This window comes from Anomaloglossus baeobatrachus, chromosome 3 (genome assembly GCF_048569485.1).
Source record: "Anomaloglossus baeobatrachus isolate aAnoBae1 chromosome 3, aAnoBae1.hap1, whole genome shotgun sequence".
NCBI classification, from domain to species: domain Eukaryota; kingdom Metazoa; phylum Chordata; class Amphibia; order Anura; family Aromobatidae; genus Anomaloglossus; species Anomaloglossus baeobatrachus.
The window spans coordinates 30,085,801-30,229,979 of NC_134355.1; the positions used below are offsets into that span (position 1 = coordinate 30,085,801).

A 144,179-nucleotide genomic window follows, 5' to 3' on the forward strand; every position below is an offset into this window, starting at 1 on the left:
TCACTCTGACCTCAGGCATCACACCGACACATCAGTTTTACCATATAGTGAACACAGTGAATAAAATATCTCAAAACCAATAGTGCTATCACACTTTGTTTGCAATTTTTCCGCACTTGGAATTTTTTTTGCCATTTTCCAGTACACTACATATATAGTAAAACTCATGGTTTCAATTAAAAGTACTGCTCGTTCTGAAAAAAACAAGTTTTCACATGACCATATTGACTGAAAAATAAAAAAGTTATGTCTCTTGGAAGAAGTATGGCAAAAACCGGAAAGCGCGAAATCGGACATTCGTGAAGGGGTAAATATCCCTCAATCCAAAGTTGGTATAATGACAGGATAACACAGCCAGATTCTGCACAAAATTAAAAGGAGACTAACAACAAAAAACTCCTGAAACTTACACTTTTATTGAATATATATTAAAAAGACACTATAAGTGGATGTGATTGTGAAAAGACTCCATAAAAGGGTAGCCAGACCAGGAATCACAAAAATGTATATGGGGAATAGGTGATAACCTGTAGGTATATGATATGGACAGAACCTATAGGGTCCTAAAAAGTGTCCCTGGAAGCCTGACCCTACATTGCAGCGGAGGTTGGAATCGTGTAATTGGTTATTGAGGACTCCAACCCTCAAACCCAGATGAACTTTATCGATGCCTCTAAATCTCAGCAACCGCCAATTGCAGTTATGCATTTCGCTAAAATGTTTAGGGACATTTTTAGGTTCCACAATCTCCTCCAGTTTCTGAGCTTTAGGTGCGTTTTTAATGTCCCGAATGTGCTATAGTGCACAGACTGTAAAGTCGGGCGTGGTGAGTCCAACATATACTGTATAAGTCCATACGGGTAACAAGCCCAATAAATGACACTAGAACGACAGTTTATGAACAGGACAATTTTATAGGTGTACTTCCACCCCTGTCTCCCGTGTCGGATCCTCTGTAGTCTACAGCCATCTAATTGGACAATTGACTGGGGTAAGCTGGCTTTGCATATATACCTTGAATATATCTATATTTATTCTCCTATGTGTATATATTGCATTTCTATATTTACGTGCTTCTCTAGGGTATTAGTATATAAATATTATTATAAGTGTTGATTATTAATTTTTCAATCTGAATGTTATTAAATGTTGAAATGAATGGTTAATTCACCTTCATTCACGTATATTAATAATGAATGTTAATTGTTTTATGGGTAGATTACCTTTTCTTGTATATATTTATGTCACAGTTTGGTGTATGATTAAGAGCGCGTAAACACTCGAAACACGTAAGATGGACTTCTTCACTGTATTTTTTTATGGATTTTTAATGTCAAGTTAAATAAATGTTGTCTTAGTTTTAGATTGACGTATTTTCTTCCAGCTTTGGATTTTCATTACCTGTTGGCCAGACACCTTTAAGACACCTCAGCTCATCTGAACAAACCTGCTATCCACGGTAATTTTTCTTTTGCTCTTGTGCTACTCTGACCCAACCCAAAGGAATGCTAGAAGGAATTTTCCATGTTTGCTCAGAGCTCTCCAATTTTTTGAATTTCTTTCTCCCTAGAACTTATATATTTATGTTTGCTTGTGATAGCGTCAAGACAAGAAAAAATAGAGTGTTTGGAGGCACTGCTGAGATGGCATCTGATAATAAAGAATTAAAAGAGTTAATGTAACAGTTGGAGAAAATCTCCTTCCAGGAACTGAAAGTATGGTGGGATTGGAAGTTACTACCACCTACCTGGAGAAAAAAGAGGGATTTTTGTGTACTCACCGTAAAATCTCTTTCTCTGAGTCTTCATTGGGGGGCACAGGACCGTAGGTGTATGCTGCTGTCACTAGGAGGCTGACACTAAGTATACAAAAAGATGTTAGCTCCTCCCTAGCAGTGTATACCCCGAGCCGGAGGCAGATCTATGCAAGTTTAGTGTACAAGCAGTAGGAAAAGAAACAGAAAAACAACCATACATAAGTCAAGGTAATAACAGATAACATGTAATGCGGCCATATATGGTCCGGAACAAGGCCACGGTAACAAGTAGGTAACATGTAGAACCAAAACAAATAGGGTGGGAGCTGTGTCCCCCAATGAAGACTCCGAGAAAAAGATTTTACGGTGAGTACACAAAAATCCTTCTTTTTCTCTCTCGTTTCATTGGGCGACATAGGACCGTGGAATGTCCAAAAGCAATCCCTGGGTAGGAATCACTAACGTTGTAAGAATAGACTGTTCCCTCTGCGAGAGTGTCTAACTCATGAAAGTCCGCACCACCTCTAGAGGTGTGCGACTGCCACCTGCAAAACCTTTCTCCCCAAGCCGACGTCAGCCGAAGCGTGGGTGTGTACATGGTAAAACCTAGCAAACGTATGTAGGCTAGACCACGTGGCGGCCCTGCAGACCTGAACGGCCGATGCCTGATCGCACAAGACTCTACCACCGCGCGGGTGGAATGTGTCTTCACTTCCTGTGGAGTTGACCTGTTCCTGATCCTGTAGACCTCTGATATGGTTGACCAGATCCATCTTGCAATCGTGGCCTTGGAAGCAGGCATGCCTCTCTTGAGTCCTAGTGGAAGGATGAACAGTACATCCAATTTGCTGAAAGGCGCAGTTATTGACACGTAAATCGTGAGAGCCTGAACTAGGTCCAGAGTGTGTAAAGACTTCTCCAGGCTGTGCAAGGGACCTGAGAAAAGAAAGGGAGCACAATCTCTGCATTTAGATGAAAGGAGACACCACCTTAGGCAAAAAGGAGTGAGCCGGGTGTAACGCCACCTTGTCCTTGTGGAAAACCAGAAATGGTGATCGACAGAAGAGAGCAGCAAGCTCTGACACTCTCCTGATGGAGGTGATGGCCACTAGAAACGCCACCTTCCAGGAAACATGCGAAAGAGGGGCTTCCTTCAAGGGCTCAAAGGGAGACTCTTGGAGTGAACTTAACACCAGATTAAGATCCCATGGCTCAAGGGGATCCCGATATGGCGGCGCCAGGTGAGCGACCCCCTGAATAAAGGTCTTGATCTGCGTGCGAGTAGCAAGAGGCTTTTGAAAGAGACGACACTTGGCCCTTAAGATTTCTGAGAGAGAGACCCGCGTCCAGCCCTGACTGTAAAAAGGATAGGATTGCCGGGATGGACCAGGAGAGAGGAGATGAGTTGTTGTCCTCGCACCATTGGAAGAAGGATTTCCATGTGCGGTAAAAGATCCTTAATGAAGACGGTTTTCAGGCCCTCATCATGGTTTGAATCACTTTGGGAGAGAAGCCCTCCTGGGCTAGCACCCAGGATTCAATAGCCAGGCCGTCAAATTTATAACCCCTGAGTTCTGATGGAAGAGAGGGCCCTGACACAGAAGATCTGGGCGGTCTGGAAGACACCAAGGAGCATCTGCTATGAGCTGAGCGAGTTCTGCGAAACACGCCCGCCTGGGCCACTTGGATGACTGGAACCCCTTCCCTCTTGATTTTCTTGAGGACCCTGGGGATCAGAGGGGAAGGGGGAAAGATGAATGGGAGCCTGCCCTGACTCCACGAATGGGTCAGGGCGTTGACTCCTATTGCCCGCTGGTCGTGATAGCGAGAGACGAACTGAGGAACCTGATGGTTGAACCGGGAGGCCATCAGATTCACATCCGCAGGTCCCCAATCGGAGGCAGATTTGATAGAAGACTTCCCTGTTGCAAGACCTTCCCTGCTGAGGAAGTCGGCTGCCCAATTTTCCCACGCCAGGGTTGTGAACTGCCAAGATCATGGATTGATGTGACTCGGCCCACTGGATGATCCTCTTGACCTCCCTCATGGCCCTGACGCTCCTTGTTTCTCCCTGGTGGTTGATGTAGGCTACCGTCGTAGCATTTTCTGACTAGATCCTGACAGGGGAGCCCCCCAGGAGGTGCTAAAACTGTTACAGAGCTAATAGAACAGCCCTGATCCCCAGGATGTTGATTGGAAGCCGCCTCTCCTGCAGGGACCAACGTCCGTGGGCCGTGTGATGGCGAAAGACTGCGCCCCAGCCCAAAACGCTGGCGTCGGTGATGACTATCTGCCAGCGGGGCACTAGAAGCGACCTTCCTCAGGAAAGATTGTGACATCTGGTCCACTACTGAAGGGACCGATGGTTGCTGGAGACAGATGAATCCTGCGAGCCAGCGAAAAAGGTGACTTGTTCCACTTTCGTAGTATGGTCAGATGAAGGGGGCGAAGATGGAACTGGGCGAATGGAACTGCCTCCATAGATGCTACCATTTGACCGAGGACTCTCATGCCAAATCGGATGGAGAAGGAACCCGAGTGACAAAGAACCTGGAGTCCCTGTTGCAGAGAGAGAATCTTTTCTTGTGGGATGAAAATTTGTCCCTGGTTGGTATCGAAAACCATGCCTAAGAAGGTAATCCGACTGGCCGGGGTCAGAGAGGAGTTCTGTCGATTGATTAGCCATCCGAGGCGAAAAAGAGTGTTGATGGTGACTTTCGTGAACACTCTGGGTGCCGAGGAGAGACCGAATAGAAGCGCAGTGAACTGAAAATGTTCCTCTGCTACTGCGAAGCGGAGAAATTGTTGGTGTATCTGGGCTATTGGCACATGAAGATAAGCGTCCTGTATGAACGGAGGGACTCCATTCGAAACTTCTGAACTCTGACGGATTTGTTGAGAAGTTTCAAGTCGAATACAGGGCGAACCGTGCCGTTCTTCTTGGGACAACTAAGAGATTTGAATAGAAACATCTGAAGCAGTCAGAGGCCCGGGACTGAGATTTAGGGTGCTTTTCCATCTGCGATTTTCTTGTGCAAGTGCGATCCGATAAAAATCGGATTGTACTTGCACCAGTGTTAATCAATGAGACAGTTTCATCTGTCCTGTTTTTTTCTCCACACGAATTGTGCTCTCGGTACAATCGCAGCATGATGCGATTTGCACCGAGTCTCGGCTGACGTGTGTGTAAAATCGCACTGCACTCGCATGTTATGCGACTGCAGTGCGGTGCATGCAGAGACAGACAATGGAGGAGATGGGGAGAAAGTGCTCCCTTCATCTCCGCTCCTGTGATGCGATCTCAAGATCGCATCAAAGTTGTATAACCCTTGGCTGACACCCGCAACACAGGGTCATTAGCATATCGCTTCCGTGCTCTCGCATCGGAAGCGGTACATAAGTGGAAAAGAGCTGTAAGACTTCACACTGTAGAAGAGAGTCGATGGAGTGAACGAAGGCGCAGGTGCCTCGGGAGGGTGAATTTGGAAGAGACGTCTCGGTGGGGGCGAAGAAAATTCAATTTTGTAGCCTGAGACTCTGATTTCTCTGACCCAGGCGTCTGTGGTCAACGGAAGCCGGACGTGCTGGAACAGGGACAGCCGTCCCCCCACGTGTCCGGCGCTTCTGCGCGAAGGCGGAAAGTCATTTGGACGAAAAACATTGGGATCCTGAAGAAGCCTTTCTCGACTGGCGTGGTCTCAAGTGCCAGGAGGGGTTGGTTTTAAATGACGGAGCCCTTCTGTCTCTTGGAGGGGAATGGTTCCTTCTAGGCTATACAGGAGAGTTGAAGTTACGAAAGGATTGGAAGTGGGCAGGTTGACACCTGCGTGGAGGGCGCCTGGGTGTGAGTTAAGGGAGGAAGGTGCTTTTCTTACCCGTCGCTTCCGAAATCATCCCGTCCAGTCTGTCGCCAAAGAGACGTCCGCCTAAGAAGGGGCGAGTAGTGAGAGACTTTTTTTTTTAGGCGCGTCCACATCCCAGACTCTGAGCCAAAGGGTGCGATGGATGGCCACGGTGCTGCTAGCCCTGTGGGCTGCACATTTTGCTGAGGCCAGGGCGGCATTGATGAGGTAGTCACCCGCGAGTGCGATCTGCGCTGAGATTTTGAGAAGTTCAAGAGAAACAGCATTAGACCGAAGACCTCTTTGGAATGAATCTGCACCAGGCCTTTGCGATCCAGAGTGAGGCAAAGGCTGGTGAAAGCCGGTTGCTTCAAAGGCCAATCGGGAGAAACGATCAATGCTGCAATCCGTGGCGTCTCGGAGAGGCGCACCGTTAGGAAGACACATGACTGTATGTGAAGACAGGCTGGACACTGGTGGGTCGATTATCGGTGAGTCTGCCCATTCCTTCTGGAGTTCCTCGAGAAGGGGAAATGTAAGTCTATGTACTTACGGTTATTAAAGGTCCTGTCTGGCTTCTGTCTATGTTTGCGCAGTATCTCCGTGAATTCTGGATGACTGTTGAAGGACCTATGGGTGCGTTTCGTCCTCTTAAAGGAGATGTGCGTTCCCTGGGTGGAGACTGGATCGTCCTGGACCTTGAGTGTTTGGCTTACCGCCTCAGTCAGGCTGTCCACCATGCGCCATATATCCGCCGTCTGATCCGGATCGAGCTGAGGCCTCTCGATGGAGTCCTTTTCTGAGACATCGGATGGGTCCGGGGACGAGCGGTGGTCGAGTCCCAGGGGTGAGAGGGACCGTTGGGATGAGCTGGAAGAAGAGGCCTTGCAGGCGCGCTTCTAAGCTCTTGTAGAGGTCCCTGGATTAGAGTGATTATCATCCTCAGATGGTTGATCTTGCCCCCTCCCCGGGGGTCATGGCCACGCGCAGGAAGAAGCTGCAATGCTTGCGCTTTGGTCTGTGATGACCTGGAGACGGACTCTACAGACTGGGACAGGGACGCCAACCATTCCGGGGGAAGAGGCAGCGGAGGGCTCCTGGGCGAGCTGCAGGTCTGGGGTACAGTCCGAGCATAGGGGTGCTGCCTGGCCCTGGGAGAATTTAGTTTTGCAGGAGGCGCACGCAAAATACATTATGATGGAGACCTGCTTGGGACGGGAGGATTTTGAGTTTGGCATGGCTGTCCTGATTCTCTTACTAGCATTGAAAGAGAGTAGGCAAAAGGGAGGGGGGAGAGAGGGACAAAAGAGGTGACTCTAGGCAGAGGAAAGGGTTAAAGCAGCGCTTTCCCAGATCCTGTGTCCTCCCTTCTATGTGCTGTGGGCTGAGAGATCAAGTGCTGCAGCTGCAATGTCCTTGCTGTGCTGTGATAACAAGCTGCGGGACCAGAGACCCTTCCTCCAGAAGTGCTCTAGGAAGATGACCGCGGGCATGAAGTGAGGGGGAGCGTACCGGCCAGATGGCGCGAACGCAGATACCACGAGAGAGTCCTGTGTTTCCTGCCACCCCTGCAAGAAGTGCGTCCGGGAGTGATGCAGGGGGGGAGCGGAGAGGAGCGGCCGGGCGTTGCAGGGTAGAGGGATGGGGCGGGGCCCCTGCAAGAGGAGCGGCCGGGTAATGCAAGGAAGGAGGCAGAGAGTGGAGAGGCGGGGACTATCTGGTTGATTGAATCGGCCGCTCATGCGCACAGCGATGGGGGCGTGGCGTGCTGAGCTCCCGGAGTAGGCCCAGACCGGGGCCTACATTAGTCAGGGAGCCCTCTGCCGGCGGCGCGTTATAGACAAAACATAAAGGTCTCACCTGCCGCGTCGCTGCACTTCTGGATCGCCCCTCCTCCTGGGTCTTGTAAGCTCCTGGGGGATACACAGAGCGACTTGTGCATCCGACCGATGCGCTCTGAGTGCCCCTGTGTCCTGAGGGTACACGGGGAGGCCTGAAGATCCACGGACCACAATGCGGATGGGGTGTCAGGGAAGCCCTTTCTGCCTCAAGCCTGTGTATCCCTGGGACGGTACCTGTAGGAGATGGATCAGGTGAGGGGGCCCATGTGGACTCAACCCTGTGCATCTCTGAAACAGTACCCATAGGAGATGTATTAGGGGAGCGGGCCGGTGTCGACTTGACCCTATGCATCCCTGGCACGGTACCCGTAGGAGATGGAGCAGGGGAGGGGGCTCTCGAAGATGTGCCCGTTCCACACCCAGGGAATCCCTGGGGGAGCTGGGCATCCATGGGTAGATGAATACCTGAAGTAATGAAAAACATAATACTGTAGTGAGAGCGATGAGCGCGCCGATGAAAAACAAGGGTGGCGGAGGGGGCCGTGAGAGCCCACATCAGCCTCCTACGGACACTAAGCAAAAACTGGGATAGATCCGGCTCAGGGTGTATACTGCTAGGGAGGAGCTAACATCTTTTTGTATATTTAGTGTCAGCCTCCTAGTGACAGCAGCATACACCCATGGTTCTGTGTCCCCCAATGAAACAAGAGAGAAAATGATTCTCTGTGGAATTAAAAAAGAAACAAGAAATACACAACATGGAACTATTTAGGGAAATGATTAAATTACAAAGCCCATATTAAAATATATCTTTTTAGAGTCCAAGATGAAAAATAGTTTCTATCATGGAAAGGATCCGATATAGAAATGGTTAATATTGTGTTATCAAATCTTGTCTGGAATTCAGACCTAGCGGTACCCTGGTTTCTAACGTAAATATCCATTTTCTTTCTCTATGCAAGATCTTTCTGCGGTAATCTCCTCCACAAACCGGTCTGAAAACTTTTTCAATGCCAGAAAATGTGAGGTTAGAAAGATCTCCTCCATGTAAAATGCTTGGACACTGCTGAGATATTAACTGCTGTAGGGTTCACCGCATCCGACAGGTGTTCCTGATGTGTTTTTTTCAGTGGACCTGTAATGCATCCTGTGTATTGTAGTTTACATTTTTTGCAGTTAGTTAAATAAATAACATGGGTAGTGTTACAAATGATGAAAGATATGTTGAAACTGCTGTTGTTGGATATGGAAGTGTGGAAGTGAATGTTTTAGTTTTTTGCGCAAAGGAGCAACATTTACACTACAGTTCAAAAGTTTGCGGTCACCCAGACAATTTGTTTTCCATGAAAAATCATCCTTTTATTTATTAAATGAGTTGCATAATGAATAGAAAATATCGTCCAGACATTGACGGGGTAGAAATACGTAATTACTTACCGGTAATGTGTTTTTTCCGAACCCATGACTGCACCACGAGAGAGGATCTGCCCATCAAGGACAGGAAACCTTCAGGTTAAAAAGGGGTGGTCCTCTCGCCGCCTCAGTTTGATTACAGAGCATGAGAGGACCTCCAAAAAAAACAACAGGTTAGTATAAGGCCACCACCAGAAAAATTGCGGAAGAAGGAATAAAGGAAGGTGAACCAACCAACAATCCCAAATGCAGGGTGGGAATATAAGGGTGCCTTCATGGGTTCGGAAAAAACACATTACCGGTAAGTAATTACGTATTTTTCCCTCACCCTATGACGGCACCACGAGAGAATTACAGCGGAAGGAAAATTTAGGGAGGGACCACAGCCTGTAGAACACGCCTCCCAAAGGTGAGGTCGGAGAAATAAAGCTCCAACCTATAATGCTTATAAAAGGGCGAGGGTGAAGACCATGTGGCAGCTTTACAGATTTGAGAAATGGAAACATCTGCCTGTTCCGCCCAAGAAGATGCTACAGCCCGTGTGGAATGTGCCTTCAGAGCCACCGGAACGTCAGCAACCCCAGCCGTGTAAGATAATGCAATGGTGTCCCTAATCCACCTGGCCAGTGTGGACTTGGAGCTCTTAACCCCCTTTTGAGGCCCCTGGAAAGAGACTTGTCCTTCCTCCATTAACCGGTGACAAGAAGATACTGGATGAGACAATGACGTATATCCAGACAATGCCAACGCCTTTCCTCTGCACGCGTCGGGTTAGTGCAAAAGGACGGCAACACAATCTCCTGGGACGTATGAAACCGAGAAATAACCTTGGGGAGGTACGCAGGGTCAGGGCGCAACATTACCCTATTGTCCAGTATTTGAGTGTAAGGAGGGTTAATAGAAAGGGCCTGAATGTCGCTAATCCTACGGGCTGAGGTCAGGGCTACCAGGAGGACCGTGTTAAGGGAAAGACATTTAACAGAGATGGAGTTAATGGGCTCGAACGGAGGATCCGTCAGGGCCGCCAAAACCAGGTTAAGGTCCCAAGGGGGGAGGGAGACTACCCATTTAGGATGCTGGCGTGAACTAGCCCGGATAAACCGATGCACCCAAGGGTTCCCCGCGACATCATAATTGTAGAGTGCTGCTAACGCAGAGATCTGGACCTTGAGTGTGCTAACCGCCAACCCCTTGTCCAACCCACACTGCAGAAATTCCAGGATGGGACCTATGGGAACCTCCCTGGTCACACTAGCACCTGAGGAAGATAAGAACTTTCTCCAAGTCCTACAGTAGATCTTGGTTGTCACCGGTTTTCTACAACCTAACAGCATGGAAACTAAATTGGGGAAAAAACCCTTACTGATCAGTAACGCCCTCTCAAATTCCATGCCGTCAGGTAAAATTTGACTGTCGGAGGATGGCACACTGGTCACTGGGACAGGAGATTCGGAAGTTCCGGGAGGACCCACGGGTCGGTCAGGGACATCCGAATCAGCCAAAAAAACCATGGTCGCTTTGGCCAGAAGGGAGCAATCAGAAGGACTCTGGCCCTGTCGTCCCTGATTTTTTTCAGGACCGAGGGGAGAAGGACCAGCGGGGGGGAACGCATATGCTAGGGGAAAGTTGCACGGAATTGACAGGGCGTCCACTGCATACGGAAGTTCCTTGGGATTGAGAGAGAACTCAGGAACCTTCCTGTTGTGCTTGGTGGAAAAAAGGTCGATGACTGGAACCCCCACCTGGCCGTGATGAGGTTGAAGACTGACGGGTTGAGTGCCCACTCCCCCTGGCGCAGGCGAGTGCGGCTCAGAAAATCCGCCACGAGGTTGTCTTTCCCCCTGATGAGAACGGCAGTGAGGGACAGAAGGTGAGTTTCTGCTAGTAACAGAATCCTGTTGGCTATCATCATAAGGGACCCTGATGGTTCAGATAAGCTACCGTCACCTGATTGTCCGACAACACCCGGGTATGGTGACTGGTCAGTGAAGAGAGAAGGCCAGTCAGTGCCCGTTCCACGGCCAGCAGCTCTCTGATATTGGAGGAGGAAGCTGCCTCCCTGGGCGACCAGAGATCTTGAATCGGACGGTCCAGCAGGTGAGCCCCCCATCAGGACACACTGGCATCCGTGGTCACAATTCGGGACACCGGGACAGACCATCGGACTCCCCTTGTGAAGTTCGCAGGAACCAGCCACCAGTGAAGGGAGGTGACAGAGCTGGAGCTCAGAGTAATTCGATTGTTCAACCTGTCCCCCAGAAATGACTTATGTTCTAAAATGTCCCACTGGAGGGCTCTGGTATGTCCTTGAGCCCATAAAACCGCGGGGAGAGTGGAGGTCAGGGAGCCCAGGAGAGACATAGCCCTTTGCAGGGACATGTGCGGAACCACCACCGCCTGCTGCACCAGAGCGCGAATCTTCTCCACTTTGGAAGGTGGGAGACGACATTCCTGTATGAGCGGATCCAAAGTAAATCCCAAAAAGACTTGCACCTTGGGTGGAAGCAACCTTGATTTCTCCCTGTTCAAAATCCAGCCTAGACCCTCCAGCTTTGAGCAGACAGCCTGAAGGACGGCAGCACAATGGTTCGCTGAATCCCCCACCACAAGGAAGTCGTCGAGATACGGGATAATGAGAATTCTGTCTTCCCGCAGGTGGGCAGTGATTTCCAGGACAAGCTTCGTGAAGATTCGGGGCACAATTGCCAGGCCGAACGGTAAGGCCCTGTATTGCAGATGACGCACCGACCCGTCGACCATCACTGCCACCCTGAGATATTTCTGGAAGGAAGGAGCGATGGGGACATGATAATACGCGTCCTTCAGATCCAGGACAGCCATATGACAACCTGGGTAGAGACTTGATCCTGGACTTCATCGATTCCATTTTGAAGGACAAGATGTGCAGGTGGCTGTTCAGACCTTTGAGGTTTATGATGACCCGAAAGGAGCCGTCCGGTTTCCCGACCAGAAAAAGAGGGGAGTAAAACCCCTCTCCCCTTTCTGCCAATGGGACGTCCGTCAGGACCGCCCGACGTAAAAGGGTCTTCACTTTTTCCTCCAAGGCATGTTGTTCGCTCGGGGACGTCCTCGGGGATGTCAGGAGAAAGTGCCTGGGAGGAATACTGCGGAATGGAAATGTCAGACCTGATCGGATGATATTGAGAATCCACGGACTCGAAGAAATACGTTCCCAGGCCGGAAGAAAGTAGGTCAATCTCCCCCCCACCTGGGGAAGGGAGTCATTGGGAAGACTTCTTGGATTGGGAAGGGCCCTTAAACAAAAAACCCTCATCTTCCTTCTTTCGATCCGACCAGGCACTTCTATTCCTGGGGGTGAACTTACGGGTGAACTGCTTCTTACGAAAGGATCGCTTGAAGGAGGGAAAGGACGGGGCCGGAAAGTTCCTTTTTCTGTCCCCAGCCTTCTCAAGAACATCGTCCAGAACTGATCCGAAAAGAAACTCGCCCTGACAGGGAATGGAACACAGCTTAGACTTAACCTGTAGATCCCCCGGGCAACATTTTAACCATAAGGCCCGACGAGCCGCATTAGAAAGGGCCGCAGTCTTAGCCGCTAGGCGAGTGGAATCTGGCGATGCATCTGAGATGAAAGCCGCCGCTCCTTGCAGCCTGGGCAGAGAAGAAATAATCTCGTCCCGAGGAACCTTGGTCCTCAGTTTCTCCTCTAATTTGGACAACCACATCGCCAAAGACCGTGCCGTACAAGTAGCTGCAATGGCAGGCCGGAGAGCACCCGCTGAGGACTCCCATGCGGTTTTAAGGAAGACATCCGCCTTCCGATCCATAGGGTCCTTTAAGGATCCCATGTCCTCGAAGGGAATGGAAAACTTTTTTGATGCTTTAGCCACTGCAACATCCAATTTGGGTGCCCTATCCCAGTGGGAACAGGTTGCGTCCTCAAAGGGATACTTGCGCTTGAAGCCGCCTGGAAGAGAACCCCGCTTATCCGGCTTCTTCCATTGCCTGGAGATCAACGCCTGTATCTTGTCCACTACCGGGAAGGTCCTGCGCTCTCTATGTTCCAGACCCTTAAACATGACATCTTGGACTGAAGGCTGCAATTTCTCCTCAGTAATGCCCATAGTGTCCCTGACAGCTTTAATCATTTTGCTCGTGCCTTCTACAGGGAAACATTGGTGGACAGCAGCCTCACTGTCAGAGGAAGAGGATGCAGAACCAGAAGACCCACACTCTCCCTCGGATCGACTGGATAGCGAGGCCGGAGAGGCCGGTCTATGCCGTTTACGAGGAGGCTCTTTCAGGGACTGCAGAGAAACTCTGAACTTCGGACCGGATAATGGCACGAAGATCACTAGCAAACCCAGGTGTCTCATCCGAAATGGTCTGCTGGATACAGTCCTTGTAGAGTCGTTTGGACCAGGACGGAGCCATTTCCCTGTTACAGAGGGCGCATTCCCTGTTATTCAATTTGGTAGTACACTTCCGTGGCTTTTTAACCTATGCATGACAGGGACGGAGGGGAGACACAACACCAGGAAAACAATGAATAACAGATACACATGCCCGAAGATCACTCACCCACCAGGAGATGAAGGGTCGGTACCGGTTCTGGGGAAGGAGCTTTCATCAAAGTCTTCCCTCTGGAGACGCCTTTGCTGTCAGATGTTTCTCGGGTCTGTTTAGTGGCCCGGGTGCCATGCTTGCTAGACAAGCTGGCATCTGAGCCAGAGTCGCCCCTGCGACGCTCCGGTGGTCCTCCTCACGGTGCCCATTCTTGTCCATATCTCTGAACTGAAGGCTGTTTGCTATGGCCAGAACCAGCACCTCCATCAGGCAGGGAGGACTGGAGCACTTTCCACCGCCCAGAACTCTGTTTTAGACTGAGCGCGGCTTCCCCCCCGTGCCTCCGGACCCATTTCCTGGGTCTGACGTCACCGCCGACGTCAGCACAGGTCGGTTGCGGCCACCGCGCATGCGCAACGCCCGCACATCAAAACACGCCCCCAAGATGGCGGCGGCGTGCAGCACACGCGGCTGCGAGCAGCCCCACCACCCTGGAAGGACCGGCAGGCTGCTGCACTTACCTGCCGCCTCATGCACTGCGCCCGCTCATGGACGCAACCCCCCCGGGGGTCCGCCATGGCGCCTCCAGGAACCCGAACGGAGCGAGGCAGGACCCGTGCCACTGCCAGAACCGCCCGTCGGGACCGGGTAAGGCTTGGTTGTAGATCCACGCCCCTCCAGGGCCACATCCTGAGGTATCCGTCCAGGACAGGAAACCAAACTGAGGCGGCGAGAGGACCGCCCCTTTTTAACCTAAAGGTTTCCTGTCCTTGATGGGCGGATCCTCTCTCGTGGTGCCGTCATAGGGTGAGGGAAAAATAATGATTTTTACTTGAAATAATAATTTTCTCTTCAGACTTTGCTTTCGGCACAGCAATTCCCTTGCAGCAATTCCAGCTTTGCAGTCCTTTGGCATTCTAGCTGTTAATTTGCGGAGGTAATCTGGAGATATTTCACCCCATGCTTCCCCCCTCACACAAGTTGGATTGGCTTGATGGGCACTTTTTGCATACCATATGGTCAAGCTCAATAGGGTTGAGATCTGGTGACTGGGCTGCCTCTCCCTTACAGATAGAATACCAGCTGCCGGCTTCTTCCCTAAATAGTTCATGCATAATTTGGAGGTGTGCATTGTCCTGTTGTAAGATGAAATTGGCTCCCAATTAAGCACTGTCCATAGGGCATGGCATGGCATGGCATTGCAAAATGGAGTGATAGCCTTCCTTATTCAAAATCCCTTTTACATTGTACAAATCTCCCACTTTACTAGCATCAAAGCAACCCCAGACCGTCACATTACCTCCACCATGCTTGACAGATGGCGTCAGGCACTCTTCCAGCATCTTTCAGTTGTTCTGCATCTCACAAACGTTCTTCTGTGTGATCCAAACACCTCAAACTTCAATTCGTTTGTCCATAACTCTTTTTTCCAATCTTCCTCTGTCCAATGTCTGTGTTCTTTTGCCAATATTAATCTTTTCCTTTTATTAGCCAGTCTCAGATATGGCTTTTTCTTTGCCACTCTACCCTGCAGGTCAGCATACCAGTCGCCTCTTCACTATAGACATTAACACTGGCGTCTTGCGGGTACTATTTAACGAAGCTGCCAGTTGAGGACCTGTGAGGCATTGACTTCTCAAATTAGACACTATAATGTACTTGTCTTGTCGCTCAGTTGTGCAGCATGGGCTCCCATTTCTCTTTCTACTCTGGTTAGAGCCTACACTGTGTGCAGAATTATTAGGCAAATGAGTATTTTGATCCCATGATACTTTTTATACATGTTGTCCTACTCCAAGCTGTATAGGCTTGAGAGCCAACTACCAATTAAGTAAATCAGGTGATGTGTATCTCTGTAATGAGGAGGGGTGCGGTGCAATGACATCAACACCCTATATAAGGGGTGCTTAATTATTAGGCAACTTCCTTTCCTTTAGCAAAATGGGTCAGAAGAGAGATTTGACGGGCTCTGAAAAGTCCAAAATTGTGAGATGTCTTGCAGAGGGATGCAGCAGTCTTGAAATTGCCAAACTTTTGAAGCGTGATCACCAAACAATCAAGTGTTTCATGGCAAATAGCGAACAGGGTCGCAAGAAGCGTGTTGGGTATAAAACCTGCAAAATAACTGCCCATGAAATGAGGAAATCAAGCGTGAAGCTGCCAAGATGCCATTTGCCACCAGTTTGGCCATATTTCAGAGCTGCAAGGTTACTGGAGTATCAAAAAGCACAAGGTGTGCCATACTCAGGGACATGGCCAAGGTAAGGAAGGAGGGATAACGACCACCTTTGAACAAGAAACATAAGATAAAACGTCAAGACTGGGCCAAGAAATATCTTAAGACTGATTTTTCAAAGGTTTTATGGACTGATGAAATGAGAGTGACTCCTGATGGGCCAGATGGATGGGCCAGAGGCCGGAGGCTGGATCAGTAAAGGGCAGAGAGCTACACTCCGACGCCAGCAAGGTGGACGTGGGGTACTAGTATGGGCTGGTATCATCAAAGATGAACTTGTGGGACCTTTTCGGGTTGAGGATGGAGTGAAGCTCAACTTCCAGACCTACTGCCAGTTTCTGGAAGACAACTTCTTCAAGCAGTGGTACAGGATGAAGTCGGTATCGTTAAAGAAAAACATGATTTTCATGCAGGACAATGCTCCATCACATGCATCCAACTACTCCATAGCGTGGCTGGCCTGTAAAGGTCTAAAAGATGAAAAAGAATGACATGGCCTTTTTGTTCACCTGATCTGAACCCCATAGAAAACCTGTGGTCCCTCATAAAATGTGAGATCTACAGGTAGGGAAAACAGTACACCTCTGGGAACAGTGTCTGGAGGCTGTGGTGGCTGCTGCACGCAATGTTGATCGTAAACAGATCAAGCAACTGACAGAATCTATGGATGGTCGGCTGCTGAGTGTCATAAGAAAGAAAGGGGGCTATATTGGTCACTAATTTTTTGGGGTTTTGGTTTTGCATGTCAGAAATGTTTACTTCTAAATTTTGTGCAGATATATTGGTTTTACCTGGTGAAAATAAACAAGTGAGATTTTGTTTTTATTAAGTTGCCTAATAATTCTGCACAGTAATAGTTACCCGCACAAACAGATATCCTGCTAAGATAGCCAAATCTAAAAAACCCCACTCCAACTTCCAAAAATATTAAGCTTTGATATTTATCTTTTGGGTTGAATGAGAAAATAGTTGTTGATCAATAATAAAAAAAAATCCTCTAAAATACAATACGTAATGTGCCCATCCTTGTCCCCATCTTGTATTAATGTGCCCATCTTAATCCCCATCCTGTAGTAATGTGACCATTCTGGTGTTCTTGTAGTAATGTCCCCTTTTCTAGTCCCCCTTCTTGTGCTGTTCGTTCTCACCTTTCCTCCGTTTTGTTGCTGTCCTCTTTTCTGCTTTTTGCAGCTCACAAACCACTTGACGATCGTGGCCCCAATGCAGGGCCTCACTGCCGTCAGCGCTTTATTTCAGTTCAATGTATTGTCGTCGCCGCAAAGCAACACGCTCTCTGCACAGCTCCACTAATGTCATACACTGCCATCAGCTGCTGGCCTCTGAATTAAAGCGCTTACAGCAGCAGCAACCCCGTCTGGGATCGTCAAGCTCTCAAGCAGCAGCCTCGGGTGCGTGTTTGAAACCGCTGCTCTTGCGCATCTGTTGGAGCCAAAAATATTACAAGACCCCATCTTTTTTTTGGGGATACAAGGTAATCAGGCACGGATTTTCATAATAACAGTTTACAGTAAGCGCCCTCTAGTGGTTGGTGCAGACATCTTACTTGCGATCTTGCAAATTATCAGTATTGTACAGACCAAAGTGGCAGTTTATGATCACCTGCAGAGCTGTATTCACAATTCTGCTAGCTGCATGTCAGAATCATTGCTTAGCTGAGTTTATCATGTTCAACACTCTGATATAGTTTGTTTTCTCCATGAACATAGATTTGCTGAACAACACGAGGCGGCAAGAAATAATGTGAGACCTTGCATCCGGAGTGTTCACGGAAAAGCAGCAAAATGATGAATGGAGAAAACCAGGAATTACACATGGACTGCAATTAGAAGATCACACTCTTAATACGCCATTAGTTGTAAGTAAAGATTTATTATTTTATTATTTATTACCTTTTATATTCTATTCTTGAAAAACAAAAACAGCTCAAATATTCTCCAGACGTCATGTAAACTTCGTGTGTACAGGAGAGGGTTAATGTATATACTTCTATATATACAAGGGATAACTGCAGGCACTGCTGTACATACTGTATATACTCTATATATACACACAAGGCGTTACATACACATATAGCTGTGCCATAGATTTCATCTCCATTCCGACAGTTGATGGCGGCTGGATGTCGCTGCATATATTGGACGCCCAGAAATCCCATGAACGAGGCTCTGAAATGCCCCTTTTTGTATCTATGCCCTATTCATTGTCTATGGGACTGCCGGAGACCGCCAAGTGCTGTACTCCGCTATCCCCGACAGCCCCATAGAAAATGAGTGGACCTACTCCAGTGTAATGAGGCATTGCAGAGAACTTGTTCTGGGATTGTTGAGGGTCCCGGCTTTCACTGGATAATTCTTTGTCAAGTTGGGACAACCCCTTTAAGGCCACTAGGCACATGAAAACATTAAAGTTGCCCATTTTGTTTGGGTCAGCAAGAAATCTCCATGGGGCCTCCAAACTGACGAGGTACAGAAGGATTAGGGCTTTATACATTTTACCACCCAATTCTTTAGATTTTTAGGGAGATGAGCCGCCACCGCAAGTGTTTGCCAGCAGCTACCTCCCCCCTCCCAATTCAGAGCACATGCATGCTTGACCAAACTGGGCGTGCATGTGTGTGAGGGTAGGGTTAAGAAGAAAAAAAAAAGATTGGGGGAAGTCGGGAGAGAAAGCTTTTATCCGAACGTTTGTTAGCACAGCGTCTATGGCTGTGGACTTATTGCCACGTGACATCTTCAGTAGTGAATCACACGTACCCTGTCGCACCATCGTACAGTATGTGCTCAACCAACCCTAAAAGGACCATTCGACCCAATTACATAGCAGCTGTCATTTCCCATCCTGGATACGATCTTCCAAAAAAAAAAAAAAAGAGCCCGACAGGTTGTGTGTGATATTTCCACTCTGTCTCATTTACTGCAATAAGGCTGAGCTGCAATACCAGGTACAGCCAGGGAGGGCGCTCTTTTCTGGTAGAAAACACCCATTTTCTCATTTCAAATAACTGGTCCAATTCTACAGCATGGTTTTTTGGAAATGCTGCATCGTGTCGTTCCTCTGTTATTTCTCCTGTAAACTTTAAACTGTTACCACTGCCCCTTCTCAATAGTCACTGGGCTGTATTTAGGGACGCACCCCACTCACAAGAGGAATAGTAACACTACAGATTTGCAGGATCCCGGGCCATCAGGCAGATCCGTGCTCTGTGGCCACTAAGGAGGCTCCCGAATCTCTTACATTTCTGGAATTTGCGGCACAGGTTGGTGTGATGTCATCGCTGCAGCATGACATCACACCAGCTCTGGCTAATTAAAAGCCGAATATGGGATCCCAGCATGTAAGAGATTCGGGAGCTTCCCAACCAGCAGCCACAGACTACCGACATTGGCCGATGGACCAGGGCTCCACGAATCTATCTGCTCATTTCTAACAATTTTTTGTCAATTTCTAAATTTTCAGGAATTTTGGCTTGGAATATATGAGGAGACTAGCTGCTATGATGTCTCCCACACACAGGCATGAGGGATTCCTGCTCACTATGTAGCAAATGTTTAAAAGCAGCAGCACGGGGGACACCATACAGCAGCACGGGGGACACCGTACAGCAGCACGGGGGACACCGTACAGCAGCACGGGGGACACCGTACAGCAGCACGGGGGACACCGTACAGCAGCACGGGGGACACCGTACAGCAGCACGGGGGACACCGTACAGCAGCACGGGGGACACCGTACAGCAGCACGGGGGACACCGTACAGCAGTACTGAGCAGTGTAGCTGTGAATACAGCACTAGGACACGATATACACTTACTAAAAAGCATGGCAGTCTGTCTTGTCTGAGCAAGACTGATTTTAGCAATTTCTCAGGAACTATTCTAAGAAATTATTAAAATTGTTATTTCATGGGGAACACAGGATTTATCAGAATAGACTTGTCAGGCGAGACGAGGAGTGCGGCTGTAACCATGCAGTATTCAAAGCCGCCCCTCATTTACTATTGATTGTAATTACACACAGCGTGTTTTGTGCAAGCTGCAAAATGAAGTTAGTGAAGGGTTATGGCTGGAGATCTGTCAGTTCTGACTACAGAGAGGTTCATCTCCCCCCAGGAGGAGAAGAACACCCATTATTAGGGAAGGTGCTTATCTATCCCCAGCACAGGAGGGATGAGACCGTGTCCAAGTCTTAAATCCAGTAGATGAAAATGGGGGATGTCTTAAGGTAAATCAGATCTCTTCACCTCCAGGAGTAAAAGATCGGGGAGTCGTCATCATGAAGGGTCCTGGATTTTGGCGTTTACGGATAGTAGTGGTTCCTTCGGTGCATTAGGAGATCTGACAGCCGCTGTCTTTCTGGGGCTTTATGTCCGGTTCCTTCATTGGCTTCACCTCTTCTTCTTTCTTCGGTTTGGCCTGAAGAATAAAGAAACATCAACGTGACGTGCATCCAACCTTAGGCGGGCTTTGCACGTTGCGACATCGCAAGCCGATGCTGCGATGTCGCACGCGATAGTCCCCGCCCCCGTCGCAGGTACGATATCGTGTGATAGCTGGCTTAGCGAACATTATCACTACACCAGCTTCACATGCACTCACCTGCCCTGCGACCGTCGCTCTGGCCGGCGACCCGCCTCCTTCCTAAGGGGGCGGGTCGTGCGGCGTCATAGAGACGTCACACGGCAGGCGGCCAATAGCGGTGGAGGGGCAGAGATGAGCAGGATGTAAACATCCCGGCCACCTCCTTCCTTCCGCATTGTGGCCGGCGGCAGGTAAGCTGATGTTCCTCGCTCCTGCAGCTTCACACACAGCGATGTGTGCTGCCGCAGGAACGAGGAACAACATCGTACCCTGTCGCGGCACCGGCATTATGGAAATGTCGGAGGTTGCAACGATGATACGATAACGACGTTTTAGCGCTCGTTCATCGTATCATCTAGGATTTACACACTACGACATCGCAAGTGACGCCGGATGTGCGTCACTTTCGATTTGACCCCACCGACATCGCACCTGCGATGTCGTAGTGTGCAAAGCCGCCGTTAGAGTACCTGACGCTTTCACTCTTTTCCCCCACTAATCTATAGTGTAGGCAAAGAAAGAAAACTTGTCCATTAAACTGTATATAGCGTCTCAAAATCTCCGCACAAAAATACAAAAAAAGGTATTAGAGGTTTATACTGAGGGATCATACAGCATAGAGAGCGTCAGACAGCTATTACAAATGACTTGTCAATATAGGCTGTGATGTGTGTGTATAGGAGGGATAATCTTCTGGCCACTTGCATCCCGCATTTTTCCCTGTGCAGGCTCTATCTGTTCTTTTATTTCAGTTCTCTTTGAACTGGTGGGGGGAAAGTAGCTGTCATCATGTGTCATATAAAAGGGAGCGCATGTGAAGGGTCTGGGAGATAACGGTGAGGAGGAGAAAAAGAATCTGCTCACCTGATGTGGTTGTGCAGCCCTCGCACAACCACGGTATAAGACGGGAGTGTGGTGTCCATCCAGGGAAGCTGATTCCTGAAAAGCTGGTCACCTGACATGTCACTGGGCGTCTCTGGTAGTCTGACCTCCGTATCAAGCAGCTCTTGCCGTGAACCCACAGAGGGGAAGATCAGCAGTATAGTATAGAAGCACGGTCTGATAGAGCGCTAAGGAGGCCACAGTATTGAATTAATTTTTGTAGAATTTATTGTTTTCTATCAGCCACAACGCGTTTCGATATACACAATATCTTCATCAGGTGGATATCCACCTGATGAAGATATTGTGTATATCGAAACGCGTTGTGGCTGATAGAAAACAAATTCTACAAAAATTAATTCAATACTGTGGCCTCCTTAGCGCTCTATCAGACCGTGCTTCTATACTTTACTATCATGTGTCGTATACACACAGACACGAGGGATTCCTGATCTTTTGTCCTAATGTAGCAAATGTTTAAAAGCAGCAGCATGGAGGATATTATACAGCCGTACTGAGCAGCGTAGCTGTGACTCCAGCTCTAGAGTAAGAGAGTTACTAAATATCAGCAGCAGGATCTTTATGCCTCTCACTCTGCTCCCTTAACTAATAAGCAGCTGTAATCTGCAGTGTCTATGGGCTTCCCCCCACCATTACTAATCGTGTTTGTAAAAAGTGAGACAGAAAAATCCTTTATTTAAAAAACAAAAACACCCTTTTTTCTCCAACTTCTTAACCCTCCAAACACCCCTGCAGGTTCGACGTAATCCACACCATGCCAATCCTATCTCTGCTACATCTGAGGTTGCATTGTGCAGTCACATTAGCAAATGCGACCGAGCACTGTGGCGTCAGGAACACACTGACGGAGCTGTAGCTGTGAGAGGTGACGTCAGTGAGTTTACCTGAGGTCACATCTGGAGGTTTCCACAGTACCCCAGCTTTGACCATAAGTGAACTCACCTGAGGCGAACTCATTGCCAGATCATTGGATTAAGCTATGTGCACTTTAAGTATTTGGTTGCAGAAAATCTGCATGTCCTGGTAGAAAAACACACTAAAAACGTGATGCAGTTTAGGTGCATTTTTCTTCCAGAAGATGGAGAGTTGGTGCCGAAATCTGCATCTCCTGGCAGAAAAACGAGTTAAAAATCGAATTGCGTTTTTTTTGTTGACTTTTTCTGCCAGGAGATGCAGATTTTGTGCATTAATTTCTGCAACACATTTTTTCATCTCCCAAGCGTCAAAACCGCATTGCGTTTTTTGCGTGTTTTTCTGCCAGGAGATGCTGATTTCTCTAACAAATTTCTGCATCTCCAGATAGAAATAAGCGTCATCACCACATTGCATTTTTGGTGAATTTTTTTTTCTACCAGGAGATGCAGATTTTCTGCAAGCAAATACGCAGTATGTGCATATAACTTAAAGGGAACCAATCACCAGGATTTTCGTATAAAACATAAAGCCAGTGCTATACTGGCACTATCAGGCTGATTATCTACATACCTGTAGTGGTCAACTCGGATGTTTAAGTTTCGTAAATCCAAAAAAAGTAAAGTTTATAAAATTAGCCGGTTGTTGAGTGACAGCAGCTGAGGAGGAGATAATATATTCATAGTTATCCCCTCCCCCTGTTAGAATTAGCATAAGTATTATACAAATGATTCACTTTGTCTATTGCAGGACCTGTGTGAGGTCATACCCATGTGACCTGGTATCCAGCTTTGTTGGCTGAGGCCCCGCCCTTTCTGGTCACATGGGAATGACCTCTCACAGGTCCTGCAATAGACAAAATGAATTGTTTGCATAATAAATATGCCAATTCTAACAGGGGGAGGTGAAAACTCTGAATACATTATCTGCTCCTCAGCTGCTGTCAGTCAACAAGCAGCTAATTTTATAAACTTTACTTTTTTGGATTTCAAAACCTAAACATCCGAGCTGACCACTACAGGTATGTATAGCACTGGCTTTAGCTTATATACGAAAATTCTGGTGATTGCTTCCCTTTAAACTGGTAATCCGGCATTGAGTTAACCTGAGGTCACAACTGGAGTAAAGTGTGAACCACCAGCTGTTACCTCAGGTGAACTCACGAACACCACAGCTGCGGCTCTATCAGTGTGTCCCTGACGCCGCAGTGCTTGGTTGCATTTTCTAATGTGACCACCCAACTGCAACGTCAGATGTAGCAGAGCCAGGATTTTTGTGGTGTGGATTAAGTTGCATTTGCATGACTGTTTTGGAGGTTAATTGGAGAAAGGGTTATTGGTTTTTCTTTTTAATAAAAGATTTTTCACTGTGTTTTGTGTTTACTTACACGATTAGCAATGGCAGGGGGTCTCATAGATTTTTTGACAAATCACAGCTGTTATTAATTACATATCCCGATTGCCTCCTTTCCAGGGCAATCGGGATGTGCAAGGTAAGTGCCAGGATTGGCGCATCTAATGATTGTGCCAGTTTTGGGGTGGGTGCAGTCTGCTATTTTTAGGCTGGGGAGGGCCCAATAACTGGAGTTTTCCAGCCTGAGAATACCAGCCTCCAACTGTCCGCTTTATGTTGGCTGGGTATTAAAATTGGGGGGACTGCACTCTGTAAATTTAAAAAGGATGGAGTGGAGTGTAAAAATAAATAATTATAAAAATTGGCGTAGGGTCCCTCCATATTTTGATACCCAGCCAAGATAACGCACACAGCTGGGGGCTGCAGTCTCCTGCTCTCTGCTTTATCTGTGCTGGGTATCAAAATATGGGGAGACCCTACGACAATTTTTACAACTATTTATTTTTACACTCCACTTCGGGGACCCAGACAACTAGTGTGAGGGCAACCAATAACAGACGTTGTCAGAGAGGGTGGGCGGGGGGAAGCAGTGAATATTCATGAGATTTTATGAGCGGACCTGGAAGCACAGTGACAGCAGGGTGAAAACTCAGTAAGTATCATTGTCCTGCTTTAATCCTTTTTTCTAAACTTTTTTTTTTAATCCAGGTGGCCGAACCCCAACAGTAACACGGACTTTCCTGAGAAGTTTGTGTTCGAGTTCCGGACACTGGATGTCTAGTACGGACCCCGAACTTTACAGTTCAGGTTTGCCCATCATTAGTCCTAACAAAAGAAGGGAATTTTGTTACTTACCGTAAATTCCTTTTCTTCTAGCTCTTATTGGGAGACCCAGACGATTGGGGTATAGCTACTGCCCTCTGGAGGCCACACAAAGCACTACATTAAAAGTGCAAGGCCCCTCCCCCTCTGGCTATACCCCCCCCGTGGTATCACGGGTTCTCCAGTTTTAGTGCCAAAGCAAGAAGGAGGAAGCCAATAACTGGTTTAAACAAATTAACTCCGAATAACATCGGAGAACTGAAAAACCGTTCAACATGTGTACCCGCAAACAACAAAAAAACATCCCGAAGGACAACAGGGCGGGTGCTGGGTCTCCCAATAAGAGCTAGAAGAAAAGGAATTTACGGTAAGTAACAAAATTCCCTTCTTCTTCAGCGCTCTATTGGGAGACCCAGACGATTGGGACGTCCAAAAGCTGTCCCTGGGTGGGTAAAGAAATACCTCATGTTAGAGCTGCAAAACAGCCCTCCCCTACGGGGGTGTCACTGCCGCCTGCAGGACTCTTCTACCTAAGCTGGCATCCGCCGAAGCATAGGTATGCACCTGATAATGCTTGGTGAAAGTGTGCAGACTGGACCAGGTAGCTGCCTGGCACACCTGTTGAGCCGAAGCCTGGTGACGTAATGCCCAGGACGCACCCACGGCTCTGGTTGAGTGGGCTTTTAGCCCTGAAGGAACCGGAAGCCCCGCAGAACGGTAGGCCTCTAGAATTGGTTCTTTGATCCATCGAGCCAGGGTGGCTTTAGAAGCCTGCAACCCCTTGCGCGGACCAGCGACAAGGACAAAAAGTGCATCGGCACGGCGCATGGGCGCCGTGCGGGAAATGTAGATTCTGAGTGCTCTCACCAGATCTAGCAAACGTAAGTCCTTTTCATACCGGTGAACCGGATGAGGACAAAAAGAAGGCAAGGATATATCCTGATTAAGATGAAAAGAGGATACGACCTTAGGGAGAAACTCCGGAATAGGGCGCAGCACTACCTTGTCCTGGTGGAACACCAGGAAGGGAGCCTTGGATGACAGAGCTGCCAGCTCAGACACTCGCCGAAGCGATGTGATCGCAACAAGAAACGCCACTTTCTGTGACAGCCGAGAAAAGGAAACTTCCTTCAGAGGCTCGAAGGGCGGCTTCTGGAGAGCAACTAGTACCCTGTTCAGATCCCATGGATCTAACGGCCGCTTGTACGGGGGCAAAATATGACAGACCCCCTGCAGGAACGTGCGCACCTTAGAAAGACGTGCTAGACGCTTCTGAAAAAACACGGATAGTGCCGAAACTTGCCCTTTAAGGGAGCTGAGCGACAAGCCCTTTTCTAACCCCGATTGCAGGAAGGAAAGAAACTTGGGCAATGCAAATGGCCAGGGAGACACTCCCTGAGCAGAGCACCAGGATAAGAAAATCTTCCACGTTCTGTGGTAGATCTTAGCCGAATTCGACTTTCTAGCTTGTCTCATTGTGGCAACGACTCCTTGAGATAATCCTGCAGATGCTAGGATCCAGGACTCAATGGCCACACAGTCAGGTTCAGGGCCGCAGAATTCTGATGGAAAAACGGCCCTTGGGACAGTAAGTCTGGTCGGTCTGGCAGTGACCACGGTCGACCGATCGTGAGATGCCACAGATCCGGATACCACGACCTCCTCGGCCAGTCTGGAGCGACGAGTATGATGCGGCTGCACTCGGATCTGATCTTGCGTAGCACTCTGGGCAAGAGCGCCAGAGGCGGAAACACGTATGGGAGCTGAAACTGCGACCAATCTTGAACCAAGGCGTCTGCCGCCAGAGCTCTTTGATCGCGCGACCTCGCCATGAATGCCGGGACCTTGTTGTTGTGCCGGGATGCCATTAGGTCGACGTCCGGCACTCCCCAGCGGCGACAGATTTCCTGAAACACGTCCGGGTGAAGGGACCATTCCCCTGCGTCCATGCCCTGGCGACTGAGGAAGTCTGCTTCCCAGTTTTCTACGCCTGGGATGTGAACCGCGGATATGGTGGATGCTCTGTCCTCCACCCACATTAGAATGCGCCGGACTTCTTGGAAGGCTTGCCGACTGCGCGTCCCTCCTTGGTGGTTGATGTATGCCACCGCTGTGGAGTTGTCCGATTGGATTCGGATCTGCTTTCCTTCCAGCCACTGTTGGAAGGCCAGTAGAGCAAGATACACTGCTCTGATCTCCAGAACATTGATCTGAAGGGTGGACTCCTGCGGAGTCCACGTCCCCTGAGCCCTGTGGTGGAGAAATACTGCTCCCCACCCTGACAGACTCGCATCTGTCGTGACTACTGCCCAGGATGGGGGCAGGAAGGATCTTCCCTGAGACAATGAGGTGGGAAGGAGCCACCATTGTAGGGAGTCCTTGGCCGTCTGGGAAAGCGAGACTTTCCTGTCCAGGGACGTTGACCTCCCGTCCCATTGGCGGAGAATGTCCCATTGAAGTGGGCGCAGATGAAACTGCGCAAAGGGAACTGCTTCCATGGCTGCCACCATCTTCCCTAGGAAATGCATGAGGCGCCGCAAGGGATGCAACTGGCCCTGCAGAAGAGATTGCACCCCTGTCTGTAGTGACCGCTGCTTGTTCAGCGGAAGCTTCACTATCGCTGCTAGAGTATGAAACTCCATGCCAAGATACGTTAGTGATTGAGTCGGTGATAGGATCGACTTTGGAAAGTTGATGATCCATCCGAAAGACTGTAGGGTCTCCAGCGTAGCATTCAGGCTGTGCTGACATGTCTCTTGAGAGGGAGCTTTGACCAATAAATCGTCTAGGTAAGGGATCACCGAGTGTCCCTGAGAGTGCAAGACTGCTACCACCGCCGCCATGACCTTGGTGAAGACCCGTGGGGCTGTCGCCAGACCAAATGGCAGAGCTACGAACTGAAAATGGTCGTCTCCTATCACAAAACGTAGAAAACGTTGATGTTCTGTAGCAATTGGCACGTGGAGATAAGCATCTTTGATGTCTATTGAGGCAAGGAAGTCTCCTCTGGACATTGAGGCAATGACAGAACGCAGGGTTTCCATCCGGAACTTCCTGGCGTGCACATGTTTGTTGAGCCGTTTTAGGTCCAGAACAGGACGGAACGAGCCGTCCTTTTTTGGAACCACAAAGAGATTGGAGTAAAACCCTTGCCCTTGTTCCTGAGGAGGGACTGGGATCACCACTCCTTCCGCTCTTAGGGAGTCCACCGCCTGCAGCAGAGCATCTGCTCGGTCTGGATGTGGGGAGGTTCTGAAGAACCGAGCTGGAGGACGAGAATTGAACTCGATTCTGTACCCGCGAGACAAAATGTCCGTCACCCACCGGTCTTTGACCTGTGACATCCAAATGCCGGAAAAGCGGGAGAGCCTGCCCCCGACCGGCGATGCGGAGGGAGGGGGCTGGAAGTCATGAGGTAGCCGCTTTGGAAGCGGTACCTCCATTTGCTTTCTTGGGGCGCGTGTGAGCCCGCCACGAATCTGAGTTTCTTTGCGTCCTCTGAGTCCCTTTGGACGAGGTAAATGGTGTCTTGCCCGAACCTCGAAAGGACTGAAACCTCTGCTGCCACTTTTTCTGCTGAGGTTTGGTTGTTCTGGGTTGTGGTAAAGAGGAGTCTTTACCCTTGGACTGCTTAATGATATCAGCCAATGGCTCGCCAAACAGTCTATCTCTAGATAAAGGCAAACTGGTTAAACATTTTTTGGAACCAGCATCTGCTTTCCAGTCCTTTAACCACAAGGCTCTGCGCAAAACTACCGAATTGGCGGACGCCATTGAGGTGCGACTGGTAGATTCTAGGACCGCATTGATAGCGTAAGACGCAAACGCCGACATCTGCGTGGTAAGGTGCGCCACTTGCGGCACTGCTGGATGTATGATAGCATCCACTTTTGCTAAGCCAGCTGAAATAGCCTGGAGTGCCCATACGGCTGCGAATGCCGGAGCAAACGACGCGCCGATAGCTTCATAGACAGACTTTAACCAAAGGTCCATCTGTCTGTCATTGGCATCTTTAAGTGAAGCGCCATCCTCCACTGCAACTATGGACCTAGCTGCGAGTTTGGAAATCGGGGGGTCTACCTTTGGACACTGTGTCCAGCGCTTGACCACCTCAGGGGGGAAAGGGAAACGCGTATCTTTAGATCGTTTAGAGAAACGCCTTTCTGGGTGAGCGTCGTGCTTCTGGATTGATTCTCTGAAGTCAGCGTGATCCAACAAAGCACTCAATTTACGCTTGGGATAAAGGAAACGAAACTTCTCCTGCTCCGCAGCCGCCTCTTCTGCTGAAGGGGCTGGGGGAGAAATATCCAACAGCCTATTGATGGCTGAGATAAGGTCGTTTACCATGGCATCCCCATCAGGGGTATCCAGGTTGAGAGGGGTTCCAGGAATGGATTCCTGATCACTCTCATCAGACACATCACAGGGAGACTGATTGCGCTGAGACCCTGAGCAGTGTGATGACGTCGAGGGTCTTTCCCAGCGAGCTCGCTTAGGGTGGCTGGGGCTATCATCTGAGTCATAATCCTCGGCCTGTGAAGCCGGGGACCCCCCTGTGGGCTGGATTAATTCCAAGTGAGGGGGACCTGAGGACAGAGGCCTCGCCGTGCCCAAAGACTGAGCCCCATGCATAGATTGCAAGGTTTCAAGGATTTTTGCCATAGACACAGACATATTATCAGCAAAAACTGCAAAGTCTGTCCCTGTCACCGGGGCAGAACTTACAAGCGTCTCAGCCTGGGTCACTACCTCTCCTGACTCCGGCTGGCGAAGCAGCACCGGGTCGGAGCATTGCACACAATGGGGGTCATCGGAGCCTGCTGGTAGATTAGCCCCACATGCAGCACACGCAGTATACACAGCCCTAGCCTTGGCAGCCTTGCGTTTTGAGGATGGCATGTTGTTGCTTCCACAGAGGGATCTGGGAGATGCAGCCAGAAGCGACCTCACAGTGCAAGAAATACAATATCTCTATATCCTACACAGTACACCGATACACCGTGAGGCACTAGAGGGACCAGCACAGAAAAATCGCTTACCGCCCGCTTAAAAAGCGGGTGTGTGGTCGCCAGATAGCCCCTAGTCCAGGTCTCCCAGAGCCTTGCGTCCTTCCTCCAGCCAGACTGCATGTAATGGCTGCCGGCGTCCTGAGAGAGAAGGGGGGCGGGCCCTGGGCGTTCCTGGCTAAGAGCGGGAAGCCTGCTTCCCTCTGTGCCTAGTGTGAGGGCTGGAGCATGTAAATCAGGCTCCAGCCCTCGTCGCTGCTAGCGAACAGCGTCTCTCCCCTACCCTGAATGACAGGGTGGGGGCGGGAACGAATCGGAGCTGCCGGCGTCCTAGGCCCAAAAAGCCGGGGACTCAATTTATAACCGCCGCCGCCGTAAAAGCGCGGACGGCGGATCCCCGGCGCACCACAAGTCACAGCAGCGCCGCCCGGTCCAGAGGGGGTCGGCGCTGCGTTCCCATACACAAAAAATCCCCCAGTAATCTGTAGGGACACTAACTCCAACGTTGCGGTCCCCGGCGCACTACAACACCCAGCCAGCCCGGAGTGTGTCTGTGCCTGCCGGGGACACAGAGTACCTGTATGATGCAGGGCCTGTCCCTGATCGTACTCCTGCTCCGTCTCCATCAGGTTCTAATGGGTCTGTGGATGGAGCCCGGCGTCAGAGCTGAGAGGCCGGCAGGATCCCACTTCCACAGAGCCCTACCAGGGGATGTGGAAGGAAAACAGCATGTCAGGCTCCAGCCCTGTACCAGCAATAGGTACCTCAACCTTACAACACCATCCAGGGGTGAGAAGGGAGCATGCTGGGGACACTATATGTGTCCTCTTTTCTTCCATCCGAAATAGTCAGCAGCTACTGCTGACTAAAAACTGTGGAGCTATGCATGGAATGTCTGACCTCCTTCGCACACAAAGCTAAAACTGGAGAACCCGTGATACCACGGGGGGGGTATAGCCAGAGGGGGAGGGGCCTTGCACTTTTAATGTAGTGCTTTGTGTGGCCTCCAGAGGGCAGTAGCTATACCCCAATCGTCTGGGTCTCCCAATAGAGCGCTGAAGAAAAAAAATATGTTTCAAAAATTGTGCTGATGTGAAGAAAAAATGTGGGAAATGTTATTTATTAACTATTTTATGTGACATAAGTCTAGTTTAAAAGGCGTAAAATTTGAAAATTGCGAAATTTCTCAGTAACAGAGGAACGGACTTTCTACCTAAAGGTGTGGACAGACTTGTCTCTGTAGGAGCTACATGCACATATACACATATTCGGGGATGAATCTTGCTGACAGATTCCCTTTAAAGATAAACTATATTTTGCTTTACTAAACTATTATCGTGTTACCCAAAAAACAAGCCCTCATACAGCCGTATTGATGGATAGATATAAAAGTTACATCTCTGGGAAGCTATAAATCAGCATTGGTGAGCCGGGGATGACGGGGCACTTGCCGCTTTGTAAACTACAGTGTGACGTACAAACCAGTGTAAAACCTGCCATAAACTATAAAGGGCAGCATCAGATGAATGCCGGGGTCTTACACTGTCGTCCTTTGGCCTCTTTGTAAGGTCGAATCCTGCCTGTGTCTCTGGGGTCCACAGTGGGCTCATAGCCGGCAACTCAAAAGGGACGGGCTGCACCAGACCATAATTTGCCTTTAGCTCCAATTCTGGAGCCTCTGGAGGAACCTTCTGGAAGTAACTGAAATATACAGTGAATATTAGTGTTTTATTGGCAGCTTGTACTGAGGGGTATATGATGACATCACTGCCTTCCTGGCCTCAGAGGTATATGATGACATCACTGCCTTCCTGGCCTCAGAGGTATATGATGACATCACAGCCTTCCTGGCCTCAGAGGTATATGATGACATCACTGCCTTCCTGGCCTCAGAGGTATATGATGACATCACTACGTTCCTGGCCTCAGAGGTATATGGTGACATCACTGCCTTCCTGGCCTCAGAGGTATATGATGACATCACTACCTTCCTGGCCTCAGAGGTATATGATGACATCACAGCCTTCCTGGCCTCAGAGGTATATGATGACATCACTGCCTTCCTGGTCTCAGAGGTATATGATGACATCACTGCCTTCCTAGCCTCAGAGGTATATGATGACATCACTGCCTTCCTGGCCTCAGAAGTATATGATGACATCACTGCCTCCCTGGCCTCAGAGGTATATGGTGACATCACTGCCTTCCTGGCCTCAGAGGTATATGACGACATCACTGCCTTCCTGGCCTCAGAGGTATATGACGACATCACACCATTCCTGGCCTCAGAGGTATATGATGACATCACTACCTTCCTGGCTTCAGAGGTATATGATGACATCACTACCTTCCTGGCCTCAGAGGTATATGAGGACATCACTACCTTCCTGGCCTCAGAGGTATATGATGACATCACTACGTTCCTGGCTTCAGAGGTATATGATGACATCACATCCTTCCTGGCTTCAGAGGTATATGATGACATCACATCCTTCCTGGCCTCAGAGGTATATGATGACATCACTACCTTCCTGGCCTCAGAGGTATATGATGACATCACTACCTTCCTGGCCTCAGAGGTATATGATGACATCACTACCTTCCTGGCCTCAGAGGTATATGATGACATCACTACCTCCCTGGCCTCAGAGGTATATGATGACATCACAGCCTTCCTGACCTCAGAGGTATATGATGACATCACTGCCTTCCTGACCTCAGAGGTATATGGTGACATCACTGCCTTCCCGGCCTCAGAGGTATATGATGACATCACTACATTCCTGGCCTCAGAGGTATATGGTGACATCACTGCCTTCCTGGCCTCAGAGGTATATGATGACATCACTACCTTCCTGGCCTCAGAGGTATATGGTGACATCACTGCCTTCCTGGCCTCAGAGGTATATGATGACATCACTACATTCCTGGCCTCAGAGGTATATGATGACATCACTGCCTTCCTGGCCTCAGAGGTATATGATGACATCACTACCTTCCTGGCCTCAGAGGTATATGATGACATCACTACCTTCCTGGCCTCAGAGGTATATGGTGACATCACTGCCTTCCTGGCCTCAGAGGTATATGATGACATCACACCATTCCTGGCCTCAGAGGTATATGACGACATCACAGCCTTCCTGGCCTCAGAGGTATATGATGACATCACTGCCTTCCCGGCCTCAGAGGTATATGATGACATCACACCATTCCTGGCCTCAGAGGTATATGATGACATCACTACCTTCCTGGCCTCAGAGGTATATGGTGACATCACTACGTTCCTGGCCTCAGAGGTATATGATGACATCACTACATTCCTGGCCTCCGAGGTATATGATGACATCACTACGTTCCTGGCCTCAGAGGTATATGGTGACATCACTGCCTTCCCGGCCTCAGAGGTATATGATGACATCACTACATTCCTGGCCTCAGAGGTATATGGTGACATCACTGCCTTCCCGGCCTCAGAGGTATATGATGACATCACTACATTCCTGGCCTCAGAGGTATATGATGACATCACTACATTCCTGGCCTCAGAGGTATATGATGACATCACTGCCTTCCTGGCCTCAGAGGTATATGATGACATCACTACCTTCCTGGCCTCAGAGGTATATGATGACATCACTACATTCCTGGCCTCAGAGGTATATGATGACATCACTGCCTTCCTGGCCTCAGAGGTATATGATGACATCACTACCTTCCTGGCCTCAGAGGTATATGATGACATCACTACCTTCCTGGCCTCAGAGGTATATGGTGACATCACTACGTTCCTGGCCTCAGAGGTATATGATGACATCACTGCCTTCCTGGCCTCAGAGGTATATGATGACATCACTACATTCCTGGCCTCAGAGGTATATGATGACATCACTACCTTCCTGACCTCAGAGGTATATGATGACATCACTACGTTCCTGGCCTCAGAGGTATATGATGACATCACTACATTCCTGGCCTCAGAGGTATATGATGACATCACTACGTTCCTGGCCTCAGAGGTATATGATGACATCACTACGTTCCTGGCCTCAGAGGTATATGATGACATCACTACCTTCCTGACCTCAGAGGTATATGATGACATCACTACGTTCCTGGCCTCAGAGGTATATGATGACATCACAGCCTTCCTGGCCTCAGAGGTATATGATGACATCACTACCTTCCTGACCTCAGAGGTATATGATGACATCACTGCCTTCCTGGCCTCAGAGGTATATGATGACATCACAGCCTCCTGGCCTCAGCAGTATATGATGACATCACTGCCTTCCTAGCCTCAGAGGTATATGATGACATCACAGCCTTCCTGGCCTCAGAGGTATATGATGACATCACTACGTTCCTGGCCTCAGAGGTATATGGTGACATCACTGCCTTCCCGGCCTCAGAGGTATATGATGACATCACTACATTCCTGGCCTCAGAGGTATATGGTGACATCACTGCCTTCCCGGCCTCAGAGGTATATGATGACATCACTACATTCCTGGCCTCAGAGGTATATGATGACATCACTACATTCCTGGCCTCAGAGGTATATGATGACATCACTGCCTTCCTGGCCTCAGAGGTATATGATGACATCACTACCTTCCTGGCCTCAGAGGTATATGATGACATCACTACATTCCTGGCCTCAGAGGTATATGATGACATCACTGCCTTCCTGGCCTCAGAGGTATATGATGACATCACTACATTCCTGGCCTCAGAGGTATATGATGACATCACTGCCTTCCTGGCCTCAGAGGTATATGATGACATCACTACCTTCCTGGCCTCAGAGGTATATGATGACATCACTACCTTCCTGGCCTCAGAGGTATATGGTGACATCACTACGTTCCTGGCCTCAGAGGTATATGATGACATCACTGCCTTCCTGGCCTCAGAGGTATATGATGACATCACTACATTCCTGGCCTCAGAGGTATATGATGACATCACTACCTTCCTGACCTCAGAGGTATATGATGACATCACTACGTTCCTGGCCTCAGAGGTATATGATGACATCACTACGTTCCTGGCCTCAGAGGTATATGATGACATCACTACATTCCTGGCCTCAGAGGTATATGATGACATCACTACGTTCCTGGCCTCAGAGGTATATGATGACATCACTACGTTCCTGGCCTCAGAGGTATATGATGACATCACTACCTTCCTGACCTCAGAGGTATATGATGACATCACTACGTTCCTGGCCTCAGAGGTATATGATGACATCACAGCCTTCCTGGCCTCAGAGGTATATGATGACATCACTACCTTCCTGACCTCAGAGGTATATGATGACATCACTGCCTTCCTGGCCTCAGAGGTATATGATGACATCACAGCCTCCTGGCCTCAGCAGTATATGATGACATCACTGCCTTCCTAGCCTCAGAGGTATATGATGACATCACAGCCTTCCTGGCCTCAGAGGTATATGATGACATCATTGCCTTTTGTCCTGGATGTGACAGATTTTCGGAGTTATCCTTTATGAAAGCTGTGACTTACATGAATCCATTTTCCCGCTGACATTTCTCGAGTGTATTCTTTAATTGTGCTCCCAGTTTCCTGAAGAAGATGTGTCCCGAGGGCTTCGCTGTGGTTCCTGGTCCTTTGGTTTGACCATATTCCTTACATAACGCCTCAGCCTTGCCATAGACTTAAGGAAAAGTAGAAAAAAAAAGTCACCCAGTCCTTAACTCTTATTCATAATGTGATATACCATCACTAGAACTATGTTTTTCTAAAGTCAATATTCCCAGAACTGATTTCATATGAAAAAGGGGGGAGGAGGGGGATGCAGCTGAAGTCTCACTCTCAGACAGTACGCTGTGAAACAGGACGCAAAAGTGGATGAATTTGGATTGTCCCAAACCAACAACTCGGAAAAGGGGCTGTCTGCTTTGGACAATCTGTTTTGTTTGAATGCCCCCCAAAATGTGCAGATTACAGGGTGTCCTGGCAATTAAAAGGGCGGTTTTAATTTAAAGAAAATATTTTTTTTTTCTCCCTAAACACATTACCTACCAGCAGAATAGGTGTTAAATGTATGATGCTGCAGCTATGAACTCTGCGACCTCCACTGATCCCGAGAATGGGGGTCCCAAAGTCCCCTGTGTGATGCAGTGGTGCGCACTCCCCGACCATTGCTCATACACTTATACAGTGCGTCCACCCATATCCTGTCCACCGCCATTAACTTGAGAACGGCGGCAGCTATAGGCATAGAAGTGGTGTCTAGGTATAGTAAAGTAGCCATGCACTACGCAATGAAACCACCTCTAGCGCCACCTGGTGGAAAACAACGGAGTTAACATTTTTATCTTGAAAACAGAACGAGATAGAGAAAAAAAAGTGAATTACAAAGTTGTAGGGCGTCATCAATTCAATACGAATCGACACCTTGCATACAGAAATGCTATGATTAGAACGTGTAAAACTCACAAGGCTGCGGACGTGAAGCGATACCTCATGGAGACCTTCCTACAAGTCATTGGGTATGGTGGCTGCGTGGAGTGGTCTCCGCTCACCTGACCTGACCTCATTGGACTTCTTTCTGTGAGGTCACATCAAACAGCAGGTGTACGCGACCCCTCCACCAACACTGCAAGACCTACGACGACGTATCACAGATGCTTGTGCAAACGTGTCACCTACCATATTGCACAACGTGCAGCAGGATACAGTATGCTGTGCAGAGTCCAGATGTGCATTGCAGCTGACGGGGGCCACTTTGAGCATCAAAGTTAAATGAGCGCCATATGCGTGACCAGCATTCAATGTTTTGGGGGGGGGTCATGGGTTTCATATCATAGCATTTCTGTATGCAAGGTGTCGATTTGTATTGAATTGATGATGCCCTACAACTTTGTAATTCACTTTTTTTTCTCTATCTCGTTCCATTTTCGAGAATAAAATGCTATCTCCATTGTTTTCCACCAGGTGGCGCTATAGGTGGTTTTATTACGTAGCGCATGGCTACTTTACTATACCTAGACACCACTTCTATGCCTATAGCTGCTGCCGTTCTTAAGTTAGTGGCGGTGGACAGGATATGGGTGGACACACTGTATAGGTCCGTCAGTGAAGTGGTGGTCAATCATGCGCTCTAGCTCTCCATTTATACATGAGAGTTAGGCCATCCCAGCAGTTGGACCCCATCTATCATACATTTGTCACCTATCCTTGGCAGATAAGCGGCATTGTAGTTGTCTGGGTGCCGCTTATCTCTCTCATACTAGCATATTGGACACAAAGTGATGAACATGGACTTACATTTCTCCGACTCCTGCAGGGACCGTATTGCTTCTCCACACTTGTCGCTTGCTAGGAGAGTCTGACCGTGATAGCAGAAAGCCTGTGGGGGGCAGCGGTGAGTAATAACCATTGTGTAATATGCAGAATGAGCCCCCTCCATCAGAATACACTAATGTGATACTGACTGATCAGCACCGGTCCCCGCTGACCCCCGTCATAGGTGACAGCTCAGACTAAAAGACGTCACTTAACCCCTTAACCGACATCCATGACATGTCGGGTGTGGGTGTATAGCATACCTCACTCTATATGGGAAGATAATGGATCACTGCACGTGGGCTATATATTGGTAGCGCCCCCTGCAGTACAGGACATGCACTTACATACGCCATGTAGAAGCACATCTTCAGCTGGGTGTAGCTCCTCCACTTTGCGATGTACGCCGGGTCCAGGCTGGAAAGGGTGTGATCTAAAAATGGAAGGAAAAAATAAATAATGCTAATTTTGAAGCCAATCTGTCCCCTGGGACCCCACTGTGACCAATAAGGACCCCCAAGTTCTCATATTTGTGGCTCTTCATAGTAACAGAAAACCAGAGAAAACAGCTTGGCATTCTCTTCGGCCATTCCCGCATTTATATGGCAAGTGAATGGGCATATATGGCTAACTCTGCAGCCAGAGACAGCCCCCTGTGTAATAGTGGGGTGCTAGAGGTGAGCCCCCCATCAAGAATACATCTGTCTATATACTGGATGTTCCTGCTCTGAGAAGTGTTAGTGACTGTCGCCCTCCTGTGGACGCTCTGGGAATGGACGCAGCCACTGACACCGCTCAGCAGCTGTTACTTGCAGCCGTGGACAGGAGCGGTTTGTGTTGCTGCCATTTAATCCGCTCCATGGGGGGGGCGACCCTTGGACAGCGGTGGGAACACGGGAACACTCACCGACCCTCTGGTAGTAATTTGCGGTTTCATAAGCCAAAGCTGCGATCAAACCGGGGTTGTGCTTCAATTCAATCGCCCGAGCGATGGTCACTGCCCAGAGGAGAAAGGAGAGGACATATAGTGCCAGAATAATAGCATGTTACTCGTTGCTGCAGAACCTCATCATACAAACCTCAGCTGCTGCAGAACCTCATCATACAAACCTCAGCTGCTGCAGAACCTCATCATACTCAGCTCAGCTGCTGCAAAACCTCATCATACACACCTCAGCTGCTGCAGAACCTCATCATACTCAGCTCAGCTGCTGCAAAACCTCATCATACACACCTCAGCTGCTGTAGAACCTCATCATACACACCTCAGCTGCTGCAGAACCTCATCATACACACCTCAGCTGGTGCAGAACCTCATCATACACACCTCAGCTGCTGCAAAACCTCATCATACACACCTCAGCTGCTGCAAAACCTCATCATACACACCTCAGCTGCTGCAAAACCTCATCATACACACCTCAGCTGCTGTAGAACCTCATCATACACACCTCAGCTGCTGCAGAACCTCATCATACACACCTCAGCTGCTGCAGAACCTCATCATACTCAGCTCAGCTGCTGCAAAACCTCATCATATGCACCTCAGCTGCTGTAGAACCTCATCATACTCAGCTCAGCTGCTGCAGAACCTCATCATACTCAGCTCAGCTGCTGCAGAACCTCATCATACTCAGCTCAGCTGCTGCAAAACCTCATCATACACACCTCAGCTGCTGTAGAACCTCATCATACACACATCAGCTGCTGCAGAACCTCATCATACACACCTCAGCTGCTGCAGAACCTCATCATACTCATCTCAGCTGCTGCAAAACCTCATCATACGCACCTCAGCTGCTGTAGAACCTCATCATACTCAGCTCAGCTGCTGCAGACCTGCATAATATACATCTTAGCTGCTGCACAACCTCATCATATACACCTTAGCTATTGATCATAATCATCCCCACCGTCGATGCTGCAGAACCTCATCATACACACCTCAGCTGCTGCATAACCTCATCATACACACCTCAGCTGCTGCATAACCTCATCATACACACCTCAGCTGCTGCATAACCTCATCATACACACCTCAGCTGCTGCATAACCTCATCATACACACCTCAGCTGCTGCATAACCTCATCATACACACCTCAGCTCCTGCAGAACACCATGATACACACCTCATCTGCTGCAGAGCCTCATCAAAATGCACCTCAGCTGCTGCAGATCCTTAGAATACACACCTCAGCTGCTGCATAACCTCATCATACACACCTCAGCTGCTGCATAACCTCATCATTCACACCTCAGCTGCTGCAGATCCTTATAATACACACCTCAGCTGCTGCAGAACCTCATCATACACACCTCAGCTCCTGCAGAACACCATGATACACACCTCATCTGCTGCAGAACCTCATCATACACACCTCAGCTGCTGCATAACCTCATCATACACACCTCAGCTGCTGCAGATCCTTATAATACACACCTCATCTGCTGCAGAACCTCATCAAAATGCACCTCAGCTGCTGCAGATCCTTAGAATACACACATCAGCTGATGCATAACCTCATCATACACACCTCAGCTGCTGAACATAATCATCCCCACCGTTGCTGCTGCAGAACCTCATCACACACACCTTAGCTGCTGCAGATCCATAGAATACACACTTCAGCTGCAGCAGAACCTCATCACACACACCTCAGCTGCTGCAGATTCTTATAATACACACCTCAGCTGCTGCAGAACGTCATAATACACACCTCAGCTGCTGATCATAATCATCCCCACCGTTGCTGCTGCAGAACCTCATCACACACACATCAGCTGCTGCAGATTCTTATAATACACACCTCAGCTGCTGCAGAACGTCATAATACACACCTCAGCTGCTGATCATAATCATCCCCACCGTTGCTGCTGCAGAACCTCATCACACACACATCAGCTGCTGCAGGGCCTCATCAGAGCCAATTTACAGTAATACCTGGGCTTTATCCCACTCACTGGTGACTGGGACCACCGTACCTTCCTGTGCCTCCGCCTGGCACTGGATGATATAAGCGTCGATCACACGACTTTCAAAGTCCCGTCCTTTCTCCACCGGGGAGATGAGTTTTGGAATGTGAGTCTCCTAAAACACAGAGATACAGAGATAATCGCAACGGTGCAGCCCAGTGAATGCTCCATTAAAGGGTTCTCCACTAGTAGGACAACCCGTTGTCATTCTTCACGTTTGGCCACAATAATATAAACATGGCTTATTCTCCCCTCCTGTGCCGGCGTGGTCCCAGCGGTGTCGGCGCTTGCGGTCCTGTAGGTCATGGGGGTTGTTACGTCAAGTGAACCACGCGCCCAATCACCACCGGCTTCTCTGTCCGCACCTTCAGACCTATAAGTAATCAAGTGAAATATATGGCTGCCGCTCACCTCCTCTTAATTACTTCTATGTCTGAAGGACGGACAAGAGAAGCCGGCGGTGATTGGGCGCGGGGTTCCCTTTACGTAATAACCTCCATGAGCTACAGGACCGCAAGCGCCGACACCGCTGGAACCGCATAGGAGGGGAATGTAAGTATTTTTATTTTAATGGGGCCAGACATGGGGAATGAGAAGGGGTTGTCTTCGCAGTGGACAACCCCTTTAACATCAAGAACTGACGATGGAAAGTTTCTGGGAGGATATAGTCGAACACTCCATTGGGTCTAATGAAGCCGTCACTATGCTGCTCCATTTAATAATGACTGCAATGTGGTTTCGGGACCCCTGCTCTACTGATCTGTGGGGGTCCAAACCATCATATTATTATCGATTTTGGGACTTGAATTGTTTTTGCGATGATGATGATATATAACAACAAGAGATGAGCGGACCCATGGAAGTTCGGGTTCGGCGGGACTTTAGTTAAAAGATCGGTTCGGGACCCCGAAAAAAGCAATGGAGACCCAAACGTCTGTGCTGTAAAATAGTCGTTGCAAAGGCTAGGGGCTGCAAAAAGGAAGCAAAATGGGGGCAACTGACCTGCAAACAAATGTGGATAGGGAATAAATTAAAATGACATGGGATCCCATCTACTTTTTATAACCATCCATGGTAAAGCAGATAGCTGAGGGCTGGTATTATCAGGCTGGGAAGGCTCATGGTTATTGGGCCACTCCCAGCCTAAAAATAGCATCCCGCATCCGCCCAAATAGTGGCTATCATGGTAGATGCTCCAATTTGGGCACTTTGCACGGCTTTTCCCGATTTCTCTGGTGCTGTGGCAATTGTGGTAATACTTTTGGGGTTGATGTCAGCTGTGAATTGACAGCTGGGATGAACCCCTGGAGTTAATAATGTCTATCAGACACTCTCATTACTAACCCGGCAAGCATAGAGTTAAAAAAGAGATACAGGAACAAAAAAAAGTTTATTTGAATAAAGACTTCCCCCCCCCCCCCCAAATGTATTAATAAAAAACAAAAACGCGGAAATTCCGACATAATCCAATGGAGTAATGTCCCACGAAGCCCATCGATACCTATGGAGCTTCGTTCTGAAAACAAAGCTCCATAGGTCACTGGCGATCACACTTGTGAGAAATTCCGGGCTGCCGCTGACCAGCAATGACCTATGGAGCCTTGTTCTCTGAACGTGCGTGGGGACTCTTTATTCAAATAAACTTTTTTTTCCTGTGTGTGCTTATTTAACTCTATACTTACAAGGTTAGTAATTACGGTGTCTGAAGGACGCCTCTCCATTACTATCCCCTTGGCTTGACACCAGCTGTTAATTCACTGCTGACATCAACCCCACAAGCATTACCCTGATTGCCCTAGTGCAGTGGCAATCAGGAATAGCTGAGGTGAAGATCCATAATTGGTGCATCTAATGGATGTGCCACTTCTGAGGTGGCTGCGGCCTGCTATTTTTAGTCTGGGAAAGGCCAAATAACCATGAGCCTTCCCAGCCTCATAATATCAGCCGACAGCTGTCTGCTTTACCACTGCTGGTTATCAAAAGAAGGCCATAGCTCACATAATTTTTTATTTATTTATTTTGGTCTCCGCAGCATACAGGCATCTTCCGCATGCAATAAACCTTATTGATTGGCTGAGCTGCAGCCTTTCAACAAACTTTATCAGCATAAGAACAGTGCTCAAACTTTTTTTTTTTTTAACGTCTGTGTTTGGCGCTCGAGCCCCAGACACAATAGGTGTGTAAGCTTTTGGGTAGAGGAACAATAGGTCGTTCTCTGGGGGGGAGGAGGACGGTGTTCACACTTTACCTTCAGATGGCTGAAAATCCCGGCCGCAATCTTCAGACTCTTGTGAACGTCTTTGGCCTCGGTTTCTGTGATGCTGCAAAACATCATGTTGTGTCAGAGACGGCACAAGCCGGACGTCCTGGCTGGTTAAAGGGGATCTCTGAGATTATACTATATTGGCCCTATTGTAGGGAATATTAAAAAAAAAACCTCTCCCCCTCTTCAGGACTGCTTCACCCCTCTGGAATTCCCAGATGACATTTTATCAGTCCCCTGACCACTGCAGGCAATCACTGTATATTTGGCAGGTGACCGCTGAAGCCAAAAGGTCACTGCTGAGGCCACTGATTGGGGGCAGCGGTACAGAATCCATTATTCCCCGACATGACAATGATTCCTGGCAATACCAGTGCAGACAGTCGGTACTCACTCTTCCTTTCCGGCCAGCCGTGAAGCGTATTTGCTGTACCACAGACCCAGGTTAAAACCCATCGAGATCAACTCAAACACGGCGTCTTGTTGGGCGCTGGAAAGAATAAAGAAAACAATGGCAGGACCTAAATACACCCAGAGGATGGATACAGAAGGGAAGTATCACAATCATGCTTTTAGGTCCAAAAATGTAGCACTACTTTGTCTCTTAATATATATTTGTAGTGGTTAGAGCTTAGTTTTTCTGATACAGGGCTCCAAATCCCCTGCATAAACATAGTCACATATCTAAAGTTTGTCTGCATGGAGCCACCACTAGGGGGAGCTCACCGAAGGCAGAGTTATACAGCCGCCACTAGGGGGAGCTCACTGAAGGCAAAGTTATACAGCCGCCACTTGGGGAAGCTCACTGAAGGCAAAGTTATACAGCCGCCACTAGGGGGAGCTCACTGAAGGCAGAGTTATACAGCCACCACTAGGGGGAGCTCACTGAAGGCAGAGTCATACAGCCACCACTAGGGGGAGCTCACTGAAGGCAGAGTTATACAGCCACCACTAGGGGGAGCTCACTACATACAGATTTATACAGCCACCACTAAGGGGAGCTCACTACATACAGATTTATACAGCCACCACTAGAGGGAGCTCACTGAAGGCAGAGTTATACAACCACCACTAGAGGGAGCTCACTGAAGGCAGTCATACAGCCACCACTAGGAGGAGCTCACTGAAGGCAGGTGTTTTACAGCCACCACTAAGGGGAGCTCACTGAAGGCAGAGTTATACAGCCACCACTAGGGGGAGCTCACTGAAGGCAGAGTTATACAGCCACCACTAGGGGGAGCTTACTGAAGGCAGTTATAAAGCTCCCTCTAGTGGTGGTTGAAGGTATTACCTTTTTCCCCCCTTTACCTCTATAACTGTAATCACAGGCTTCGGCCCAGTCTCCACATACCCAGGTCACACTGTACCTTGCCACATTGCCCTGCAGGGTGTCCGTCCACTTGAAGTTCTGGATGTATCGCAGTTTATTGTCTTGAGTTCCTCCATCCAGGGCGTTAATGAAGCCTAAATGTCCAGGAGAAAAGAAACAGCAGAATATGAGACCAAGAGTTTATCCAGTCTGCACCTTCAGGGGGGTTCTAATATTTCTGCAAATGAAGGTGCAGATAGATCCGGTGCTGTGTAAGGAAGCTGTGAGCAGCGGGAGTGACCTGCACTGAACTCCTGCATATTCTGGGACCAGGAATTACACTGATATCAGACATATAACCCATTAGACACCATGATAATGAATCCTTGACTGTTCCATGAAGATTGTTTTTCCTCTTATTTAGAGTTGATGGTGCCCCTCCTATAAAAAAAAAAAAGCAAATGTGCCCTAAAATGGTTCTATCAGTTATTTGTGGACCCCCAAATGTTTGAGAACGTTGGGACTGTACATATATATGTTTATTTTGCTTTTTTGGAGGGGAGGGGTTCATTTCTTGTGCCACAAAGTGGAAATGTTAAAAATACAGTTAGGTCCAGAAATATTTGGACAGTGACACAAGTTTTGTTATTTTAGCTGTTTACAAAAACAGGTTCAGAAATACAATTATATATATAATATGGGCTGAAAGTGCACACTCCCAGCTGCAATATGAGAGTTTTCACATCCAAATCGGAGAAAGGGTTTAGGAATCATAGCTCTGTAATGCATAGCCTCCTCTTTTTCAAGGGACCAAAAGTAATTGGACAAGGGACTCTAAGGGCTGCAATTAACTATGAAGGCGTCTCCCTCGTTAACCTGTAATCAATGAAGTAGTTAAAAGGTCTGGGGTTGATTACAGGTGTGTGGTTTTGCATTTGGAAGCTGTTGCTGTGACCAGACAACATGCGGTCTAAGGAACTCTCAATTGAGGTGAAGCAGAACATCCTGAGGTTGAAAAGAAGGGAATTTTGTTTACTTACCGTAAATTCCTTTTCTTCTAGCTCCTATTGGGAGACCCAGACAATTGGGTGTATAGCTTCTGCCTCCGGAGGCCACACAAAGTATTACACTTTAAAAGTGTAACCCCTCCCCTCTGCCTATACACCCTCCCGTGCCTCACGGGCTCCTCAGTTTTGGTGCAAAAGCAGGAAGGAGGAAACTTATAAATTGGTCTAAGGTAAATTCAATCCGAAGGATGTTCGGAGAACTGAAAACCATGAACCAAAAGAACAATTCAACATGAATAACATGTGTACACAAAAGAACAACCAGCCCGAAGGGCACAGGGGCGAGTGCTGGGTCTCCCAATAGGAGCTAGAAGAAAAGGAATTTACGGTAAGTAAACAAAATTCCCTTCTTCTTTGTCGCTCCATTGGGAGACCCAGACAATTGGGACGTCCAAAAGCAGTCCCTGGGCGGGTAAAAGAATACCTCAATAAAAAGAGCCGAAACGGCCCCCTCTTACAGGTGGGCGACCGCCGCCTGAAGGACTCGCCTACCTAGACTGGCGTCTGCCGAAGCATAGGTATGCACCTGATAGTGTTTCGTGAAAGTGTGCAGACTAGACCAGGTAGCCGCCTGACACACCTGCTGAGCCGTAGCCCGGTGCCGCAATGCCCAGGACGCACCCACGGCTCTGGTAGAATGGGCTTTCAGCCCCGAAGGAAGCGGAAGCCCAGAAGAACGGTAGGCTTCAAGAATCGGTTCCTTGATCCACCGCGCCAAGGTTGACTTGGAAGCCTGCGAACCCTTACGCTGGCCAGCGACAAAGAGCGCATCTGAACGGCGCAGGGGCGCCGTGCGAGACACGTAGAACCGGAGTGCCCTCACTAGATCTAATGAGTGCAAATCCTTTTCACATTGGTGAATTGGATTAGGGCAAAATGAAGGTAAGGAGATATCCTGATTGAGATGAAAAGGAGATACCACCTTAGGGAGAAATTCCGGGACAGGACGCAGAACCACCTTATCCTGGTGAAACACCAGGAAGGGGGCTTTGCATGACAGCGCTGCAAGCTCTGACACTCTTCGGAGTGAAGTAACTGCCACTAGAAATGCCACCTTCTGCGAAAGACGTGATAAAGAGACATCCCGCAGCGGCTCGAAAGGTGGTTTCTGAAGAGCCGTTAGCACCATGTTAAGGTCCCAGGGTTCCAGCGGACGCTTGTAAGGTGGGACTATGTGGCAAACTCCCTGCAGGAACGTGCGGACCTGCGGAAGCCTGGCCAGGCGCTTTTGAAAAAATACGGAGAGCGACGATACTTGTCCCTTGAGAGAGCCGAGTGACAAACCCTTGTCCATTCCGGAATGAAGGAATGCAAGAAAAGTGGGTAAGGCAAACGGCCAGGGAGTAAAACCATTATCAGAGCACCAGGATAAGAAGATCCGCCAAGATCTGTAATAGATCTTGGCGGACGTTGGTTTCCTGGTCTGTCTCATAGTGGCAATGACATCCTGAGATAATCCTGAAGACGCTAGGAGCCAGGACTCAATGGCCACACAGTCAGGTTGAGGGCCACAGAATTCAGATGGAAAAACGGCCCTTGAGACAGCAAGTCTGGTCGGTCTGGAAGCGCCCACGGTTGACCCACCGTGAGATGCCACAGATCCGGGTACCACGATCGCCTCGGCCAATCTGGAGCGACGAGAATGGCGCGACGACAGTCGGACCTGATCTTGCGTAACACTCTGGGCAGCATCGCCAGAGGAGGAAATACATAAGGCAGTCGAAACTGCGACCAATCCTGAACTAATGCGTCCGCCGCCAGAGCTCTGTGATCTAGAGACCGGGCCATGAATGCCGGGACTTTGTTGTTGTGTCGTGACGCCATGAGATCGACGTCCGGCATACCCCAGCGGCGACAGATCTCTCGAAACACGTCTGAGTGAAGAGACCATTCCCCCGCGTCCATGCCCTGACGACTGAGAAAATCTGCTTCCCAGTTTTCTACGCCCGGGATGTGAACCGCGGAGATGGTGGAGGCTGTGGCCTCCGCCCACAGCAGAATCCGCCGGACTTCCTGGAAGGCTTGACGACTGCGAGTGCCGCCTTGGTGGTTGATGTATGCGACGGCAGTGGCGTTGTCCGACTGTATACGGATCTGTCTGCCCTCCAGCCACCGATGGAAGGCCAATAGGGCTAGATACACTGCCCTTATCTCCAGAACATTGATCTGAAGGGAAGACACTACCGGAGTCCAGGTTCCCTGAGCCCTGTGGTGGAGGAAAACCGCTCCCCACCCTGACAGGCTCGCGTCCGTGGTGACCACAGCCCAGGTTGGGGGTAGGAAGGATTTTCCTTGCGATAGAGAATTGGGAAGGAGCCACCACTAAAGAGACGTCTTGGTTGCAAGGGAAAGAGAGACGTTCCTGTCGAGGGAAGTCGACCTCCTGTCCCATTTGCGGAGAATGTCCCATTGGAGTGGCCGCAGATGGAATTGCGCGAACGGCACTGCCTCCATCGCTGCCACCATCTTCCCCAGGAAGTGCATGAGGCGCCTCAAGGGGTGTGACCGACCCCGAAGAAGAGATTGCACCCCTGCCTGCAGAGAAAGCTGTTTGTCCAGCGGTAGCTTGACTACCGCTGACTGTGTGTGAAACTCCATCCCGAGGTAAGTCAGTGATTGGGTCGGTGTCAACTTGGATTTTGGGAAGTTGATTATCCACCCGAACTGCTGGAGAGTCGCCAGAGCAACTGTAAGGCTGTGTTGACACGCCACCCGAGAAGGTGCCCTGACTAGGAGATCGTCTAAGTAGGGAATCACCGAGTGGCCCTGAGAGTGTAGGACCGCCACAATGGATGCCATGACTTTGGTGAACACCCGTGGGGCTGTCGCCAGGCCGAAAGGCAATGCCACGAACTGAAGGTATTCGTCCCCGATGGCGAAACGCAAGAAGCGTTGATGTTCGGGTGCGATCGGCACATGGAGATAAGCATCCTTGATGTCGATCGATGCTAGGAAGTCTCCTTGTGACATCGAGGCGATGACCGAGCGGAGAGATTCCATCCGAAACCGTCTTGTGCTCACATGTCTGTTGAGTAGTTTGAGGTCCAGAACGGGACGGAATGATCCGTCCTTCTTTGGCACCACGAAAAAGTTGGAGTAAAAGCCGCGACCATGTTCCTGAGGGGGAACAGGGATCACAACTCCCTCTGTCTTCAGAGCATCCACTGCCTGAAAAAGTGCGTCGGCCCGAGCGGGGGGCGGAGAGGTTCTGAAGAAACGAGTCGGAGGACGAGAGCTGAACTCTATCCTGTAACCGTGAGACAGAATGTCTCTCACCCATCGGTCTTGAACATGTGGCCACCAGGCGTCGCAAAAGTGGGAGAGCCTGCCACCGACCGAGGATGCGGTTCGGGGATGCCGAGAGTCATGAGGAGGCCGCGCCTCCGGCGGCTTTTTGGGGGCGTGACTTAGACCGCCACGCATAGGAGTTCCTCTGGCCTTTCTCCGGCCTGCTGGACGAAGAGGATTGGGACTTGGCGGAGGGACGAAAGGACCGAAACCTCGATTGAATTTTTCGTTGCTGAGGTCTCTTAGGTTTGGACTGGGGTAAGGAGGAGTCCTTTCCCTTGGATTCCTTAATAATCTCATCCAATCGTTCGCCAAACAATCGGTCGCCAGAAAACGGCAAACCGGTTAAGAACCCCTTGGAGGCAGAGTCTGCCTTCCATTCGCGCAGCCACATGGCAATGCGGACTGCCACAGAATTAGCGGATGCCACCGCTGTACGGCTAGCAGAGTCTACGACTGCGTTCATGGCGTAGGAAGAAAAAGCTGACGCTTGAGAAGTCAGAGACGCAACCTGCGGAGCAGAATTACGTGTGATCGCATTAATCTCAGCCAGACAAGCTGAGATAGCTTGGAGTGCCCACACGGCTGCAAAGGCCGGGGCAAAAGACGCGCCCGTGGCTTCATAGATGGATTTGACCAGGAGCTCTATCTGCCTTGTCAGTGGCATCTTTTAGCGATGAACCATCTGCAACCGTTACCACAGATCTAGCCGCCAATCTAGAGACTGGAGGATCCACCTTGGGACATTGAGCCCAACCCTTAACTACGTCAGAGGGGAAGGGGTAACGTGTGTCAGTAAGGCGCTTAATAAAGCGCTTGTCCGGAACCGCTCTGGGCTTCTGGACAGCATCTCTGAAGTTAGAGTGATCGAAAAACGCACTCCGTGTACGTTTGGGGAACCGAAACTAATGTTTCTCCTGCTGAGAAGCCGACTCCTCTACAGGTGGAGGCGGGGGAGATAGATCTAACACCTGGTTGATGGACGAGATAAGATCATTTACTAAGGAGCAGGGGGGTCTACCTGTGCCGAGGGGCCCACTAGTGACCGAGGCTCCGGCTGAGCAACCGAAACAGGGGCCGAGCATTGCTCACAGTGAGGGTAGGTGGAACCCGCAGGTAACATAGCCCCACAAGAGGTACAGGTCGCAAAAAAACCCTGTGCCTTAGCACCTTTGCTCCTTGTGGACGACATGCTGTTGTCTCCTAGGAGAGTGATCACTGAGGGTATATGGGAAAGGGTATACAGCCCGACCGAACAGAAATATATATATAGAATACGTATCTATTCCGGCACCCTATGGGGGACCAGCACCGGGTGACCGGTGTGGCTTACCGACCGCTAAAAAGCGGAGTGTGTGTCCTCCAGATTCCCTGCCTTAGGTCTCCCAGAGCTGCAGAGCTCTTCCCTGATAATCCTCCACCGGCAGAATGCCAAAAAAATGGCTGCCGGAGCTCTCAGGGGAGGAGTGGAGCCGTGGGCGGTGCTAGAAAAAGTGCGGGAATCTGGGGTCCCCACAGTGATCAGTGAGGGGGGAGGAAACATACAGGATGCTCCAGCCCTCACATCCGACGTCAGGTCGGCAGTCCCGCCCTTACCCCTGACAGGCAGGCCCGGGGGCGGGATTTTTGCTACTAGGCCGCGATGAAGCCGGGGACTAAATTTAAGACCGCGGCCGACAAGCAGGCGCGGTCGGCGCGGAAGTCCGCTGGTCTTCACAAATCAGCAGCTGCTGCAGCGTCCGGGAAGAAGGCGCTCCATGCACAGTCCCCATGGGGACACAGAGTACCTTAGAGATGCAGGGCCCGGTCCCTGAGGATGAATAGACTCCTGTCCGGCAGATTCCCACAGGGGCTGCGGAGGGAGCACGGTCCCAGTGAATGGATGACCGGTCAGGATCCCACTTCTCCCAGAGCCGCTAAGGGATGGTGAAGGAAAACGGCATGAGGCTCCGGCCTTTGTACCCGCAATGGGTACCTCAACCTTAACAGCACCGCCGACAAAGTGGGGTGAGAAGGGAACATGCCGGGGGCCCCGAGGGGGCCCTCTTTTCTTCCAACCGATATAACTAAGTCTGAGAATGCATGAGTGGATGTGTGCCTCCTTCCACACAAAGCATAAAACTGAGGAGCCCGTGATGCAGATGCACGGGAGGGTGTATAGGCAGAGGGGAGGGGTTACACTTTTAAAGTGTAATACTTTGTGTGGCCTCCGGAGGCAGAAGCTATACACCCAATTGTCTGGGTCTCCCAATGGAGCGACAAAGAAAAAAGAAAAAATCCATCAGAGAGATAGCAGACATGCTTGGAGTAGCAAAATCAACAGTCGGGTACATTCTGAGAAAAAAGGAATTGACTGGTGAGCTTGGGAACTCAAAAAGGCCTGGGCGTCCACGGATGACAACAGTGGTGGATGATCGCCGCATACTTTCTTTGGTGAAGAAGAACCCGTTCACAACATCAACTGAAGTCCAGAACACTCTCAGTGAAGTAGGTGTATCTGTCTCTAAGTCAACAGTAAAGAGAAGACTCCATGAAAGTAAATACAAAGGGTTAACATCTAGATGCAAACAATTCATCAATTCCAAAAATAGACAGGCCAGAGTTACATTTGCTGAAAAACACCTCATGAAGCCAGCTCAGTTCTGGAAAAGTATTCTATGGACAGATGAGACAAAGATCAACCTGTACCAGAATGATGGGAAGAAAAAAGTTTGCAGAAGAAAGGGAACGGCACATGATCCAAGGCACACCACATCCTCTGTAAAACATGGTGGAGGCAACGTGATGGCATGGGCATGCATGGCTTTCAATGGCACTGGCTCACTTGTGTTTATTGATGACATAACAGCAGACAAGAGTAGCCGGATGAATTCTGAAGTGTACCGGGATATACTTTCAGCCCAGATTCAGCCAAATGCCGCAAAGTTGATCGGACGGCGCTTCATAGTACAGATGGACAATGACCCCAAGCATACAGCCAAAGCTACCCAGGAGTTCATGAGTGCAAAAAAGTGGAACATTCTGCAATGGCCAAGTGAATCACCAGATCTTAACCCAATTGAGCATGCATTTCACTTGCTCAAATCCAGACTTAAGACGGAAAGACCCACAAACAAGCAAGACCTGAAGGCTGCGGCTGTAAAGGCCTGGCAAAGCATTAAGAAGGAGGAAACCCAGCGTTTGGTGATGTCCATGGGTTCCAGACTTAAGGTAGTGATTGCCTCCAAAGGATTCGCAACAAAATATTGAAAATAAAAATATTTTGTTTGGGTTTGGTTTATTTGTCCAATTACTTTTGACCTCCTAAAATGTGGAGTGTTTGTAAAGAAATGTGACAATTCCTACAATTTCTATCAGATATTTTTGTTCAAACCTTCAAATTAAACGTTACAATCTGCACTTGAATTCTGTTGTAGAGGTTTCATTTGAAATCCAATGTGGTGGCATGCAGAGCCCAACTCGCGAACATTGTGTCACTGTCCAAATATTTCTGGACCTAACTGTAAAGTGTGATCTCCCCGTTTCTCCACTCACCTAGCAGAAAAGAGAAGTAGGCGTCCGAGGCGTTCTTCATCGTCTCCGGGGTACAGGTGGAGTCTGTGAACATTTCCAGAAGTCGCACTCTGCTCGTCCGTAAATCACTAAAAAGTAAGAAATTATATCAGCCAGTGATTCACTGACAAGATAATAAATGCACTTTTACAAGATTGGTGCTCTGTTTTTTTGGGAGGGGGTTACAGAGCTCTAAATCCATAGAGGGATATGATAACATTCTGCCTGCGGTCACCACTAGGAGGAGCTCCCTGCAGACAGATCTGAGTTCATTGGATAAGTGCTATACGGTGAGCTCCCTCTAGTGGTGGCAGTGGAATGCTTGCGGTCACCTATAGGGGGAGCTTTCTATATACAGATCTGAGTTCACTGGATGTTATGCGGTGAGCTCCCTCTAGTGGTGGCAGTGGAATACCGGTAGTCACCACTAGGGGGAGCTCCCTGCAGACAGATCTGAGTTCATTGGATAAGTGCTATATGGTGAGCTCCCTCTAGTGGTGGCAGTGGAATGCTTGCGGTCACCTATAGGGGGAGCTTTCTACATACAGATCTGAGTTCACTGGATGTTATGCGGTGAGCTCCCTCTAGTGGTGGCAGTGGAATACCGGTAGTCACCACTAGGGGGAGCTCCCTGCAGACAGATCTGAGTTCATTGGTTGAGTGTTATGTGGTGAGCTCCCTCAAGTGGTGGCAATTGAATGCCTGCAGTTACCACTATTATTAATTATTATTATTATTTATTTATAGAGCACCATTAATTCCATGGTGCTGTACATGAGAAGGGGTTACATGCAGAATACATATCCAAGTTACAATAGACAGACTGGTAAAGAGGGAAGAGATGGAGCTTCCACTAGGGGGAGCTCCCTGCAGACAGATCTGAGTTCATTGGATAAGTGTTATGCGGTGACCTCCCTCTAGTGGTGGCAATGAAATAACTGCGGACACCACTAGGGGGAGCTCCGTACATACAGATCTGAGTTCACTGGATAAGTGCTATACGGTGAGCTCCCTCTAGTGGTGCAATAAAATAACTGCGGTCACCACTAGGAGGAGCTCCCTGCAGACAGATCTGAGTTCATTAGATAAGTGCTATACAGGGAGCTCCATCTAGTAGTGGCAATGAAATAACTGCAGTCACCACTAGGAGGAGCTCCCTGCAGACAGATCTGAGTTCATTAGATAAGTGCTATACAGGGAGCTCCATCTAGTAGTGGCAATGAAATAACTGCGGTCACCACTAGGGGGAGCTCCATACATACAGATCTGAGTTCACTGGATAAGTGCTATACAGGGAGCTCCATCTAGTAGTGGCAATGAAATAACTGCGGTCACCACTAGGGGGAGCTCCATACATACAGATCTGAGTTCACTGGATAAGTGCTATACAGGGAGCTCCATCTAGTAGTGGCAATGAAATAACTGCGGTCACCACTAGGGGGAGCTCCGTACATACAGATCTGAGTTCACTGGATAAGTGCTATACGGTGAGCTCCCTCTAGTGGTGCAATGAAATAACTGCGGTCACCACTAGGAGGAGCTCCCTGCAGACAGATCTGAGTTCATTAGATAAGTGCTATACAGGGAGCTCCATCTAGTAGTGGCAATGAAATAACTGCAGTCACCACTAGGAGGAGCTCCCTCTAGTGGTGGCTGAGAAATTTTTAGAATTAAAAGGGATAGTTTCATTTTCTAAAGTGATCGCATATTACTAGGACATATCAACACCCTATGACAGGTGGTGGGTCTGATATCTGTATTGAAAGGTTATTCTTGCAAATAATGGTACATTGTGGGCATTTACTTATCAGCATATAAGTCACGCACTGCCAGGTGGAGGGGACCCGTTGTAGACCCCATCCCTGCATTTGTAGCAGCTGATACCTGCATATCTTCTGATATAACGTGTTTCTCACCTGCACATCTTTGATGCTGCGGGGGTGGAGGCGACGCCATAGAAATTAAAGGAGACCGGTCCGGTGGCCTTGAGTGGGTTGCGATGAAACCAGTGGGTCATTTTGGGAAGATGGTTCCTTTACTAAAGCGCGATTCTCCTGAAAGAAGAAGATTTTTGCGTTAGGCAGAGGGAGACGATCAACCGCACCTAACAAAGCAGCGAAAAAACGGAGGTGGAGGGGGCTACGCGAGAACACCACCTGCGATTATCCCCCCCCCACTCCGCAACACCGGCAGGTCCAGAGCTCGCCCAGCATCACCGGTCCGAAAGGGATTACCACGGATGGAACCACAACTCTACAAAGTCAGACGTGAAGCGGCAACGTCAAAGATGGGTGACGCAAAGTCGAGGGGAAACTCACTCTCTGGCTTATCCAGGTGAGATATCCTTCAACAAAGTGATCTTTCCAGATGAGAGACCCCCTTTACAATCTGTAGTGGGACATTATTTCTGTGTTTTGGAAAGCCAATATGGCCACGGTGACGGCTACTAAAAACAAGCCAGGCCGGTCGCCCCATAGTGTTTGCCAGACACAGAAAAAATACCCAAAAGGAACATCTATGTATTTCCATACTTTATGAAACAGGCTAAGATTTCCCACGGCCGCCCCCCTCCATTACTTTATCCTTAGATGAGAAGGGCGCCATTGTCTGCGGGGGGTGTTCGTGGACACATGACCGTGCGGGGGTCCCGAGGACGCACAGACAATGTCATTACTGTAATCCTCCCGGATGAATTATTACAGGACTCGGCACACAGTCGCATTCATCGCCCCGCTGTTTATACGCAGAGTCTTGTATTGTGGGGACGGGAATGTCACCGAAACTTATTATTAATCAGACGTCATATCAGAAATAAGAAGAGGACAAAAATATTGTAAATTCAGCAGGATACAGAGGCCTCGCATCACTGACACATGCCATTATTGACTTTCACTGGCTTTCTTTAAAGAGACCATGAAATTTATAATAATCACAAACTTTTTCACAACAAATATGTCCCCCTGTGCAAAGGTGCAAAATAAAATCATCACACCATCACTTGTCTACTGTACTGCTGAAGACAAGACAGGCAGGGCTATCACTGAACTGCTGGAGACAAGACAGGCAGGATTATCACTAAAGTGCTGAGAAAAGACAGGCAGGACTATCACTGAAGTGCTAGACAAGACAGGCAAGATTATCACTGAACTGCTGGAGACAAGACAGGCAGGATTATCACTGAACTGCTGGAGACAAGACAGGCAGGATTATCACTGAAGTGGTGGAGACAAGACAGGCAGGATTATCACTGAAGTGGTGGAGACAAGACAGGCAGGATTATCACTGAACTGCTAGAGACAAGACAGGCAGGATTATCACTGAACTACTGGAGAGATGTTCAACAGGATTATCAATAAACTGCTGGAGCTAAGAAAACAGATCATCACTTTATTGCTGAAGGCAAGAAAGGCAGGATTATCACTGAACTGCTGGAGACAAGACAGGCAGGATTATCACTGAACTGCTAGAGACAAGACAGGCAGGGCTATCACTCAACTGCTGGAGAAAAGACAGGAGGTCTATCACTAAACTGCTGAGAAAAGACAGGCAGGATTATCACTGAACTGCTGGAGACAAGACAGGCAAGATTATCACTGAACTGCTGGAGACAAGACAGGCAGGATTATCACTGAACTGCTGGAGACAAGACAGGCAGGATTATCACTGTACTGCTGGAGACAAGACAGGCAGGACTATCACTGAAGTGCTAGACAAGACAGGCAGGATTATCACTGAACTGCTGGAGACAAGACAGGCAGGATTATCACTGAACTGCTGGAGACAAGAAAGGCAGGATTATCACTGAACTGCTGGAGAGATGTTCAACAGGATTATCAATAAACTGCTGGAGCTAAGAAAACAGAGATCATCACTTTATTGCTGGAGGCAAGACAGGCAGGATTATCACTGAAGTGCTGAAGGCAAGAAATGCAGGATTATCACTGAAGTGCTGGAGGCAAGAAAGGCAGGATTATCACTGAAGTGCTGGAGACAAGAAAGGCAGGATTATCACTGAAGTGCTGGAGACAAGAAAGGCAGGATTATCACTGAACTGCTGGAGACAAGACAGGCAGGATTATCACTGTACTGCTAGAGACAAGACAGGCAGGATTATCACTGAACTACTGGAGAGATGTTCAACAGGATTATCAATAAACTGCTGGAGCTAAGAAAACAGAGATCATCACTTTATTGCTGGAGGCAAGACAGGCAGGATTATCACTGAAGTGCTGAAGGCAAGAAAGGCAGGATTATCATTGAAGTGCTGGAGGCAAGAAAGGCAGGATTATCACTGAAGTGCTGGAGACAAGAAAGGCAGGATTATCACTGAAGTGCTGGAGACAAGAAAGGCAGGATTATCACTGAACTGCTGGAGACAAGACAGGCAGGATTATCACTGAACTGCTGGAGACAAGACAGGCAGGATTATCACTAAACTGCTGGAGACAAGACAGGCAGGACTATCACTGAAGTGCTAGACAAGACAGGCAAGATTATCACTGAACTGCTGGAGACAAGACAGGCAAGATTATCACTGAACTGCTGGAGACAAGACAGGCAGGATTATCACTGAACTGCTGGAGACAAGACAGGCAGGATTATCACTGAACTGCTAGAGACAAGACAGGCAGGGCTATCACTAAACTGCTGGAGAAAAGACAGGTAGGATTATCACTGAAGTGCTAGACAAGACAGGCAAGATTATCACTGAACTGCTGGAGACAAGACAGGCAAGATTATCACTGAACTGCTGGAGACAAGACAGGCAGGATTATCACTGAACTGCTGGAGACAAGACAGGCAGGATTATCACTGAACTGCTAGAGACAAGACAGGCAGGATTATCACTGAACTACTGGAGAGATGTTCAACAGGATTATCAATAAACTGCTGGAGCTAAGAAAACAGATCATCACTTTATTGCTGAAGGCAAGAAAGGCAGGATTATCACTGAACTGCTGGAGACAAGACAGGCAGGATTATCACTGAACTGCTAGAGACAAGACAGGCAGGGCTATCACTCAACTGCTGGAGAAAAGACAGGAGGTCTATCACTAAACTGCTGAGAAAAGACAGGCAGGATTATCACTGAAGTGCTAGACAAGACAGGCAAGATTATCACTGAACTGCTGGAGACAAGACAGGCAAGATTATCACTGAACTGCTGGAGACAAGACAGGCAGGATTATCACTGAACTGCTGGAGACAAGACAGGCAGGATTATCACTGAACTGCTAAAGACAAGACAGGCAGGACTATCACTGAAGTGCTAGACAAGACAGGCAGGATTATCACTGAACTGCTGGAGACAAGACAGGCAGGATTATCACTGAAGTGCTAGACAAGACAGGCAGGATTATCACTGAAGTGCTGAAGGCAAGAAAGGCAGGATTATCATTGAAGTGCTGGAGGCAAGAAAGGCAGGATTATCACTGAAGTGCTGGAGACAAGAAAGGCAGGATTATCACTGAAGTGGTGGAGACAAGACAGGCAGGATTATCACTGAACTGCTAGAGACAAGACAGGCAGGATTATCACTGAACTACTGGAGAGATGTTCAACAGGATTATCAATAAACTGCTGGAGCTAAGAAAACAGAGATCATCACTTTATTGCTGAAGGCAAGAAAGGCAGGATTATCACTGAAGTGCTGGAGGCAAGAAAGGCAGGATTATCACTGAAGTGCTGGAGACAAGAAAGGCAGGATTATCACTGAACTGCTGGAGACAAGACAGGCAGGATTATCACTGAACTGCTGGAGACAAGACAGGCAGGATTATCACTGAACTGCTGGAGACAAGACAGGCAGGACTATCACTGAACTGCTGGAGACAAGACAGGCAGGATTATCACTGAACTGCTGGAGACAAGACAGGCAGGATTATCACTGAACTGCTGGAGACAAGACAGGCAGGACTATCACTGAACTGCTGGAGACAAGAAAGGCAGGATTATCACTGAACTGCTGGAGACAGGACAGGCAGGATTATCACTGTACTGCTGGAGACAAGACAGGCAGGACTATCACTGAAGTGCTAGACAAGACAGGCAGGATTATCACTGAAGTGGTGGAGACAAGACAGGCAGGATTATCACTGAACTGCTGGAGACAAGACAGGCAGGATTATCACTGAACTGCTGGAGACAAGACAGGCAGGATTATCACTGAACTACTGGAGAGATGTTCAACAGGATTATCAATAAACTGCTGGAGCTAAGAAAACAGAGATCATCACTTTATTGCTGGAGGCAAGACAGGCAGGATTATCACTGAAGTGCTGGAGGCAAGAAAGGCAGGATTATCACTAAATTGATGGAGACAAGACAAGCAAAATAATCACTATACTGCTGGAGGCAAGACAGGCAGGATTATCACTGAACTGCTGGAGGCAAGACAGGCAGGATTATCACTGAACTGCTGGAGACAAGACAGGCAGGATTATCACTGAACTGCTGGAGACAAGACAGGCAGGACTATCACTGAAGTGCTAGACAAGACAGGCAGGATTATCACTGAAGTGGTGGAGACAAGACAGGCAAGATTATCACTGAACTGCTGGAGACAAGACAGGCAGGACTATCACTGAAGTGCTAGAGACAAGAAAGGCAAGATTATCACTAAACTGATTGAGACAAGGCAAGCAAAATAATCACTATACTGCTGGAGACAAAACAGGCAAGATTATCACTGAACTACTGGAGAGATGTTCAACAGGATTATCAATAAACTGCTGGAGCTAAGACAGCAGAGATCATCACTTTATTGCTGGAGGCAAGAAAGCCAGGATTATCACTAAATTGATGGAGACAAGACAAGCAAAATAATCACTATACTGCTGGAGGCAAGACAGGCAGGATTATCACTGAACTGCTGGAGACAAAAAAGGTAAGATTATTACTCAACTGCTGGAGACAAAACAAGCAGGATTAACAATGAACTGATTAATGTAGGCAGGATTATCACTAACCAAGGATTAATATGGTACAAACTTCTCATCAGTTCCCTTTCACCTCCCCTTTCTACAGAATGTATTATATGGATTACTACAAAATGCACTGTGCAGTAGATGGTGCTGTCACTTTAAATACGACCCGGCCTATGACGCTGCGCTCCTGTACATGACTGCTGGACACAATGACTCTACCTGACGCTATGGGGGGGAGCAGGGTCCCCAGTTTCCTGATTATTCTTAGCACCACAGGCCACGAGTTGTCATCAGGTGACACATGAAGGGACCAAATCTCAAAAATATTGGCTACATTCATGTAAATCGCTTGCACTCGGGTAACTTGCCCTCAGCCGCTCCGGCAACACTTCGCCGCCGCTGCTCCTGTCTTTGCTTACAAGCTGCAGTGATGACATCAGGACTACAGAACACATGAACGCTGCAGCCAATCACCGGGCTCAGCAGTTCGACGTCTACATCTGATATCAGTGATTGGCTGCAGCAGTAGTGTGGACAGTCTGCAAGATACCAGTGTGTGGGATTTCTGGGCCCTAAGGTCAGACTGGCCTAATGGACAAATGTGGTAAATAGGTGCTAGCGTTTACCAAGGAGGCAGGATGGGCGAGAGGACGGTCACGTGAGCTCCCGAAAAGCAGATGGACCAATGGTGATTGAAAAAAAAAAAAAGTTGGGCATCAAGAAATTCTGTACAAGGAAACAGTGAAGTCAAACCTGAAAATCCGGTCCCTCCCAGACTGATGATGTAACCCACAAAGGAAGTCCCGAAAAAGGACCAACCCCATCCCCAGACACCGATGACGAGGCCGCCCCCGTGCTCGGGAATCTACAGCGTTCACATGGCCAAATTGTACTTACTCCAATTGAAAATGGCTGCAGATCCAGTCTCGGCTGTCCCAGCTCTGCTACATCCTCCATCGCTGCTATATCCAGTCTCCGCTGTCCCAGCTCTGCTACATCCTCCATCGCTGCTATATCCAGTCTCCGCTGTCCCAGCTCTGCTACATCCTCCATCGCTGCTATATCCAGTCTCCGCTGTCCCAGCTCTGCTACATCCTCCATCGCTGCTATATCCAGTCTCCGCTGTCCCAGCTCTGCTACATCCTCCATCGCTGCTATATCCAGTCTCCGCTGTCCCAGCTCTTCTACATCCTCCATCGCTGCTATATCCAGTCTCCGCTGTCCCAGCTCTGCTACATCCTCCATCGCTGCTATATCCAGTCTCGGCTGTCCCAGCTCTTCTACATCCTCCATCGCTGCTATATCCAGTCTCCGCTGTCCCAGCTCTGCTACATCCTCCATCGCTGCTATATCCAGTCTCCGCTGTCCCAGCTCTGCTACATCCTCCATCGCTGCTATATCCAGTCTCCGCTGTCCCAGCTCTGCTACATCCTCCATCGCTGCTATATCCAGTCTCCGCTGTCCCAGCTCTGCTACATCCTCCATCGCTGCTATATCCAGTCTCCGCTGTCCCAGCTCTGCTACATCCTCCATCGCTGCTATATCCAGTCTCCGCTGTCCCAGCTCTGCTACATCCTCCATCGCTGCTATATCCAGTCTCCGCTGTCCCAGCTCTGCTACATCCTCCATCGCTGCTATATCCAGTCTCCGCTGTCCCAGCTCTGCTACATCCTCCATCGCTGCTATATCCAGTCTCCGCTGTCCCAGCTCTGCTACACCACTTTAGCACCTACTCTAGATCCCGCTACTTCACTGACACCGATTTACCCTGACTCCAGCATCCTGCGCCCGTGTTCATCTGGACCAGAGGCCTCGAGGATCCATCTCACCAAGGAGGAAACATAACATCACTCAGCGAGCAAAGAGAGAAATGGATTTACACAATGCAGCACACAACCTGCCCGGCTCTGCTACATCTCATTCACCTCTGCAGCCGCCCTGGGAGGGATCAGATTTCTTAGGTCACTTGTGCAATGTGTGATCTGTGCCCGGCATGTGACCATGTGATCTCATCGCTGGTTAATTATAGAAGGGATCTGTAATCACAAGTCACTGCCAAGAAAATCATTACCGGGTCATCAAATCCGCCACTAATCACATCCAACGATAGAAGGAAACTAATGAAAAGTCACACGCCGCGGTGCGCCAGGACCTTTATTAACCATTGAGAGCGGATCTGTCACCAGATTTCACAATACATTATTAAATAGACCTCTGCAGCTTGATGAAGCTGGTGTACTTACAGTGAAATTCAGAAGGATTGGAAAATTAAAATTTTGAAAAGTCCAACTGAAGAGAGAGTTCAGGAGTCCAAGTGTATTCAGTCTCTGCTCCCAGCTTCAAGGTCAGCTGCAGCATGTACTGAGCAGTGGGAGATAGCAGCAGGGAGGAGGAACACTGAGGAGCTGCCACTCAGGCTCAGTGGGCAGAGATTCAGCAGGAGGGTGGGATACAAGGAGATGTCAGTCAGGCTAGGTGGGTGGAAATTCAGCAATAGCAGGGAGGAGGGACACAGGAACTGTTAATTAGGTTAGGTGGGAGGAAATTCAACAGCAGCAGGGAGGAGGGACACTGAGGAGTTGTCAGGCTAGGTGGGTGGAAATTCAACAATATCAGGGAGAAGGGACACTGAGGAGTAAACAATTAGGTTAGGTGGGAGGAAATTTAATAGCAGCAGGGAGTAGGGACACTGAGGAGTTGTCAGTCAGGCTCGGTGGGCAGAGATTCAGCAGGAGGAGGGTGGGATACAAGGAGATGTCAGTCAAGCTAGGTGGGTGGAAATTCAGCAATAGCAGGGAGGAGGGACACTGAGGGGCCGTTAGTTAGGCTGAGTGTGTGGCGATTCATTTTAAACTAGATTATGCAGTCATTCTGACATGGATTTTCCCCAGCTTCGTCAGGTCTCAGATCTATTTAATAATGTATACAGTCTGTATTGTGAAATCCAGTGACAGATTAGTAAAGCATGGCTGGCTGTAAAGCCAAGTGACCAGAGGCGAGCGGCATTCCCATAGATGGCCTATAGCAGGGGTCTCAAACACGCGGCCCCTCAGGCTTCTTCTTGCAGCCCGCAGACCCGTGGACCCAGTGATGATCGCGGTCGGTGCCCGCAGTAGTCAGAGCTTTATTTCATTTGAATGAACTTCTGCGGTGCCGCGCACAGCTTTCTGCAGAACTATACCTAAGGCAACCGCTGACCAATCACAGCAGAGCAGCAGCTGACGTAGTGATAGGACGTCAAGTGCTGGACCCTGATTCGCCGGCGGCTGCCATTGATTTAGTGCTAGAGAACTCTGCGCAGCACCAGTTCATTCAAATGAAATAAAGCACGACTACTGCAGCCTCGATCATCACTGGGTCCATGGACCTGCGGGTCGCAAGAAGCAGGGAAGAGGACACCGAGGGAACGGAGGACAGGTGAGAAGAATCTTTTATTTTTATGTGTATATGAAGACCCGCATATAAGGGAAAATTACTATAGGATGGGAACATTACTTTAAAATGGGGCCAAGAATGGGCATATTACTACAAGAAGGGGACCAGAACGGGGCACATTACTACAAGAAGGGGACCAGGATGGAGCACATTACTACAAGAAAGGGACCAGGACGGGGCACATTACTACAAGAAGGGGACCAGGACGGGGCACATTACTACAAGAAGGGGACCAGGACGGGGCACATTACTACAAGAAGGGGACCAGGACGGGGCACATTACTACAAGAAGGGGACCAGGACGGGGCACATTACTACAAGAAGGGGACCAGGACGGGGCACATTACTACAAGAAGGGGACCAGGACGGGGCACATTACTACAAGAAGGGGACCAGGACGGGGCACATTACTACAAGAAGGGGACCAGGACGGGGCACATTACTACAAGAAGGGGACCAGGACGGGGCACATTACTACAAGAAGGGGACCAGGACGGGGCACATTACTACAAGAAGGGGACCAGGATGGAGACATTACTACAAGAAGGGGACCAGGATGGGGCACATTACTACAAGAAGGGGACCAGGATGGAGCACATTACTACAAGAAGGGGACCAGGCTGGAGACATTACTACAAGAAGGGGACCAGGATGGAGCATATTACTACAAGAAGGGGACCAGGATGGAGACATTACTACAAGAAGGGGACCAGGATGGAGACATTACTACAAGAAGGGGACCAGGATGGAGACATTACTACAAGAAGGGGACCAGGATGGAGACATTACTACAAGAAGGGGACCAGGATGGAGACATTACTACAAGAAGGGGACCAGGATGGAGACATTACTACAAGAAGGGGACCAGGATGGAGACATTACTACAAGAAGGGAACCAGGATGGAGACATTACTACAAGAAGGGAACCAGGATGGAGACATTACTACGAGAAGGGGACCAGGATGGAGACATTACTACAAGAAGGGGACCAGGATGGAGACATTACTACAAGAAGGGAACCAGGATGGAGCACATTACTACAAGAAGGGGACCAGGATGGAGACATTACTACAAGAAGGGGACCAGGATGGAGACATTACTACAAGAAGGGAACCAGGATGGAGCACATTACTACAAGAAGGGGACCAGGATGGAGACATTACTACAAGAAGGGGACCAGGATGGAGACATTACTACAAGAAGGGGACCAGGATGGAGACATTACTACAAGAAGGGGACCAGGACGGGAGACATTACTACAAGAAGGGGACCAGGACGGGGCACATTACTACAAGAAGGGGACCAGGACGGGGCACATTACTACAAGAAGGGGACCAGGACGGGGCACATTACTACAAGAAGGGGACCAGGACGGGGCACATTACTAAAAGAAGGGGACCAGGATGGGGCACATTACAACAAGAAGGGGAACAGGATGGGACACATTACCACAAGGGGACCAGGATGGAGCACATTACTGCAAGAAGGGGACCAGGACGGGGCACATTACTACAACAAGGGGACCAGGACGGGGCACATTACTACAAGAAGGGGACCAGGACGGGGCACATTACTACAAGAAGGGGACCAGGACGGGGCACATTACTACAAGAAGGGGACCAGGATGGAGCACATTACTACAAGAAGGGGACCAGGATGGGGCACATTACAACAAGAAGGGGAACAGGATGGGACACATTACCACAAGGGGACCAGGATGTGGCACATTACTACAAGAAGGGGACCAGGATGTGGCACATTACTACAAGAAGGGGACCAGGATGGGGCACATTACTACAAGAAGGGGACCAGGATGGAGCACATTACTACAAGAAGGGGACCAGGATGGAGCACATTACTACAAGAAGGGGACCAGGATGGAGACATTACTACAAGAAGGGGACCAGGATGGAGACATTACTACAAGAAAGGGACCAGGATGGGACACATTACTACAAGAAGGGGACCAGGACGGGGCACATTACTACAAGAAGGGGACCAGGACGGGGCACATTACTACAAGAAGGGGACCAGGACGGGGCACATTACTACAAGAAGGGGACCAGGATGGGGCACATTACTACAAGAAGGGGACCAGGACGGGGCACATTACTAAAAGAAGGGGACCAGGATGGGGCACATTACAACAAGAAGGGGAACAGGATGGGACACATTACCACAAGGGGACCATGATGGAGCACATTACTGCAAGAAGGGGACCAGGACGGGGCACATTACTACAAGAAGGGGACCAGGACGGGGCACATTACTACAAGAAGGGGACCAGGACGGGGCACATTACTACAAGAAGGGGACCAGGACGGGGCACATTACTACAAGAAGGGGACCAGGACGGGGCACATTACTAAAAGAAGGGGACCAGGACGGGGCACATTACTACAAGAAGGGGACCAGGACGGGGCACATTACTACAAGAAGGGGACCAGGACGGGGCACATTACTACAAGAAGGGGACCAGGATGGAGCACATTACTACAAGAAGGGGACCAGGATGGGGCACATTACAACATAGAAGGGGAACAGGATGGGACACATTACCACAAGGGGACCAGGATGGAGCACATTACTACAAGAAGGGGACCAGGATGTGGCACATTACTACAAGAAGGGGACCAGGATGTGGCACATTACTACAAGAAGGGGACCAGGATGGGGCACATTACTACAAGAAGGGGACCAGGATGGAGACATTACTACAAGAAGGGGACCAGGACGGGAGACATTACTACAAGAAGGGGACCAGGACGGGGCACATTACTACAAGAAGGGGACCAGGACGGGGCACATTACTACAAGAAGGGGACCAGGACGGGGCACATTACTACAAGAAGGGGACCAGGACGGGGCACATTACTAAAAGAAGGGGACCAGGATGGGGCACATTACAACAAGAAGGGGAACAGGATGGGACACATTACCACAAGGGGACCATGATGGAGCACATTACTGCAAGAAGGGGACCAGGACGGGGCACATTACTACAAGAAGGGGACCAGGACGGGGCACATTACTACAAGAAGGGGACCAGGACGGGGCACATTACTACAAGAAGGGGACCAGGACGGGGCACATTACTACAAGAAGGGGACCAGTTTGGAGCACATTACTACAAGAAGGGGACCAGGATGGGGCACATTACAACAAGAAGGGGAACAGGATGGGACACATTACCACAAGGGGACCAGGATGTGGCACATTACTACAAGAAGGGGACCAGGATGTGGCACATTACTACAAGAAGGGGACCAGGATGGGGCACATTACTACAAGAAGGGGAACAGGATGGGACACATTACCACAAGGGGACCATGATGGAGCACATTACTGCAAGAAGGGGACCAGGACGGGGCACATTACTACAAGAAGGGGACCAGGACGGGGCACATTACTACAAGAAGGGGACCAGGATGGGGCACATTACTACAAGAAGGGGACCAGGATGGAGACATTACTACAAGAAGGGGACCAGGATGGAGACATTACTACAAGAAGGGGACCAGGATGGAGACATTACTACAAGAAGGGGACCAGGATGGAGACATTACTACAAGAAGGGGACCAGGATGGAGACATTACTACAAGAAGGGGACCAGGATGGAGACATTACTACAAGAAGGGGACCAGGATGGAGACATTACTACAAGAAGGGGACCAGGATGGAGACATTACTACAAGAAGGGGACCAGGATGGAGACATTACTACAAGAAGGGAACCAGGATGGAGACATTACTACAAGAAGGGGACCAGGATGGAGACATTACTACAAGAAGGGGACCAGGATGGAGCACATTACTACAAGAAGGGGACCAGGATGGAGACATTACTAAAAGAAGGGGACCAGGACGGGGCACATTACTACAAGAAGGGGACCAGGACGGGGCACATTACTACAAGAAGGGGACCAGGACGGGGCACATTACTACAAGAAGGGGACCAGGACGGGGCACATTACTACAAGAAGGGGACCAGGACGGGGCACATTACTACAAGAAGGGGACCAGGACGGGGCACATTACTACAAGAAGGGGACCAGGATGGAGCACATTACTACAAGAAGGGGACCAGGATGGGGCACATTACAACAAGAAGGGGAACAGGATGGGACACATTACCACAAGGGGACCAGGATGGAGCACATTACTACAAGAAGGGGACCAGGATGTGGCACATTACTACAAGAAGGGGACCAGGATGTGGCACATTACTACAAGAAGGGGACCAGGATGTGGCACATTACTACAAGAAGGGGACCAGGATGGGGCACATTACTACAAGAAGGGGACCAGGATGGAGCACATTACTACAAGAAGGGGACCAGGATGGAGCACATTACTACAAGAAGGGGACCAGGATGGAGCACATTACTACAAGAAGGGGACCAGGATGGAGCACATTACTACAAGAAGGGGACCAGGATGGAGCACATTACTACAAGAAGGGGACCAGGATGGAGCACATTACTACAAGAAGGGGACCAGGATGGAGCACATTACTACAAGAAGGGGACCAGGATGTGGCACATTACTACAAGAAGGGGACCAGGATGGGGCACATTACTACAAGAAGGGGACCAGGATGGAGCACATTACTACAAGAAGGGGACCAGGACGGGGCACATTACTACAAGAAGGGGACCAGGATGGAGACATTACTACAGGATGAAGACCAGGATGGAGACATTACTACAGGATGAAGACCAGGATGGGAAATTTACTACAAGATATTGGCCAAAATTACTTTTTGGTGCTAATGGTAAAACAATATCACTTACAAAAATGGGAAAAACTGTAAAAGAAACATGTGCGGCCCCTATACCCAGCCGAGCTTGAGACCCCTGGCCTATAGAGATGTCAGCCACTGTTGCTGGAAGACAGCAGCCATGTCTTCAGAATCTCCTACCCCCTATTTGAGGTTCATGTTTGTGCCTTTCTGTGACATGTGGCAGAGGTGGATGTTCTGCTCCGAGGACCGAGCCCTTCTGGTTATCATACGGAGACTTTGCTCTCTATTGACTCTTACACATGTTGTTTTTTTTATTATTTTATCTGTAACCATACTTTTAATACTTCCATTTCTCACCATCTTCAGGATCTCCGCTGCCCGTCAGTGACTGGTAACATTATTCTTTACAGCCAAAGGCTGACTATATCCGTCACCGTTCACTGACGGCCAGCAGAGGTCTCGGCAAGAAATTAAACAAGTGTGTGGAAATTCTCATCTAAAGCCCCTGTAATGTAATATATGGGTGGAAAAATCATTGCGTATCCGACCCGGGTGCACATACTCTGATCATGCACAGTGTCTCCAATCTCTGGCTGTTGCATGCTGGGAGATGTAGTTTCCCACACAGAACTGAAGACTGAGCTCCAGACTGGAGACCACCGCGTGAGACCACCCTGTTGCTGGAGCCGTTCTCAGCGGCCTGAACGGTCCATGGAGCAGTTGGGGATTCACCCTCCCTATTGATTACTCTGTAGTTACTTGTAAAAGTGTCCACAACACAGATACAAAGTAGCAGCGACTGATGAGTGGAGCCCTGAACTGGAGCAACCGAAAAATATTGTACCTGCCAGCACCAACACACCAGGAGGCCGGGGACGGCCATACAAGACACTGTTATCCACCTGTCTAGAGGAACTCAAGAAAATGAGCCTGAGTGCTCACAACGAGATCCTGAGGACAGAGCGTCAACCGCCAGACACAAGAAAATGGAGCGTCAACCGCCAGACACAAGAAGACGGAGCGTCAACCGCCAGACACAAGAAGACGGAGTGCCAACCGCCAGACACAAGAAGACGGAGCGGCAACCGCCAGACACAAGAAGACGGAGCGTCAACCGCCAGACACAAGAAGACGGAGCGTCAACCGCCAGACACAAGAAGACGGAGCGTCAACCGTCAGACACAAGAAGACGGAGCGCCAACCGCCAGACACAAGAAGACGGAGCGTCAACCGCCAGACACAAGAAGACGGAGCGTCAACCGCCAGACACAAGAAGACGGAGCGTCAACCGCCAGACACAAGAAGACGGAGCGTCAACCGCCAGACACAAGAAGACGGAGCGTCAACCGCCAGACACAAGAAGACGGAGCGTCAACCGCCAGACACAAGAAGACGAAACGTCAACCGCCAGCCACCAGAAGATGGGAGCGTCAACCGCCAGCCACCAGAAGATGGCGCGTCAACCGCCAGCCACCAGAAGATGGAGCGTCAACCGCCAGCCATCAGAAGATGGGAGTGTCAACTGCCAGCCACCAGAAGACTGAGCGTCAACCGCCAGAAGACAGAGCATCAACCGCCAGGCACCAGAAGATGGAGCATCAACTGCCAACCACCAGAAGAGCATCAACCGCCAGAAGACAGAGCGTCAACCGCCAGCCATCAGAAGATGGGAGCGTCAACTGCCAGCCATCAGAAGATGGGAGCGTCAACCGCCAGAAGACAGAGCATCAACCGCGAGGCACCAGAAGATGGAGCATCAACTGCCAACCACCAGAAGAGCATCAACCGCCAGAAGACAGAGCGTCAACCGCCAGGCACCAGAAGATGGAGCATCAACTGCCAACCACCAGAAGAGCATCAACCGCCAGGCACCAGAGGACGGGGTGTCAACCGCCAGACCTCAGAGAACGAAGCACCATACACCATAAGGGGCAGCACACGACTCCTCTGAGATCTCGGCTTATCGTTACCATTTTTCATCCAATCACCACTTAGTCTATGGTGGCTGCATCAACTACAACTCCCAGCATGCCCCGACAGCTGCAGACAATGATACGGATAGAGATGCAAGAAAGGGCTTTCTGGGACTTGTAGTTCCAGCACACTTAAACCCATCAACAAGTATTGGAGCGGTGACCGGACGACTCCCAGCGCCTGTAGGGGCGCACTGTCCTCTGCAGGGGGCGCTCTCACCTCTGCAGGCTGCGCACGGCGTTGTGTGGCCCCCCGTGTTCTCGGCTCGTACCTAGAAGTCTCGGAGTTTCTTCCTGGTTGTGGCATTAGCGGAGTCTCCTCCCTGCACAGCGCGGTCACACAGCGGGAGGAGCAGACACGTGACGCTGCCGTCACAGGTAAACACGGACGGGGCTCGCCTCTACGCACGCGCAGTGACATCCCTGACGCTCCCACCACACACTCACCCCTCTGTCAATCATTCAAAATGACGTCATGTCCCAGTCAGGCATGCGCAGTGGACCAAGCTCCTGTGGTTGCCACAGTAACGACGCCCGGTGCTCTTTAACCGGTGGGCGTGTTATTTCCGTTGAGCCAATAGGAATGTACGAAGACGGAAAAGAGGCGTGGTTAGAGATGACAATGAGGCTTGGCTTAGGATGGGAAGGGCGGGGTTTGGCGCTGGCGGCGGGGCTTCCTGTCCCGATGTGATGGGCTTGGCCGCGGAGGAGGGGCAGCAGCTGCAGCGGGACCGGCCCCGGGACGTGTGCGCCTCACTGGACGATGCACAGCTGAGCGGCGGCCGCGCGTCTCTGGGTGTGTCCTGCCCCAGCCATGGGTGACCAGAGCAAGACCCTGCAGAAGTGGAACGCAAGCTTCAAGAAGGGCACGGACTTCGACTCGTGGGGGCAACTGGTGGAGGCCATAGATGAGTATCAGATGTAAGTGGGACAGCGCTGCCGGGCGCCCCCTGCCGTGCGCGGGAGATACTGCAGGGGAGAGGTGCACAGGTGCAGCTGCGGGAAACACGGGGGCCCCTGATGATGGTACCCTCCCCCCCCCCCCCCCCCCGGGTGCCCCTGCTCCTGATGATGATTCCCCCCCCGGGTGCCCCTGCTCCTGATGATGATTCCCCCCCCGGGTGCCCCTGCTCCTGATGATGATTCCCCCCCCGGGTGCCCCTGCTCCTGATGATGATACACCCCCCGGGTGCCCCTGCTCCTGATGATGATACACCCCCCGGGTGCCCCTGCTCCTGATGATGATACACCCCCCGGGTGCCCCTGCTCCTGATGATGATACACCCCCCGGGTGCCCCTGCTCCTGATGATGATTCCCTCCCCGGGCTCCCTGCCCCTAAAGATGATATCCCCCCCCCCGTGGATCCCTGCCCCTGACGATAATATCCCCTCCCCCCAGTGGGTCCCTGCCCCTGACGATAATATCCCCTCCCCCCAGTGGGTCCCTGTCCCTGACGATGATACCCCCCCAGTGGGTCCCTGAGGATGATACCCCCCCTCCCCCAGTGGGTCCCTGCCCCTGAGGATGATACCCCCCCTCCCCCAGTGGGTCCCTGCCCCTGAGGATGATATCCCCCCCTTCCCCCAGTGGGTCCCTGCCCCTGAGGATGATATCCCCCCCCCCTTCCCCCAGTGGGTCCCTGCCCCTGAGGATGATACTTTCCCCCCAGTGGGTCCCTGCCACAGATGATGATATCCCTCTTGGGGGCCCCTGCTCCTGATGATGATATTCACCCCCTGGGACCCCTGCCCTTAACGATGATATCCCCCCAGTGGGTCCCTGACTATGATATTCCCCCTCCCTGGGGGTCCCAGCCTCTGACTATGATATCCCCCAAGGGGTCCCTGACCATGATACGCCAATGGGTCCTAGCCCCTAATGATGATTTCCCCCCCCCCGGCTCCAGGGGTCCCTGCCCCTGATGATGATGATACTTCCCCCGAAGGGTCCCTGCCCTTGATGATGATGCCCTTCCCGGGAATTCCCAGGCTCTCCCCAGGTACATCCTCACCTGTGCAATTAGTATACCTGGGGGTCCTGAGCCTCATACTTTGTTATATCCTCCTCCTGTGTAATCTGTATATATGGCCTTATAGTTATTTTTCCCTTTTATACGGCTGTGTAACGTGTGCCTGGAACAAGCCCTCCAATTCTGCTTGGATAATTTGGGGACAATCCCCTGCCCCTTATTTCTGTTTTGCATTCCAGTAGAGTTTTCTGCCCCCTCCACTTGTGATCCCTGGTGTCTGTAGGGGTCACCGATCCTTCTATTTTTAGGATACGCTCACATGGAGTTTTCATCATGGATTTTAGACCTGATTCTGATGGTGTAGCCTGAGGATGGGGCATCAATGTCTGATCGGTGGGGTCCAACACCCGGCAACCCCGGTGATCAGCTAACCCCGGGGTCGACAGACTAGTGGCCGCGGCCAGATACTACACTTCAGTCCTCCATAGATGTGAATGGGGGTGTATGTGCAGTACACGGCTGTGCGGCTTCGTAAATTAACAATTGCAGTCACCGCCAACACTGAGAACAGCTGATCATGAGGGGTGCAGGGTGTCGGACCCCCACCGATAAAACATTGATGACCCATCCCGTGGATAAGCCATAACTTTTAAAGTAGCAGACAACCCCTTTAAGGTAGGTGGCGGTTTTTGGGCCTCCCATCCAGCGGTCACAGATTAGACATGTCTGCTGGGCCAGGTTCTGCGGATCAATTTGGGCCACCCCTATCAATACCGTATTCTATCATATGGCCAGGACCACACTGGAGGTTCCCATTCACTGACAGCAAACAGAGATCTTAAACAACAAGGTGTTCTTTGTGAGGTGGGGTTTATATACAGGAGATATTTGGGTGGGGCTCCTTCCAGATTCACTACTCCTGATGGGATTGATTGGTCATGTCTGATCTGTGCGGACATGTACAGTACGCCGCCATGGCACAGACATGACTAGTCGATCTTAAAGGGGCAAATAAAACCTATAAAAAAAAAAGTGCTAAAGAACTTTTTAGTAACTGTGGGCACCATTATAACAGTCACCCAGCTTTCCTGGGGGCAGAGAGGCCGGCGTACTCCGCATATCACATGGCATGTTACCCAAAGTGACATCCATTACAATTTTTTTTATTTCATTTTTGTTTTTTGCTCTGTGATGTATTAGATCTGCGATCATCTCCTTCTCTGCTCGGTGGTGACTCTTGATTTTTAGTCTTTTTTTTTTTTTTTTTCCCCTCCTGCTCAGTCACACTCTATCTGCGCTGAGATTTCCTCCATTCCTGTCAGTTTGCCGGATTATTTGCTCCCACCCAGAATCTCCGGCTATATTTTTTTTTTTTTTTTTGGGTGGAGACTTTCAACAGGATGTGAATAAGAGATGAAATCCATACACAGACGGGCGGCCACACACTACCTCCCTGCTACACGGCTACTCGCCACTGCTGAACCGCTCTTAAAGGGGACAGCGCACACATATGAAATGGCCACAAGTATATACAGCTGTGCTCAAAAGTTTACACACCCTGGCATATTTTTTTACTTTCTTGGCTTTGTTCCAGAGAATATGAATGATAACACAATCTTTTTTTTCCACTCATGGTTAGTGGTCGGGTGAAGCCATTTATTGTCACTACTGTGTTTTTCTTTTTAAATCATAATAACAACTAAAAACCTCCAAATGACCCTGATCTAAAGTTCACACACCCTGTTGATTTTGGCTGATAACATGCACAGAAGTTGACACAAACAGATTTGAATGGCTAATAATGGTAATATCCTCACCTGTGACCTGTTTGCTTGTAATCAGTGTGTGCATAAAAGCTGTAAGTTTCTGGGGTCCAGACAGACATCAGTTATCCAGCCAGTGACGTTTCTGCACTGTGAGTCATGGTGAAAGCAAAAGAATTGTCAGTGGATCTAGGGGAAAAGATAGTTGAACTGTATAAAACAGGAAAGGGATACAAAAAGATATCCAAGGAATTGATAATGGCTGTCAGCAGTGGTCAAACTGTGATTAACAAATGGAAAATCAGAAGCTCTGTACAAACCAAACCACAATCAGGTAGACCAACAAAAATTTCGGCCACAACTGCCAGGAAAATTGTTCGGGATGTAAAGAAAAACCCACAAATAACATCAGCTGAAATACAGGAGTCACTGAAAACTAACGGTGTAGCTGCTTTGCGACGAACAATACGGAGGCACTTGAAGAAAAATAGGCTGCATGGTCAAGTCGCCAGAAGAAAGCCATTACTGTGCAAATGCCACAAAGTATCTTGCCTACAATATGCCAAACAGCACAGAGACAAGCCTCCAAACTTCTGACACAAGGTAATTTGGAGTGATGAGACCAAAAACAAACTTTTTGGCCATAACCATAAACGTTACATTTAGAGAGGTGTCAAAAAGGCCTATGATGAAAGGAACACCATTCCTACAGTAAAGCATGGAGGTGGATCGCTGATGATGGGATGTGTGAGCTACAAAGGCACAGGAAACTTGGCCAAAGTTGAAGGAAAATTGAATATAGCACGTTATCGGCAAATACTGGAGGCAACTTTGCTCTCATCAGCCCTGGAGCTGCGCATGGGACGTACTTGGAGATTCCAACATGACAACGATCCAAGTCGACCTGTCATTGGCTCCAGCAGAACAAAGTGAAGGTTCTGGAGTGGCCATCTCAGTCTCCTGACCTCAATATCATTGAGCCAATCTGAGGAGAAATCAAGAGTGCAGTTCATGCAAGAAAGCCCAGGAACTGACAGGAACTGGAGGGTTTTTTTTCCAAGAAGAATGGGCGGCTTTACCATGTGAGAAAATAAAGAGCCTCATCCACAACTACCACAAGAAACTTCAAGCTGTCATTGATTTTAGAGGGGGCACTACACGGTATTAAGAACTGGGGGGGGTGAACTTTTTATCAGAATCATTTGGATGTTTTTGGTTATAATTATGATTTAAAAAGAGAAAACACAAAAAGTGGCTTCAACTAACCATGAGTGGAAAAAAATTGCGTGTGTGATCATTCATGTTCTCTGAAAAAAGGCCAGGAAAGCAAAACATCTGCCGGGGCGTGTAAACTTTTGAGCACATCTGTATCTAGGTGTTGACATGCCATTTGTGAGCTCTTGAGGGGTGCCATGTTTCTTTATGGTCTGCAAAAACTGTTAAAAATGAAATTTTCCCTTCCTTTTTGGTTGTTTTTTTGTACTCCAGTCTTGATCCTATTTTTGGACACTTTTCTGACAAAACTAAGATAAAATGAGGCCGGGTCCGGTGTCTGAGTCACCGATAAGACATGTACAGCGCCCGACCATGTAGCCAAGATGTCTGACAGGAAAAACCAGTCTTGTCGCCCATAGCAACCAACTACAATGTACCTCTCACTTCTTACACTAATGCGGGGGAAATGAAAGGCGCAGTCAGGCTGCTGAGAGAAACAAGGCCCGAATTTTCTGTCAGACCGTTCTGATCAATGAGGCTCGAGGTTTTAGGAGCCGTTCTAGTGAAAACGCGTTCAATAATTTCCTTTTTGTCATTTTATAGATTGGCCCGACAATTACAGAAGGAGGCGCAATCATCGGCCAACACGTCCGACTTCACAGAGGATCAGAAGGCAAGAGCTGAAATTCTGTCATGTACACAAATATATCTACTATAATACTGCTCCCAATGTACAAGAATATAACTACTATAATACTGCTCCTATGTACAAGAATATAGCATCTATAATACTGCTCCTATGTACAAGAATATAGCATCTATAATACTGCTCCTATGTACAAGAATATAACTACTATAATACTGCCACCTATGTACAGGAATATAACTACTATAATACTGCCCCCTATGTACAGGAATATAACTACTATAATACTGCCCTGATGTACAAGAATATAACTACTATAATACTGCCCCCTATGTACAAGAATATAACTACTATAATACTGCCACCTATGTACAGGAATATATCTACTATAATACTGCTCCCAATGTACAAGAATATAACTACTATAATACTGCCCTGATGTACAAGAATATAACTACTATAATACTGCCCCTATGTACAGGAATATAACTACTATAATACTGCCCCTATGTACAAGAATATAACTACTATAATACTGCCCCCTATGTACAAGAATATAACTACTATAATACTGCCCCCTATGTACAAGAATATAACTACTATAATACTGCCCCCTATGTACAAGAATATAACTACTATAATACTGCCCCCTATGTACAAGAATATAACTACTATAATACTGCCCCCTATGTACAAGAATATAACTACTATAATACTGCCCCTATGTACAAGAATATAACTACTATAATACTGCCCCTATGTACAAGAATATAACTACTATAATACTGCTCCTATGTACAAGAATATAACTACTATAATACTGCCCTGATGCACAAGAATATAACTACTATAATACTGCTCCTATGTACAAGAATATAGCATCTATAATACTGCTCCTATGTACAAGAATATAGCATCTATAATACTGCTCCTATGTACAAGAATATAGCATCTATAATACTGCCCCCTATGTACAAGAATATAACTACTATAATACTGCCCCCTATGTACAAGAATATAACTACTATAATACTGCCCCCTATGTACAAGAATATAACTACTATAATACTGCCCCCTATGTACAAGAATATAACTACTATAATACTGCCCCCTATGTACAGGAATATAACTACTATAATACTGCCCCTATGTACAAGAATATAACTACTATAATACTGCCCTGATGTACAAGAATATAACTACTATAATACTGCCCCTATGTACAGGAATATAACTACTATAATACTGCCCCTATGTACAAGAATATAACTACTATAATACTGCCCCCTATGTACAAGAATATAACTACTATAATACTGCCCCCTATGTACAAGAATATAACTACTATAATACTGCCCCCTATGTACAAGAATATAACTACTATAATACTGCCCCCTATGTACAAGAATATAACTACTATAATACTGCCCCCTATGTACAAGAATATAACTACTATAATACTGCCCCTATGTACAAGAATATAACTACTATAATACTGCCCCTATGTACAAGAATATAACTACTATAATACTGCTCCTATGTACAAGAATATAACTACTATAATACTGCCCTGATGCACAAGAATATAACTACTATAATACTGCTCCTATGTACAAGAATATAGCATCTATAATACTGCTCCTATGTACAAGAATATAGCATCTATAATACTGCTCCTATGTACAAGAATATAGCATCTATAATACTGCTCCTATGTACAAGAATATAACTACTATAATACTGCCACCTATGTACAGGAATATAACTACTATAATACTGCCCCCTATGTACAGGAATATAACTACTATAATACTGCCCCTATGTATAGGAATATACAGTGCCTACAAGTAGTCTTCAACCCCCTGCAGATTTAGCAGGTTTGATAAGATGCAGATAAGTTAGAGCCTGCAAACTTCAAACAAGAGCAGGATTTATGAACAGATGCATAAATCTTACAAACCAACGAGTTATGTTGCTCAGTTAAATTTTAATACATTTTCAACATAAAAGTGTGGGTCAATTATTATTCAACCCCTAGGTTTAATATTTTGTGGAATAACCCTTGTTTGCAATTACAGCTAATAATCGTCTTTTATAAGCCCTGATCAGGCCGGCACAGGTCTCTGGAGTTATCTTGGCCCACTCCTCCATGCAGATCTTCTCCAAGTTATCTAGGTTCTTTGGGTGTCTCATGTGGACTTTAATCTTGAGCTCCTTCCACAAGTTTTCAATTGGGTTAAGGTCAGGAGACTGACTAGGCCACTGCAACACCTTGATTTTTTCCCTCTTGAACCAGGCCTTGGTTTTCTTGGCTGTGTGCTTTGGGTCGTTGTCTTGTTGGAAGATGAAATGACGACCCATCTTAAGATCCTTGAAGGAGGAGCGGAGGTTTTTGGCCAAAATCTTCAGGTAGGCCGTGCTATCCATCTTCCCATGGATGCGGACCAGATGGCCAGGCCCCTTGGCTGAGAAACAGCCCCACAGCATGATGCTGCCACCACCATGCTTGACTGTAGGGATGGTATTCTTGGGGTCGTATGCAGTGCCATCCAGTCTCCAAACGTCACGTGTGTGGTTGGCACCAAAGATCTCGATCTTGGTCTCATCAGACCAGAGAACCTTGAACCAGTCTGTCTCAGAGTCCTCCAAGTGATCATGAGCAAACTGTAGACGAGCCTTGACATGACGCTTTGAAAGTAAAGGTACCTTACGGGCTCGTCTGGAACGGAGACCATTGCGGTGGAGTACGTTACTTATGGTATTGACTGAAACCAATGTCCCCACTGCCCCAATGTACAGGAATATAACTACTATAATACTGCCTCAATGTACAGGAATATAACTACTATAATACTGCCCCTATGTACAAGAATATAACTACTATAATACTGCCCCCTATGTACAAGAATATAACTACTATAATACTGCCCCTATGTACAAGAATATAACTACTATAATACAGCTCCCGTCCTATATTTTCTATCAGCTGTTCTCTTCAGGCTGTTATGATGTATAGCAGTATATTTCGCTGTAGGTTGGGGTGTGAGGTCTCATATGGTGTAAATCAGACTTTCACTGCCTGCGGGTCAGACATTTCCTGTTTTATCTCTCAGGGACGGTCTTTTTCGTCTTCCACATTCAGGAGACGAGGTAGGGAGCAGCGCTGCAGGGAGGGGGGATATTCTCCGCCAAGACATTACTAATATCAAGTCTTAAAATCTGCATCTCATTTAAGCCTCTTCATGTAGTCTATGGAGCGGGAAGATAATTCAGCATTCTTGAAAGATTATCTCAGACCCTGAAAGGCCTTAAACAGGAAAGAAACATCAAGTAATAATTCCTCTACGGAGTCCGATAGCCCCTCGGGCCCCTAAGGGTCGGGCCCTTGCATCCTGGTGATAGATGCTTTGTCATCCGGCCAGGGCTTGACTGACACCTGCAGATTGTGTGCGTGAGACGCGCGGCTGTGGATTTCTATGTTACACGCAGTTGGTCATAGGAAATCTGAGGATAAGTGAGATTTATAGCATCACCGGTTATCCTGGTCTTATCCTGCCGCCCCCGTCTCTGGGAAGCCGAGAATTACCACCCTCATTACAGCGGCAGATTCCCATCTCCACTTCTGTAAAGTCTGAAAATCTAATATTGTAACTCACTGGTAACACTCTTCCATGGAAGTCAGTAAGTTATGGACAGATCTGTGCTGTGCATGGAGGAGGAGGAGGTGAGCTGTTTCCAACTTGCTGTTATTGGTGTTTAATACTGCCCTTTATGTCAAACAATAATAGTAAGAAAAGATAACTTCTGATTGTTGTAGGCATCGGAGGCTAATATGTTACTATAATACTGCCCCCTATGTAGAAGAATATAACTACTATAATACTGCTCCTATGTACAAGAATATAACTACTATAATACTGCTCCTATGTACAAGAATATAACTACTATAATACTGCCCCTATGTACAAGAATATAACTACTATAATACTGCTCCTATGTACAGGAATATAACACTACTATAATACTGCCCCTATGTACAAGAATATAACTACTATAATACTGCTCCTATGTACAAGAATATAACTACTATAATACTGCCCCTATGTACAGGAATATAACTACTATAATACTGCCCCTATGTACAGGAATATAACTACTATAATACTGCCCCTATGTACAAGAATATAACTACTATAATACTGCTCTTATGTACAAGAATATAACTACTATAATACTGCCCTCTATGTACAAGAATATAACTACTATAATACTGCTCCTATGTACAGGAATATAACTACTATAATACTGCCCCTATGTACAGGAATATAACTACTATAATACTGCCCCTATGTACAGGAATATAACTACTATAATACTGCCCCTATGTACAGGAATATAACTACTATAATACTGCCCCTATGTACAAGAATATAACTACTATAATACTGCCCCCTATGTACAGGAATATAACTACTATAATACTGCCCCTATGTACAAGAATATAACTACTATAATACTGCTCCTATGTACAAGAATTATTATTTATTTATAGAGCACCATTAATTCCATGGTGCTGTACATTAGAAGGGGTTTACATACAGAATACATATACAAGTTACAGTAGACAGACTAGTACAGAGGGAAGAGGACCCTGCCCTTGCGGGCTTACATTCTATAGGATTATGGTCAGGAGACAGTAGGTGGGGTGTAGATTGGGCGGCAGCTCCGCACGGTGGTTGGGCGGCAGCTCCGCACGGTGGTTGGGCGGCAGCTCCGCACGGTGGTTGGGCGGCAGCTCCGCACGGTGGTTGGGCGGCAGCTCCGCACGGTGGTTGGGCGGCAGCTCCGCACGGTGGTTGGGCGGCAGCTCCGCACGGTGGTTGGGCGGCAGCTCCGCACGGTGGTTGGGCGGCAGCTCCGCACGGTGGTCGGGCGGCAGCTCCGCACGGTGGTAGGGCGGCAGCTCCGCACGGTGGTCGGGCGGCAGCTCCGCACGGTGGTCGGGCGGCAGCTCCGCACGGTGGTCGGGCGGCAGCTCCGCACGGTGGTCGGGCGGCAGCTCCGCACGGTGGTCGGGCGGCAGCTCCGCACGGTGGTCGGGCGGCAGCTCCGCACGGTGGTCGGGCGGCAGTGAGTTCATTGTAGATTGTAGGCATTTCTGAACAGGTGGGTATAACTACTATAATACTGCCCCCTATGTACAAGCATATAACTACTATAATGCTGCCCCCTATATACAAGAATATAACTACTATAATACTGCCCCTATGTACAAGAATATAACTACTATAATACTGCCCCTATGTACAAGAATATAACTACTATAATACTGCCCCCTATGTACAAGAATATAACTACTATAATACTGCCTCTATGTACAAGAACATAACTACTATAATACTGCCCCCTATGTACAAGAATATAACTACTATAATACTGCCCCCTATGTACAAGAATATATCTACTATAATACTGCCCCCTATGTACAAGAATATATCTACTATAATACTGCCCCCTATGTACAAGAATATAACTACTATAATACTGCCCCCTATGTACAAGAATATAACTACTATAATACTGCCCCCTATGTACAAGAATATAACTACTATAATACTGCTCCTATGTACAAGAATATAACTACTATAATACTACTCCTATGTACAAGAATATATCTACTATAATACTGCCCCCTATGTACAAGAATATAACTACTATAATACTGCCCCCTATGTACAAGAATATAACTACTATAATACTGCCCCCTATGTACAAGAATATATCTACTATAATACTGCACCCTATGTACAAGAATATAACTACTATAATACTGCCCCTATGTGCAAGGGATGAAATATGGTTAAACATTTTGACTGTCATTTTGTAGACTTTTTTTTTTCCCAGGTCTGTGGATCGCTCTTTTTGCTCCGCACACCACCAGAGCTCTGAGCGTTTATGGCTTTTCGGGGATTTGGAGTCCTGAAAGTGTCAGATGTGTATGGAAAGCAGCTCACATCTTGGCAGCCCCCCAGTAGGCATTATTCATTCGTGTTCTGAGAAGCGGCCACACCCGGCCTACAATGTTTAGATGGCGGCTGACGTATAGGCTTGGGGGCAATGTATGTCTATTCAGTGTATGTGATTCCTATGGGCAATGTCTACTTTGTGCATAACTATCTTTTGGAAGACGGTTTATACAGGTCTGTGAACCCCCTCAACAATTTAGCGAAGTGTAACAGGGCGCCCCGAGCTCAGACCTACAGGGTGTAACCACAGGATGGGCCCTGATTGATGGACGCGGCTGTCACCCGTGGGACCCGTCTTGCCCCCAGTGGAGCTGCGCATGCGCCGCACTCTCCATTCACTTCTATGGGAGTTACAAAAAGAAATCAGTTCAATGGAACCTTTTCTCTTCTTCTGACATAGGAAGGGTTAATGTTACTACAGATTTGGCTGCCGCCCTGCCTCCTCTTATTAATCAGCCTGAACCGAGAAGTGAGAAAATGAATTAGTGAATTTTGCAGATTTTTTAAGGGGGGGGGGGGGGGGGGGGTTTGGGCTTTGGACACTTTTTCCTCCCCCCTCTTCCATATATGCCGCCCCTTCTTAGTGGATGAGGTTGTGTTGTACTTCTCATGTCCTATCCTCTATTCACACCCAAAGCAGCATTCATATTACTGGTTTCCCATTATCTTCATTTTTCAGATATGACTAATGTACGGTTTCTTCTTTTGCAGAAAACAATTGGAAAAATCGCAACATGCCTAGAGCTACGCAGCGCCGCCCTGCAGGTGACTCATGTTTATACAACTTTTCTAATTTTTTTTTGTAATACAGTAATGGGTTGAAATTTTTTGTTTCTCATCGTGAAGTGGTAATATTTAAGCTACCTGCAGCCGCCACTTGGGGGAGCTATCTGCAGACAGATTTACTCAGCTGCTGTTTAGTTATAATAGAACTGTAAAAATCATCTATGACGTGAGCTCCCTCTAGTGGTAGCTGTATAAATCTGAATGTAGTGAGCTCCCTCTAGTGGTGGCTGTATAAATCTGTATGTAGTGAGCTCCCTCTAGTGGTGGCTGTATAAATCTGTATGCAGTGAGCTCCCTCTAGTGGTGGCTGTATAAATCTGTATGTAGTGAGCTCCCCCTAGTGGTGGCTGTATAAATCTGTATATAGTGAGAGCCCTCTAGTGGTGGCTGTATAAATCTGTATGTAGTGAGCTCCCTCTAGTGGTGGCTGTATAAATCTGTATGTAGTGAGCTCCCTCTAGTGGTGGCTGTATAAATCTGTATATAGTGAGAGCCCTCTAGTGGTGGCTGTATAAATCTGTATGTAGTGAGCTCCCTCTAGTGGTGGCTGTATAATGCTGTATGTAGTGAGCTCCCCCTAGTGGTGGCTGTATAATGCTGTATGTAGTGAGCTCCCTCTAGTGGTGGCTGTATAAATCTGTATATAGTGAACTCCTTCTAGTGGTGGCTGTATAAATCTGTATGTAGTGAGCTCCCCCTAGTGGTGGCTGTATAAATCTGTATGCAGTGAGCTCCCACTAGTGGTGGCTGTATAAATCTGTATGTAGTGACCTCCCCCTAGTGGGGGCTGTATAAATCTGTATGTAGTGAGCTCCCCCCTAGTGGTGGCTGTATAAATCTGTATGTAGTTAGCTCCCCCTAGTGGTGACTGTATAAATCTGTATGCAGTGAGCTCCCCCTAGTGGTGACTGTATAATCTGTATGCAGTGAGCTCCCCCTAGTGGTGACTGTATAATCTGTATGTAGTGAGCTCCCCCTAGTGGTGACTGTATAAATCTGTATGCAGTGAGCTCCCTCTAGTGGTGGCTGTATAAATCTGTATGTAGTGAGCTCCCCCTAGTGATGGCTGTATAAATCTGTATGTAGTGAGCTCCCTCTAATGGTGGCTGTATAAATCTGTATGTAGTGAACTCCCTCTAGTGGTGACTGTATAAATCTGTATGTAGTGAACTCCCTCTAGTGGTGGCTGTATAAATCTGTATGTAGTGAGCTCCCTCTAGTGGTGGCTGTATAAATCTGTATGTAGTGAGCTCCCTCTAGTGGTGGCTGTATATATCTGTATGTAGTGAGCTCCCCCTAGTGGTGGCTGTATAAATCTGTATGTAGTTAGCTCCCCCTAGTGGTGACTGTATAAATCTGTATGCAGTGAGCTCCCTCTAGTGGTGGCTGTATAAATCTGTATGTAGTGAGCTCCCCCTAGTGGTGGCTGTATAAATCTGTATGTAGTGAGCTCCCCCCTAGTGGTGGCTGTATAAATCTGTATGTAGTGAGCTCCCTCTAGTGATGGCTGTATAAATCTGTATGTAGTGAGCTCCCTCTAGTGGTGGCTGTATAAATCTGTATGTAGTGAGCTCCCCCTAGTGGTGGCTGTATAAATCTGTATGTAGTGAGCTCCCCCTAGTGGTGGCTGTATAAATCTGTATGTAGTGAGCTCCCCCTTGTGGTGACTGTATAAATCTGTATGCAGTGAGCTCCCTCTAGTGGTGGCTGTATAAATCTGTATGTAGTGAGCTCCCTCTAGTGGTGGCTGTATAATCTCTATGTAGTGAGCTCCCTCTAGTGGTGGCTGTATAAATCTGTACGTAGTGAGCTCCACCTAGTGGTGGCTGTATAAATCTGTATGTAGTGAGCTCCCTCTAGTGATGGCTGTATAAATCTGTATGTAGTGAGCTCCCTCTAGTGGTGGTTGTATAACCCTGTATGCCATATGCTCCCTCTAGTGGTGGCTGTATAAATCTGTATGTAGTGAGCTCCTCCTAGTGGTGGCTGTATAATCTGTATGTAGTGAGCTCCCTCTAGTGGTGGCTGTATAATCTGTATGTAGTGAGCTCCCTCTAGTGGTGGCTGTATAAATCTGTATGTAGTGAGCTCCCCCTAGTGGTGGCTGTATAATCTGTTTGTAGTGAGCTCCCTCTAGTGGTGGCTGTATAATCTGTATGTAGTGAGCTCCCTCTAGTGGTGGCTGTATAATCTGTATGTAGTGAAGTGGTGGCTGTATAAATCTGTATGTAGTGACCTCCCCCTAGTGGTGGCTGTATAAATCTGTATATAGTGAACTCCCTCTAGTGGTGGCTGTATAAATCTGTATGTAGTGAGCTCCCCCTAGTGGTGGCTGTATAAATCTGTATGTAGTGAGGTCCCTCTAGTGGTGGCTGTATAATCTGTATGTAGTGAGCTCCCTCTAGTGGTGGCTGTATAAATCTGTATGTAGCGAGCTCCCCCTAGTGGTGACTGTATAACCCTGTATGTAGTGAGGTCCCTCTAGTGGTGGCTGTATAAATCTGTATGTAGTGAGCTCCATCTAGTGGTGGCTGTATAAATCTGTATATAGTGAACTCCCTCTAGTGGTGTCTGTATAAATCTGTATATAGTGAACTCCCTCTAGTGGTGTCTGTATAAATCTGTATGTAGTGAGCTCCCTCTAGTGGTGGCTGTATAAATCTGTATATAGTGAACTCCCTCTAGTGGTGTCTGTATAAATCTGTATGTAGTGAGCTCCCTCTAGTGGTGGCTGTATAAATCTGTATGTAGTGAGCTCCCCCTAGTAGTGTCTGTATAAATCTGTATGTAGTGAGCTCCCTCTAGTGGTGGCTGTATAAATCTGTATGTAGTGAGGTCCTTCTAGTGGTGGCTGTATAAATCTGTATATAGTGAACTCCCCCTAGTGGTGGCTGTATAATCTGTATGTAGTGAGCTCCCTCTAGTGGTGGCTGTATAAATCTGTATATAGTGAACTCCCTCTAGTGGTGGCTGTATAAATCTGTATGTAGTGAGTTCCCTCTAGTGGTGGCTGTATAAATCTGTATGTAGTGAGCTCCCTCTAGTGGTGGATGTATAAATCTGTATGTAGTGAGCTCCCTCTAGTGGTGGATGTATAAATCTGTATGTAGTGAGCTCCCTCTAGTGGTGTCTGTATAAATCTGTATGTAGTGCGCTCCCTCTAGTGGTGGCTGTATAAATCTGTATATAGTGAGCTCCCTCTAGTGGTGGCTGTATAAATCTGTATGTAGTGCGCTCCCTCTAGTGGTGGCTGTATAAATCTGTATATAGTGAGCTCCCTCTAGTGGTGGCTGTATAAATCTGTATGTAGTGAGCTCCCTCTAGTGGTGGCTGTATAAATCTGTATGTAGTGAGGTCCCTCTAGTGGTGGCTGTATAAATCTGTATGTAGTGAGCTCCCTCTAGTGGTGGCTGTATAAATCTGTATGTAGTGAGGTCCCTCTAGTGGTGTCTGTATAAATCTGTATGTAGTGAGCTCCCTCTAGTGGTGACTGTATAAATCTGTATGTAGTGAGCTCCCCCCTAGTGGTGACTGTATAACCCTGTATGTAGTGAGCTCCCTCTAGTGGTGTCTGTATAAATCTGTATGTAGTGAGGTCCCTCTAGTGGTGTCTGTATAAATCTGTATGTAGTGAGGTCCCTCTAGTGGTGTCTGTATAAATCTGTATGTAGTGAGCTCCCTCTAGTGGTGACTGTATAAATCTATGTAGTGAGCTCCCCCCTAGTGGTGACTGTATAACCCTGTATGTAGTGAGCTCCCTCTAGTGGTGTCTGTATAAATCTGTATGTAGTGAGGTCCCTCTAGTGGTGTCTGTATAAATCTGTATGTAGTGAGGTCCCTCTAGTGGTGACTGTATAAATCTGTATGTAGTGAGCTTCCTCTAGTGGTGGCTGTATAAATCTGTATATAGTGAGCTCCCTCTAGTGGTGGCTGTATAAATCTGTATATAGTGAGCTCCCTCTAGTGGTGGCTGTATAAATCTGTATGTAGTGAGCTTCCTCTAGTGGTGGCTGTATAAATCTGTATATAGTGAGCTCCCTCTAGTGGTGGCTGTATAAATCTGTATATAGCGAGCTCCCTCTAGTGGTGGCTGTATAAATCTGTATATAGTGAGCTCCCTCTAGTGGTAGCTGTATAAATCTGTATATAGTGAGCTCCCTCTAGTGGTGGCTGTATAAATCTGTATGTAGTGAGCTCCCCCTAGTGGTGGCTGTATGAGTTTTCCCAGCGCTGGATGTGGTCTGGGTGGGGCAGTGATGGGTGGAGCGGAGTCTCGTATACATTGACTGTGCGGTTTATTCCTGGCTGTCGGCCTGTAGTCACTGACAGCTGTGAGATGCCCGGCAGCGCGCCATCACCGCAGGACCTGCCTGGGACGGCGTGAATGAATCGCCCCCAGTGTAACCTCACAGCGTGACGAGTGTGCGCTCCAGAGAAAGCCAATATTGTGCCGAGGAGCCGAATATTCTATTATTATAACTGATATATGGACCGCCAGAGACCACCGTACCGGCGAAGACCCAGAATCAGAGCGTTAGAGCTGGTTATTGTCCCTAGGAGTTGCAGCAGCAACTGCAGAAAGAGGCATTGTGGGGTCCCGGATTCCAGGCAGGACGGTGTTTTTGCACTTTGGGTGGGTTTATGTTGTTGAGCCACTAATTCTTCCTCCTCTCTCCACAGTCCACGCAGAGTCGAGAAGGATTCCAGCTGGAGGATATCAAGAAACTTGAACCAAGTGCGTATATATACCCCGGCACCTGTATACAGGTCACCACTTCAGCCACGGATGCCAATGTCGTCCCTATTAATAGCCTATAAGTAGAAGGGTCCACCCAGACTTGGATGTTAATGACTTGCAGTACCAGGCACGGCCACTACAGAAGGTGGCGCTCTGACTGATAAACAAGGAAAGCTGACTATTAACTCTCGCTGTTCTCCCACTTTCTAGTCTTGGACAACCTGCTGACATTCAACAAAGAGTTTCCGTTTGATGTTCAGCCTGTTCCTTTAAGGTAGGTGCGTCGCCCCCCCGGTCTGCATGGCAGTCACTGGCAGTTTTTTAGGGTTTTTTGCAGCCATGTTTTCAGGTTACAAGAAGAATGATGCAGTCTCTTAGTTTGGCCACAATTAAAGGGATGGTCTACTGAGATAATGAATAAAATGAAAATTCATTATTCACTAATTTCCTTCTAACGTCCATAGAAATGACATATGACCGCTGCAGGCAATCACTATACGAGGCGGGTTACCGCCAGGGCTGTGGAGTCGGTAAGCCAAACCTTCGACTCCGACTCCGACTCCTCAAATTCTCTTGCACCGACTCCGACTCCGGCTCCGACTCCGACTCCGGCTCCGACTCCGACTCCTACATATATTGCTTATAGTTAGGTGAAAAATTTATTGTAGTACATGAATATGTGTATGTGAACATTAGACATTTAATAATTTTTATGATACAATAATCAAGATATTTGGATAGAACATAAAATATATTTATTGGATACAACTTTAGAACACAAACTGTAATAAATTGTAAATATGTAATACACTATGTAATATACAGTAGATTACATATATATCTTGTGTGTGTATATACACTGTGTATATATATATTACATATTTACAATTTATTAGTTTTTTGTGTTCTAAAGTTGTATCCAATAAATATTTTATGTTCTATCCAAATATCTTGATTATTGTATCATAAAAACAATTAAATGTCTGATGTTCACATTATACTACAATAAATTTTTCACTTAAATATAAGCATTATACTAAAAGTTATTATTTAGTAAAATATTCAGCACATTCTGCATTGCACTCCTGTCCCCAATTTATTATATATTTTAGGAGTCGGAGTCGGTGCATTTTATACCGACTCCAACTCCGACTCCGACTCCACCAAAATGAGCTCCGACTCCGACTCCGACTCCACGACTCCGACTCCGACTCCACAGCCCTGGTTACCGCTGCCGCCAGTCATTGGCGAAACAGTCATTTCCTGTGCGTGTCAAAAGAGGCGGATGACATGAAAACCAGTGACAATTGGCTGTGATCTGGGGATTGCTGATCCCCTGACCCCCCCCCCCCCCCCCCCCCTCCCAAACCAGCCACTGTCGGGGGTCTCACAGTCGCACCCCCACTCCCTGCAGATCGGAGGAATCTCGCAGTTTGCATACAGAGGGTATACAGCTCTCAGTGACCTATTTAGCATGCAGTGCGGATTACAGCAGAACATCTGTCCGGGGATCACGCTCCGCTGCCTCCTCCGCTGATTAGGAAGATTCATGTCACGGATCAGTGTCGTCTTCTGCCCGGACGTCACGTATGACGCTTCCATAGACTGTGGCGTCCTGTACATCACCCCCCCACCCCATCATCCGCTGCCATCTGTAATCCTCACTCTCTACGAGTGATAGTCTCTTCTCCCATAGTTAGGAATTGGGTGTGAAGACTTTTGCAATCATGTAAAACAAACAAATTGCAAGTTTGCAAATAGTGTTGATGTGCTGGTCATAGATATCGATGCCCCAATCCTCAGGATAACAGATCAGTGTGGGTTATACAGCTCACACCCCTCCAATCATCGATTGATTTGGGGGTGCCGGTGGTGCCGGTCAATCTGATATTGATTCGTGGATGCACCCTGAGCCGTTTGTTCTCTCCATCCAGCACAACGTCTGACAGGAGAAGACATTGCTGAGACCGGGAGAATGTAATTTTATTATTTTTGGGTTTGTTTTCTTTATAGGAGGATTTTGGCTCCAGGAGAAGAAGAGAACCTAGAAGTGGAAGAGGAGGAAGAGGAAGGGGGCGCCGGGGTGGGCTCTCCAGACTCCTTCCCAGCTCGGGTGCCTGGTAAGGACGCGCGACTGTGTGCAGCGTGGGAGAACCGCTGCTGCTTTGTTCCACGATCAGCACTACCGCGATGGGCTGTGTCTCCTATTAGGCTATGTGCCCACGGGAGAACGTAACCGCGGATTTTGCTGTGGAAAACCGGCGGATTTTGTGGATTTTTCAGATAAATCCGCTGGTTTACGCAAGTAGAGACACTCCTCCATGTTATCCTATGGGATTTGGGGAGGGCTGTATCAATGCTGCGGAATATGCTTCTGATTTCCCGCAGCCGCACGTAACTGCACGTCCATTATTTATGCGGAATTATCTGCGGAATTCCCGCTCCTCCACTATGGAGATACAGGGCGGGAATTCCGCACGAAATCCACAGTTTTACCGCAACAACTCCGCAGAAATACCGCAGCAATGGCTATCTGAGGATTCCGGGGAGTTGCTGCGTGAACCTGCAGAAAAGTCCGCAGGTGCGATCTCCCGTGGCACATGGCCTTTACAGTTCAGCTCCATTGACGGTAAGCTGTAGTACCTCACACATCCTGCGGGCAGGGGTGGCGCTGTTTTTGAAAGAAGCCACATATTAACTTCTGCTTTACGGTTTTATTCATAACCATATATATAACAGTGCTTTAAACTGTAGAATATTCCATCACTTCTGCTATGTGGGACGTGGACGGCTAGGAGACCCCGAGATCTGCAGAATGCAACAGCTGCTGCGGCTCCCCGGCCAGCGACCACTTGCAGGCAGCTGTGTTGCAGCTCCCCGTGGTTAGACGTTCTGCTTCCTCTACCCCCTTACTTCATATTTGCATGGGGCCCAGAAGTGATGGAAGATCAGCAGAATTATGAATGCAGCTCTGGATGGAGTAAAGTATGTGACATAACCACCACCAGTCCGGAGTGAACACAGTATTTAGATTTTGGTTACAGATCCAGTGTCATTTTGCTGGTTGGGGCATGTGTGAACTCCGACTACTCTTTTGGGGGTCACCATATTTGCAGGGGTCACTGCTCCCATCGGGGTCATCAGGATAGAAGAATGCAATGTATTATTACTATGTACTGTGTGAATGCTGCCTGTGCTAATGATCGTGCCTGCTTGTATCTCCCTCCGTGTTTGTGACCCCATCGTTGTGCCTGTCACCCGCGCATGGCCTCCTCCTTTGCATGTGCCCCATCATTGCCCCTGACAGGAGCCATCCAAGGTAGGATCAGTGTCTCCTTACCCTTTTTTGTGTTATTTTGCTTGTTTGTCTCTCTGCCCTCCCTGAATTGCAATGCGTCATTAGTGTTTTATCTCACCCCAGCGCTGGATGCACATCTATACTGCTCAGTACAATGTCATCCATGCTGCTTTACTGCATCTGAGGCGTTCCTGCTCTCCGGTCTCTGTGTGCGCTATTAATGGGAGACATCATTGCAGATAGTCTCTACCCACCAGCTCAGAGATGACTGATAGAAATGGAGGGAAATAGTGTTATTTTTCATGTAAATACGTGATCTTTGTAAATGAAAGTCACCACTAGGGGGAGCCAACTGGAGGCTGATTTATGGTGAAGCAGTGAGCTCCCCCTAGTGGTGACTGCAAGTATCCAGGATTCTCATAATCACCGCTGAACCTAGGGGCTGCAGGCAACTTTTGATCTCATAGCTGTACAGGTACAGTAACGATGGTGAACGGGGTCTGGCTGCAACCAATCAACAGATTTCCAATCCATCACACGTGAAAAGTCTCTGTATAACCTTAAATTAGTGACACCGTAGTCTGGAACTTTAATGCTGTAAATCAGCCTTTAAAGGGAAATCCATTAGGCCATTAGTGTGTGCTTGGTGGGGGTGTAACATCAGGACCTCTTGCTGATTACACTCAAAAACTTCAATTTTTGACTAGATTTGGTTGAAGTACAACTCCCAGAATGCCCTGACAGCCGCAGGCTGGGATTGGAACGCTGCCTTAACCCTCTAGTCCCCTTATAACTATATCATGTTCAGTTTTACTGCATGCTGTAAAATGAGACTGCTTGTCTGGAGGGTTGTTTGTGGTGCTGACACCTAGTGTCAATAGAAAAAACTGCAGCTATATTTATTTTTATGTCCTACGATCAATCCTCCATACACTATCACATAATATACCCATTTCTTGCTGTACCAGGGACTCTCCTCCCCAGGCTGCCCTCCGAGCCCGGCATGACCCTCCTCACCATCAGAATTGAGAAAATTGGTTTGAAGGACGCCGGTCAGTGTATCGACCCCTACGTGACGGTCAGTGTGAAGGGTGAGTGTCGGAGGAGGTTTACTATATCCTTATATTTCACTCCACAAGAGGGCGCCGAGGCCTCCGCTACATTAGATATACCGTCTGACCATACCGGCCCCTCACATCGGGGGTCTCGTCCGGAGCCGCAGTGTAATGTTCCTCCTCCATAGTCCCGTGTTTTGCACTTTTTGTTTATACTCCGTCCCTCCCGGGAGCTGTACATTGCGGCTGCCCCTTTTTCCGGGAATCCTGCTTTTCCGATCCAAGCTCCACAGCTGCTGTCAGAAGATTTTCTCGGGATGCTGTCATCTGGCGAGTGCTCCGCTCCACGCCTCTGGATGGAGACCACCGCCGCCACGTGCTGCTGGTGCCGTGCATTGTGGGAGATCATAATGTCTTGTAAGGCTATTGCAAAACATTATTTTTTTTTCTCTTTTCCTTAAAGAGACAGTGACCCCTTTTTTTTTTTTTTTTTTTTTTTTTTGTAACGTGCTATTGACTTTACCTTGTAATGAACAGAAGTAAGGGCAGTGAAACAGGGGAAAAAAGCAATTCTGCTTTTCCACACACCTGACTGGCTCTATGGAGCACTTACTGGGCTGCTTACTATGATTTTGATCAAATCACTGGTTACTCAGCAGGAGATTATCATTACAGGACTACTTGACGTGCTGCAGGTAGTCCAGCATATTCATGAGCTCTGTATAATTGCTAGATCTGCAGCAAAGAAAACCATTGATTTTATCAAAATGATAGCAAATGGCTCAGTAAGTGACACAACGCTGGAATCAGGGTCTCTGGCTAGGGAACCTGTCCCTATTCATGCTGCTCAAACCATGGGTGGTGTTAGAGTGCTTGTCTGCACAATGGCAGCTGGGGATGTTTTACGCTAAAATGATTCAGCGTATTAGGGCGCTCTCACACATCCGGCTTTTTGCCGGTTTGACGGATGCGGCGCACGCCAGTACAGTGTATACAGTACACTGGCAGCGCAACAAGCGCCGGTCACACCACCGGAGCAGCTGGAGGGGCCACTGACGAGCCTCCAGGCTGAGGGACCACTGTGTTTATGTGCTCAGTACAGGCAGTACGAGTCTACATGCAGTGCGTACTAAGAACAGCCTTGCAGCCTTGCTCTGATGTGAGACATGCTGCAGAGGTGGGGGCTCTGTGAGGGAATGCATCTCCAGAACGCCCCCCAGCAGAGTATATAAACAGAGAATATAAGCAGCTGCACAACTGGAGGTTGTGGCTTGCCAGACCGTTTAACATACATTTCTGTGCCCTCCAGTCCCCCAGCCCAGGCCCCCATTTGTCACAATGTGGTATCTCTGTGCCTATGCAGACATTGAGAACGCTGAGAAAATGGCGACCGGAGCGAGGAGAGGGGGCGGGGCCTACTCTGAGAGCGGGCAAATGAGGTATACAGGGGAGGGAATCTGTCCTCAGTGAGGAGTGTCCTCCCCTGTGCTGAACAGCCGCTGGGCGGAGCCACACTGTCCCTCTGCATGACTGACATGCAGGGGGAGTGAAACCGAAACTAGGCCTCAGGCGAAGCCGGGGCCTAGATTTAAACATGCGGCCAGCGTGCAGGCACCATCGGCGCGGTTCTCCAGTGAAAACTGCAGAACCGGCCGGAAATGTTACCACAGTTACATAACACACTCCCCCCCAATAAATAAAGTACAAGGGGCCCCTGGAACGACCACTTTCTGTGGTAATAACGTCTCAATACTTAGCTTTTGAGACGCAGGTGCCAGGTCCCTGGGGGGGGGGGGGTTAAACGCTCCGTCCGGCAGGATCCTGAACAGGGCTGCGGATGGAGACCGGTCTCCTGCAAAGCAGCGAGAACCGTGATGGCTCCCACTTCAAGCCAGAGCCCCAGGGGATGGTGAAGGAGCGCGGCATGTGAAGGCTCCAGCCTTGTAAAGTCAACCTTAACACAGCACCGCCGACACAGTGGGGTGAGAAGGGACATGCCGGGAGTCCAGATTGGACCCGCTTTTCTTCCAAATCTTTGAAATCCAAAAAATCAAAAATCAGAGAATGCATGTGTGTGTGACCTCCTGAACACAAAGCATTGAAACTGGCTAGGACTGGCTACCAGGGGGTGTATATGCTAGGAGGGAGGAGCTACACGTTTGAGTGTAGTACTTTGTGTGTCCTCCGGAGGCAGAAGCTATACACCCATGGTCTGGGTCTCCCATAAGGAACGATGAAGAAAATGCGGTGTATATGTAATGTGTGTATGTACAGTGTAAATATATATAATATCTCTATATATCTCTACACAGTATGTTGTATATATTTTTTTATTGTTTATATTATTTTAATAAAATATATTCGTACAGTATTTAGGTCTTGTTTATACTTTCAATTTAATAAGTGTGTATATATACACACACAAAAAATTACATTTATAAAAACACACATTTTTATTAAAAATGAATATAAACAAAAAGTACTGTACTAATTTTATATTTTATTAATAATCAAAATTATTATATATACACACACACATGCAGGGTGGTCCAAAAGTAGGTGGACAGTGTGTAATAGGGTTATCAAACATGGTGTAAAGTGAAACTGACTCAGTTGCCCTTAGCAACCAATCAGATTCCACTTTTCATTCTTCACAGACTCTTTGGAAAATGAAAGGTGGAATCTGATTGGTTGCTAAGGGCGACTGAGTCAGTTTCACTTTACACTATGCTTGATAACCCTATTATACATACTGTCCACCTACTTTTGGACCACCCTGTTCTTAAAAAATACATATACATACATACATACATACACTTTGAAAATAATAAAAGTATAAATTATAAGAATATAAAACAATAATAAAAAAAAAAAAAATGTAAAAAATGTATTTATTATTATTGTTATTATTTGAAGAGCCGGCCAGGACCACTAGTTTGGTGCTGCCCCAAGCCGGCTTATTCTCCTCTTATGCGATCTCTTATTTGAGTGCACAGGCAGAGACCTGTCAATCACCTCGTGCGGGTGTGGAGAGGTCGGCCAGGGATGGAAGGATCTTGAAGCTGTACTTTCTTTTAGGGCGCTCTCACACATCCGGCTTTTCGCCGGTTTGACGGATGCGGCGCACGCCAGTAAAATATCATCAGTGGCAGCACCGCAACTTCCGGGTCACATGACAGCATGTCATCTCAGATCCCGTACTCCTAGAATGGAGACGCAGGGTCCCCTGTCCTTCCCCGTCCCGCAGCTCTGATTCACGAGCTGACTCGCTGGACGAGGAGGATGTCTTTACTGGGGGCTCGGATGCTACTTAATGTACCATTGATCGGTCCGAAGGTGATGCAGATGCTAATGATTTGATTGCGTCCATTATATTTGTACTGGACCTCAATCCGCCTGTATCAGGGGAGTATCCCCCTCTGGCAGAAAGGCATCAGTATACCTTAAGAGAACAAGGAGTGTGTTCCTTAACCACTCCAGTTTTCAGCCCACTGTGACAAGCCCAGAGCCTGTCCTGACAGACGCTCCCAAAGCGTGGTTCTGATGACTGTTTCCCCCTTCCACCAGAGGTGGTCAAGGAGTGGGCTTATTCACCAAGGTTGGTCCCTCCGGTGTCTAGTATTTAAGCCCTGATAGTTGTATCAGTGGCTGACGGCACCTCTCTAAGGTTCCCACTGTACATTAATTCTGTACTGGACCTCAATCCGCCAGTATCAGAGGAGCAACCCTCTCTGGCAAAAAGGCACCAGTTTACCTTGCCTAAGAGAACAAGGAGTGTGTTCCTTAACCGCTCCAGTTTTCAGGCCACTGTGACCAAGCCCAGGGTCTGCTCTGGCAAACGCTTCCCAAAGCGTGGTTCTGATGACAGTTTTCCCCTTCCACCAGAGGTGGTCAAGGAGTGGGCTCATTCACCAAAGGTGGTCCCTCTGGTGTTTAGACTCTCAGCCCGGACGTTGTATCAGTGGCTGATGGCTCCTCACTTACGGTTTTGCTGTCCGCCAGGTTGTCCTTCTGGCCAAATCTGTATGGAGGCGGCAGGGGCCTCGTTCTCCCCAGCTGTTGCAGCAGTGCGGCTTTCAAAGCCATCTCTGCTTTCTCCTGAGGAGATGCATTCCCTCACAGGGACCCTTTGCCCGAAATGGTTGCCTTAACTTCCAGACTTTAGTCTTTTCATCCTATGCCATGTCCGCCATGCTGGAGACTCTCACCGCACTGCGGTGGCCTCGGCTAATTTCCTCGCTATCCGCAGGCTCCGGTGGCTTCGGAAGCGGAAGGCGGATGCTTCTAAAGAAGTTCCTTGCTGGGCTCCCTTGTGCTGGGACCAGACTATTCGGGAACAACTGGATGAAATTATTAAGGAAGCTCTTGGCGGGAAGAGTTTCTTCCATGCCACAAACCTAAACCAGGAAACCTGTCCAGGGCAGGAATCAGTCGAGGTTTCGTTCTTTTTGTTCCTCCATCTGATCGTTCTCTAAGCCCTCGGCCTCGTCCACTGACTCAGCCAAGGATCGTAAACCCAAATGGCGCACGAGAAGACCGCAGGAGATGCTGCCACTAAGTCAGCCTCCTCCTGGCTATCTAGCCACGCCAGCAACGTCCTTGGTCGGTGGCAGGCTCTCCCATTTTGGCGACGTATGGTTTTAACACGTCTCCGATCAGTGGGTGCGAGATACCATCTCCCACGGCTACAGGATAGAACTCTATCCAGCCCGCCAAACAGATTTTTTCTGTCAACTCCCCCCTGCTCCAAGGCCGCCGCCTTCTCACAGGCTGTGGCATTCTTGCAGGCCACTGGAGTGATTGTACCGGTTCCCGACTGGGAACGGTTCTGAGATTTCTGCTTAAATCTATTCCTAGTACCCGGGGAGGGCGGTGCCTTCCGACCTGGATCTCAAGCTTCTCAAGCATGTTCAGGTGCGGCAGTTTCGCATAGAGTCTCTGCGATCAATCAATGACCCAAGGAGATTCCCTAGCCTCCATCGACATCAGAGATGCCTATCTGCATGTGCCAATCGCAGTTTCACACCAGCGTTGGCTACGTTTTGCAATCAGAGTGGTCCAATTCGTGGCTCTTCCCTTGGGGTTAGCCACGGCCCCTCGAGTATTCTCAAGGTCGGGGCAGCTGTGATTGCGGTCCTGCACCTCTAGGGGTTGGCAGTGATCCTTTTTGTCCTGGACAGCCTTCTGGTCTGGGCTTCATCCAGTGCAGACTGTTAGCGGAGTGCCTCGCTCACTCTCGCCACTCTAACCAATTCGGGTGGTTTGTCATTCTGTCCAAGTCCACTCTGACTTCGACCCAGAAGTTCACATACTCAGGGACGCAATTTGGGACTCTGTCGGCACTTGTGAAGCTGCCCTTAGTCAAACAGCAGTCCCTCCGCTGGCGGTCGACGTCGTTCCATCAGGCACCTAATACAGGTGCTGGATCAGATGGTGGTGTCAATGGAAGCGATTCCTTTGTCCAGTTCCATCTGCGTCCTCTGCGGCTGGATATTTTCCGCTGTTGGAACAAGCGGACTTCCTCCTTCCACGGGGCGGTGGCTTCGCCACAGACCAGGGGCTCGTTTCAGTGGTGGCTTCGTCCCCTCTGTCTCAGGGACGCTCCTTCCTGGCTCCGTCCCGGGTGATCCTCACCAAGATGCTAGTCTATCCGGCTGGGGAGCAGTATATCTCCACCATGGAGCGCAGGGCACTTGGACTCTGTCCGAATCAGCCCTCTGGATCAATGTGCTGGAAATCAGAGCTGTGTTTCTAGCTCTCTAAGCCTTTCACCATCTGTTGGCGGCCAGGCACATTCGAGTCCAGTCAGACAACGCTACAGCGTTTGCCTACATCAACCTCCAGGGCGGGACACTCAGCCGCCTGGCAATGTTGGAGGTTCATCGCATTCTTCAGTGGACGGAGGACTTCTAGTCCACCATATCCACAGCCCACATCCCAGACGTGGAAAACTGGGAGGCTGATTGTCTCAGCCGTCAAACCGTGGCTCCACAATCCTCAGGTTTTTGCGGCAGACGCACTGGTTCAAGTTTGGTCCCAGCTTCGTCTGCCTAACGTGTTTCACCCTCTAGTTCTTGCCCAGAGTCCTGCGCAAGATCAGAAAGGAGGGCCGTCGGGTCATTCTCATTACTCCAGACTGACCCAGGCAAGTTTGGTACCCTGACCTGCTCCGTCTGTCCGTAGAGGTGCCATAGCATCTCCCGGACTGTCCACGAGGTCCGTCCTTCCGCCAGAACCTGCGGCTCTCAGATTGACGGCGTGGCGTTTGAGTCATGGATCTTGTCGACTTCTGGTATCCCTCCTGAAGTCATCTCCACTCTGACTCGAGCTCGGAAGTATCCTTTGGCCTTTTGGCCTTGCCGACCCTCCTGTCCCTTCTACAGTCTGGTCTGCAGCTAGGACTATCCCTCAATTCCCTTAAGGGACAAGTCTCGGCTCTATCAGTGTTGTGCCAGCGGCGTATCGCCCGGCTGGCCCAGGTGCGCTCCTTCATGCAGGGCGTATCTCACATCATTCCGCCTTACCGGCGGCCCTTGGAGCCCTGGGACCTTGATTCGGTCCTCACGGCTTCCGGAAACCCCCCTTTGAGCCTCTTAGGGAGGTTTAGTTTAGTCTTTCACAGAAGGTGGTCTTTCTAGTGGCCATAACTTCCCTCAAGAGAGTCTCTGTTTTGGCTGCACTCTCTTCGGAGTCCTCCCTTCATCAAGACAAGGTGGTTCTCCGTCCGACTCCGGACTTTCTCCCTAAGGTGGTTGCTGTTCCACCTTAACCGGGGCATTTTCCCTGCCTTCCTTTTGTCCGGCTCCTGTTCATCGCTTTGAAAGGGCGTTGCATACTCTGGATCTGGTGCGGGCGCTCCGGATCTATGTGTCTCGCACCGCTGTTCTTAGGTGGTGCACCTCTTTTTTGTGCTGACTGCTGGTCAACGTAAAGGCCTTTCGGCTTTTAAGCCGACCCTGGCTCGTTGGTTTAGGTTGGCCATTTCCGATACCTACCAGGGTACTCAAGTGCCTCTCCCGCCGGGGATCAAGGCACACTTGACCAGGGCTGTCGGTGCCTCTTAGGCTTTCAGGCCCAGGCTACGGCTCAGCAGGTCTGTCAGGCTGCCACTTGGACTAGTCTGCATACCTTTTCGAAGCACTACCAAGTGCATGCTCTTGCTTCGGCAGATGCGAACTTGGGCAGACGCATCCTTTAGGCGGCTGTCGCCCATTTGTGAAGTTAGGCTTCGCCTACTTCTCAGTTTTTCTATTTATTCCCACCCATGGACTGCTTTAGAACGTCCCATGGTCTGGGTCTCCCATAAGGAACGATGAAGAAAAAGAGAATTTTGTTACTTACCGTAAATTCTTTTTCTTATAGTTCCGACATGGGAGACCCAGCACCCTCCCTGTTGCCTGTTGGCAGGTTTCTTGTTCCGTGTGTTATCACCGGCTGTTGTTGTAGACAGAGGTTCCGGTTGTTCCGGGTTTTGCTCTGTCTCTACTTGTGGGTGGATGTCCTCCTTCAGCTTTTGCACTAAACTGGCTAGGACTGGCTACCAGGGGGTGTATATGCTAGGAGGGAGGAGCTACACGTTTGAGTGTAGTACTTTGTGTGTCCTCCGGAGGCAGTAGCTATACACCCATGGTCTGGGTCTCCCATGTCGGAACTATAAGAAAAAGAATTTACGGTAAGTAACAAAATTCTCTTTTTTGCGGACTATAAGACACACTTTTCCCCCCCCAAGTGTTAGGGGAAAGTGGGGGGTGCATCTTATAGTCTGAATGTAGGGAATGGCTGTGGGGAATGAGGGTGCTGTGGTGGAGTGGGTCATCGGCAGCATGCGCAGGTTGTAGCAGCACCTGCCGTGACCACGCAGACCCGCTCATTTCATATGCACGCCCTTCATCTCTCAGCGCTGAAGCCGACGCTGACAGGTGGGCGGGATGATGGGCGGGGGGTGCGTATAATTAACATCCGGCCCGCGTGATCATCCCTGGCAACTACAGCCTGCACTGATCATGTGCGGCTGTATTCACTGCTCCCCATCATCATCCATCATCATCCATCATCATCCATCATCATCCATCATCATCCATCATCATCCATCATCATCCATCATCATCCATCATCATCCATCATCATCCATCATCATCCATCATCATCCATCATCATCCATCATCATCCATCATCATCCATCATCATCCATCATCATCATCCAAAGTACGGTATACTCACCCGTCACCGTTCCCTGCAGCATCACGGTGTCTTCTTGTCTGCTGGCCGTGCTGTGTGTGGAGAGTGTTTAATACAGCGATGACGTCATCCCTGTGCGCACGGCTCCACACACATCAGTGGGCTGGCAGACAGGAGGACACCACGATGCTGCAGGGAACGGTGACTGCTCCACACAGGTCAGCGGCGCTGCTGCCGGCACTGACTGGAAGATGATCGATGCTGCTGGAGTGTGGCGTATAAACGTTTTGGTTTTTTTAAAAGAATTTTGTGCCACATGATGTGGGCTGTATACTAGGATAAGGCTATATAGCTGGATGGATGGGGGCTATATAGCTGGATGAGGGACATATGTACAAGGATGGAGATCATTTACAAGGCAGGAGGATCATTACTAGGATGGGGTACCTTAGCTGAGAATTTGGGGACATTACCCCCATAAGTGTCAGGAGCAGATCCTCGCCCCATAAGTGTGTCATGATCACATTTTTTACTTAAAATTTTATTTTCCTATTTTCCTTCTTTAAAACCAGGGTGCGTCTTATGGTCTGAAAATTACAGTATATATATTTTATTAAACGCTTCAGCCAGATACTATAGGGGGACACCTGACTAGTCCTGTGCGGCCCCCAGCCGGTCGTCATGCAGCCGGCTCTGATTCATGCTTTGTGGTTTTACAAGAATAAATAGATATACATCTATCTATCTCAATACAATCAGCAGCTTGCTGACGGTTTCCATTTACCCATAGGTGATTAAAGCTGAGCTATCAGTGGGATCGGGTCACGTAGCTGAAGCGATTCACTGCGGAGCTTACACAGACTGTTTTCGGGGGTTTTTTTTCTTCCATTTCTGATGGTTTCTCTCTTTCCACCTCATTTCCGCAGATCTGAACGGCATTGATCTGACGCCGGTTCAGGACACGCCGATGGCTTCCCGAAAGGAGGACACATACGTCCATTTTAATGTTGAAATTGAAATCCAGAAACATGTGGAAAAACTTACAAAAGGTGAGGAGCGCGTGATAATCCTGCGTAATGTCACCTGCACGAGCAGAGGCGCAGCACCCAGACACACAGGGCGGACCGGCTGCGATGATGAGGGGCGTTAGATCTCACCAAGGACAGAATCTGCAAGGAGTCTGTACGGATTTCCTCCATTTTCCTCTTACAGACATGATATATACTGATGGGGATGGGGGGCTTCCAATCTATATTCCCTATCAGTCACCTGCTTGGTTGGGGACTATCGCTTCGGACAATCTAAGGTTGATGACTGGGGCAGAGGCCATCAATATCAGGCTCCCAAAATAACTCTTTAAAGGGTTAATGTCCTGTAACAGCTAAATTATTGTACTAATACATATACAGCAGCTTTGCAGCTTGTCTATCTACAGCTCGGATGCAGAATTGTGTCTCCATGGTTACAGACTACAAACAGACGCTGCGTAGTCTGACCCCATGTGTAAGATAAAAGAAATAAATGCAACTTCACGTAACAGCACCAGGGGGCAGCAGAGAGCGACGTTTCCGCAGCCTCAGTGCTCTGAATACATGTAGGGAAATTATTTGGAAGGGTTTTTGCCCCTCAGGTTTATTAACCCCTCTACATCTTGGTTTCCAGGAGCAGCTATTTTTTTCGAGTTCAAGCACTACAAGCCGAAGAAGCGTTTTACAAGCACAAAGTGTTTTGCCTTCATGGAGATGGATGAAATCAAACCGGGCCAGATAGTAATAGAGCTGTGAGTGACCCCGATACTGGCGGCAGCTGGGGATAATGACAGTGTAATGTCTTACATGGAGACAGTCAGCATGTAATGGATTATGTAGTGTCAGCCAGGTACACACAGACTGCTCCAGCAGAATAGTGAGTGCAGCTCTGGAGTATAATACAGGAGGTAACTCAGGATTAGTAATGTAATGTACAGTTAGGTCCAGAAATATTTGGACAGTGACACAATTTTGGCGAGTTGGGCTCTGCATGCCACCACATTGGATTTGAAATGAAACCTCTACAACAGAATTCAAGTGCAGATTGTAACGTTTAATTTGAAGGTTTGAACAAAAATATCTGATAGAAATTGTAGTAATTGTACACATTTCTTTACAAACACTCCACATTTTAGGAGGTCAAAAGTAATTGGACAAATAAACCAAACCCAAACAAAATACTTTTATTTTCAATATTTTGTTGCGAATCCTTTGGAGGCAATCACTGCCTTAAGTCTGGAACCCATGGACATCACCAAACGCTGGGTTTCCTCCTTCTTAATGCTTTGCCAGGCCTTTACAGCCGCAGCCTTCAGGTCTTGCTTGTTTGTGGGTCTTTCCGTCTTAAGTCTGGATTTGAGCAAGTGAAATGCATGCTCAATTGGGTTAAGATCTGGTGATTGACTTGGCCATTGCAGAAGGTTCCACTTTTTTGCACTCATGAACTCCTGGGTAGCTTTGGCTGTATGCTTGGGGTCATTGTCCATCTGTACTATGAAGCGCCGTCCGATCAACTTTGCGGCATTTGGCTGAATCTGGGCTGAAAGTATATCCCGGTACACTTCAGATTTCATCCGGCTACTCTTGTCTGCTGTTATGTCATCAATAAACACAAGTGACCCAGTGCCATTGAAAGCCATGCATGCCCATGCCATCACGTTGCCTCCACCATGTTTTACAGAGGATGTGGTGTGCCTTGGATCATGTGCCGTTCCCTTTCTTCTCCAAACTTTTTTCTTCCCATCATTCTGGTACAGGTTGATCTTGGTCTCATCTGTCCATAGAATACTTTTCCAGAACTGAGCTGGCTTCATGAGGTGTTTTTCAGCAAATTTAACTCTGGCCTGTCTATTTTTGGAATTGATGAATGGTTTGCATCTAGATGTGAACCCTTTGTATTTACTTTCATGGAGTCTTCTCTTTACTGTTGACTTAGAGACAGATACACCTACTTCACTGAGAGTGTTCTGGACTTCAGTTGATGTTGTGAACGGGTTCTTCTTCACCAAAGAAAGTATGCGGCGATCATCCACCACTGTTGTCATCCGTGGACGCCCAGGCCTTTTTGAGTTCCCAAGCTCACCAGTCAATTCCTTTTTTCTCAGAATGTACCCGACTGTTGATTTTGCTACTCCAAGCATGTCTGCTATCTCTCTGATGGATTTTTTCTTTTTTTTCAGCCTCAGGATGTTCTGCTTCACCTCAATTGAGAGTTCCTTAGACCGCATGTTGTCTGGTCACAGCAACCGCTTCCAAATGCAAAAGCACACACCTGTAATCAACCCCAGACCTTTTAACTACTTCATTGATTACAGGTTAACGAGGGAGACGCCTTCAGATTTAATTGCAGCCCTTAGAGTCCCTTGTCCAATTACTTTTGGTCCCTTGAAAAAGAGGAGGCTATGAATTACAGAGCTATGATTCTTAAACCCTTTCTCCGATTTGGATGTGAAAACTCTCATATTGCAGCTGGGAGTGTGCACTTTCAGCCCATATTATATATAATTGTATTTCTGAACATGTTTTTGTAAACAGCTAAAATAACAAAACTTGCGTCACTGTCCAAATATTTCTGGACCTAACTGTATGTACACAGTGGCTGCACCAGCAGAATAGCGAGTGCAGCTCTGGAGTATAATAGAGGAGGTAACTCAGGATCAGTACAGGATCAGTAATGTATGTACACAGTGACTGCACCAGCAGAATAGTGAGTGCAGCTCTGGAGTAGAATACAGAATGTAACTCGGGATCAGTAATGTATTTGGAACATAACTCGATTGTGTACAGTAGATTATTTCTCTAAGTAGCAGTAACACTGTGTCTGGATATACAGTAGATAACCAGTCATTTCAGTTTCTGTAGAATTAGCCATAGCTTGGGAAAGTTTGGGATAATATGAGCTACAGTGTCTTGTGAAAGTATTCGGCCCCCCTTGAATTTTTCAGCCTCTTCCCACATTTCAGGCTTCAAACATAAAGATAAAATGTTAATGTTCTGGTGAAGAATCAACAACAAGTGGGACACAATTGTGAAGGTGAATGATATTTATTGCTTATTTTAAACTTTTCTTTGTCGCTCCATTGGGAGACCCAGACAATTGGGTGTTTCTCTTCTGCCTCCAGAGGCCACACAAAGTATTACACTTTAAAAAGTGTAACCCCTCCCCTCTGCCTATACACCCTCCCGTGCATCACGGGCTCCTCAGTTTTATGCTTTGTGTGGAAGGAGGCACACATCCACTCATGCATTCTCATATTAGTTATATCGGTTGGAAGAAAAGTGGGCCCCCACGGGGCCCCCGGCATGTTCCCTTCTCACCCCACTACGTCGGCGGTGCTGTTAAGGTTGAGGTATCCATTGCGGGTACAAAGGCCGGAGCCTCATGCCGTTTTCCTTCACCATCCCTTAGCGGCTCTGGGAGAAGTGGGATCCTGACCGGTCATCCATTTACTGGGACCGTGCTCCCTCCGCAGCCCCTGTGGGAATCTGCCGGACAGGAGTCTATTCATCCTCAGGGACCGGGCCCTGCAACTCAAAGGTACTCTGTGTCCCCATGGGGGCTGTGCATGGAGCGCCTTCATCCCGGACGCTGCAGCAGCTGCTGATTTGTGAAGACCGGCGGACTTCCGCGCCGACCGCGCCTGCTTGTCGGCCGCGGTCTTAAATTTAGTCCCCGGCTTCATTGCGGCCTAGTAGCAAAACTCCCGCCCCCGGGCCTGTCTGTCAGGGGTAAGGGCGGGACTGCCGACCTGACGTCGGATGTGAGGGCCGGAGCATCCTGTATGTTTCCTCCCCCCTCACTGATCACTGTGGGGACCCCAGATTCCCGCACTTTTCTAGCGCCGCCCACGGCTCCACTCCTCCCCAGAGAGCTCCGGCAGCCATTTTTTTGGCATTCTGCCGGTGGAGGATTTCCAGGAAAGAGCTCTGCAACTCTGGGAGACCTAAGGCAGGGAATCTGGAGGACACACGCTCCGCTTTTTAGCGGTCGGTAAGCCACACCGGTCACCCGGTGCTGCTCCCCTTAGGGTGCCGGAATAGATACTATATAGATATATATATTTCTGTTCGGTCGGGCTATATACCTTTTCCCATATACCCTCAGTGATCACTCTCCTAGGAGACAACAGCATGTCGTCCACAAGGAGCAAGGGTGCCAAGGCACAGGGTTATTTTGCGACCTGTACCTCTTGTGCGGCTATGTTACCTGCGGGTTCCACCTACCCTCACTGTGAGCAATGCTCGACCCCTGTTTTTGCTTGCTCAGCCGGAGCCTCGGTCACTAGTGGGCCCCTCGGCTCAGGTAGACCCCCCTGCTCCCCCTGTACAGGCGGCAGGGACAGAGTTTGCCGTTTTTGCTGAGAAACTCTCTGAGTCACTTTCACAATCCATGGCTCAGTCTATGGACAAATGGTCTGCCAAGCTGCTTGAAGCTTTGCAGTCCAGACCGGTCCTTACACAGGCCCCGGGCCCTGTTGGATCGTCGCCTCCAGGCCCCTCTCTGTCCGCGCTGCAGCGCGCTCCCAGGGGGGGCCCTAGGTCTCACGTGGAGGACTCCTGCCCGGACCGCAGTCCCAGACTGGCTAAGCGGGCTCGCTGGGAATCTTCCCCGACTTCTTCACGCTGCTCGGGTTCCCAGCTTGAGGACTCTCTGGAGGACGAGGCGGACGTCGCAGCTCAGGGCTCTGACCCTGACGTTGCTCTCAATCTTGATACACCTGAAGGGGATGCCATAGTAAATGACCTTATCTCGTCCATCAACCAGGTGTTGGATCTCTCTCCCCCGCCGCCACCTGTAGAGGAGTCGATTTCTCAGCAGGAGAAACATCAGTTTCGGTTCCCTAAACGTACACGGAGTGCGTTTTTTGATCACTCTAACTTCAGAGATGCTGTCCAGAAGCCCAGAGCGGTTCCGGACAAGCGCTTTACTAAGCGCCTTACTGACACACGTTACCCCTTCCCCTCTGACGTAGTTAAGGGTTGGGCTCAATGTCCCAAAGTGGAACCTCCAGTCTCTAGATTGGCGGCTAGATCTGTGGTATCGGTTGCAGATGGCTCATCGCTAAAAGATGCCACTGACAGGCAGATAGAGCTCCTGGTGAAATCCATCTATGAAGCCACGGGCGCGTCTTTTGCCCCGGCATTTGCAGCCGTGTGGGCACTCCAAGCTATCTCAGCTTGTCTGGCTGAGATTAATGCTGTCACACGTAATTCTGCTCCGCAGGTTGCGTCTTTGACTTCTCAGGCGTCAGCTTTTTCTTCCTACGCCATGAACGCAGTTCTAGACTCTGCTAGCCGTACAGCGGTGGTATCCGCTAATTCTGTGGCAGTCCGCAGGGCCATGTGGCTGCGCGAATGGAAGGCAGACTCGGCTTCCGAGAGGTTCTTAACCGGTTTGCCGTTTTCTGGCGACCGATTGTTTGGCGAACGATTGGATGAGATTATTAAGGAATCCAAGGGAAAGGACTCCTCCTTACCCCAGTCCAAACCGAAGAGACCTCAGCAACGGAAAATACAATCGAGGTTTCGGTCCTTTCATCCCTCCGCCAAGCCCCAATCCTCTTCGTCCAGCAGGCCGGAGAAAGGCCAGAGGAACTCCTATGCGTGGCGGGCTAAGCCACGTCCCCAAAAACCCGCCGGAGGCAATGCCTCTAAGGCGGCCTCTTCATGACTCTCGGCATCCCCGAACCGCATCCTCGGTCGGTGGCAGGCTCTCCCGCTTTTGCGACGCCTGGTGGCCACATGTTCAAGACCGATGGGTGAGAGACATTGTCTCACGGTTACAGGATAGAGTTCAGCTCTCGTCCCCCGACTCGTTTCTTCAGAACCTCTCCGCCCCCCTCGCGGGCCGATGCACTTTTTCAGGCGGTGGACGCTCTGAAGACAGGAGTTGTGATTCCTGTTCCCCCCCCAGGAACATGGTCGCAGCTTTTACTCCAACTTGTTCGTGGTGCCAAAGAAGGACGGTTCGTTCCGTCCCGTTCTGGACCTCAAACTACTCAACAGACATGTGAGCACCAGACGGTTTCGGATGGAATCTCTCCGCTCGGTCATCGCATCGATGTCACAAGGAGACTTCCTAGCATCGATCGACATCAAGGATGCTTATCTCCATGTGCCGATCGCACCCGAACATCAACGCTTTTTGCGTTTCGCCATCGGGGACGAACACCTTCAGTTCGTGGCATTGCCTTTCGGCCTGGCGACAGCCCCACGGGTGTTCACCAAGGTCATGGCATCTGTTGTGGCGGTCCTACACTCTCAGGGCCACTCGGTGATTCCCTACTTAGACGATCTTCTGGTCAGGGCACCCTCTCAGATGGCGTGTCAAAACAGCCTTACCGTCGCCCTGGCGACTCTCCAGCAGTTCGGGTGGATCATCAACTTCCCAAAATCCAAGTTGACACCGACCCAATCACTGACGTACCTTGGGATGGAGTTTCATACTCAGTCAGCAGTAGTCATGCTACCACTGGACAAACAGCTTTCTCTGCAGGCAGGGGTGCAATCTCTTCTTCGGGGTCAGTCACACCCCTTGAGGCGTCTCATGCACTTCCTGGGGAAGATGGTGGCAGCGATGGAGGCAGTGCCCTTCGCGCAATTCCATCTGCGGCCACTCCAGTGGGACATTCTCCGCAAATGGGACAGGAGGTCGACTTCCCTCGACAGGAACGTCTCTCTCTCCCTTGCAACCAAGACGTCACTTCAGTGGTGGCTTCTTCCCAACTCTCTGTCGCGGGGAAAATCCTTCCTACCCCCAACCTGGGCTGTGGTCACCACGGACGCGAGCCTGTCAGGGTGGGGGGCGGTTTTTCTCCACCACAGGGCTCAGGGAACCTGGACTCCGATAGAGTCATCCCTTCAGATCAATATTCTGGAGATAAGGGCAGTGTATCTAGCCCTATTGGCTTTTCATCGGTGGCTGGAGGGCAGGCAGATCCGTATCCAGTCGGACAACGCCACTGCCGTCGCATACATCAACCACCAAGGCGGCACTCGCAGTCGTCAAGCCTTCCAGGAGGTCCGACGGATTCTGCAGTGGGTGGAAGCCACAGCTTCCACCATCTCCGCAGTTCACATCCCGGGCGTAGAAAACTGGGAAGCAGATTTTCTCAGTCGTCAGGGCATGGACGCGGGGGAATGGTCTCTTCACCCAGACGTGTTTCGAGAGATCTGTCGCCGCTGGGGAACGCCGGACGACGATCTCATGGCGTCACGGCACAACAACAAAGTCCCGGCATTCATGGCCCGGTCTCAAGATCACAGAGCTCTGGCGGCGGACGCATTAGTTCAGGATTGGTCGCAGTTTCGACTGCCTTATGTATTTCCTCCTCTGGCGATGCTGCCCAGAGTGCTGCGCAAAATCAGGTCCGACTGTCATCGCGCCATTCTCGTCGCCACAGATTGGCCGAGGCGGTCGTGGTACCCGGATCTGTGGCATCTCACGGTGGGTCAACCGTGGGCGCTCCCAGACCGCCCAGACTTGCTGTCACAAGGGCCGTTTTTCCATCTGAATTCTGTGGCCCTCAACCTGACTGTGTGGCCATTGAGTCCTGGCTCCTAGCGTCCTCAGGGTTATCTCAAGATGTCATTGCCACCATGAGACAGGCCAGGAAACCAACGTCCGCCAAGATCTATCACAGGTCTTGGAGGATCTTCTTATCCTGGTGCTCTGATAATGGTTTTACTCCCTGGCCCTTTGCCTTACCCACTTTTCTTTCATTCCTTCAATCTGGAATGGACAAGGGTTTGTCTCTCGGCTCTCTCAAGGGACAAGTATCGGCGCTATCCGTATTTTTTCAAAAGCGTCTAGCCAGGCTTCCGCAGGTCCGCACGTTCCTGCAGGGAGTTTGCCACATAGTCCCACCTTTATAAGCGTCCGCTGGAACCCTGGGACCTTAACAGGGTGCTAACGGCTCTTCAGAAACCACCTTTCGAGCCGCTGCGGGATGTCTCTTTATCACGTCTTTCGCAGAAGGTGGCATTTCTAGTGGCAGTTACATCGCTCCGTAGAGTGTCGGAGCTGGCAGCGCTGTCATGCAAAGCCCCCTTCCTGGTTTTTCACCAGGATAAGGTGGTTCTGTGTCCTGTTCCGGAATTTCTCCCTAAGGTGGTATCTCCTTTTCATCTCAATCAGGATATCTCCTTACCTTCATTTTGCCCTAATCCAATTCACCAATGTGAAAAGGATTTGCACTCATTAGATCTGGTGAGAGCACTCCGGCTCTACGTGTCTCGCACGGCGCCCCTGCGCCGTTCAGATGCGCTCTTTGTCCTTGTCGCTGGCCAGCGTAAGGGTTCGCAGGCTTCCAAGTCAACCTTGGCTCGGTGGATCAAGGAACCGATTCTTGAAGCCTACCGTTCTTCTGGGCTTCCGCTTCCTTTGGGGCTGAAAGCCCATTCTACCAGAGCCGTGGGTGCGTCCTGGGCATTGCGGCACCGGGCTACGGCTCAGCAGGTGTGTCAGGCAGCTACCTGGTCTAGTCTGCACACTTTCACGAAACACTATCAGGTGCATACCTATGCTTCGGCAGACGCCAGTCTAGGTAGGCGAGTCCTTCAGGCGGCGGTTGCCCACCTGTAAGAGGGTGTCGTTTTCGGCTCTTTTTATTTAGGTATTCCTTTACCCACCCAGGGACTGCTTTTGGACGTCCCAATTGTCTGGGTCTCCCAATGGAGCGACAAAGAAGAAGGGAATTTTGTTTACTTACCGTAAATTCCTTTTCTTCTAGCTCCTATTGGGAGACCCAGCACCCGCCCCTGTTCCCTTCGAGCTGGTTGTTTTTTTGTGTACACATGTTGTTCATGTTGAATGGTTCTTTTGGTTTATGGTTTTCAGTTCTCCGAACATACTTCGGATTGAATTTACCTTAGACCAATTTATAAGTTTCCTCCTTCCTGCTTTTGCACCAAAACTGAGGAGCCCGTGATGCACGGGAGGGTGTATAGGCAGAGGGGAGGGGTTACACTTTTTAAAGTGTAATACTTTGTGTGGCCTCCGGAGGCAGAAGCTATACACCCAATTGTCTGGGTCTCCCAATAGGAGCTAGAAGAAAAGGAATTTACGGTAAGTAAACAAAATTCCCTTCTTTTTTAAAAAATAAAAAACTGAAAATTGGGGCGTGCAATATTATTCATCCCCTTTACTTTTAGTGCAGCAAACTCACTCCAGAAGTTCATTGAGTATCTCTGAATGATCCAATGTTGTCCTAAATGACTGATGATGATAAATATAATCCACCTGTGTATAATCTAGTCTCCGTATAAATGCACCTTGTCTGTGATAGTCTCAGTGTTCTGTGTAAAGCACAGAGAGAATCATGAAGACCAAGGAACACAACAGGCAGGTCCGTGATACTGTTGTGGAGAAGTTTAAAGTCCGATTTGGTTACAAAAAGATTTCCAAAACTTTAAACATCCCAAGAAGCACTGTGCAAGCGATCATATTGAAATGGAAGGAGTATCATACTACTGCAAATCTACCATGACCCGGCCGCCCATCCAAACTTCCATCTCAAACAAGGAAAAGACTAATCAGAGATGCAGCCAAGAGGCCCATGATCACTCTGGATGAACTGCAGAGATCTACAGCGGAGGTGGGAGAGTCTGTCCATAGGACAACAATCAGTCATACACTGCACAAATCTGGCCTTTATGGAAGAGTGGCAAAAAGAAAGCCATTTCACAAAGATATCCATAAAAAGTGTTGTGTAAAGTTTGCCACAAGCCACCTGGAGACACCAAACATGTGGAAGAAGGTGCTCTGGTCAGATGAAACCGAAATCAAACTTTTTGGGCACAATGCCAAATGATATTCTTGACGTAAAAGCAACACTGCTCATCACCCTGAACACACCATCCCTACTGTCAAACATGATGGTGGCAGCATCATGGTTTGGGCCTGTTTTTCTTCAGCAGGCACAGGGAAGATGGTTAAAATTGATGGGAAGATGGATGGAGCCAAATACAGGACCCATTCTTGAAGAAAACCTGTTGGAGTCTGCAAAAGACCTGAGACTGGGACGGAGATTTGTCTTTCAACAAGACAATGATCTAAAACATAAAGCAACATCTACAATGGAATGGTTCACAAATAAACGTATCCAGGTGTTAGAATGGTCAAGTCACAGTCCAGACCTGAACCCAATCGAGAATCTGTGGAAAGAGCTGAAAACTGCTGTTCACAAACGCCTCCATCCAACCTCACTCAGCTCCAGCTGTTTACCAAGGAAGAATGGGCGAGAATTTCAGTCTCTCCATGTGCAAAACTGATAGACACATACCCCAAGAGACTGCAGCTGTAATCGCAGCAAAAGGGGGCGCTACAGAGTATTAATTTAAAGGGGATGAATAATATTGCACGCCCCAATTTTCAGTTATTTATTTTTTTTAAAAAAGTTTAAAATTAGCAAGAAATTTCGTTCACTTCACGATTGTGTCCACTTGTTGTTGATTCTTCACCAGAACATTAATATTTTTTATCTTTGTTTGAAGCCTGAAATGTGGGAAAAGGTTGAAAAGTTAAAAGGGGCCGAATACTTTCGCAAGGCACTGTATATACAGTGCAGCTAGATTTAAAGGGAACCTGTCATCAGAAATGTAGCTTTAAACCTGAAAGTTTCCCCCTCTGCAGCTCCTGGGCTGCATTCTAGCAGGTTCCTGTACTTTTTGTGCCCCCTTTTAAACCAAATTAAATACCTTTTATAAAGTTGTACCTTTTGGTATGAAAATCTTGTGAATTATCCATGGGGGCGGGCTCTCTGGTGTCCGTTGCTGTCCCCCATTGCTCCATTTCATACATCAGGACGCCGCCCACTGCGCCCGAGGTGCCGCCCATGCCAGGACCGCTGGTGACGTGTGTCACAGGAACGAGATTATGGGCGGCGCTGTGATTGCATCCAAGTGCCTGCCCATACTCTCGTGGACGCTTCCCCCACTGCCTCCAGCGTTCTGTGCCAGTGCTGGCCAAATGAGCTGACGTCGCCTCCGCCTGCTCCGCTACTCCCATCTATTTCCTGCCGCAGGGTAATATGGGAAGGAGGTGACGTCGGTCATCTGGCCAGCGAGCGCTTGCGCAGAACACTGGAGGCAGAGGGGAAAGTGCGGTCACGAGGTTATGGGCGGCACTTGCTAATGACACTCACAGCGCCGCCCATAACCTCGTGCCTACGCACACGTCACTAGCGGTCACACGTGCACACAGTGCACAGTACCGCTACAGTCACACAGCGCATGCTCGGGAACTCGGGCGGCGTCCTGAGGTTTGAAATACAGCGTTCGGGGGCGGCGTAAATCGGCAGGAGGGACAGTAACAGACAACAGGCAGCCCGCCCCCATGGATAATTTTTAAAATTTGCATACAAAAAGGTAATACTTTATAAAGTATTTATTTTGGTATAAAAGGGGCCACAAAAACTAGAGGAAGCTTGCTAGAATGCAGCCCAGGAGCTGCAGAGGGGGAAACTTTCAGGTTTATAGCTACATTTCTGATGACAGGTTCCCTTTAAGTATATTGTTGGTAAGCCCACCGCCATCACATATGTAAAGTATTGGTGATACCAGGATGGGATGTGGCAGTCAGTGGTTTATTTTTGTTTTTCCTTTTAATCTCAGCTACAGGAAACCAACAGACTTTAAACGGAAGAAGCTGCAGCTGCTAACGAAGAAGCCACTGTATCTCCACCTACTACAGACATTGCACAAGGACTGACCACTCTGCCGTCCCCCACCTCTTCTACCCCTTTAGTAGGTTGAGGGGCGCTAAGCTCCACATCCCACCTGTGTAGGAAGCTGCGTTGCGCTCCTCCCCCCTTTTATTGGAGGTTGCGCTCCTCCCCCCTTTTTTTGGAGGCTGTGCCCCCCCCCTGCAGTATGTCTGTGTCCACAGCAATAAGAGCCAAGCAGCCGTGCCCGCGCCGCCCGCCCACAAGACTTTGGTGACTGGTTCACTTCTGTATATAACCCATTACACACCGCGGCCACATCTACTACCGGAAACATTAGTTTATTTTTTTTTTTTTTTGGTTTGTTTAAGACTTTTTTACATTTCTAACATTCCATAATAACCCCCAATACCGAAAAATTAATTGCAATGTAAGAAAATAAATCCTGAAAAAAAATTTTTCACGGAGACTGCAGAAATTTCTGACAGACTGTTAGGTTTCCAGTTTGTACACTTGTTTGTTTACATCCACGTATTGGTCTCATTTTTTACCCAATCACATTTCCCGTATAAAGTATTTTTTTTTTTTTTTTACTTTGAATTGTTTTAGATTTTATAAATGGTTTAAATGTAAATGGTAAAACTGAAAATTTGGGAATTTTTTTGTGTGTGTATGGTCTGTAAAGTTGATGTGATGAATGAAGAGGTCGCTGGGAGGGAATTTGTTGGGTTTGCGGTTAATTTTTTTATAATTTGGCATCATTTTTCTGTTGATTGTGGTAAGCAGCGCTCCAGATAAAGGCTTGTTCACATTTACAATCGGAGTTTTAATTCTACACCACGTTCCAAATTATAATGCAATTGATGTGGGAATGGATGTATCAAGACAATGGAATGTAATGCAATTGATCTGGGATGTATCAAGACAAGCATTGAATCTAGATCCAGAGAGGGGATTATTCCCCTATCCTCTGCCCTGGTCAGACCCCACCTGGAATACTGGGTACAGTCCTGTGCACCACAATTCAAGAAAGACATCGATATATTGGAGCAAGTCCAGAGAAGAGCAACCAAGATGGTAGAAGGTCTGGAAACCATGTCATATGAAGAACGGCTACAAGAACTAAAGAGGAGGCTGAGAGGAGACTTAATAGCGGTCTACAAATATCTGAAAGGTAGTCACAGTGCAGAGGGAACCACCCTATTCTCATTAGCACAAGGAAGTACAAGGAGCAATGGGAGGAAACTTAAAGGAAAAAGATTCAGATTAGACATGAGGAAAAACTTTGACACTGAGGGCAGTCAGGGAGTGGAAGAAGCGACCACGGGAGGTAGTGAGGGCAGTCAGGGAGTGGAACAGACGACCCCGGGAGGCAGTGAGGGCAGATAGAGAGTGGAACAGGCTACCATGGGAGGTAGGGAGTGGAACAGGCGACCGCGGGAGGTAGTGAGGGCAGTCAGGGAGTGGAACAGACGACCACGGGAGGCAGTGAGGGCAGATAGAGAGTGGAACAGGCTACCGCGGGAGGTAGTGAGGGCAGTCAGAGTGGAACAGGTGACCACGGGAAGTGGTGAGCTCTCAATCAATGGAAATCTTCAAGCGGAAACTGGATAAACATATAGCTGGGATGATGTAGGAAAGCCTTCACTCCCAGGGAGTTGGACCCGATGGCCCTTGAGGTCTCTTCCAACTCTACCATTCTAAGATTCTATGATTCTTCTGTCGGTATAATGTTCACATCATCAATTGATAGAGGATAAATCACATCTTGTTGCATAGAAACCTGCCAGTAATTAAAAGATTTTGCAAAACTAAAAAAAAAAAAAACCTCACAATGCCCTGTTCCAAATTATTACGCACAGCAGAATTTCCAAACATTTTATAGGTTGTAATGAACTGAAAATGGTCAGTTGTTGAATTCGCAGCATTAAGAGGTCATGTTTACGGAAATCAAAAACATCCTAACAGCCCAAGTGAAGTTCTTTGCGATCACCTTTTCAGTTCTTGCATCCATTGCATTTGGGGATTTTTTTTGGATCGTTTCTGCTTTAATTTCTTTGCACAATGTCCGAATCGCCTCCCACCCTCGTAGATTTTTACCTGCAGATACTCCAAAGGTTCTCAATAGGCTCGGGATCACGGGAGGCTGATGGCCGCCCTGTGACTTTCTCTCCTTTTTATGCCCATAGCAGCCAATGACTCAGAAGTATATTTCTTGCATCATGAGATGGTGCATTGTCTACAGGAAAATCATTTTGTTTTGTGTAACTTGGTTCTTCTTTTTGTACCACGGAATAAATCGGTCAGTCAGGAACTCCTTTAGCCGAAAAGGTCCACCATCCCTCTCCCCATGATTTCAAACCAAAACATGACTACGCCACCTCCTTTCTTTGTCGCTCCTAATTGGGAGACCCAGACAATTGGGTTTATAGCTACTGCCTCCGGAGGCCACACAAAGTATTACACTTAAAAGTGTAAGGCCCCTCCCCTTCTGGCTATACACCCTCCCGTGGGATCACGGGCTCCTCAGTTTTCATGCTTTGTGCGAAGGAGGCACACATACATGCATAGCTCCACTGTTTAGTCAGCAGCAGCTGCTGACTATGTCGGATGGAAGAAAAGAGGGCCCATACTAGGGCCCCCAGCATGCTCCCTTCTCACCCCACTCTTTGTCGGCGGTGTTTGTTAAGGTTGAGGTACCCATTGCGGGTACGGAGGCTGGAGCCCACATGCTGCATCCTTCCCCATCCCCCTTCGGGCTCTGGGTGAAGTGGGATTTTACCGGTCTCCAGGCACTGAGACCGAGCTCCATCCACAGCCCCTGGAGACTCTGCTGGATATGGAGCTGAGTATCGTCAGGGACAGGCCCTGCTACGTCAAGGTACTCTGTGTCCCCGTTTATATCGCGCCCACACCGCAGCATTGCTGGGTGTGTTAGTGCGCCGGGGACAACAGCGCTGCGCGCTGGTGCCATTCCTATCTACAGCTCTGCTGAGAGGGGGACATGTCTTTGAAACTGCCGCGCCGGCCGCTGTTGTCAGTTTTTTCGCTGCGGCGCGGCTGGGACTTGTGGTGCGCCGGGGACTTCCGCGCTGGCCGTGCATATATGACGGCTGCGCTTATTACTCGAGTCCCCGGCTTTTTTGCGGCCTAGTTTCGTTTCGTTCCCGCCCCCAGGCCTGCCAGTCAGGGGAAGGGCGGGACGCTGTACAGAACGTCAGCGCAGAGGGCTGGAGTCTGCTTTGCATACTCCAGCCCTCACACTGGGCACAGTGGGACGCCAGTTTCCCGCACTTTGTTTGAGGCACGCCCACGGTCCGCCCCTCTTCACAGGACGCCGGCAGCCATTCCTGTGTGCAGTCTGAGCTGGAGAGAGGAGACTGGGAGACCCAGACACGGGATTCTGGTGCCCACACACCCGCTTTTTAGCGGGCGGTAAGCTGCCCTCAAGGGCTGACCCCCACTGGTGCCGAAGTGTATATTTGTATTTTATGCTTGCAGCTATACATTGCACTGTACGGTCGCGGTGATTCTCTCCTATATACCCTCCTAGATTACTCAGAGGATACAACAGCATGTCGACCGCAAAAAGCAAAGGTGCCAAGGCACAGGCTTTCTATGCTGCTTGTACCGCATGTGGGGCTGTTCTACCGGCAGGTTCCACTGATCCCCACTGTGTGCAGTGCTCGGCCCCTGTGGCACTTGCTCGGCCGGGGCCTCTGCTGGAGGTGACCCAGGCAGAACCTCCTGTGAATACTGTCCAGGTGACAGGGACGGAGTTTGCAGTTTTTGCTGATAGATTGTCTGTGACTATGACTAAAATTCTTGAAACATTGCAGTCTAGACCAGTAACTCAGGCCATGGGCACTGTTAACTCATTGCTCCCTGGTCCCCCTCAGTTGGAACAGCTCCGGGATCCGGGGGTGTCACTTACATCCCAGGGTGATGGCTCTGACACGGACGACAGTCCCAGACAGCCTAAACGAGCTCGCTATGAGCGGCCCTCGACTTCATCTCACTGGTCAGGGTCCCAGCAGGGCTCTCTGTATGATGAGGCGGAGGTAGCTGATCAGGATTCTGATCCTGAGACCGCTCTCAATTTGGATACACCTGACGGTGACGCCATAGTGAATGATCTTATAGCGTCCATCAATAAAATGTTGGACATTTCTCCCCCTGCTCCTCTTGTGGAGGAGACAGCTTCACAGCAGGAGAAATTCCATTTCAGGTATCCCAAGCGTAAATTAAGTGTATTTCTGGACCACTCTGACTTTAGAGAAGCAATCCAGAAGCACCACGCTTATCCGGATAAGCGTTTTTCCAAAAGGCTTAAGGATACACGTTATCCTTTTCCCCCTGACGTGGTCAAGGGCTGGACCCAGTGTCCCAAAGTGGATCCTCCAATCTCCAGGCTTGCAGCCAGATCCTTAGTTGCAGTGGAAGATGGGGCGGCACTTAAGGATGCCACTGACAGGCAGATGGAGCTCTGGTTGAAGTCCATCTATGAGGCTATCGGCGCGTCGTTTGCTCCAGCATTCGCAGCCGTATGGGCACTCCAAGCTATTTCAGCTGGTCTTACACAGATTGACACGGTCACACGTACATCTGCTCCGCAGGTGGCACCCTTAACCTCTCAAATGTCTGCATTTGCGTCTTACGCGATTAATGCTGTCCTAGACTCTACGAGCCGTACGGCAGTGGCGTCCGCCAACTCCGTGGTTTTACGCAGAGCCTTGTGGTTAAGAGAATGGAAGGCAGATTCTGCTTCCAAAAAGTGTTTAACCAGTTTGCCTTTTTCTCGTGACCGACTGTTTGGTGAGCGCTTGGATGAAATCATTAAACACTCCAAGGGTAAAGATTCATCCTTACCTCAGCCTAGACAAAACAAACCCCAACAGAGGAGAGGACAGTCGGGGTTTCGGTCCTTTCGAGGCTCAGGCAGGTCCCAATTCTCCTCGTCCAAAAGGACTCAAAAGGATCAGAGGAGCTCAGATTCTTGGCGGACTCAGTCACGCCCAAAAAAGACAGCCGGAAGATCCGCTACCAAGGCGGCTTCCTCATGACTTTCGGCCCCCTCTCTCCGCATCCTCGGTCGGTGGCAGGCTCTCCCGCTTTGGCGACATTTGGCTGCCACAGGTCACAGACCGTTGGGTGAGAGACATTCTGTCTCACGGGTACAGGATAGAGTTCAGCTCTCGTCCTCCAACTCGCTTCTTCAGAACTTCTCCACCTCCCGACCGAGTCGATGCTCTGCTGCTAGCGGTGTCCACTCTAAAAGCGGAAGGAGTGGTGACCCCCGTCCCTCTGCAGGAACAGGGTCACGGTTTTTACTCCAACTTGTTTGTGGTGCCAAAAAAGGACGGGTCATTCCGTCCCGTTCTGGATCTAAAACTGCTCAACAAGCACGTAAAAACCAGGAGGTTCCGAATGGAATCCCTTCGCTCCGTCATCGCCTCAATGTCTCAAGGAGATTTCCTAGCATCTATAGACATCAAGGATGCTTATCTCCACGTGCCGATTGCTCCAGAGCACCAGCGTTTTCTACGCTTCGTTATAGGAGACGAACACCTTCAGTTCGTAGCTCTGCCTTTCGGGCTGGCGACAGCCCCACGTGTCTTCACCAAGGTCATGGCAGCAGTAGTAGCAGTCCTGCACTCGCAAGGTCACTCTGTGATCCCGTATTTGGACGATCTACTTGTCAAGGCACCCTCTCAAGAGGCATGCCAACACAGCCTGAACGTTGCGCTGGAGACTCTCCAGAGTTTCGGGTGGATCATCAACTTTTCAAAGTCAAATCTAACCCCGACCCAATCGCTAACATATCTTGGCATGGAGTTTCATACTCTCTCAGCGATAGTGAAGCTTCCGCTGGACAAACAGCGTTCACTACAGACAGGGGTGCAATCTCTTCTTCAAGGCCAGTCACACCCCTTGAGACGCCTCATGCACTTCCTAGGGAAGATGGTAGCAGCAATGGAAGCAGTCCCTTTCGCGCAGTTTCATCTCCGTCCACTACAATGGGACATTCTCCGCCAATGGGACGGGAAGTCGACGTTCCTCGACAGAGACGTCTCCCTTTCTCAGGCGGCCAAGGAATCTCTTCGGTGGTGGCTTCTTCCCACCGCTTTGTCGAAAGGAAAGTCATTTCTACCACCATCCTGGGAGGTAGTCACGACAGACGCGAGTCTATCGGGGTGGGGAGCAGTGTTTCTCCACCACAGGGCTCAAGGGACGTGGACTCAGGAAGAGTCCACCCTTCAGATCAATGTTCTGGAAATCAGAGCAGTGTATCTTGCCCTACAAGCCTTCCAGCAGTGGCTGGAAGGCAAGCAGATCCGAATTCAGTCGGACAACTCCACAGCGGTAGCGTACATCAACCACCAAGGTGGAACACGCAGTCGGCAAGCCTTCCAGGAAGTCCGGCGGATTCTGACGTGGGTGGAAGACACAGCATCCACCATATCCGCAGTTCACATCCCAGGCGTGGAAAACTGGGAAGCAGACTTCCTCAGTCGCCAGGGTATGGACCCAGGGGAATGGTCCCTTCACCCGGATGTGTTTCAGGAGATCTGTTGCCGCTGGGGGATGCCGGACGTCGACCTGATGGCGTCACGGCACAACAACAAGGTCCCGGCTTTCATGGCACGGTCTCACGATCACCGAGCTCTGGCGGCAGACGCCTTAGTTCAAGATTGGTCACAGTTCCGGCTACCTTATGTGTTCCCACCTCTGGCATTGTTACCCAGAGTGCTGCGCAAGATCAGGGCCGACTGCCGCCGCGCCATCCTCGTCGCTCCAGACTGGCCGAGGAGATCGTGGTACCCAGATCTGTGGCACCTCACGGTGGGCCAACCATGGGCACTACCAGAACGACCAGACTTGCTGTCTCAAGGGCCGTTTTTCCATCTGAATTCTGCGGCCCTGAACCTGACTGTGTGGCCATTGAGTCCTGGATCCTAGCGTCTTCAGGATTATCTCGAAAGGTTATTGCCACCATGAGACAGGCTAGAAAACCATCCTCCGCCAAGATCTACCACAGGACGTGGAAGATATTCTTATCTTGGTGCGCTGCTCAGGGAGTTTCTCCCTGGCCTTTCGCATTGCCTACTTTTCTTTCCTTCCTGCAATCCGGGTTGGAAAAAGGTTTGTCGCTCAGATCCCTTAAGGGACAAGTCTCAGCGCTATCTGTATTTTTTCAGAAACGCCTAGCACGACTTACTCAGGTACGCACGTTCCTGCAAGGAGTTTGTCATATCGTCCCTCCTTACAAGCGGCCGTTAGAGCCCTGGGATCTGAACAAGGTTCTAATTGCTCTCCAGAAGCCGCCTTTCGAGCCTATGAAGGATGTTTCCCTTTCTCGTCTTTCACAGAAAGTGGCCTTCTAGTAGCGGTCACGTCTCTTCGGAGAGTGTCCGAGCTAGCGGCGCTGTCATGCAAATCTCCCTTCCTGGTGTTTCACCAGGACAAGGTGGTTCTACGTCCGATTCCTGAGTTTCTCCCTAAGGTGGTATCCCCCTTTCATCTCAATCAGGATGTCACATTACCTTCCTTGTGTCCTCATCCAGTCCATCAATTTGAGAAAAGCTTGCATTTGTTGGATCTGGTCAGAGCACTCAGGATCTACATTTCCCGCACGGCGCCCTTTCGCCGCTCGGATGCACTCTTTGTCCTTGTCGCTGGTCAGCGTAAAGGGTCGCAAGCTTCCAAATCCACCCTGGCTCGGTGGATCAAGGAACCAATTCTTGAAACCTACCGTTCTGCGGGGCTTCCGGTTCCTTCAGGGCTGAAGGCCCATTCTACCAGAGCCGTGGGTGCGTCCTGGGCATTACGGCACCAGGCTACGGCTCAGCAGGTGTGCCAGGCGGCTACCTGGTCGAGTCTGCACACCTTTACCAAGCATTATCAGGTGCATACCTACGCTTCGGCGGACGCCAGCCTAGGTAGACAAGTCCTTCAGGCGGCGGTTGCCCACCTGTAGGACAGGGCCGTTTGACGGCCCTATCACGAGGTATTCTTTTACCCACCCAGGGACTGCTTTTGGACGTCCCAATTGTCTGGGTCTCCCAATTAGGAGCGACAAAGAAGAAGGGAATTTTGTTTACTTACCGTAAATTCCTTTTCTTCTAGCTCCAATTGGGAGACCCAGCACCCGCCCTGTTTTCTTAGGGATTTTTGTTTTTTTCTGGTACACATGTTGTTCATGTTGAATGGTTTCAGTTCTCCGAGGTTTCTTCGGATTGAATTTGTCTTTAAACCTGTTATTGGCTTTCCTCCTTCTTGCTTTTGCACTAAAACTGAGGAGCCCGTGATCCCACGGGAGGGTGTATAGCCAGAAGGGGAGGGGCCTTACACTTTTAAGTGTAATACTTTGTGTGGCCTCCGGAGGCAGTAGCTATACACCCAATTGTCTGGGTCTCCCAATTGGAGCTAGAAGAAAAGGAATTTACGGTAAGTAAACAAAATTCCCTTCTTTTGACGTTGCTACTTTTTTGAGACATGGTGGTCATCCACTAATCCATCCACCGTTGCCTGGTACTCATCAGAACAAAGTATTTTAAAAGATAGTCTTCGTGTATGTCTGGGACAATGCAGCTGCTTCTGAGCACTGGTTAGGGGCGACTGAACATCAGGTTTATGCATAGCTACACCTTCCGGTTCACGGGACCCCAGCATCTTCAAATATCGGTTTGCATCTTTTTAATGGTATTTGAGTAGCTAGTCTCTTAATCTGATGAATTTGTCTAGCAGAAACCTTCCTCATTATGCCTTTATCTGCACGCACCCATCTATGCTGTGTATGAGCCACTTACACTGCTCACAAAAAGTAAAGGATTTGTCTTTTGGGTGAAATTTCAGGATGATCCTAAAATGCCTCTAACCTTTAAGGCTATGTGCCCATGGGACAACGTACCTGTGTATTTCACCGCGGAAAAATCTGGATTTTCCAGATAAATCCACAGGTTTACGCAAGTATAAACACTCCCCATGTTATCCTATGGGAGTTGGGGAGTGCTGTACCAATGCTGCGGATGTTGCGCAGCCGCACATAACTGCATGTCAATTATTCATGTGGAAATTTCTGCGGATGTCCCGCCTTTACACTAGAGAGAGAGAGGGTGGGATGTCCGCAGATATTTCCACACTTGTTTACCTCAACAAAAATGCTCGAATCCCACAGCAATGGATAGCTTCAGATTCTGGGCAGCAGCTGCGGCAAAATCAGCGGGTACATTGTCCCGTGGGCACATAGCCTAAATGTGATCTTCTCTAATATTTGTGTCTAACTTTTCAATGTTTCAGAACTTTTTGCAAAACTTGTTGTTCTCTAACAAGGAGCATAATAGCAAAATTCACAACAGGCGCTTGCTCAATGAATTGCCCAATAAATTTAACTCCAATTTGAATTGGTATTAAACCATCCTCCTCATCACGCTGGTCACATTCTCATATCATGAGACCAAGATGACATCTAACAATTGATCAGCAGACCCACAGCATTGTGAGACTTCAAGCAGGATGTTCTGAAACGGAAGTGGCCACTGAGCTTAGAGTGTCACCAGCAGGTTGTACAGAGATACCGAGAGACTGAAAGGTCCAGAAGTGGACGTCCTCTGGCAAAATCGCACACTGATGACCATTTCATTGTGAACAATGGCCTACAAAACCAGATGATAAATGCCACACAACTCCAGACACATTTAAAGGAGGTGAGAGACACCAAGTATCATATCCAGACCAAACGAAACTATTTATTTCAGCATGGTACCTAACCACACCTCCAGGCACAGGCGTGGTTTACACTGGACAAGGGACCAATGCGCCTCAGTGCTGGTCACTGATGAAAGTCGATTCACGCCAAGCAGAAATGTTGGCCGCCAATGATATTGGAGACATCAAAAAAAGCGCTGTGCATCAGCCACTACTGTCACCAGACAAGTCTTTGGTGGTGGTGGTGTTATAGTGGCTTACAATGATTTCTAACACCTATATACAATGAGGTCACAGCTCACCTCCTCCGCCTGTACTATAATAACACAGGACCCACCATTTTACAATAGGTGATGTCAGAACTGATCCTGCTTTCCCCTCCCTTCATAATGATATTGGCACACGCACATTAGATGAGATATATAAAAATTAAAATAGGCCAATTGTAGCTACCGTACGTGTGGATTTTCTAAAACAGGAAGTTATTCAAAAACTCTAGTGGGAAAAATTGCTAAGTTTTTAAGTAATAAATAGTGGCATGGAAGGAAAAAAAAAAAAAAAGCTTAAAAAAAAATAATGCAATTCAACACAAAACATGATTTAAATATTAGGTGACCATGATGAAACCGAAGTGATTCTGTTGCGTAGATTCCCACGATCAGGACATGCTGCGTTCTACACGCAGTGTCTCCCCTCCTGAGGATATGCAAGTGTTCTCCGCAGGAGACCGCAGCAGCCCGTGCCTGTGATCAGGGTTGGGTCAGGTGCTGACTTTCAGTCTGTTCTCTGTGCTGAGGACACTTACATAGAACATGACCACCCGCTCTGAGATTCAGGCAGTGACTGCAGTGAGCAGCAATCAGCGGTGACCATTGGAACCTTCAGCTGTGGCCGCGACTAACTTGAGTGACGTCACAGCTGTTCACGGCTCAGTCTCTGCCTGAACCCAACAACGTGCAGTCATGTTCTATGGCACTGCTTTAGGACTCTTTCACACGTCCGTGAAAAACCACGCACGTTTTTCACGGACGTGTCAAAGGTGCGTTTTGCCCTCAGTGAGCCATGTTTATGGCACACGTGTGTTTTCCGTGTGTTATCCGTGATAACACACGGAGAACGGGAACTTTCTACTCGCCTGTCCCTGGCTTCGCTGTCCGTGGTTCTGATCTATGGTCTCCGGTCCTGCCGACTCCCCGCAGCTGCTTCTGGCCGCAGTGAAGTGCAATGAGCATAATGAGCGGCGGTCGGAAGCAAGTGACAGCAGCGGCAGAAATAGCAGCGCTGGAGAAGGTGGGTAAAGTTTTTTTTTTATTTTCTCAGACACGTGTTTTCTCCTGCGCGTGTCACCCGGAACACCTCCGTTTGCGTTCCGTGTGACACCCGTGATGCTGGAGAAAAACGGACATGTCTACGTGTGGAGCACACGGGCACACGGTCCATGGCAAAACACGCATGTGAGCGCAGACCCATTGATTTTAATGGGTCTACGTGTGCCTGTGTCTCCGGTACGTGAGGAAATGGACCAAAACACGTACCAGAGACATGGATGTGTGAAAGAGGCCATATGTGTAGCAGGTTGGAAGCATTGTGGGACCTAGTGTGGATTACGTCAGACCTGCAGGGGTGTTTTTAGGGTTAAAGTGGTGAAAGAGGGTGGCTTTTTTTTCCAAATGAAGGATTATTTTGGTGTTTGTATTAATTTCCATTCACTTACACATTAGTAAAGGGGATGGGGGGGGGGGGGGTTGTCTCGGACACCTTCCATTACTAATTGGCTTAGTGGCAGCTGTGGGCTGTCATTAACTCCTTATTACCCAGATTGCCACCGCACCCGGGCGATCTGGTTTAAGTGACGGGACTGTTGCATCTAATGGATGTGACATTCTGGGCGGCTGCGCCCAATAACCATGTGTCTCCCCAGCCTGAGAATACCAGCTCCCAGCTGTCGGGCTTTATCTGTGCTGGGTGGGTATCATAATATGGGAGGACACTGCAACAATTTTTTTATTTATTTTACTCTACGATAGAGAGCCGCCCATCAGCGTCTGTGATTGGAATAGACAGCTGTCACTCAGCGTGGGGGCTCATCTGACTGCAATCAATTACTGACACAGTTGGGCGGGGGAATCAATACCTTTATTGAATATGCAATGTGTGGCCTGGGAAGTGAATGACTGGCCGTGGGAAGTGTCACAGCCGCCCGGTGAATCGGTAAGAATGTAACGCTTTCTCCTACCCCTTTGCGCCGGATTCTGGTCCCCATAGACTTTATATAGGAACCAGCATCTGGCCAGATACCAGGAATCAATCCCCAGTCGATCCAGAGTCAGCGGGGCATTTATCTGCCAGTCCTCCGAAACGCAGGGACAAAACGCAACAATAATTGACATGCTGCATCTTGGCTGCGTCTTCAAAAACGCAGCTTAAAAAAAAAGATGCACTGTGCGGACAGGAAAATACAAATCTTAAACTTTGCTGGGGGAAGGAAATGCATGCATATGGGTGCATCTTTGACCACAAAACTTCACCAAAAATGCAGTAAAAGATGCAGCGTGTGCACATAGCCTTAGGGTTCGTGCAACCAACGGATTTCTCTTACTCGCGGTTTTCTCGGACAGCACTCGTACCTACGATCGTCCATTTGGCTGTGCGCGTCCAATTTGTTTCCTCAGACTAGTGGTCCGCAGAAAAAAAATAAATAAATCAGAGACCAGTCTTATTTTGATCTGAGGGGGTCAGATCATAAAAGACAATGCAAATCTATGGGTCTGGGGAAAATGGGAGCGCACAGATGAAAAACCGAGCAGTTGAAATTACACGGGCTGACAAAGGACAAAGTTGGGAAAGTTTGTTCCCCCCCCCCCCCGACATACGAGTAAAATTGATACCAGATTAATCAGTCTGTTTCTCTCGTATGTGGAGAAATCGCAATTGCCCTTGGGTTGTTTTTTGCTTAATTTTTAAATGATGGTGAAAAAAAAACAAAAAAAACAAAACATTTTTGTGTACTCACCGTAAAATCGTTTTCTCTTAGCCATCATTGGGGGACACAGGACCATGGGTGTTAGTGTCCTCCTATGGATGGGCAGCATAAGTAGATGCAAAAGCATAGCTCCTCCTCTGCAGTATACACCCCCTGGCCGGGCCAGTCTAGCTCAGTTTTAGTACACAAGCAGTAGGAGAAACAGCCAGTAAAAACTTACCTTAACAGAGGAACATGAGACAAAAAAAAAAAAAAAAAAAAGTCATAACCAAATAAGGTACTGAGAGAACCAAGGCCCAACAGGGCAACAGGGTGGGTGCTGTGTCCCCCAATGATGGCCAAGAGAAAACGATTTTACGGTGAGTACACAAAAATCCGTTTTTCTCTGACGCCTCATTGGGGGACACAGGACCATGGGACGTCCTAAAGCAGTCCATGGGTGGGAAAAATAAAAACAAGACAACGCAACCCAAGGACTAGGAACCAGTCCCAGACAGCCTGGAGCACCTACTGAGAGAAGGTGCTCCACTGCCGTTTGCAGAATTGTCCTACCCAGATTTGCCTCAGCTGAAACCTGGGTGTGGACTCTGTAATGCTTTGAAAACGTATGTAGGCTAGACCAGGTCGCAGCCTTACACACCTGTTCCACTGAAAAAAACCAAGGAGAAAATTGTAGAAAAAATACCCTGACTATAAATAAATAAATTGCAAGTGCTTAATAAACAGGGTACTTAGTATATACATTTTTGCAAAAAGGTAAGAAGCTGTCTCACCTCGTCACGGTGTACCCATCTGAGACAGTCCCTAACCTACTAAAGTTAAAAACATATTCTGTACCTGACTAGTGTCATGTCAAAACTTCAATATGGATGGTAAAGTGGTTGGCTGGGTCCCAGATTAAATACACAGCAAAAAGTGAGAAGCAGTAATTCACATGCTTGTAATGTTGCATGTTTATTGAACATTTGTCACAGCTCAGTTTTTTGGGTTTTTTTTGTCTGTTATCTTGCTTTCATGCAAGTTGGGGGTGCAGCCCTCCTGATACTGAGGCTGAACAATTACCTGCTTCTCACTTTTTGCTGTGTATTTAATCTGGGACCCAGCCAACCACTTTACCATCCATATTGAAGTTTTGACATGACACTAGTCAGGTACAGAATATGTTTTTAACTTTAGTAGGTTAGGGACTGTCTCAGATGGGTACACCGTGATGAGGTGAGACAGTATATACATTTTTGCAAAAAGGTAAGAAGCTAAGTACCCTGTTTATTAAGCACTTGCAATTTATTTATTTATAGTCAGGGTATTTTTTCTACAATTTTCTCCTTGGTTTTTTTCTAGTCTTGAGGCTGCAATTCACATGCTTGTAATGTTGCATGTTTATTGAACATTTGTCACAGCTCAGTTTTTTGTTTTTTTTTTACCTGTTCCACTGAAGCCCGATGCCGAATGGCCCACGAAGTGCCAACTGTTCGCGTGGAATGAGCCCGTAGCCAACTAGGAATGGGCTTGAGTTGCAGGCGGTAGACTTCCTGGACTCCAATCAGTGTGAGAACGCTGATAAAATGGCGCCGGAGCGCGGAGAGGGGGCGGGGCCTATCTCAAAGAGCGGGATCCGGAGGGCAAAGGAGGTATACAGGGGAGGGAATCTTTCCTCAGAGAGGAGTGTCCCTTCCCTGTGCTGAACAGCCGCTGGGCGGAGCCGCACTGTCCCTCTGCATGATTGGCATGCAGGGGCAGTGAAAACGAAAGTAGGCCTCAAACGAAGCCGGGGCCTAAATTTAACAATGTGGCCGGCGCGCAGGCACCATCGGCGCGGTTCTCCGGTGAAAACCAGAGAACCGGCCGGAAAGTCAGCATAGTTACATAGCACACTCTCCCCAACAATAAAGTACAAGGGACCCCCTGATAACCACGTCTCAGATACTTAGCTTGTGAGACGCAGGGCCAGGTCCCTGAGGGATGAGTGCTCCGTCCGGTAGGATCCAAAAGGGGCTGCGGATGGAGACCGGTCTCCTGCAAGGCAGTGAGAACCGTGCTGGCTCCCACTTCAAGCCAGAGCCCGAGGGGATGGTGAAGGAGCGCGGCATGAAGGGCTCCAGCCCTGAAATCAACCTTAACAGCACCGCCGACACAGTGGGGTGAGAAGGGACATGCCGGGAGTCCAGGCTTGGACCTGCTTTTCTTCAAAAACTTTCCAAAAATCAAAATCAGATGAGAATGCATGTGTGGATGTGTGCCTCCTGAACACAAAGCATTGAACTGGCTATATTTGGTTATCCAGGGGGTGTATATGCTAGGAGGGAGGAGCTACACTTTTTAGTGTAGTACTTTGTGTGTCATCCGGAGGCAGAAGCTATACACCCCATGGTCTGGGTCTCCCATAAGGAACGATGAAGAAAGGAAGATTTTCCACGTACGGTGGTAAATGCGGGATGAAGTAGGCTTTCGGGCGCTGATCATGGTGGAGATAACCGCGGGGGAGAATCCTGCTCTTGTTAATACCCAGGTCTCAATGGCCATGCCGTCAGCTTCAGGGCTCTGGAGTTCTGATGGGAAATGGGCTCTTGTGTCACCAAATCTGGGATGTCTGGAAGGCACCACGGTACGTCTGCGAGCATTTATTCTAATTCTGCGTACCAGGGGCGCCTGGGCCGAACTGGCGCTATCAGTATCATCGGGACTCCCTCTACCTTGATTTGCCTGATTACCCGCGGCAGCAGAGGTAGGGGTGGAAATATGTAAGGCAGGTGGAAGTGGAGCCAGGAGCAGACTAAAGCATCCGCGCCGATGGACTGCGGATCGCGTGACCTGGCTATGAACACGGGTACCTTTGCGTTCAACATTGAGGCCATTAGATCCACGTCTGGTGCACCCCAGAGAGTGCAGATGTGTAGGAACACTTCTGGGTGGAGAGACCACTCTCCGGCGGCCAGGGATGAGGACCGAAGCCACCAGCGGAGTGCGTACCTGACTGAGGGCGTCAGGTGAAGATGTCTGTCCGGGGAGAAGGGGCTCTTGTCCCAGGCCGCTAGAAGGGCTAGCTGCAGTTGAGCAAAGAGTACTCCTTCCATAGCCGCCACCATCTTGCCAAGCACCTTCATGCTGAATCGATTGGAGCGAGACGGAGGACGTAGAAGGCAGCGTAACGCTCGTTGAAGAGCGATCGCCTTGTCCAGGGGGAGATAGATCAAGCCCCGACGGGTGTCCAGGGAAATGCCCAGGAAGGTGAAGGACCGTGATGGGATCGGGAATGATTTGTCTAGATTCACTAGCCGCCCTAAGCGGGATAGGGTGTCCACAGTGATCTGTACGCTGGTTGAGCAGTCGCGGAAGGAGGGGACCTTGATGAGGAAGTCGTCCAAGTAAGGGAGAACGACTACTCCCCTGGCGTGAAGAACGCTCATGGCGGCCGTCATGACTTTGGTGAAGACCCTTGGTGCGGTGGCAAGGCCGAAGGGTAGAGCTACGAATTGAAAGTGGGAGTCCTGAACTGCGAAGCAGAGGAACTTTTGGTGATCTGGAGCGATGGGTATGTGCAGGTACGCGTCCTTGATGTCTAAGGCGAGGAATTCCCCTTCAACCATGGATGCAATAATGGACCTTAGGGACTCCATTCTGAATCTCCGTACGTCCACATGTTTGTTCAGGTGTTTGAGGTCCAGGATGAGTCGAACTAACCCATCCTTTTTGGGGACCACAAAGAGGTTGGAATAAAAACCCCTGAACGTCACGTCGTCCGGGACAGGTATTATCACTCCTGCTGTTTGGAGCGAGTGAATTGCTGAGAAAAAAGCTTCGCGTCGTTTGAGACTTTAGGGGGTTTGAGAGAAAGAACCGACTCGGGGGTCGGGTCCTGGTAACCGGAAGACACAAGGTCTCACACCCATTTGTCGTCTGAGGCGGCAGCCCAGATGTGTTGAAAAAAGCCGCAGTCGACCTCCTACAATGAGTGTGTCTTCCGGGGCGCCGAAGGAGTCATGAGGGGAGAAAACATCGTGGACGAGTCTCCCTAGTCCTGGACTGTTTCGGTCTAGGCTGCCATGACGAAGTGGGTTTCGGGGAGAGCCGAGAAGGTCGGTCCCTGCGTAGTCTGCCGCTGGCGGCGGGGACAGCACGGGATGTCGACCACCCAATGAGTTCCGAAGGAGCGCAACGAGGACTGTGGACGCCTGGTGAAGGTCGTCCTGGCCTTCAGGTGGGGAAGGGAGGTACTCTTTCCTCCCGTGGCGTCAGAAATGAGCTTGTCCAGACGTTCGCCAAAAAAAAAAAAAAAAAAATCAGTCTGGAAAAAAGGGAAGGCCCGCGAGAGACTTCTTGGAGACAGAGTCCGCTCGCCATTGTCAGAGCCAGAGAGCTCTACGGATGGCTATGGTATTTGAGGCGGCAAACGCTGCGCAGGTAGCAGCGTCCATGGAGGCCTGCATGAGGTACTCCGCCGCAGCGGTAATTTGAGCTGTTACCTCTGTGAAGGTATGAGGGAACTGGGATTCGTCAAGCGAAGTGTTAAGGGATTCTGCCCAGTCCGAGATCGCCTTTGCGACCCACAGAGGCAAAGGAGGGCGAGAGGGAGGAACCCGCGGCCCCCAAAGCAGAGCGGACGAGGTGCTCCACCTGCCTGTCTGAGCGACTTTGTGGCAATGCGGGAGACCGGGGGGGGGGGGTGGCGGATCGGCCCAGCCCTTAGGGGCAGGTGAGGCAAAAGGGTACCGGGACTCCATGAGTTTTCGGTTACCGAAGCGCCTGTCAGGCTTCTCCCTTTGCTTTGTGAGAATATCCTGAAACTCTGGTGATCAGCGAAAGCCTTTTGGGGTTTCCTTGCCCTCTTAAAAGGAGACCGCATGGTCAGTGATAGTGGATGGGGGATCCTCCACATGCAGAGTTTGGTTGATTGCTGCTATAAGAGAGTCTATTGCAGTTTGATCATCTGGGGAGGCTGAAACCAAGGAATCCTCTTGGTATAAACAGCATTCTCCCTCCTCCAGCTCTTCAGAAGCCGTGGAGCGTGTGGGAGAGCCTGCCCTGTGTGCTCCTGAGGGAGAGCCCGCTGGAGACACCCGGCCGTGTGCTCTTTTCCGGATCCCTGCAACCGGTGAAGCATGTGCCCGGATTACCGTAGAAGGATCCTCCATAGGGGGTATCCTCAGGCTACGTTCCGTCCAGGGACCCCGAAGGGTGTGGAGGACGACATTGCATAGCCAGCACCAGGTTCTGTGACAGTTTTTCCATGGATTGAGACAAACTGTGTCCATTCCGGTGGGCTGGGAGCCCTAGGCTCTGGGCTGACGGTTGCGGTGGTGGTGACAGGGGGGTCTTGGGGGGCTATAGGGGCACAGGACTCAGAGAGAAGAGACCCTCCTCCTGTCTTTACGTGGTAGCTCAGCGTGGCAGGCAGTGCAGGCTGAATAATAGACTATGTGGGCCTTAGCACTCTTAGTGCCCTTAGATTTCTGCATGTTCCTAATAGGAGTATGCCAGGAGGGGGAGCAATGCTCAGCAGAGCTACAATTGAAGCAAGCACCTCACCAGAATCAGCCAATGGCCCTGTCCTCAGGAAGGATTAAGCTCTACGGAGATCTTAGCATGCTTTTCGGGAGGGGGGGGGGGGCTTATCGCAGCCACGGGCCAAGAGCGGGAAGATGAGTCAGTGTGCCCCCCCTGCTGTGGGTAGTAAAAAAAATGGCGGGAAGGGAGCTTCTGATAGTTTTCCTCCCTCTCCCTCCAGTCAGCACACAGCTTGTCACTGGTGGTTATCAGCCGGCTTTTCTGGTAGAGCAAATAAACAGAGCAAATAAAACAGCGTGAGCAAATAAAACAGTCCCTGAGCCCTGGGCCCTCCCCCTGCCACCAGGAAATTATCTGCAGGACTTTCTGCAAACAGCAATCTTCCCCCTCCTCCAGCCAGCAAGCTAGAGAAAAGTTAACACTGTGTGCAGGATCCTTCCTCCTTGCACATAATAAACACTGTAAATGTCCTGGGAGCCTTGCCTGCATTGTCTTTTCTCCCTTTATCTGGGAAACCAGTCAGGGGGGATCTCACCTTAAAACACTGCTTTCCAGGCAGTGAAAATAGCAGAGTCAGCTTGCTGTGTCGTCGTCATATTAAACTCAGAGCCTGCAAAGAGGGGCTGAGGAATTGGGCTATAGGGGCACAGGCCTCTACCCTGGGCTTTGGAAAATCTGTGTCTGTGGAACCAGTCGTCCAGCCCAGGATCCAGCGTCGCGGGAGGGGGTACGTGGAGGCGACACTCCACGTTCCCGCCCGTTGATGGTAGTGGGAGATCGGTCCCAAAAGGAAACAGTCGCCCTCAAAAAATAACAAACCTTAAAAGGAAGTGCCTCCTACAGACACTAAGCTAAAACGGAGTTTGCCTGGCCCGGCCAGGGGGTGTATACTGCAGAGGAGGAGCTATACTTTTGCATCTACTTAGTGTCCTCCTATGGATAGGCAGCAATAACACCCATGGTCCTGTGTCCCCCAATGAGGCGTCAGAGAAAAAAAAACAAACTCATGAATATATCCTCGGATTTACTCTTTAGTCTCTAAACCTTATCATATACCGTATTTTCCAGAATATAAGACGCACTTTTTTCCCTCAAAACTGGGGGGGAAGAAGGGAATTTTGTTTACTTACCGTAAATTCCTTTTCTTCTAGCTCTAATTGGGAGACCCAGACAATTGGGTGTATAGCTACTGCCTCCGGAGGCCACACAAAGTATTACACTTAAAAGTGTAAGCCCCCTCCCCTTCTGCCTATACACCCTCCGTGGGATCACGGACTCCTCAGTTTTAGTGCAAAAGCAAGAAGGAGGAAAGCCAATAAACTGGTTTAAGTAAATTCAATCCGAAGGAATATCGGAGAACTGAAACCATTCAACATGAACAACATGTGTATACAAAAAAACAGGGCGGGTGCTGGGTCTCCCAATTAGAGCTAGAAGAAAAGGAATTTACGGTAAGTAAACAAAATTCCCTTCTTCTTTGTCGCTCTATTGGGAGACCCAGACAATTGGGATGTCCAAAAGCAATCCCTGGGTGGGTAAAATAATACCTCGTAATAGAGCCGTAAAACGGCCCCTTCCTACAGGTGGGCAACCGCCGCCTGAAGGACTCGTCTGCCTATGCTGGCATCCGCCGAAGCATAGGTATGCACCTGATAGTGTTTCGTGAAAGTGTGGAGGCTGGACCAGGTAGCCGCCTGACACACAAGCTGAGCCGTAGCCTGGTGTCTCAAGCCCGGGACTCATACACAGCTGTGGTAGAATGGACCTTCAGCCCTGAGGGAACCGTAAGCCCAGCAGAACGATAAGCTCGAGAATTGGTTCCTTGATCCACCGAGCCAGGCTTGATTTGGAAGCCTGCGACCCTTTACGCTGGCTAGCGACAAGGACAAGAGTGCATCCGAGCGGCGCAGGGACGCCGTACGATCGATGTAGAGTCTGAGTGCTCTCACTAGATCTAATCAAGTGCAAATCCTTTTCACATTGGTGAACTGGATAAAGACAAACAGAGGGTACGGGGATACCCTGATTGAGATGAAAGGGGGGATACCCCCTTAGGGGGAAATTCTGGAACCAGACGCAGAACCCCTTGACCTGGTGAGACACCGGGAAGAGGGCTTTGCACGACAATGCTGCCCCGACAGACACTCTCCTAAGTGAAGTGACTGCTCCTAGGAAAACCACTTTCTGCGAAAGATGTGAGAGAAAAAATCCCTCATAGGCTCGAATGGTGGTTTCTGAAGAACCATCAGCACCCTGTTCAAATCACAGGGTTCTAACAGCCGTTTGTAAGGAGAGACTAAGCGGCAAACCCCCTGCAGGAACGTGCGTACCTGAGGAAGTCTTGCTAGGCGCTTCTGAAAAAAATACAGAGAGCGCTGAGATTTGTCCATTAAAGGAGCAGAGCGACAAACCTTTTTCCAACCGAATTGCAGGAAGGAAAGAAAGTAGGCAAGGCAATTGGCCAGGGAGAAACTCCCTGAGCAGAGCACCAAGATAAGAATATCTTCCACGTTCTGTGGTAGATCTTGGCAGATGTGGGTTTTCTGGCCTGTCTCATAGTGGCAATGACCTCTTGAGATAACCCTGCAGATGCTAGGATCCAGGACTCAATGGCCACACCGTCAGGTTGAGGGCCGCAGCATTCCGATGGAAAAACGGCCCTTGAGACAGCTAGTCTGGTCGGTCTGGTAGTGCCCACGGTTGGCCTACCGTGAGATGCCACAGATCCGGGTACCACGACCTCGTTGGCCAGTCTGGAGCGACGAGGAGGGCGCGGCGGCAGTCGGACCTGATCTTGCGCAGCACTCTGGGCAACAGTGCCAGAGGTGGGAACACATAAGGTAGCCGGAACTGCGACCAATCTTGAACTAAGGCGTCCGCCGCCAGAGCTCGGTGATCGTGAGACCGTGCCATGAAAACCGGGACCTTGTTGTTGTGCCGGGACGCCATTAGGTCGACGTCCGGCATCCCCCAGCGGCGACAGATCTCCTGAAACACGTCCGGGTGAAGAGACCATTCTCCTGCGTCCATACCCTGGCGACTGAGGAAGTCTGCTTCCCAGTTTTCTACGCCCGGGATGTGAACTGCGGATATGGTGGATGCCATGTCTTCCACCCCCGTCAGAACCCGCCGGACTTCGTGGAAGGCTTGCCGACTGCGTGTTCCTCCTTGGTGGTTGATGTATGCCACCGCTGTGGAGTTGTCCGACTGGATTCGGATCTGCTTGCCTTCCAGCCACTGCTGGAAGACTTGTAGGGCAAGATACACTGCTCTGATTTCCAGAACATTGATCTGAAGGGTGGACTCTTGCTGAGTCCACGTACCTTGAGCCCTGTGGTGGAGAAAAACTGCTCCCCACCCTGATAGACTTGCGTCTGTCGTGACCACCGCCCAGGATGGGGGTAGGAAGGACTTTCTTTTTGACAATGAGGTGGGAAGCAGCCACCACCGAAGAGATTCCTTGGCCGCCTGAGAAAGGGGGACGTTCCTGTCGATGGACGTCGACTTCCCGTTCCCTTGGCGGAGAATGTCCCATTGTAGTGGACGCAGATGAAACTGCGCGAAAGGGACTGCCTCCATTGTTGCTACCATCTTCCCTAGGAAGTGCATGAGGCGCCTCAAGGGGTGCGACTGGCCTTGAAGGAGAGATTGCACCCCTGTCTGTAGTGGACGCTGTTTGTCCAGCGGAAGCTTCACTATCGCTGAGAGAGTATGAAAACTCCATGCCAAGATATGTTAGCGATTGGGTCGGGGTCAGATTTGACTTTGAAAAGTTGATGATCCCCCCGAAACTCAGGAGAGTCTCCAGCGGAACGTTCAGGCTGTGTTGGCATGCCTCTTGAGAGGGTGCCTTGACAAGTAGAACGTCCAAGTAAGGGATCACAGAGTGACCCTGAGAGTGCAGGATTGCTACTACTGCTGCCATGACCTTGGTGAAGACCCGTGGGGCTGTCGCCAGCCCGAAAGGCAGAGCTACGAACTGAAGGTGTTCGTCTCGTATAACGAAGCGTAGAAAAACGCTGGTGCTCTGGAGCAATCGGCACGTGGAGATAAGCATCCTTGATGTCTATTGACGCTAGGAAATCTCCTTGAGACATTGAGGCGATGACGGAGCGGAGGGATTCCATCCGGAACCGCCTGGTTTTTACGTGCTTGTTGAGCAGTTTTAGGTCCAGAACGGGACGGAAAGACCCGTCCTTTTTTGGCACCACAAACAAATTGGAGTAAAAACCGTGACCTTGCTCCTGAAGATGAACAGGGAACACCACTCCTTCTGCCTTTAGAGTGCACACCGCTTGCAGAAGAGCATCGGCTCGGTCGGGAGGTGGAGAAGTTCTGAAGAATCGAGTTGGAGGACGAGAACTGAACTCTATCCTGTACCCGTGAGACAGAATGTCTCTCACCCAACGGTCTTTTACCTGTGGCAGTCAGGTGTCGCAACAGCGGGAGAGCCTGCCACCGACCGAGGATGCGGTGTGAGGAGACCGAAAGTCATGAGGAAGCCGCCTTGATTTAGGCCGCCATGAATCGGAATTCCTCTGATCCTTCTGAGGCCTATTGGACGAGGAGAATTGAACCTGCCCGCGCCCCGCAAGGACCGAAACCTCGACTGTCCCCTCCTCTGTTGGGGTATGTCGGTTTAGCCTGAGGAAAAGATGTATCTTTTTCCTTGGATTGTTTGATGAATTCATCCAGTCGCTCACCAAAACAAGCGGTCGCCAGAGATTGTCAAACTGGTTAAGCACTTTTTTGGAAGCAGAATCTGCCTTCCATTCCCGCAACTTCAAGGCTCTGCGTATTAACACTGAATTGTCGGACGCAACTGCCTTCCGGCTCGCCGAGTCCAGGACAGCATTAATGGCGTATGACTCAAACGCTGACGTTTGAGAAGGGAAGACGCAGTCTGCGGCGCAGACCGCCTCAATGGAGCGCCCAGACGGCTGCGAAAGTGGAGCAAAAGACGCGCCAATAGCTTCATAGATGGATTTCAACCAGAGCTCCATCTGTCTGTCAGCGGCATCTATGAGTGAAGCCATATCTTCCGCTGCAACTAAGGATTTAGCCGCTGGAGATAGGAGGGTCCACCCTGGAACACTGAACCTAGCCCTCGACAACGTCAAAAGGGAAGGAATAACGTGTATCCTTAAGGCGCTTGGAAAAAAGCGATATCTGGTTCTGGACTGCCTCCCTGAAGTCAGAGCGACCCAGAAACGTACTCAATGTACGCTTGGGGAACCTGAAACGGAACTTCTCCTGCTGAGAAGCTGACTCCTCAAGCGTAGGAGTTGAGGGAGAAAAAACCAACATTTGATTGATGGACGCCGTAAGATCGATCACTACGGTGTCACAAACAGGTGTATCCAGGTAGAGAACGTTCTCAGGATCAGAATCCTGATCAGATACCTCCGCCTCATCATAGAGAGAGTCCCCATGCTGAGACCCTGAATATGTCGAGGGATGCTCCCAGCGAGGTCGCTTAGGGGGCCTGGGACTGCGTCCGAGTCAGACCCCTCACCCTGAGATCTATGAGACACTCCCGGAGCACATTGTTGTACCAACTGGGGAGGGGGGACCAGGGGGCAATGAATGAACAGTGCCCATGGTCTGAGAGACCTGTCTGGACTGCAAGGCTTCTAGTATCATAGCCATAGTCCCAGAAAGTTTGTCAGTAAATACTGCAAACTCCGTCCCTGTCACCTGGACTATTAGCAGAGATTCCGGCTGAGTACGTGCCACAGGGGCCGAGCATATCATACAATGGGGGTCCATGTAACCTGCCGGCAGTATAGCCGTACATGCTGTACAGGCTGTATAGAAAACCTGTGCTTCTGCACCCTTGTTTTTCACAGACGATATGCTGTTATCTCCTCCGAACAATCAAGGAGGGTATATAGCCAAAATACAAAACAGCGACCGAACAGTGCAATGTATAGCGTACAAGCATATATCTATATGTGCACTTCGGCACTAGTGGGGTCAGCACCACAGGTGCTGGTTACCTCCCGCTCACAGCGATTGTGTGACCATCAGAGTCCCTGCCAGGGTCTTCCCAAACTTGTCTCTTTCCTCAGCCACAGAAAAAACTGACATGAATGGCTGCCGGCGTCCTGTGTAGAGGAGGAGGCCGTGGGCGTGCCCCAGAAAGTGCGGGAATCCGGTTTCACAGTGTATACAGTGAGAGGGGTGGAGTATGCAAAGCATACTCCAGCTCTCAGCGCTGCCGTGCTGTGCAGCGTCACGCCCTTACCCTGACTGGCAGGCCTGTGGGCGGTAACGAAGTGAGACTAGGCCGCACAAGCCGGGGACTAGAGTGATAAGCGCGGCCGGCATATAAGCCCTGGTCGGCGCGGAAGTCCCCGGCGCACCACAAGTCGCAGCCGCGCCTGAGATAAAAATGGCAGCGGCGGTTAGCGCGGTAGTCCCCCAATACTCTAACACACCCAGCTATGCTGTAGTGTGCGATGGCACCAGTGCGGGCAGCGCCGCCGTCCCTGGCGCACTAACACACCCAGCAGTGCTGCCGTGTGTCTGTGCGCGGTCCCCACGGGGACACAGAGTACCTCAACGTAGCAGGGCCATGTCCCTGAGGATACTCCGCTCCATGTCCAGCAGATTCCCGGGGGCTGTGGATGGAGCACGGCCTCAGTGCCTGGAGACCGATAAGATCCCACTTCACCCAGAGCCCTAAGGGGATGGGGAAGGAAAACAGCATGTGGGCTCCAGCCTCCGTACCCGCAATGGGTACCTCAACCTTAACAAACACCGCCGACAAAAAGTGGGGTGAGAAGGGAGCATGCTGGGGGCCCTAGTATGGGCCCTCTTTTCTTCCATCCGACATAGTCAGCAGCTGCTGCTGACTAAACAGTGGAGCTATGCGTGGAATGTCTGACCTCCTTCGCACAAAGCATGAAAACTGAGGAGTCCGTGATCCCACGGAGGGTGTATAGGCAGAAGGGGAGGGGCCTTACACTTTTAAGTGTAATACTTTGTGTGGCCTCCGGAGGCAGTAGCTATACACCCAATTGTCTGGGTCTCCCAATAGAGCGACAAAGAAATATGGGTGAGTCTTATAATCCGGATATGCCATGCCGGGGTGGCGCAGGTTGGCGATACTGAGAGCTCGGAGGAGGGGGGGGGGGGGTTCACTGCAGTGGAGCGGCTCAGGAGGTTCACAGGACAGAGGGGCGGCAAGAACTGCGGGCCCGGGGGTATCGTGGTGGCAGGCGCCATTGAACTGCCGGCAGTTGACAAGATGGACTTCAAGAAAATGGCCGCGGAGGCCAATCTGCACATGCGCTGCCTCTACAACCATTTTCTTGAAGTCCATTGCGTCAAACGCCAACAGTTCAATGGAACCCGCAGTGGGCTGGCAGACCAATGCTGCGAACCTGTAGTATCACTGACCCTCCTGAGGCGCAGGACTCACTCTTCCAAGCACGCAGTATCGCCGACCCTCTGTCCACTGACCTTCCTGAGCCGCGACACCCCCTCCTCCGAGCCCGCAGCATCGCCGACCCTCCATCCACTGACCCTCCTGAGCCGCGACACCCCCTCCTCCGAGCCCGCAGCATCGCCAATCCTCCGTCCACTGACCCTCCTGAGCCGCAAGACCCCCTCCGTCGAGCCCGCAGCATCGCCGACCCTCCATCCACTGACCCTCCTGAGCCGCGACACCCCCTCCTCCGAGCCCACAGCATCGCCGACCCTCCATCCACTGACCCTCCTGAGCCGCAAAACCCCCTCCGACCTTCCATCCACTGACCCTCCTGAGCCGCGACACCCCTCCTCCAAGCCCGCAGCATCGCCAGCCCTCCGACCACTGGCCGTCCTGAGCTGCGACACCCCATCCTCCGAGCCTGCAGCATCGCCGACCCTCCGTCCACTGACCCTCCTGAGCCACAACACTCCCTCCTCCAAGCCCGCAGCATCGCCGACCCTCTATCCACTGACCCTCCTGGCCACGACACCCCCTCCTCCGAGCCCGCACCATTGCCAACCCTCTGTCCACTGACCTTGTTGAGCCGCGACACCCCCTCCTCCGAGCCCGCAGCATCGCCAACCCTCCGTCCACTGACCGTCCTGAGCCGCAAAACCCCCTCCTCCGAGCCCATAGCATCGCCGACCTTCTATCCACTGACCTTCCTGAGCCGCGACACCCCCTCCTCCGAGCCCGCAGCATTGCAGACCATTCACCACTGAACCTCCTGAGCCGCGACACTGCCTCCTCCGAGCCCGCAGCATTGCCGAACCTCCGTCCACTGACCCTCCTGAGCAGTGACACCCCCTCCTCCGAGCACGCAGCATTGCCGACCCTCCACCACCGCCGCTCCCCCCTGGTGAGATACTATAAGACGCACAAAGATTATAAAACGGACCCTCATTTTAAGATTAAATTTTTTCTTTTACACCTCCAAATTTGGGGTGCGTCTTATAATCCAGTGCGTCTTATAAAACGAAAAATATGGTATATCCAGGAAAATACAACATTCAGTATTTGTAGCAGAAAAAAGAGAATTTTGTTTACTTACCGTAAATTCTTTTTCTTATAGTTCCGACATGGGAGACCCAGACCATGGGTGTATAGCTAGCGACCTCCGGAGGACACACAAAGCACTACACTCAAACGTGTAGCTCCTCCCTCCGGGCTATATACACCCCCTGGATGACAATCTACCCAGTTCAGTGCAAAATCTGAAGGAGGACATCCACCCATAAGTAGAGATAGAGTAAAACTCGGCAAAACCAGAACTCTGTCTACTAACAACAGCCGTGAAGCACACGGAACAAAAACTGCCAACAGGCAACAGGGAGGGAGCTGGGTCTCCCATGTCGGAACTATAAGAAAAAGAATTTACGGTAAGTAAACAAAATTCTCTTTTTCTTTAACTTTCCTTTATGGGAGACCCAGACCATGGGACGTTCCAAAGCAGTCCATGGGTGGGAAATAAACTAAACTGAGAAGTAGGCAAAACCTAACTTCACAAATGGGCGACAGCCGCCTGAAGGATGAGTCTGCCCAAGCTCGCATCTGCCGAAGCATGAGCATGCACTTGGTAGTGCTTAGAAAAAGTGTGCAGACTGGACCAAGTGGCAGCCTGACACACCTGCTGAGCCGTAGCCTGGTGCCTGAAAGCCCAGGAGGCACCGACAGCTCTGGTCGAGTGCGCCTTAATCCCCGACGGGGGAGGCACCTGAGAAGACTGGTAGGCATCGGCTATGGCCGACCTAATCCAACGAGCTAGGGTCGGTTTAGAAGCCGAAAGGCCCTTGCGCTGACCTGTGGTTAGCACGAAAAGTGAGGTGCACCGCCGAAACACGGCGGTGCGAGACACATAGATGCGGAGCGCCCGCACCAAATCCAAGGTGTGCAACGCCTTCTCAAAGCGATGCACAGGGGCCGGACAAAGAGAGGGCAATGAAATGTCCTGGTTAAGGTGGAAGGAAGACACCACCTTAGGAAGAAAGTCCGGAGTCGGACGAAGAACCACCTTGTCTTGGTGAAACACCAAAAAGGGGGATTCCGAAGAAAGCGCAGCCAAATCGGAAACTCTCCTGAGAGAAGTTATGGCTACTAGAAAGACGACTTTCTGTGTAAGTCTGGACAAAGGAACCTCCTTGAGAGGCTCAAAAGGGGGTTTCTGTAAGGCCGTGAGGACCAAATTAAGGTCCCAGGGATCCAAGGGTCGTCGGTAAGGAGGAATGATGTGAGATGCGCCCTGCATGAAGGTGCGCACCTGAGCCAGTCGAGCGATACGCCGCTGGAACAATACCGACAAAGCCGACACCTGTCCCTTAAGAGAATTGAGGGACAGACCCAACTGTAGACCTGACTGTAGAAAAGACAGGATGGTCGGCAAGGCGAACGGCCAAGGAGCATGGCCGGAAGAGCGACACCAGGACAGGAAAATCTTCCAAGTCCTATGATAAATCCTAGCCGAGGAAGACTTCCGAGCCTGAGTCATGGTGGAGATGACCTCAGAGGGAATGCCTGAAGCAGTCAGGATCCAGGACTCAAGAGCCACGCCGTCAATCTGAGAGCCGCAGAATTCTGGCGGAAGAACGGACCTTGAGAGAGAAGGTCTGGGCGGTCTGGGAGATGCCACGGGATCTCTACGGACAGGCGGAGCAAGTCTGGGTACCAGGCTCGCCTGGGCCAGTCCGGAGCAATGAGTATGACTCGACGGCCCTCCATTCGGATCTTGCGCAGAACCCTGGGCAAGAGCGCTAGAGGGGGAAACACATAGGCCAGACTGAACTGAGACCAATCCTGAACCAGTGCGTCTGCTGCGAAGGCTTGAGGATCGTGGGAGCGAGCCACGTAAACCGGAACCTTGTGGTTGTGCCGGGAAGCCATTAGATCTACTTCCGGAGTGCCCCACTTGCGGCAGATTGATCTGAACACTGACGGATGCAGGGCCCACTCGCCGCCGTCCACGGTTTGACGGCTGAGATAATCGGCCTCCCAGTTTTCCACGCCTGGGATGTGGACTGCGGATATGGTGGACTTTGAGTCCTCCGTCCACTGGAGGATTCGTTGAACCTCCAACATCGCCAGACGGCTGTGAGTTCCGCCCTGGTGATTGATGTAGGCAACCGCTGTCGCGTTGTCCGACTGAACCCGAATGTGCTTGCCCGCCAGTAGGTGGTGAAAGTCTAGAAGAGCTAGAAACACAGCTCTGATCTCCAGCACATTGATCGGGAGGGCTGATTCGGACGGAGTCCAAGTGCCCTGTGCTCGGTGATGGAGAAACACCGCTCCCCAACCGGAGAGACTGGCATCCGTGGTGAGAATCACCCAGGACGGAGTCAGGAAGGACCGCCCCTGTGACAGGGAGAGGGGCTGAAGCCACCACTGAAGGGAGTTCCTGGCCTGTGATGACAGAGCCACTAGCCTGTCCAAAGAAGAGATCCGCTTGTCCCAACAGCGGAGAATGTCCAGCTGCAAGGGACGCAGATGGAACTGGGCAAAGGGAACCGCTTCTATGGACGCCACCATCTGACCCAGCACCTGCATGAGGCGTCTGAGGGAATGACGGCGGTGCCTCAACAGAGAGCGCACCGCCAGACGAAGGGACTGCTGTTTGACTAAGGGCAACTTGACAAGTGCCGGCAGAGTCTCGAATTGCATCCCTAGGTACAAGAGTACCTGGGTCGGGGTCAGAGTCGACTTGGGAAGGTTGACAAGCCACCCGAACTGAATTAGCGTGGCGACAGTGAGAGAGACACTCCGTTGGCAGTCTACACTGGAAGAGGCCTTGACTAGAAGGTCGTCCAGGTAAGGAATCACTGCCAATCCCTGGAGGTGCAGGACAGCAACCACTGCTGCCATGACCTTGGTGAACACTCGGGGGGCCGTGGCTAAGCCAAAGGGAAGAGCCACGAACTGGAAATGTTCCTCTCCGATCGCAAAGCGTAGCCAACGCTGGTGTGAAACCGCAATAGGCACATGCAGATAGGCATCTCTGATGTCGATGGATGCGAGAAAATCTCCCTGGGTCATTGAGGCAATGACCGATCTTAGAGATTCCATGCGAAAGTGCCGCACCTGAACATGCTTGTTGAGAAGCTTGAGATCCAGGATGGGCCGGGAGGAACCGTCCTTTTTGGGAACTAGAAAGAGGTTTGAGTAGAAACCTCTGAACCGTTCCCGGGCGGGGACCGGAACAATTACCCCGTTGGTCTGCAGGGATGCCACGGCCTGAGCGAAGGCGGCGGCTTTGGAGCAGGGGGGGGTGGACAGAAAAAATCTGTTTGGCGGGCTGGAGGAGAAGGGTATCCTGTAGCCGTGGGTGATGATGTCCCGCACCCACTGATCGGAGACGTGTTGCAACCACACGTCGCCAAAGTGGGAGAGCCTGCCCCCGACCAAGGACGTTGCTGGCGCGGCCAGATAGTCACGAGGAGGCTGCCTTGGTGGCAGCGGCTCCTCCGGTCTTTTGAGGACGCGGCTTTGCGCGCCAGTTGGATTTACGATCCTTGGCGGTAGTGGACGAGACCGTGGGCTTAGAGGATGACCAGTTAGAGGAACGAAAGGAACGAAACTTCGATTGGTTCCTGCCCTGGGTAGGTTTCTTGGGTCTAGCTTGTGGCAAGGAAGTACTCTTCCCGCCAGTAGCCTCTTTAATTATGTCATCCAGCTGTTCCCCAAACAGCCGTGACCCAGTAAAAGGGAGACTCGCAAGGTACTTCTTAGAGGAAGCGTCCGCTTTCCACTCTCGAAGCCACAAGATCCTGCGGATCGCGAGGGAATTAGCGGAGGCCACTGCCGTGCGGTGAGAAGCTTCCAGGACGGCAGACATGGCGTAGGATGCAAAAGCTGAAGCTCGGGCGGTTAAAGCATCCATCTCCGGAATAGAGTCTCTGGAGAGGGAATGAATCTCCGCCAGAGAGGCAGAGATAGCCTTAAGAGCCCACACCGCCGCAAAAGACGGAGAGAAGGAGGCTCCTGCCGCCTCAAATACAGACTTGGCCAGAAGGTCAACCTGGCGGTCAGTGGGATCCTTAAGAGAAGTGCCGTCGGCCACCGCAACTACTGTGCGGGCTGAGATTCTGGACACTGGAGGGTCTACCTTTGGGGACTGGGCCCAGTCCTTAACCACCTCCGGTGGAAACGGGAAACGGTCATCTGAACTACGTTTCGGAAAACGTTTGTCAGGACAGGCCCTTGGCTTGTTAACAGTGGTCTGAAAGCTGGAGTGATTAAAAAACATACTCCTAGGCTTCTTAGGAGAGGTAAACTGGTGTACCTCTACCAGAGAGGGTTGATCCTCTGACTCCTGTGGGTTAAGGTTCAGTACGGAGTTAATGGACGCAATTAAGTCACTAACGTCCGCATCGCCATCAGACAAGTCAATGGGGTACATAGAGGCAGAGTCTGAGCCCACAGTAAATGAATCATCCTCGCCCTGCACCTCGGCTTGTGAATCAGAGCCGTGGGACGAGGAAGGAGGAGGGTCCGTGCGTCTCCGTTTGGGGGGACTGGGTCCGAGGACATGCTCTGAGGGCTCTGCAGAGCTCTGAGCAGCAGAGACACCCTGAGAGGGGGGCTGAGAGGGAGGCTGATGCATAGATAGCAGCGTCTGAGACAGCTGCCCCATGGAATCGGCAAACGACTTGGAAAGAGCCTGTGTAAAGGATGCTACCCAAGCCGGGGGTTCAGCCACTGGGACCGAGGCAGCCGGAGGGACTCCTGCGGAGGCTCCAGGCCGAGACACAACCATATTAGCACAGTTATCACAATGTGGGTACGTGCTAGGCTCTGGCAGAATTAGCTTGCAAGCAGTGCATATAGCATACATGTTTGCAGCCTTGCTCCTAGTGACAGACATGCTGCTGTGGAGGAAGCTCTGCAGCCAAAACACACTCCTGTAGAAAGCCTGAGTGTATAAAAATCCACAACCATAGGTTGTGGCTTACCAGCCCTGTTCTCTGTGTGTCCTCCGGATTTCACCGCTCCTCTGTAAAGTGACAGCTTCCAAAAAGCATGCAGCAGTAGCATCCAGCGCTTCTCAGTGATAAAAACGCTGATAAAATGGCGCTGGGAGAAGGAGGGGGGGCGTGTATAAGCCCAGGAGCGGGAAAACACAGAGGCCAGAGAGACACAGGGGGGTAGAGAGAGGAGGGGACATCCCCCTAGAGGGGAGTGCCCTCTGCTCTGCTGGCCGGGCGGTGGGCGTCGCTGTATGCAAAACATACAGAAGAAGCCAAAAACGAAACTAGGCCCAAACTGAAGCCGGGGCCTAGATTTTAAAGTGCGGCCGACGAGCAGGCACCGTCGGCGCGGTTCTCATGGGAAATTCCCAGAACCGGCCGAAATTAACAGTAACGCTAAAGCACATACTGCCCCCATAATAAAAGTACCTGGGACCCCTGAAAAAACGTCTCAATACTTAGCTTTGAGACGCAGGGCCATGTCCCTGAATGGGGGTTAACGCTCCTTCCAGCAGGGACCAGACAGGGCTGTGGATGGAGCCGGCCTCCTGCAAGCAGAGAGGACCGTGGAGGCTCCCACTTCAAACAGAGCCTCGACAGAGGATGCGAAGGAGCTCGGCATGTGAAGGCTCCAGCCTTATTAAAATCAACCTTAACAGCACCCCGCAGAGTGGAGCGTGAAGGGACATGCCGGGAGTCCAGACTGGACCCGCTTTTCTTCCAAATCTTTAAAACATTAAAATAAAATTGAAAAAAATATGAGGAAATAAAAGTGTGTGTGATCCTCCTGGAACACAAAGCGTTGAACTGGGTAGATTGTCATCCAGGGGGTGTATATAGCCCGGAGGGAGGAGCTACACGTTTGAGTGTAGTGCTTTGTGTGTCCTCCGGAGGTCGCTAGCTATACACCCATGGTCTGGGTCTCCCATAAAGGAACGTTAAAGAAAATCTGTTACAAATACTGTTATTTTCGCAGCATTTTTCCTGCCAACATAAGTTTTTTTTAGGTGGGATTTTTTTTTTTTTTTTAACCATTCGTTGAGGTGGGTGAAACGCTGAAATTGCAAATTGACGTTGCAAATATGAAAATCACTTGGCAGGATCGGCGGTATTTATTTTTGTAGAGGATGAAACTGATACTCAAGGGAAAAAAACAAACAAAAAAAAAACAACAACAAAAGTGATTTTCAATTCTTTATTATTTTCCATCTTCGCGAGTTATGGGTTTCTGGTTTGCAGCACCCGATGTTAAAAACAATGATTTATCCTATGTAAACCAGTTGGTGTATAATAATATTAGAATTAAGCTTAGAGGGTGTGGAAAAGCCATCAGAATAATGATATTCTTATAAAATGTATTTCCACAGGAAATGTTTTCAAAAGATTTTAGACATTCATTATTTTCCACATACAATGGTTACATACGGTACATTAAATAATAAAAACAAAGAAAAAAAAAAACCCAAAAAAAAAAAACACGTGGATCCCAGTATTGCACGTTCTGAAATATTGATGAAAAATTGTGGCTTCAGGAGGGTGTGAAAAAAAAATATAAAATAAAAAAAAAGCCCACAAAAAAAGAAAAAAAAAAATTGGGTGCAAAATTATTTAACTATTAAAAATCCTAAAAAGATTGAGTAGAATAAAATATTTATTGCAAATATAAGACACGTGAAATTATAAATCAGACGTTTATGTAAACCGGTAATGCTTGAACCATTTTGCGCCAGAGATTGTGTCCTATTTGTCTACAATTTAATTTATATATTTTTTTTTTTTTTAGGATTTTTGACCTTGAGACTGTTCGTGATCTGTCTGAACTGGCTGACTGTGTCCTGCTCGCTGCTCGAGTAATGAAGGCCCAGCGGGGACTCCAGGATGAGATCCTGGGGGGAAGTCTCTGACTCCTGTTGGAAGAGGACCGTATTTTGGGAAGTCTCTGGCTCCTGGTGGAGGCCCTGCCAGAAATTCTCTAGAACCAGGTGGTGGTCCTGGTAGGAATTCCCTGGCTCCCGGTGTGGGGACTCCTGGGATGAACTCTCTTGATCCTAGTGGAGGCATTACTGGTGGGAAGTCCCTACATCCTGGAGGTGGGAGGCCTGGAGG

At 49.3% G+C, this 144,179-nt stretch overlaps 3 protein-coding genes across 4 annotated transcripts in view; 1 reads left to right on the forward strand and 2 right to left on the reverse strand.

Moving 5' to 3' along the window:
* Window positions 1–17,506: 17,506 nt before the first annotated feature.
* On the reverse strand, window positions 17,507–68,459 carry BROX (BRO1 domain and CAAX motif containing). Of its 2 annotated transcripts, none has more exons than XM_075339102.1 (13): window positions 68,353–68,459; window positions 52,919–53,056; window positions 50,985–51,091; window positions 43,154–43,250; window positions 42,181–42,276; window positions 41,772–41,844; window positions 39,533–39,638; window positions 37,457–37,546; window positions 36,897–36,982; window positions 36,532–36,613; window positions 34,765–34,915; window positions 30,771–30,930; window positions 17,507–20,068 (listed from the first exon to the last, which is right to left on the reverse strand). In XM_075339102.1, exons 2-13 carry the CDS (start codon window positions 53,017–53,019, stop codon window positions 19,982–19,984), a joined length of 1,236 nt encoding a protein of 411 aa, XP_075195217.1. In that variant the 5' UTR covers window positions 53,020–53,056; window positions 68,353–68,459; the 3' UTR covers window positions 17,507–19,981. The 2 variants fall into 2 exon arrangements, with proteins under 2 accessions (XP_075195217.1, XP_075195216.1); XM_075339101.1 differs by having other exon boundaries at window positions 68,301–68,457.
* Window positions 68,460–68,751: 292 nt separating this feature from the next.
* On the forward strand, window positions 68,752–111,088 carry AIDA (axin interactor, dorsalization associated). The gene is made up of 10 exons (XM_075337973.1): window positions 68,752–69,001; window positions 73,632–73,701; window positions 80,412–80,465; window positions 85,167–85,221; window positions 85,435–85,498; window positions 87,238–87,344; window positions 89,491–89,613; window positions 98,682–98,804; window positions 99,418–99,535; window positions 110,397–111,088. The coding sequence occupies exons 1-10, from the start codon at window positions 68,895–68,897 to the stop codon at window positions 110,491–110,493; spliced, it is 918 nt and encodes a 305-aa protein (XP_075194088.1). The 5' UTR covers window positions 68,752–68,894; the 3' UTR covers window positions 110,494–111,088.
* A 32,166-nt stretch (window positions 111,089–143,254) lies between these two features.
* The window catches only part of MIA3 (MIA SH3 domain ER export factor 3), a 198,828-nt gene continuing 197,903 nt past the window's right edge, over window positions 143,255–144,179 (reverse strand). Inside the window, exon 28 of the mRNA XM_075341433.1 lies at window positions 143,255–144,179. This exon is cut by the window's right edge and continues 545 nt beyond it. Within this exon, the coding sequence (XP_075197548.1) occupies window positions 143,853–144,179 (327 nt within the window). The 3' untranslated portion in view covers window positions 143,255–143,852.

Bases quoted from the DNA above. Each gene is read 5' to 3' on its own strand.
- BROX (XM_075339102.1), bottom strand. From the start codon at position 53,019: ATGACCCACTGGTTTCATCGCAACCCACTCAAGGCCACCGGACCGGTC. The intron at 42,277-43,153 runs GTACAGTGTGAC...TATTCTTTCCAG, and splicing joins CTGCAGGGCAATGTGGCAAG to CGCCCAACAAGACGCCGTGT. The intron at 36,983-37,456 runs GTGAGTGTTCCC...TTCCATTTTTAG, and splicing joins AAATTACTACCAGAGGGTCG to ATCACACCCTTTCCAGCCTG.
- AIDA (XM_075337973.1), top strand. From the start codon at position 68,895: ATGGGTGACCAGAGCAAGACCCTGCAGAAGTGGAACGCAAGCTTCAAG. The intron at 80,466-85,166 runs GTGACTCATGTT...CTCTCTCCACAG, and splicing joins TACGCAGCGCCGCCCTGCAG to TCCACGCAGAGTCGAGAAGG. The intron at 99,536-110,396 runs GTGAGTGACCCC...TTTTAATCTCAG, and splicing joins GGCCAGATAGTAATAGAGCT to CTACAGGAAACCAACAGACT.